Source organism: Vidua macroura, chromosome 1 (genome assembly GCF_024509145.1).
Source record: "Vidua macroura isolate BioBank_ID:100142 chromosome 1, ASM2450914v1, whole genome shotgun sequence".
NCBI classification, from domain to species: Eukaryota; Metazoa; Chordata; class Aves; order Passeriformes; family Viduidae; genus Vidua; species Vidua macroura.
This window is the reverse complement of record NC_071571.1, coordinates 82,351,363-82,463,706: the sequence shown is the minus strand read 5'-3', so window position 1 is coordinate 82,463,706 and position 112,344 is coordinate 82,351,363. Positions and strand designations below refer to the sequence as shown.

General features: G+C 39.3%; 4 protein-coding genes and 1 long non-coding RNA gene across 14 annotated transcripts; 2 read left to right on the top strand and 3 right to left on the bottom strand.

Annotated features, from left to right (window-relative positions):
- Window positions 1–15,126: 15,126 nt before the first annotated feature.
- Window positions 15,127–20,552, bottom strand: LOC128813036 (carboxymethylenebutenolidase homolog). The gene is made up of 5 exons (XM_053987780.1): window positions 20,347–20,552; window positions 19,612–19,719; window positions 17,610–17,752; window positions 17,142–17,233; window positions 15,127–15,526 (listed from the first exon to the last, which is right to left on the bottom strand). The coding sequence occupies exons 1-5, from the start codon at window positions 20,550–20,552 to the stop codon at window positions 15,347–15,349; spliced, it is 729 nt and encodes a 242-aa protein (XP_053843755.1). The 3' UTR covers window positions 15,127–15,346.
- A 20,726-nt stretch (window positions 20,553–41,278) lies between these two features.
- On the top strand, window positions 41,279–83,593 carry MARCHF6 (membrane associated ring-CH-type finger 6). 2 transcript variants are annotated; one of them, XM_054000089.1, is made up of 26 exons: window positions 41,279–41,362; window positions 46,066–46,162; window positions 46,985–47,058; window positions 53,774–53,917; window positions 55,330–55,402; window positions 56,659–56,827; window positions 58,196–58,388; window positions 58,685–58,746; window positions 60,690–60,722; window positions 61,770–61,821; window positions 64,596–64,654; window positions 65,263–65,343; window positions 66,525–66,593; window positions 66,707–66,781; window positions 67,602–67,736; window positions 68,219–68,338; window positions 70,358–70,458; window positions 71,150–71,287; window positions 72,989–73,190; window positions 74,557–74,626; window positions 75,841–76,022; window positions 77,367–77,501; window positions 79,521–79,610; window positions 80,991–81,123; window positions 82,288–82,423; window positions 83,476–83,593. In XM_054000089.1, exons 1-26 carry the CDS (start codon window positions 41,344–41,346, stop codon window positions 83,564–83,566), a joined length of 2,733 nt encoding a protein of 910 aa, XP_053856064.1. In that variant the 5' UTR covers window positions 41,279–41,343; the 3' UTR covers window positions 83,567–83,593. The 2 variants fall into 2 exon arrangements, with proteins under 2 accessions (XP_053856064.1, XP_053856059.1); XM_054000084.1 differs by having other exon boundaries at window positions 41,284–41,362; window positions 46,063–46,162.
- A 2,785-nt stretch (window positions 83,594–86,378) lies between these two features.
- On the bottom strand, window positions 86,379–90,355 carry LOC128819817 (uncharacterized). The gene is made up of 3 exons (XR_008440750.1): window positions 90,268–90,355; window positions 87,419–87,563; window positions 86,379–86,943 (listed from the first exon to the last, which is right to left on the bottom strand). It is a non-coding gene; the product is annotated as an uncharacterized LOC128819817 (long non-coding RNA).
- Window positions 90,187–99,173, top strand: ROPN1L (rhophilin associated tail protein 1 like). Of its 7 annotated transcripts, none has more exons than XM_054000150.1 (6): window positions 90,187–90,355; window positions 92,462–92,611; window positions 94,419–94,542; window positions 94,712–94,873; window positions 97,313–97,488; window positions 98,459–99,173. In XM_054000150.1, the coding sequence occupies exons 2-6, from the start codon at window positions 92,481–92,483 to the stop codon at window positions 98,520–98,522; spliced, it is 657 nt and encodes a 218-aa protein (XP_053856125.1). In that variant the 5' UTR covers window positions 90,187–90,355; window positions 92,462–92,480; the 3' UTR covers window positions 98,523–99,173. The 7 variants fall into 7 exon arrangements, with proteins under 7 accessions (XP_053856125.1, XP_053856116.1, XP_053856142.1 ...); XM_054000141.1 differs by lacking the exon at window positions 90,187–90,355 and adding an exon at window positions 90,372–90,475; XM_054000167.1 differs by lacking the exon at window positions 90,187–90,355 and adding an exon at window positions 90,523–90,713.
- A 955-nt stretch (window positions 99,174–100,128) lies between these two features.
- On the bottom strand, window positions 100,129–109,603 carry SNRNP48 (small nuclear ribonucleoprotein U11/U12 subunit 48). 3 transcript variants are annotated; one of them, XM_054000121.1, is made up of 9 exons: window positions 108,801–109,603; window positions 107,877–107,990; window positions 107,691–107,751; window positions 106,869–106,943; window positions 104,289–104,477; window positions 103,267–103,388; window positions 102,718–102,833; window positions 101,338–101,502; window positions 100,129–100,409 (listed from the first exon to the last, which is right to left on the bottom strand). In XM_054000121.1, the coding sequence occupies exons 1-9, from the start codon at window positions 108,909–108,911 to the stop codon at window positions 100,370–100,372; spliced, it is 993 nt and encodes a 330-aa protein (XP_053856096.1). In that variant the 5' UTR covers window positions 108,912–109,603; the 3' UTR covers window positions 100,129–100,369. The 3 variants fall into 3 exon arrangements, with proteins under 3 accessions (XP_053856096.1, XP_053856087.1, XP_053856078.1); XM_054000112.1 differs by lacking the exon at window positions 108,801–109,603 and adding an exon at window positions 108,064–108,631 and having other exon boundaries at window positions 101,338–101,499; XM_054000103.1 differs by lacking the exon at window positions 108,801–109,603 and adding an exon at window positions 108,064–108,629.
- Window positions 109,604–112,344: the final 2,741 nt, after the last annotated feature.

The following is a 112,344-nucleotide window of genomic DNA, read 5'->3' as shown; positions in this document are numbered from 1 at the left end:
CACTTTTGTCTTACAGTTTAGTCCTCATATGTAAGGTGTTTGCTCATAACTTCATTAGTGCTCTTTGTTTGCAATTCCTAAAATAAAGTTAAACAAATGAAAAAAAAGCCTATCCAAGAGTTCTAGAGCAAAGTCATAAGGCTCAAACCCCAATCCTTTTGTTTTATGCTTTTGGCTCTTCCCACTTGTGTGCCACAAATTATATCACACAAAGACATTAGGTCCTCCATATCAACTTCAGAGAACAGCAGTCAGATAAAGGAGAGAACAATTGTGAGTTTTCATCATTCCCAGAAAACAAAAATGGCAGCAATGTTTGCAGAACCTTCTCTCCACTAGAGATCTTTAACCACATTTCCATTTTCTTAGTCACGTGGAAATAATTCTTTATACATAAGACTATTCCACTTTAATATGAAGGTTAAACTTTGGAAACTAAACTGCTTTTTATTTCCTGTTGTTTCATGTTCCTTGATAGGCAATCCATGCTGATTTTTCACCTAGAAGTCAAAACTTAATTCAATGCATCCACGATCTCTGTACATGCATTTGGCTGCACTTCACAATGTAAACACTCACCTCTTTCAGATCTCACATTTCCAGCTCCTACTCAGAGACTTACAGTTTTATCATGAATATTTGGCTGTACTTGTAGTAACTATAATAATATATATATTATACATATATAAAAAATACACCTATATAAAATACACATTTATAACATAACTATGATAATATGGTTCAGTAGCTATCTACCCTTTCATTTCACAAAAATACAGCATGTCAGTTTGTTTTTTCTTTTCTTTTTGCTTAGTCACAGTGTTAGTGTTACAGTTCACATACCGTTCCAGAATTTATGAATGACTGCTGTTCTCTAAATAGATGTCCTGATCGTCCTGTCCCACATTAACAAACCTTCTAATGCTAATGGAACACCATTAATGTGGAGTTATCCGTGTTTGACACTGGGGCAGTTAAGGCACAATACACTTCCAGGCTTCTGCATTCTTCCCCTGGAAAATATGTGTTATGACAGCTGTATCACCCAGGAAACAGCTGCATTTATATATTACATATAGGAGGTGTCACATGGAAATCAACAGTTGATCAGCAGTTTCAGGTCAGAATTCTCTGAAGACCTCCCCATGAGAAAGATGGAGGGCCATTAGCAGTGTGTAAGGTAGGAACACCTTAACAATCCCATTAAGGGAGATACAGGTCATTAGTACTGCTGACTATCTTTACATGAGAGACACCACAATAAATATTTCTCTGACAGTATATTTAATTTGAGAGAGTGTCATTAGTAAAATTAAGACTTCCCTAAATTACATTTTTCTCCTTATTTAAATGATATGCAGTCTTTATCTGTAGCACTGAAAAGGTGAAAAGGGACATACACTCATGTTTGGTTTTCTTATAGCTTTAGAAGTACCACCACCTGATGAAGATATGAGGCAGCTGGGTTCAAACTAATGATCATGAGCCTTTCTCCCTCTTTAATTATGAGGCATAATTAAACCATGGAAGTCACAGTCACAAGGCGTGCCAGAGCTCAGCAGTTCAAATAAGTTCCAAAAGGGGTCTGGCAAATCCACAGACTCTTGGTCCACCAGTGGCCATTTGACACAGTTGCAGGAGTGGCATTAGAAATTCCTAGCTCAGAAATCCCCTGAAGCATAGGTTGCCAAGATGTTTAGCAAGGGGGGATATTCCCTACTGCTGGCCACAAATGGAGGATGGGTGCTGAGGTGAATGCAGTCTTGAGCTGATGAGACATGGAGAATTTTATATCACAGACAGAAAAACTAAAGCATCATGCAAAAACATGTATTGTTTTTGAAATGTGAGATTTCTTCTTCAGGCAGCAGCCATGGTTGTAAGCCTCACATTAAAATGTCCTGTCTGCACATTGATCAGTTTAGGAATCTATAGTGTTTCACAGAGCCACAGGGAATCCAAGAGAGTAGAGCCCCCTCTGAATAACCTTAGCCACAAATTTTGAAAGAGGTGTGCTCCCTTTCATCACCTGCTAAATACACATCTGCCACCAGGCTACAAGTCAAAAAAAGCTTCATCTCTCTAAATAAGCTTCACCAAACAATGTGTTTGTGTTCCTGAATTTTGGGCTTGTGATTTATTTGGAACATAGATGAACAAGGGCCATAATATACAGATTAATTTACCACTAGTCTAACTTCAAACATTAATATGAATCTCAAGGAACTGGAGAGTATTTCAAAGCATGTTAAAGCATTACATGCACTTTTGCACTCAGGTCCTAGAAAATTTGTTAAAAGGAGGCCTCCTAATTGCAAAGACATGGACATAACAAAAGTATTTCCTATATGTGAAATATATGACAGTGCCACATACACTATAACTGAACAAAAAGCCTCTAACAGACACATTTGGATGCAATTTGTCACATCCTACATGGTTCATGTGTTCCTAAGACCAATAGAAAAAGTGTCATACAGCAAAGGATACGTCCCTGAGTAGAGTACTCCAAAACAGCAGTGGAGTTTTGATAAAACTTTTTTACTTGGGTTAGTAACCATATTTTACAAAAGAAAGAGATTTTAAAAATATATATATTGATAGATTTCATTCTTTGCCTAGGTTACATTAGCTCTTCTATGTCTAGTTCCATTTTTCTGCTTTTTTGTTTTTTTTTTTTTTGATCTTCAAGCACTATTAGGAGGCTGAGTTTTAACTCAGTTTAGCATGGAAATTAAAACATGCAGAAATCAAAGATGATGGAGGCTATTAGCATATTTGATGAAGGGAAATTAAGTCATCTTTTTCAGCAAAAATGAAAAATTTAGAGTTCATGAGATTGGATATATCATCAGAATCTTTGATTAGTCCTAGAAAACATGTAAACAAAATCTTCAATTGACATTTTAGAGGAAACCAGACTCAAATAGAGCATTCTGTGTAGAAATTTTTGTATCTCACACAATATGTAGCCAAACATACTATCTTTATTTTGAAGCTGCTGGTATCATGGCTCTTCAAAAGATACCTTTCTTGAATAAAACTCTATTTAAGCCAGTTTCTTAGTATAGACAGAATATCTGAATTAAGGCTTCAAAGATATCTTCTGTGCATACAAGCTTCAGTTCTTTCAAACTGACTGAGAAAAAGAATGCTTTAGTAATCAGTCCAAACTGGTTTTGAGAACATCAGGAAAGGGCAGCTCAGCTATCACAGCTTCTTGAGCAGAGCGCAAAAAGGAAAGCTGGTGTTAAAGTAAAGGAAAGCTCGTGTTAAAGTAACTTCAATCTAACTTTACAGAGCAGCTGCAACAAAAACAACACTCTCTGCTCCTGGGTGAAGTTCTGGTTCTGCAGAATGCAGAGCAGTAGTAAACAGGAAAAAGGAAACTAAATTGGGGAAGTGACCCAAGGACAACATGTATGTCTGTCCAGATCCAAATGAAGGACATGTCTGCTATGATCCTTCCGAAACTAGGAATGAATATCCTGACCACTGTCTTTGCATAGTATCCTTCCAACTTGGCTAAAAATATCTCTCTTCATCAGGTGATAGCCTCATTTGAAAAAATGATGCTACATCATGTGTTTAGGCTACACAATACGCTTATGCATGTGTACCTGCTTGTAGGACTTTCTTGGATTTACCTACCATAGAGAGATGCACCGGCCTTTAATTCCAAGTGTGTGATCATCAGGTGACCTACATCAACACCACCCACTCAAAAACCAATGACCCCTAATTTCTTTGCACCACACTGCTCCCTTTGGTATTTCAGGACAGCATCAGCTTCTCTGGAACATGTAAGGAAATGCAAATCAAGCAACCATAGTAAAACCAGTATCTGAAAATATATGAAAATACAGAGGCGCATATATGACTGTCACCATATTATGCTGCTACTATATTTTCTTTTGCATATTTAAAAATTTAATTATTTCAAATAAATGTTAGAGGTTGCTAATCTGATATCCTCGGAAAGAGAAAAAAGATATCTCAATGGGATTCAATTAAAAAAGCAACATAACTACATCAAAAAAAACCTAAAAGGATGGATTGGAAAAGGATGGATATTGATTACACACCTGCCTAAGAGTTAAAAAAGCTTACAATTCTGGGAGAAGCTGGACCAGTTTTTGCTTTGTAAATTTTGATAGAAAATAGTAAAAACCTCTCTAGAAAATACTACTTATTAGCCAGTGAAAATGCTGACAATAACTGTAAGTTGTCATGTGGGATATTTGTTGGAGGGAAGTTAATGTAACAAACATGGTAGATGTTTTCAGAATTTACAGTGTAGCCTGAAATACATCTTGCCGAGATGCTGTGTTCTGAAATACCCATTTACCCCTGTAGCATGTGTCACCATGCAGAGACAGTAAAGAGAAAGTATTGGTGGGTGCAGGGTGGCATTTCAGGCTTTTAGATCACCTCCAGGCTGCTCCCAGCCCCAGTTCCTCACTCCCTTGGGCACCAGTGAAATTCCCCAATAAACCAGCCTCGCAAACACAACATTATCTGCCAACGCACAAACACACACAACAAGCAAATTAGTGCCAAGAAATTCTTTCCTGGCTGGAGCTGACACTTGAAACGTGTGAATTGCCGGTAAGAAATGCCAGGCAGCACCCAACCCTGCCTTCCCATTGCAGCAGACAGGGGACAGATTCCAAGCTAAAAAGTTTCCAAGACAACTGACCCCTGTGAGACAGAAGCACTCTGGAAATGGTCCAGTTATGTCTCCCATAACCTTCTCACCAAATACCCAAGCTCAGCAACGTTCGATGCAGCTACCCCAATAATCCAAGATATTTGCTCTCCCAGGAAAGTTAACTAGCTTGGCCTCTAATTAGTCTGACCCCTTCTCAGGGTTGTCTTGCCAGCAGCTTCCCTCTCTGTTATTAAGGCAGCAGAGCCTGCTAGTGACAGGTCTTTGCTGATAAATGTGCAGGCAGTGCTGCACACAGGACAGGAAGATGCAATACTCCTCCTGGCTCCCAGCACCACGTTCCCTAGGGAGCCACTGGCCCTCACTCTGCCTGATTATGCAGCCATCACCTCCCTGGGGGCAATTACACGATGCTGAGAAACTTCTCTCGCACAATCAATAACTCCTTTCTTCTTTCCATGCAACGCCTTAAAGGATCAGTCTGTTAAACTCAGTGAGACATCAGATCAGAATTATGGTTTCTCACGATTTCAGTCACTGAGCACTTTTAAACTGGGCTTTTTGAAGCAGAGGAAGCAACTTTTGTCAACAGCAGATGACAAAAATTCTTCACCAAGCCACTACTAAGAAAGTTGTCCTTGAATTCTCTTCAAGTCAAAATCATTGATTCCGTCCACTTCTAGGAAGTCTTTTCGGAAGGCCACTTTTGCTAGTGTAGCTAAAATAGCTGCATCCAATCTCAAACAAAACAAAAAGAGAAGAAACCCCAACCAAACAAAACAAAACAAAACAAACAAGAAAAACCGGAAGAAGGCAGTTTCTGACAGCAGCAGGCAATGTGATATCCAGCTCCCTGTATTTTCCTGCCATCTCAAGTTTTCAGCCAATCTTCAAATTCAGACCACTCATCAGAAAGCTTCTAAATTTCTCTTCCTCAAATAAGTCTGGGCAGCTGGCTCTGCACACATAGACACAAAAATCAAAATTTAATTAATTAATCACACACTGAGATTTTTTTTGGCTCTTCATTGCATGGAAGATTTCTATCCAGACATAATTTTGATCTCTTTTTTTCCTAAGAAAGTTATGTTTTTAAGTAACATTGTTACCTATTCCACAAAAATACCTATGAGCTTTAGAAAACACTTAAATATACCTATTTTTCAATGACTAAACCACCAAATACATTCTGTGATACAAATCTGGAAAATATTAATACTCTTATCCATAGTATTTCATCTGTTTTTCCTGGGTTTGAGTATATAATTTGAAACTATACACAACAAAACAACACATTATCTTTAAAAAGACGATAAAATTCTGTCCTGATTACAAAAATATTTACATTTTGCATACAACATATAGCATTTAACCTAAATCCATCATTGATTGGTTCCATGTAAACCAAGACAATCACATAAAATAGTTGTTTACTACAGAGCACATGGTGAGGCTTACTTATGAGCTAGAAAAAAACCAAAACAACAGACGCCTGATGGACTGAGGTCAGCAAAGAACAAGTGAGGGAAAGAAACTGTGTGAGAAGAAGGGGAGTAGTGTTTTATTCATCTGGTGACTGGAAAAAGAGAAGTGCAGTAAGAGTCCACTCAGTACTGAGCTCCTGCGTCACGGGACGCAAACCCTGGCTCAGGATGACCTTGGCTGGAATGTGTCGCATGACCAGCAGCAGAGTTGTGACTCCCTAGTGGAGGACAGAGTTTCCTCGTGCAGAAGGGACTCTGGAGGCTGCCATCACTAGGTCACCACCAGGTGTTGCTGCGTGTTCTTCCAAGCCCATCCCAGTTAGAAGCAATGGGATCCCTGGGAAACAGCAATCATCTTTCACTTATTAAAATGTCTTTGGCTCTCTCCATCCTCAGACACACCTCATGGATGTTATTGAACATGGTGAAATGGCTGGATCAGTTTGGCCTAAATCAGACTGAAGTATGTTGCAATAATTTCTTTTTCTTCACCTTGTTTGATCACTTCTATAATTTCTATTAAAAAAAAAAAAAAAAAACAACAACCAAAAAAAAACCCCAAAAAGCTAACAGTGCATAAATGTATTTGGAAATGTATGGGCAAAACTGTCCAGCCTTTGCGTAAGAGTCTGTCAGAAACACACAGTGCTTTGAAAGTGAACCTTCCCAAACCCATGCAGAAGAACAGGTTTTCCCACTCAAACTGATCTAATAAGGCAATAGCCGTCATGCTTAATATGGTCTCTGAAATGGAGTTTCTATAGCTCCTCATCCCATACTGCACTGGGAAATTTCATCTATTTTCCTCTCAGTAAGCATTGATGCACCAATTCAGCAGCATCTTGGAAGATATATGCAACTTGTCTTCATTTGGACACTGCTGCCTGAAAACACTCAGTTCTCCTGAAGCCTTCTTCCCTTGACCACCGCATTCTTAACAGTTTGGGTGGAGGGAAAGAAGGTATCCCAGAAACAAGTATGGCAGAGCATGAATCATAGGGAAAATTTGCAAGGTGGTATAGAAAAATGCCAATTGATCAGACACTGGGCACTTTTGACAGAGCAGACTTGCTGTAACAAAGCAGCACATTGTCATAGCAGTGATTTGCTAGTATCCTGCACAGCCCGGAGGGTGTGTGTCCAGTCTCACATTGACAACATCTGCATTTGGTCACAAACATACTTCCAAACATGGAGCAGAATAGGGGATGTCAGGAAAGACAGTAACAGGGAGCAGACAACAGACCCTTGCACTGTTCCAATGTGTCAGTAAAACCCTAATGCTTGCAAAGGTAGAGTTTTTTTTTCTCAAGGGACAGTTTTTTCTCCTTGCACTCCCACAGACAGATCTCAGCCACACCACACCTGTCTGCTGGCATCTGGCTTCCCTCATGCTCCACAGGCTCAGGGCATTAAAGGCACTCTCTCTCCAAACTAGACTTCTACAGAATCATGTGGAGGTTTGCCTTTTGGTACTGCATGTCTGTTCAAACCCCATATGAATGTCTGTAATGTATAAAGCAAATGGACTACATTGCATCATGTCCAGTTATTGCGAGATTTTTCTACATTTTGGAATTTAACTGTTGCAGGACATTGCAAATGAATGTGAAAGCTTTGAAAGGGGAAGGAGATTGTATTTAATAACCACAGGTGCATATGAACCATACCCATATGCAAAATATATAACATTCATTCATATTTATGCTGATGGAAGTTTTCAAAAATCCCATCAAATAACTCAGATTGAATGACTTTATTTTCAAAAAGGCTTGCAAAACCAGAATACATACATGTGTTTCAGAACACACTATTTTTAAAAGCCATCTCCCTTTGCTGGGAAAATAATCAAAATAACTTTTTACTGCATTATGTTTTCAATATTCTACGTGTGCAGTCACTTCTTCTGTAATCAGTAAAGAATGAAGGAAGCATGCTGTACTCTGCCACGCTACACAGCAGTTTTCTTCTTTGGGTCTGTATTATGGAAATATATTGCTCAAACTGCCCTGGTAATAGTTTCCTTTCACATATAACAGTTCTAATGTAAGGCTAGAAATCACAAAAAGTGGGATTTCTTGGAAAATAAAAGATTTCTTACATGTATCCATTAGTTGTTAGCATATCAGCCATGTATCTGGTGTTTGGGAGGTGCCATCCAAATACATAATGAATCACAATCACAGATTTGCCTGTGCTGGCAGGTGGTTTGCAAATGTACACCTTGATGTGCTCAACTTGTACTTCCTGCCCCACAACCCTCATAGTCAAATCTGCCTCCAGTATCACACGGGCAGGGCCTCATTCATCAGCCATCTAGGAATCTGCAGGAAAGCAGAAATGAAAACCAGTTGTTATCTGCAATAACAACTATGATTATGAGTCAATCTTCATGCAGTTCTCCCCAGCCCCCTCCAGACACGTAATAATATCTGCTTGGTTCAGCAAGGTTGGAAGGGAAATTCCAGGTGTTTATTGTAAACAGGCTGTTGACATGTTTATGACATAAATATTCATTTCAGGTCAGTCAGCATAACCTATGAGAGAGTTAAGGGCAGAGGAGGGGTATATGTCAGTCTACCACTCCTAGCTTTGTGCCTGGAGCAATTCAGCATATGATAACTACATTTCCATGTGATGTCCCCACACACTGCTTCATAACCACTCCTCTCATGTGGTCTTACTCAGAGTTCTTCCTCACACACTGGTAACCTCTTGCTGTAACTCCTGTGGGACCCCACTGTCATCATGCTGTTTTTCTGACTACTGCTCCCTTCAAGCTTTCAATCTGTATGTCGCCTTTCCCTTCCTCTTTAGGGACTCCAAAGCTGCTGCTTCCTACATGCACTTTGCTGGTCTCTTGTATCCCCTGGCATCCTTTCCCAGGGTACCTATCATTAACTGGCATCTAAAAGTTTTAATAAATCATCTTGAAGGTAAATCAGCAGAGGGTTTCTTTGCAAAGTTATAAACTGTGCAGTCTGAACTGGGAGTGGTCAGAAAAATAGAGACATAGACCAGTGCTGTGCATATAACACAACCTCATACAGCACAGATAAATAATTTCTCCAGACGTATGCATTTTAAAGGACAAGCTGGAAACTACTCCATTTCTCCTCAAGTGAAGAAAGGTTTCTATAGAGTTTATGACCTAGGACGTCTTCTCAGATGAAACCCTCAAGCTCAGTTTAGTTTCTTGTATCTTTCAACAGGAGACAGGCCACTGTAGCATCTTTTTAAACCAAACTAACATATGGTGATCCCTCCTCTTCCCCTTCACAGGCATTAGATAGTCATACAGAGAGCACTTATTTTACACTAGTCAGAGAAGCTGTTTAAAACCTTGCTCTGCTGCCACTCTTAACTGATCAAAATTGAACTGTTTGCTTATTCCCATGTAAATGCATGTACTGGAACAATATTCCTTGGTCTGGCTGGTCCACTTCACTAAAGTGAAATGCAGCACACTGGCAATAAAAATCAGATGTGCTCTTCAATGCTTAACTGTTTTTTTGTTCAGATAATATCTTAGTTATTTATCCCATTCTAGGTTTTCTAACTAATTAAAATAGATGCTAGATAAGACCTCTAATACACTTCCAAAAATCCCTCTTCAATTTCTCTGCTGCAATTGTAATGCATTAAATGGTATTAAAAACAATTTCAAGATTAATTTATCACATAAACCCTCTCTAGAAAATAAAACCAAATAGCAAAACAATTTGGGTAAGTCCCAGTTTGGGCAGAGTCTTATCTGTGAACTCCTAATATTGCAGCCAGAGCATAACAGCATCTGTGCTGTTGTCCCACCTGCAGCAATGAGGGCTATAGCATCAACACAAAAACAGGTAACAAGACTCCAAACAGCACTAGTTTGACATGCTTCTCTATCTTCTCCTTCATCCATCTATTTCTTCTTCCCATTGCTCATCAGTTCTTGTCCAGTTTCTTCTATGGCATGTCAACAAGGTGTCTACTCCCCATTTTCTCATGCAGCATTGGAGTGCCAGACACAAATCTGTCTCCATAGCACTTCATTCTGTAGTAGAGCACTGAGCACTGGTAATGCTTGGATGGCAGAAATTCAGATTTACCAGCTGCTATTCTTTGAATACTACCTTTCCAGTGATAAATATTTGGGCTGCCCCTCTGAGTTCTAGTTTGCCAAGGAATTTTAAAGTGATTTTGCACTATTTGGCTCATTAAGTTTAACAGAGAATTGCAAGGAGATTAACTCAGCATTTTGGAACTAATACTGTTTGCCACAGTTAAAATTTCTTTAAGCAGCTTAGTGTAACTCTATTTATACTTATGTTGGAAAAAGAAAGGTCTGAAGGTCTGACTCATGATGAGCAAGCATAAAGAGAATACCCTTGGGTTAAAATTCAAATCACGCTTCTTCCAACTTATTGGCTTATCAAGCTCTAATGATATCCCAAGGTAATTTGATTTTGCTACATACAAGAGATAAACTGATAAATATTCAGTAGTGCAAAATAAAATGCAGGGTGTGATGATGCTCTATGACAACCAGGGTTTTCTCTGAATAACTACAGACTTCTAATGAGCAGATGACATTCCACCTTTTATCATAACCCAACAGGCTGGTGCCTTGCTGCACGAAGAGACAACATTCAACAGCTTCGCTTGCTACAGCTTCCACTTACTAGGAAGCCAGGTTTCCTCTCACACTGGTGTACTTTTACTGCAGGATTTGACAGGGAGCATTCAGAGTGTTGATTACTGTAATTAGAGCCAAAGTCCCTAAAAGTCTTCGTGGCTGTCAAGGAAAGGGGCCCCATCTTGTGGACATTTCCTGGAGCAAGTGTGGTCTGGCTGTGAAGCTGTTAACCACGGTGCTGTTAATGCAGTGCTGAAAACAAGCTGTGATAACCAGCTGCAGCAGATCTTGCCTAAACTGGAGTTATGGCTGGGCTGAGAAGTGCAAAAACAACCTCGTTTCCTTCTCTCAAGGCAAACCATCCTCCCGTTTCTGTAGGTATGAGGCATCCTGCCTCAATACAGCTTTTAAAGAAAGACCTGAAGGACACTTTTATGTACTACTTGCAAACTCCTTACCTGCTCACTGAAGGACGGGAATGAGAAGAGAGAAGGGTGAGCAGAGATGAGGTCAGGGCATCCACCACCAGTGAGGTCAACCAACCAACCCAAGGAACAATTTCTCAGGCACCCTAGAGGCCATGGCACATGTGGCCACATGCTGTGAGCAGCAGGAGACCCTGGATGCCCAGAATAGCTGGAGACACCCTGTGCCAGCCCTGATGACCCATGTCTCGGTGCCTTTGGAGAAAAGTACAAGCAGGCTTTCACGTCTCTCCTATAAAAAGTTTACACAATGTGCAGCTGCATCCCACACATGCTATCCCACACCCACGACACCTGGATCACAGGGTCAAGTGTCACCTAAAGAGGCTCCCCACTGAATGCTATTTTTTAAGATAATGAATAGTATTTGGGAAAACAGACAGTTTCTATCCCACTTCAAACAGGTTTTAATACCAATAATGCAACCGGCATTTTTCACTTCAGACACTGCTTTCACAGCTCCTCTTTCCAAGACCTTCATCACACTCGTCCCTTGTCTCCTACCAAAATGACATAGTGTATGGTGTTGCCTTCACAAAGCCATGACACTTGGAGAATTTTTCTGAGGTTATGTAGGCACAGGAGTGGTGCTAAGGACCTGGAGGTCTCCTTGGCACACATGGAAACATTGTGAGACTGGGGCCTCGATGTTTGGCAACACAAGATACAGCTGTGGGGATACTGTCTGGGGACCCAGAGATACCCTCTGGAGACATGGGTAACAGACTTGTACTGAAAGCACCAGGTCAGGTCATCATGGGGATTTTGGGGATCAGGTCATCATGGGGATTTTGAGGCTCAAATGAGGTTGGAGGTTGAAGGTGCCCTTGTCCAATCTCCCATGGACAAGACCACACCACTTGAAGTTTCACTCACCCTGAAGGTCTTGAACCTCTCCAAAGAGGGAGATTCTGTCACTTGTCTGGGCAGGTTGCCCCAGAGAAGTTATGAAACATCTCAGAGCTCCATGGTTCCCCTAGTGCCTTTTGCCTCCTCACCTTCCCCTGTGCCTTCCCAACACAACCTTCTCCACTGCACCCGTGGAGGGTGAAGACAGAGGCAGCCCCCCAGGGCAAACAACCCCAAGTCTCTCACCCTGTCTCCACAGGAAAGGTGTTCCAGCCCTCTTACCATCTTGGTCGTCCCAAGGTTATTTTGACCTACAACCTGCTTCTGATGCCTTCCTTCATTCCTGAGAACCATGAAGACAGCCATTGGCTAGGTCTAGTAAATTATTTGTTAGTGTTAACATACTTCTTGCCAGCCACCATCTTCCCAGGCAAGTCAGGAACATTTCAGGACATGTGTGTCCTTTTTGCAGTGAATTAAGCCTGCTTAGTCCTAGGACTGTGATCTAGGCATGTCTGTATGCACACATTTTTCAGTCATTTCGGGCACATTCATCTCCTCCTTTGCCTCTGGTAAACATTCTGTCCCTAGTTTGTGTGGAAAATTTGTGCATCCATTTTCTATGCTGTTCCTCAGAATTAAAAAGCAAAAGCTTAAGTGCTTGAATGTAGTGAATCTAAAGGAAGACAAATCTAACAATCCCCTGCATTACTAAGGACTGTCTAAGTGCAAGTATTACATAAATTAATAATGTCTTCAGTCCTAACTCTTCATCATGCACAACAAACTAATAGACCAGGTTTATTTACTGGTACTGGAAGAACAAAAGAGTCTCAGTTCCAGCATGTTTTTGGATTGCAAATAGCAGCAAGTCACACTGATGAAACACGTATTGTACTGTACCTTACAGTGTACATTTTGATGTACAGCAGTGACCTTGATTGTGTAATTTTATCAGTCCTTGAGTTTAAGAGATAACCACTTGTGTCATGGATTTTGAGGTCCCCAATACAACTGAAAAGAAAAATGACTATGTTTACATACCTTAAAATTCCCTAATTTACATACACACACACACACACACACACACACACACACACACACACACACACACACACACAATCCTTTCTTCTTCCACCTGAAAACTCAGTGACTGCAAAGCAGAACCTCAGACTTGGGAAATAAGCAGCACAGATTCCCCTATTAGTTAAAGTTCATGGATATAAATATCTTCCAACAGAAGTGGTCTCACAATATAATTTTTATGCCTGTGGCTCACAACTGCCCAGAGATGGCTCACAACTGCCCAGAGATGGCTCACCATCTTCACCAGAGATGAAGGCAGCAAATAGTCTTAAGAGACAGTTCCCTGGCAAGGCAAGGCAAGGCAAGGCAAGGCAAGTGCTGCCAAATCTGTGCTTTCACTGTCAGGGTTCTATTCTGTAGAGGCAAGGTTCTCCAGATTTCTTATGGCACAGTGGTGATACTTCTTTACACACCCACACAAGGTGATTGCATATGGATCAGACTGTGTCTGGGTGTCTGGGTAAGAGAAGGTGCAAGAAAAAGAGTACTGAAATTTCAGCTCTTTTGCAAGCAACAGAGGAACTCCTGCTCATGTCAGAAGGAATAATTATCGAAAATCAGGATCTCACACATAGAAATGGCATCTTTCCTGTAATTAAACAGGACCAGCTACTGACATATTGAATAAGGACTCTAAAATATTTAAATGCATGAATACAGCTGGGCATGCAACTGTGAGAGACTGAACACTGCTGGAACTAGGAATGGTAGCTATACTTGTTCTTTTCTATATCTTTTCTGGTTTTGTTTCTTTCTTCTTCTAATTCCCTCTTCCTGGAGTTTTGAATAATTTTAAATTAGATGGGTTTGGAGTTTGGTAAGTTGAATAGACAAGTGAATAACACTTTGTGAGCTGTTTTATGTTGATAGAATACTGCTCTAAACCTGTTGCCAAAGTTCTCTGATTTTCTATAGTTGCCAGTGAAGTTTTTTGGGGGTTTTTTGGCCTCTTGATAATATCTTGTTGGTATTTCTCCCATGCATCTCACTCAGAGTACTTAAAAAAGCCCTTTTAAGAGGCTCATCGAGCAAGTATTGTTTAACATACTAGGTCTCTTGAGGTGTGTGGACAACCAGTATGCCATGACCATATAGTTACAGTGATAGGATAACAATGTGTGAAACTGCCAGACTGCCTGATATCAAAGGGAAGGTCATATTAATGTAGCTAGCAAGCCTTAACTTATGGCAACATTAATAAGGTGACAGGGTGAGAAACTGACAGATGTAGAAAATAAAAAGGGCGATGGGTTCCTTAGAGAATCTCTGAGTAAGCACTAATTGCCAAGTCATTACCAAGGCAATGAAATTCAAAAAACACACAAGGGCAGAGTGTACATGAGGATGCTTTTTTTTTTCTATTATGTTATTGGGAGGTTATGAGGGTGATAAAGAGGAAGAACTTGAGAGAGGAACAAGGATATAATGTGAAGCAAAAAATATAATCATGATTTTATGAGCCCTATGCCTGATCACCACAATTTCACCACGACATAAACCCCACTGTTTCTGCAGTGCTTGTGTCTGGGTTACTTCCACAGGAGGGACTGTTTATGTTTTTCCTTGATGTTGATGAAGGAATACCAGGAATACCATTCTTAATATTGCCAAGGGAATACCTGGAGGGTGTCACTTAACAACATCATTTCTTCCTAACTCCTTAGTATAGCCAAGTGTTTGTTTCATGCATGGCAAATTCTGCCCAGTACAGCTGAGAATACTTTGTAGGTAATAAAGAAAATACCTGTTTGCAAACCCAGGATACTTCCATGTGAACACCTATGACCACCAATCATCATACCAAAATAAAGCCTGAAATTACTCAGGTAAAGTCATGATGAAGTCATGCTTACTAGCAAAAAAAAATGGCTAAACACTATCATGGCTATCAAGGTCATAATGTAAAATAATAAAGCAAATAAAAAGCAAGAAAACTTCAAAAAACGTTTTAATGCCTAATCATCCTTTACTCTGACTTTTATTTCACAATCTTCCCTAAATATTGTCAAAAATAATTTAAAGCTATAAATTAAAACGTTCCTATTTTAGTTTATGACAACTTTCAAAATGAGATATTTTTCCCTTGACTGTTTTCTTCTCTCAAATTAAATCAATCACTGATCTTGAAGCCTAGCATTTCTTTCTGCTATCGTCAAACAAACATTTTGATCCAATCAATCATATCCCTTCTAGCTTCTTCAATATAAGGTTTATCATCAGGTTTCATATCTTCTGGCTTCAGTTGTGCAAACCCATGCACTTGTCCAGGATAAACTTTAATTTTATATGGAACTTTACAATACTGTTTCAGCTTGTCCTCCAATAAGAAGATCTGTAAAAAAAAGAAAAAAAAATTCCATTATATTATGGGATTTTTTTTAAGTTTGCCAAATTTGCTGTTTCTCATAGAGAAAATGCATCTTTGGGTGTAAGACTGACACTTTTTTTTAAAAGTATGGGTGGGTCTAAGAACGTCAACAGTTGCAGCAAAGATGGTTTGGTAAATCTCATTGCCATAAAAGAGCAGGTGTGTTTCTGTTCAGACTCTCAGGCTTGTAACCTACACTTGAAGCTCTGATCTTGAGAGAACATAGACTATGAACTTTAGTGTCCAAAACATTTAGATAGGCTTAGTAACAGAGTTTAAGAAAACATGGAGGGCTTTGTTTTTTTTGTTATGTGAACAACAAAAAGACATTGCTCTTGCACAATGTTTTGGTGATTAGTATGCATAAAAGTACTAACGTTCATGTACCCATATACATTTGCTGGCACAGTTTGTGCTTATTTCCACTAAAAGTCAGAAAATAGAAAAATGAACACTTATTTTTCCCCACAAGCTTACTTCTACCCATTGTGCAGATTAGAGAGAGTATTGTAATTTATTTCATGGTTTTTTGTTGTTTTGGTTTGGGTTTTTTTTATGAAGCCCTTTTTTCAGTACAGAAAACTATGTCTTTGAGGGTTGTTTTTTGTTTAATGCAGGAATTTTTACTTATACAATCTGCACAGAAAGAAAGCTTCAGGAGAAAAAGGAGTTGTTTCAATGTGTAACACATGATAGAAAAAATGCATTTGCCAAAATTGTGCCCCTGGGAGAAAGACACATTCGCCATAAAATGAGGACAGGGGATGAAGGATTTGTTTTCCTCTGCAGAGGAGACACATATGAGGTACAGATTAATATGCTGACTAATGCAGTTAGAAGTAAATATTGAATGACTTCTGCATTTCCAGAGCACACTGCCAGTTCTCCAGTCTGACCCTACCCTAAAAAACTAGCTGTGCTAGAGGTGCTATGTTATCCTTGTCACTGAAGAAAAAGAATTTATGCACAGAAGAGGGCACCAGTTTCCTACCCATATATTTATCCAACCTCTCACATAAGCTTACAGTAGGGGTTATATCAGAACATAGATGGCAGCCAGGAGTCAAAACATTTGAGTCTACGAGTTGTTGTTGTCTCAGCTAAAGTTCATGCCCACTCTTTTGACACAGTTAATTTTGTCTTCTTGTAGCAAAAGCAGTTAGTCATGGCTCCCCGTCATCAGAAAGTTCAGTTACTAAACTGAAAATACTTTTTTATTTCCATTCAGTGTGCAAATTCAGTGGTTTAGCCACCTGATTTCTCACCCATAACATATATGTGTTTTGTATACAAGTAGACAAGTTTTTAAGATGCTTGGCTCATGCCAAGCTGGCTATCCCTGCCCAATTTCACACTCTGCTTATCTAGCCACACAGACACTGATGACTGTTCTTTACTGTATTTCTTACTTCAAAAAAGAAGCATTGAATAACCTAAACAAGATAGAGGGGAAGTTGAAATATAAACAGGACTGCCCAACCTGTCTAATTTTTTGCATGTCAAAATGGTTTCTAATAAGGATTTCTCTGTAGGATAAATGAACTATTGGAAAAGAAGTCTTTCCAGAACAACAGCTTACCTGATCCAAAGAAATAGTGTGGTCTTTCTCACCAAAAATGAAAAACGTGGGATTTAGTAAACTGTATCTTTCTTCAGAGTCTCTAACTATTCCTATAATGTTTTGAGAAACAGTCAATTAGTGAGGTTACTGCAAGGTAAATAGTAAATTTAAAAAGAACATTTCTATTTAAGTTTACTCATTAGGTACATTACTTAGATCAGGACGCTGGATATGTGGATGGAGAATAAGCATTTGGAAAGCATATTTCCCTGCTCTCCTGAAGCAAGGAATGATTTTTTTTTTGTTGTTTACAGTATGCTTAATATTTTTATACCAATACAGCTTATTGCTGAAATAACCATAATTAAAATCTGCAACTCACCTTTGAGTTGAGTATTTACAGAAATTGTTACAAAGCAATAAGTAGAATTACAAACTAAGCATAGTCATGTGAACCCAAGTAAGTTTTCATGTGTTCTACACTACCATAGAGGGACACCCCAGCGGTTAATTGAGGATTTTTCAGCATCAAGTGATGTACTGCCATTCCACCCCAGGAAAACCCAACGATACCAATCTTCTTTGCACCGCATTGTTCCTTTAGATACTTCAAGACAACATCAGCTTCCCTAAGATATATAAAGAAAAGTAAACTAAGGAATCTATTGCAGAACCAATACTTGACAATTTAAGAAGTAAATAAAAAGACATATATGGTATTTTTTTCTGTATCTGCACCTTCAGTCGTTTAAAACAGAGATTACTTTAAAAAGCACATTTCCGGCTAGAGCAGTAGATTCTATTATTAAATGAGAGTTAACATCTCTGGTCCTAGTTTAGGGAAGTACAGGTGTAGGCACTTAAATACTTACCTGAATTGTCACCTGTTCCTTTGTTTTCAAAATTAGTAAATTTTTATTTGAATCACTTTGTCTAGGACAGGACAACTAAAGACAAGACATATCTGCAAGTAGAACAACATCTTGCATTATGGACTGTAGGAATAGATAAGCTTCACTGTACTATCTCTACAGAGTTCACCTATTTAGATAAAGACTTTTCCTGTCATTCCTGTTACATGAGTTAATACTAAAATATCTTACCAAGCCCACATGCAAGAATGTTATGCTAAAATGGCAATTACTCAAATTACATTGTCAGTAATTACAATGTTTAAAAAAATAACTTTTGCATGAGGTGCAATTAAAAAAAAAGAAAAATATTTTTATTGTAGGTGAGAACAATTTTTTTTTTAATTGCTAACTTCTTCAATAATTTTATCTTTTTCATTACCTACAGAGTTTTAAATTAAGTTTAAATGCAGAGTCCATAAACTATTAACTGAATTTTCAAACATTAGGTAGAGTTGTATGGTCATTCAGGTTTGGTTAGTCTGACCAAAAAAAAACCCAGTATGACAGTGACATGAAGAGGACATTGTGTCCTAGGCCTGTGGCCATGCTCTCTCACATTTGGTTTGTTTGAAAGGATACTAAGAAAGCCATGGATATGTTGGGTTCCATGTTCTCTGAAAGAACAATGGATCTGAACTGGAATGTTCACCTACAAGTGATCCCTCAGAAGACAGCAAAGGCATGTCCTGAGATCTTAATTTTTAAAGACAGCGCCCACATATCTGCTTCTCTTTGAAACAGGATTTTTTTACAGTTGTTAGCCATTTGTCTTTTCAAAAAAATTGGTCACAGCTTCTGGAATTATATGGTCAAAAACTTTGCTGAGAGACACTGAAGATAGACTGTGGCTGCTGAAAGTCTGGACAGGGTCAGAAGAATACTTGTGGCTTGCAGGATGGTAGCTGAGTAATAGGGTGTCACTATTGCCTCACTATCTGAAGTTTCGAGCTGTGGTGAGAGATGCTGAAGAAACAGCAATGTCTCCCATAATTCAGGGAAGCCTTGTTACAGGCCCTGTTAGGTTATACAGATAATGATCCCTCTATTTCACATTGAAAAAATAGTACAGTTGATCAGATATATCTTTGGTTTTGGTCAGTCTGGCAAATTTTTATGTAGCGCTGCTCAGGAGAATGTCATCGGTACCTATCATAATCTGCAAAGCAGAAAGCAAGATGGGCATGTGACAACTGGCAGATAACATCTGCAATTGTAGAAGAATTTTCCTCTTCATCTCGAGGAACTGAGTGCAGAATCAGCACTTGTGGGTGAGAGTGCTGGGTATTTCGTAGCCTGTGAAACACTGTGAACCTGTGTGGCCAGTATAACATAATCAGAAAAGGGCTCAGGAAAAAGAAGATGGGGACAGTAAGCAGAGTGATGGGCAGAGCAGATAATCCTTTTCAAATCCCTGCCAAGACAGTGCCCAGGACCACAGAAGAATCACCCAGAACAAGAAACTGTGGTTGTTCAGCCAACTTGCCCTGCTGTGAGGTGCCATTTCTAATATTTAATATAAATTCTCCTTGTTTGCTAGATCCTTTGAAAAGTTCAAGTACAAATATGTATCTTACTTGTCTACTTTCATAGGATCATGATTTTTCATCCAGTCAGGAAAGTCAGCCCAGTGATCTATAGATGTCCAGGGTTTTGTTCCCTTGAAGAAGTCTGGGCAGATGGTTCTGTGTGAGATATGGAATTCAGTCAATTTTCATTAAAACTGTGGATGTCTAAATGTCTCCTATTATCTTCTAGTCCAGAGTACACATCTACACGATCACTGTCTGAATCGTGTTTTATTCATCCTATTCTGGTAATCAGCTAGCTAAAAGTATATGTCTTTGTATGGAAAACAAAGTCATAAATTGTTTCCTGATTATTTCCTTAGACACACTTAATACAAAAATAAAGGGATTAAACAAACCTCCTGATTCTATATAAACACATATATACCTCTTTGCTGTTACAAGCTAAAGCAAATGTTCAAAAGGTTTGGTTCTGAAAAGCTTATGCAACTTAAAATAGATACCACTGTTTCTCTTTGGATCACCCATGCTGCTTCATAAGCACAAACACAGGCACTTTAAGACTCCTTGTGCCTTTGTGTTTAGGTAGCCATTTTTCCTGGGTCAGTTTTAGTACCTTTGGCGGCTCCATGGAAATATTTTGTCAATTTTCTTTTTTATTTGCTCAGACTGAAGTGGTATGGCTGTCTTATGTGTATTGGAAACATCATATGCTATGCCTAGCTTGGAGCTTGGTGATATATCAATGCATTTAAGGGGAAGATAGGAAAGAAAGTTGCTTACATATATCCATGACCTGCCATCAAATCAACTATGTATCTAATGTCTGGGAACTGCCATCCAAATACATCATGAACCACAATCACAGCTTTGTCCGTGGAAAAAGATGGTCTACAAACATATGCTTTAAGGTACTCAATTTGTACTTCATGGCCAAGGCACCCATAGTGAGACCTTTCTCCTGTATTATATAGAAAAGGATCAGCCATTTGAAAACCTAAAAAAAAAAAAAAAAAAAGAACAAAAAATTTAGCAAGAATGTAAAATATGGTCTTCTGAAAGTAGTTTAATAACTTCTGTAAATAACATTGACATACTTCTATGAAAAGAGAAAATAGAAAAAAGCAAAAGCAATGTTCAGTGCAGAATGTATCTTCGTCTATTATGTTATTAAGCTGAGAATAAAGGGAAATACCAAAATCAAAGTTATCAAACTACAAACAACCTGGACATGTAGGTCTTGACACTTATGTCACATTTGTTTTGCTGCCATGTGGCTCTGGTGTGAAGCACAGTGGCTTCTAATGTCACTGTCTCCTGGGGCATGGGGCCATCATGCATGTCTTCATGGGGAATCCTATGCTGGTTCCTCTGAATTATTTGCAAGGACCACAGCACCCAACTGCTGCATTGAAGTGTAGTGTTCAGTGCTTCTCTTGGTGCTGGTGCCTGGTAGCTCATCTGTGCTTTCTGCAGCAGCATCACAGCTCTTCTGGGAGCAGGAGTACTGAGCACAGTTAGTGAGGAGCTGCAGTATGGATTCGTAAACTACTTTCCAGTGCCATGTGCCCCTGTGCCCTTGAAAGGGATTGCAAGAAAACAAGCTTATGTGCAAGCCTCATTCAGAATATTTGAGAGTGTATGGTTTTGTCCCTTCTGCAAAAGTAGCAATTAGAGACAATGAGCCAGTAGATGTACTAGACAGATTAAAGTCAAAAGTTGTTCTGACTCTCTGTGTCAGGAGCTTGGAATGGACTCTGTGCAAAAAGTAGATTGTGATCCTGTAATTAAAAGTGGTGTTACAATGCATCTATAATTAAGTCTGCAGGGGCAGTGATAATAGTAACACTTCCTAGCCATGTACGGACTTGGTACTGACTTTGAAACTGTCCTTGGGCGTGCAGTACACAAGCACATACACTATGACTGTCTCCACTTCATCATTTCTACATCAACCTGTTCTTTTAGTTTGAATTGATGTCGGAGTCCAGAGCATCCCTTTGGCTGCTCTGGATGCCTTGAGACCCTGGCAGGGGGCTCAGGGACCTTGGCAACAAGTCAAAAACACCTGTGGCTTCGATTTTAGCCCATGGGAGAGGCTGCCAGCCTTATATGAGGAATTACAAGCCAAAAGGGTTCGAGTAGTGTAATAAGGGAATTGACACAGGGTAAAAAAGTAGAATTTTGGGGTTTTTTAGAATGTAATTCAGGGGTACAGGATGGAGGAATCTGGGCATGGCCTAGCCTTTTCTTCCTTCTTCTTGTCCTCCATGTCTTGGTGTGGTAGTGACACTTTTCTATTGGTCTAGGATAGGGACACACTGTCCAACATAGATTTTAGGTATTGGTACGGGAACTGTAAACATGGTATACATAATTTTGAGTATATAATGTGGGAGATGCTCGGCACTCGGGCCAGACTGCCATGGCTTCTGTACTAGGTGGACCTCAGCAGGTCAAAGAGAAACTATTATAGATAAGAAGAAATAAACAACCTTGAAAACTCAGCTTCACACATTACAGACCTTTCCTTTGGCTGCCGGGCTAGGGAAAAAAGGACTTTCACATTGTTGGGGTCTTGCCAACACTACCCTGACACACTATAACATGTACTTCATAAAAATATCTAATCTTCATGGAAGAGCAACAAATTCCCATAAAAATACATGCCTTCCTCATTAACTAGAGCAGCAGAGGGCTACATTTCACAGAGTAATGGGAAATTTTGCACAGGCAATATGGACACATTTGGAACCATGGTATGGACAGACTGAAGAACAGAGAGTTGGTGCCACAGAGACTCACTGCTTGCTTATGCCCTTCCCACAACACTTCCCAGTTTGCATGATTCACTCTGGCTTAATAAAAGGATCCATATTTTATATGCATTTAGACTGTTTTATACCCAAGATAACCCAAATTTTACTGCTTTATACCCAAAATACACCTCCCCAATGCTTAGTGCAGATACACTGTTCTTCCCCGTTCTCTCCCAACCTGGAGCTGCTGTCACCAGATCTGGCAGGGCCAGGATTGAGTTTGAGCAAATATGCTTGATTACAACCATAACCCTTGTGTAGACATACAGGAACTGGGCAGACATGGCTTTACTGCTCTAATCAAGCTCATTCAGATAAATCCATGAGATGGATGATCTCTCATCATCATAATAATCCTCAGTGCTGATAACTGAGAATTGATTACATGTGTTAATTTTCATCCCACCTTTCTCAACATCTGTCAGGCTTGGTTCTAGGAAGCACAAAGTAGTCTGATCTTCAGGATTTAGACCTGCATTGTTTTGGCATTATATGAAAGTGGAAGGCGTGTTACACATGGGATATTATCTCCTAGTTTAAGCCCCCCATAATGCTTGAAATGCCTGAAAATGCTTGAGAGAGGTCTGTTCATACAAAAGTGCTTCCTACCTCTCTTTTTATAACCTAAGATGAATGATCTTGTTGCAGTACAGGAGGCTGCCTGGAGAAGCTGCAGGTACTCCCAAAGATAGCTAACACTGCTGCCTATTGAGATGGCAGCCACAGTCTTACTCCACTGCGGTATTTTGTTCAGAAGGGCACAACCTGTGGTGTCCCCTTCAAGGAAGTGTTGTTTAGGAGGCACTAAGCTCTGCAATAGTTGTGAACCAGCCTACTCCCTATCCATTGATTGCTTCCCAGAAACCCTCTTTGGCCTGTGCTGACTGAGGCCAGGCCAGCTGGCTCCTTTCCAGGCACCAGGCAGTGGAGAACGTTAGTAAATACTCAGCCACGCCTGAACTGCTTAGAAGTTTGATGAGATCCTGTTCAGTCAGAAGATTTATTTACTCCCGCCTGCTTTGTCCTACGCAATGTGGTGTGGCAAAGCAACACGCCAGGATATTTCCTACTTTTCCAGTCTCACTTCATTCCCTCTTCCCACCAATTTCATCCATTACACTTTTCCTTTTCCCGCTTTCCCCATGGCACAGTTCCAAGCCGGCAGCATCTCGCCTTTATATCCCGCTCTGCATCACTGCGCTGCAGCACAGAAGAGATGCAGGGCCTGCTGGGAACAGGGGGAAAAGTTACTGCTGCTAATGGGAAGCACAGATATTGATGAGTCTTGTGACATCCTACTGCTCCCTAAGAGAAAGGCTTCTTAGACCTTCTCCTTCTCTCTAGTGGTCTTGCCCTTCCTTGGGTGTCATGATATCATTCAGCTTTCATGCAAGTAGGATAAAAACTGAGGAGAGTTATTTATACAACACAAAGGTGGGCTCCACAAAAGGTGGTAGGACAGACACAAACTAATACATTTCTAGGAGCAACAAATCACATAGTTATATTCTGCTGAATCTTAGATTTCATCAGGAAAAAACAAATCTCTACTTGAAAAGTGAGGTTAAAAATATTTTTTAAAACAATCAGGTTAAACAGAGGCAAAGATCCTGCTAAGGACAATCTCCATGTCTCAGAAAGTGAGTATGAGCACGTGATCTCAAAGTGCTGTGCTGTTTGGCAGAACCTTGGACTACTGATGCCAAGATGTGACATCTTTGCCCTTTTCCCGGGTCGAGCGATAACATTTTAAGCTACAGCAGCATTTCATTTCAATGCTAAGAGCTCATTGGACCACACAAGGAAAAGAATGAAAATTCATTACCATAAGGGTGAAAAAAATTTATGGTCCTTTAATGTGAACTTGATACTTGATGAACAGAACTATTGCTGTACCACAGTTTGTAACAAGGACTCAAAATGAAATTTAGCCTTTCCCAAAGTTGACAGCTTTTATCTTCATCTTATCTGCCCCTTGATACTTGTATTTGTGCATTTTTTTACTGAAACCAAAATAATAGTCTCTCTTTAAATGAGTAGATTTTGCTGATTGTTTCATGCCTTTTCAAAGAGCTATATCTACTTGCTTAGCAATTTCAGATTTTCCCTTTCAGCATAGGTAAAAGTAGTTATCCTTTTCTGCTGTCAACTCAGTCTGCATGGACCAGTTTGCCCTCACATACCTGGAGTGCAGGATCCTGCTTCAGCCCAGCTCACTTCTTCTGCTCAGTGAGATACCAGCTAGATTTCTCTAAACAGAAAAAGAAGAAAACCAGTTCTTGGTGACAGTTTTGCTCCTGGTGCTGCCCATCCAGTTTTCAGGTGCTCTTCAGCTCTTCTGCAGATTTTGGGATTGGGAAGTGAGGAGGAGAGGCTTCACTCAAGAGTCATCCCGAACGGAAGGGGTGGGGACAGATCATGCAGAGAGGCAGTCTGCAGCGGCCTCCACATCAGTTGCCTTTTCTCCACCTTTCATTTATTTGTTATCTGAGGCATTTAGAAGGAAAGATGCACCGAAGCACTGTAATACACTATGATGTGTGTGATGCAGACATTTAAGACACTGCAGAGGCTTTAGACTTCAGTATGTATAACTGAGACATTTAGTATCAGTGGTGTGTTTGCTGATGCATTTTCTTGAAGAATATTCATATACTTTCTTAACTATAATAAATGTCATTAATGAAATTTGAAGTGAATTAAGATTAATCTGTCCTGGCAAACTTGCAGCTTAAAAAACTTACTAAGTCTCCCTAGCACACACATTAAACATATTACAACCACACCCATAAGTATTCTCAACAAGTCAAAAAGTGTTCCAGGTTATTTGTGATTAGACTTGCATTTGACAAGCAAGAAAGGCTTGAGTCTGTGGTGGCTTGTTTAAATTTTCCATTCCTATTTCCACAGTGGCACTGTATGCAAGGAACATTAACTTAGCCCTCATTCTGACATACACTCATTTTCTCTGTGTGTACACATGGGCTGGATGTGTGTGCAGGTTGGAGGGTGGGGGGTATGCAAACAAGAGACAAAAGAGCTCAAAGAAAATTATAATGTAATTTCATTACAAAGGTCAGTAAAGAAATTTTTATTCTTGGTGTAGATGACAAACAAATTCACCAGTCATCCAGTAGATGCTCAGGAGTACTCTGTGAGGTGGGGACCATAATCTGAGGATTATGTTGAACAGGTGATAGATGGACTCAGTTCACCAAACTTCAGACATTTACAATGATGATGTCTTCATGTCAGCAAGATGTCTACACTCCCACAGTGTCATCAATATTTAGAGTATGACTCAGACTCCATGGGTGTCTTTTTTTGAATGAAAATAGGTAGTCCCCTAGATGACCCAACTAGTGCAATAAGATTGCTGTGCTGAGTGCATAATAACCCAGACACAATGAGTCCTACCTCTCTGTGCTGTGAGACCTTCACACAACTCAAAATTAAGGTTTGTCATGACCAGAAAGAGGGTGTTTGTCCTGTTACACCTGTCAGTAGATTTGCACATCAGGATTGTACAAGAAACCATTAAAAAGATTGCTTGTGTTGCAAGGGAGGGAGTGGGGAGACTTGACTGAAAATATCTGGTTTGTACTTTGATATTAATGGCACCTTGCTTGACCTTGTGTAACACCACCCAGGTGGGTGTCTTGTACTCAGATCCACAAGACTGAAGTATTGTCTTCCTACCTTGCCCCCACAGAACGTGGATTAATCCAAGCTGCAGTCCCCTGGAACAGACTGGGCCAGCAGAAGCTGTGTACCTGATCCCACATGCATCTCATGACTGTAAATCCTGTCCTGGTGCACAGCCTTGGGAGGTGGTTAGGGTAAAAGGAGAGCAAAGGATTCACTTTGCTCTAATGCAAGCCTTTGCCTGCACACAGTGTTTATGTTTGACCTGCAAACCCTCTATCATTCAGATCTCTCATACTTGATGAGACTGTCTTTTTCCCTGTAAGATACAATCACCTATGTAATGGACTCAGGATTATGCAGATCATTGCATCCATGAACTTCCTACAGTCTCAAGAAAATTATGTATTTAATTTTTTATGCCTGCTGTGAACATCTTTATTTTTAGGGTTAAAAAAAAAAAAGGAAGAAGACACATAACTGAGTTGGAATGAGCACAATGGATTTACTTGTTCAAACACACAGTGGTGGAATTTCTCATTTACCTGAGACACACAGCTGGTTTTTGGCTGGTTTGACTTCTTTTGCTCCTTAAGACTTGCACTGATACTTCTCCAACTGCTCCTCCTGGTTTTATAGAAATGGGCATATAATAAAGCCCAAAAGTTAACCATCAACAGCTGTTGGCTGCAATTTTAGTTGTATGTCAATAAAAGAAACAAGATCCTAGGACACGCAAGCCTGCTGCCCTGAGGCAAAATAGAAAGGTATTCTCTCCCAGATGACTACTGATATCTAAAAACCCAGATAGGCAGGTACTCTGGTGGCATCTAGTGCAGAAGTGATACACTCAGATGGAGAAACCAATAAGCAGGCTTAAACATGCCCAATCTACAGTCACCCCGTACAGTATTTGGAGTGCTGCTGGTAACAACAGACTCGCCAGAAAGCTGAAATCATTACAAATGTTGTATTTATGTTGTGAAGAAACCTGTTCAAAACATGTCTGTTGAGTGACAGGGTTGCAGCCTAGAGGACGCAGACAAGGCAAGAGGGACAGCAGGGCTCCCCTCTCCTCTTGCACAGTGCCAGCCAGCAACAGCAGCCTTCATAAGAGGTTACCACTGCCCAGGTATCTTGTGAGGAGTGGGTGGGGAAGCTCCTGGGAAGGACCACAGCAGAGGCACAGTGGGATGGAGTCAAAATGCAGCTCTGCGGAGCCAGCTGTAATGCCACTGGGGACTCTGTACCCAACATCTGCCTCCACAGCAAGAGAAATCCTTTTGGATTTGGGTCTCTTCAAGGGGGGAGCATAGCTATTCCTTCTAATAAAGCTTCACTAAAAGAACAGCCTTGCTAGTGAGCTTGTAATTTGGAGCTTTGTTTGATGCTTTTTTTTTTTCCTGAATGTTAACTCAATTCCTTTCCCTCCATCCAGTAAAATGTTTTTTAATTAAAGATATCTACTGAGTCATCACGTGGGAGGAAAGAAATATCTTTTAACAAATCTGATTGAATACTCCAGGTCTCTGTTTTGGGTGTCCAGTCAGAGTTTGAATAAAGACCCTTGGAAATCAGGCCAGCTCTTCTCATTGCAAATCAAGGCTTGGCAGGAGGTTTACATGTACAGATACCTTCTTTATCATCAGTGAGAACTAGTCTTACACTTACGATTTTGTTCTTTACCATTTACCTAGCATGGTACTCTGGAGCTGCCAGCTGCCTTTGCCTGGAGCACTATAAAAATTCTCACAGAAATCCTCTGATTTGGTTAGTAGTGAGCTGTATCCCCACTCTTTCCCATGCTTTCCCATGTGTCTAAGAAGAAAGGCTCCGAAGTCTGTCCTCTGTGGGAGTGAGTGACCTTATCTGCTCCATCTGGTGCATCATTGGCAGGCATGACCGTGTTCCCTGCACTGATCAGAGCACCCGCTGCTCCTCACAGGGCACCAGGACCAGGGTGATTGCTGCTTCTTCACCATAAATCTTCTCATCTCTCACCATGCTTCCACTCCCTTGTGATTTTATTTGATGCTAAAATATAATAGGTTCAATCTGTCATCATCTCTCCTTTTGGCCATCTCCCCATTGCATCCGCCCCTTCTTCCTCCTCTTCCACTCTGTTCCATTTATGTAAGTTATTTGAAGCCACTGGTTTCAATTGGTTTCTGGTTATCCCTTTCAATGTTCCAGGGTTTTATGTTCTGGGGTAGGCTAGGGTCAGCTCTCAAAGTATACAAGTACTTATCAACCTAAAATCAATATTATGACTTTCTCCACAGGCACAGAAGGATGATCTGCAAGCTATAGTTTCCCATAGGTATGCATCTAGCTTGTGATGTAGAATTGGTTGACCCAACAGCTTCTGGGTTTCTTACGCCTGTCTTGGATTAAGTTTTACTTAAAAACAAATTGCGAATGTTTATTCTCAAATTTTCTATTTTTCCTGAAAGAGTTTGTGGGATTTCAGAGGGTGTGCATTCTGAACTTTATAGAAATTGGGTGGAGTATTTTAATTATGCTAAGCAATAACAGGAAATCTATTCTAATGTTGTGGGTGACATGCAAGGAGGGGTATTAAAATTACTTATCACTGTCCAGTTGCTCTTCACTTTATTAAGGAACACTCACTTTCAATGGAATTTCAGCACAAGGCAAATTATTCCAAATAATAATGAATATTAATAACAGTATGCAGGGAGAATACTACATTCTGGAACAATGGCTCAAAAATAGGTACCCCAGATCAAAGGTGGCATCTGTTTTTCACTGAACACTATAAATGCAGACATGAGCAAGACAATAAAATTAAGAGTCCATGGACAATTGCATGGATTTCCTTCTCTAAAAATCTAAGCATCTATTTTGTGCATGATTTAATAATATGTCTATTGTGTTTTTCTTACCAAATATTTTGTCTTCTCCTCTAAAATAACAAAAATTTGAAATCCAGTAATTACTAAAAAACACTTTTTTTTTCAGTTATCCACCACTCAGAGTATTAGTTTCAATGATTAATTAATTCAATGTGTTTAGTCATTGAAACAGAATTTTATATCCAGGGTTTTTCCCATAAAAAGACATATATTTGATCAGTTTTATTCTATGATACAGGTCCTTTTATTTTTTTTTTTTTCTGTTCCTTTATTTGGTATGTGTTATCTCATACAAAACTCATCTAATGCTCATTTTATATTTCAGGAACTTCCTGGGATTAATCAGATGGAAGGAAATGATTTTGTTTCCTTGTAATTGAGGCCATATTTGCACTGAGATGTAAATACTGTTTCAATCTTCAATACAAATAAGCTGTCCTTGTGCCCACAGAATTTATCTTAATTTTCAGAAGAGGCAACTTTCATGTGTAGAAAGATGACTTCTCCTCTATAAACTCCCAGTGTGCACTTGAACAGCTTCATTTGGCTGAGATTTTCCAAGACATCCTTCCTAAAGCCAAGAGGACCCCAAAATTTCCACCTGCATATGATCCCCTACAGGTTATACATCTTTCAGTTTAACCTTTAGGGTTTTTTTTCCCTAACTGGAGAAAGGAAAACCATCAGGTTTTCATTGTTCAACAATCAGTGATGGCTACTATCACAAAATATTGAACAAATCTGGCATAAATTACTATACTAATCAGTGTTTTAAACTCCAAAACTTTAAACAGAGTGCTAGGAAAAAACTTTTACCCATGTTTGCTCGACTTTAAAAGTCCTGTTTTGCAAATATGTCTATGCATTAGTAATCTTGGAATGTATCCAGATAGCTTTGGACTGTATCCCACAAAGTAATACAGATGCCCAAGTGCAACATCAAAGCAACAAGTTTAAAGAAAGTATATTTAAGAGTTTCTAATTATATAACAATAATTACCATACGTAATTCAGAGAATAATTACCATACGTAATTCAGAGCAATCAAGGGGCTTTATTAAATATGTTTGCAGAGAGCACCTGTCTCACCCTTTTTCTAAAATGAGATAATGAACTTTGCCCCAGCAGAAAAAAAAAATTACATTTTGGTTTAACCCTGCAAATGCTTGAGACTGTGCTGGAACTATTCTAAGTCTGTGCCAGTTGAACAAAATGAGTTTCTAAGACTCCCTGAACTGCTGTAAACATGCAAGGGGGCATCTCAGAACACAAAAGGGGTCCAGGCAGGAAGGGGCCAGCCCCCCATGTGAATGCTGACCTGCACTGCCCCGTGCATGTACAGCAAGGCACACAGGCAATGTGCACCTCATGTGGAAGTGAGCCCTTGGGCCAGGTACGCCAAGCAGACTGCAGTCACTGCCCACCCAGCAGGTTCAGATGCTTGTGGCATCAAATATCATGGTGTGGAGGAGGTTCTCTTCCCCTGCTCACCTGGACAGTTCAAACATTTGCTAGTGCTGTGTGTGCCGAAGCAGGTGTGCCAAGAGTGAACTCCCAGGCTTGCTCTTCCACAGCTTGGTTGTGAACTAGCGAGTTTCAAACTGGATGCTACAGCAAGTAGCATCATGAGCTTAAGCAGAAAACTCAACATAAGCTTAAGCAGGAAACTCAAGGCCTGATCAGATTTGCTCTAAAGGGTTGAGATTGGCACTTCCAGACTTCACAATTTCCAGCATGCTGCTTCTTTCTGGTCTGAAATTGAATCTCAGTTTCCTGATAGACCCACAATGAGATCACGGAGAGCTGAGGTGTTATAGGCCATGAGACAAAAAGCTTATTCAATCCTTTACAAGGTTCAACATTAAGGTGCTTTGGTTTTCTCTTTGTTCCCTGGAAGCTGCAGAGATGATAGCCTGTCTTTACTTGACACGGCAGGTACCATAAGGCAGATTTCTTATAAATGCCTGCCTTGAGCTGCAGTTTAGACCTCAGGACAAGCTCAGGTGTTCATTACAGCCTGTTCTCCTGGTTCAGGGGGAAAAACCAATCCAAACCCTAAGCCTCAAGCTGAAATCAAATCCCCAGTCACCTGCCTCTTCAAAGGGAAATTAGTCATCTTCTCTGCAGAAGGAATTCATTAATGTCTCTACCATCACATACTACATGGTGTGTCTCCACCATCTCATGAGTGATAGACTAGCATTCATGGGAAGCATTTGTCTGAATGTCCATACAAAATATAAAACTCAGATATAAAGCAGGTGGGAATGAGGTTGTGAGAGGAAGTCTTGGACAGGCTGGTTCTGAAAGAAGGACCCAAGACTTTCTACCTAAGACATGCCCTCAGTGTAGACCTGGAGATTTAACATAAATATGCTGGGTCAGAGATCTGTGCTCGAGCTACTGCTCCGCCATGCACATTTGTGCAGAAACTGCCATACCCACATGGCAGTTTTTTCGCTTCTGTCTTCTCTGGAAGACTCTGTCTTGGTACAGCCACTTCTGGTTTTATGTCAGCCAGAACCAGAAACCTGATTCCTCTCGTTCCAGTCAGATACCAGTACTACCAGCTATTCCAACACTCCCTCTCTGATTTTAAGCAGAAATTGCTGCCTGCTGAAGGTCTCTTCTCCAGAAATTTGTTCAAAGGTGTCACCAAAACTGAATTTTGACTATGTGGATTTTTCTGATGTTGCATATTCATCCTAAAATAATCACATCTAGGTCATTTCAATTCCTCAAGAGTTAAACCCCATGATTTAACTGAGCACAACCATTGCTGTATGTTATTCAACAATTGTGAAAAGTTCTTTCCTGTGAGAAAGACATAAATGCCAATGTTTTCAAACTTAAACGTCTGAGAGCTAAATTAATTTCCAAGGACAATTACATATGTGAATTGAGAGAAAACAGTAAGCATGGCCTGACTCAGGAGAACAGCAGTGAAACTGCACACTCCTCAATGAACTTGTAAATTATTTCTGTAAGCAGAAAATCAGAAATTAAAGAGGCTCCTTCTTGGTGTGGTAATTAAGGCTCTTGGTTACCATGCAAGATGCTGTTATAATAAAGGTTTGTGAAGAGGCCTATTTTTGTTTCCTGCTTTGATGGGATAAAAAAATTTTGTGAAGTTTGGGAAACAACTGGCATCGCTAAATGCAATCTAGATCTTGCACGTTTCACCTGGGTACACTTCAAAGTAATATTTGCTGTGTTTATGTTCATCTTTCAGGCAGCTGAACTACTGGCAGTTGTGTTGATTACTCCTGGAAACCTCCCAGAGAATCAGCAAACTTCTTTAATAGGTTGTTCAGAATTCTTCATGTTCTTTAGGTATGGTATCTTTTCAAGGAATTCTTCTTTCAAGCTGAAAATCAACAACTATAACCTCCTCATCACTCTTGTAACTTTCTTTACTCTTTTACTAAATGACTCTCCATTAAATGGCTCTCTGTTTTTATTAAATACATATTTTACAAAGAAGAAATACAATTTTTCTGATTTTTATTATGAAAGCAAGAAATATATGGAGTTTTCCAGTTTGTTATCTCCAGATTTAAAAAAGCACGAACATGACTGGGATGCTGAAGAAGAAACCATGTTCAAGTCAAGCTCAGAAGAGCCAAGTCACTACAGGTCCCAGTCCTACAACACAGAGCACTTGCCCAAGGTCCCAGTGATTTTATTCCCTGGGCTTCAGGGGGAGCTTTGATTTGTTTGTAAGCACAGCACTAAATATATGTGGCAAATTTCTAAGGACAGTGGATCCAGGTGAGTGAGAACTTATAAATTTCAGCTTTCAACTTTCATTAAAATATAGTCATATTAAATAACTGAAAATAAGTAGGCAAAGAATCTTATTAAATATCTGTGATTATATATGATACTAAAGCATAGGACATTATTGCTCTGCATGTTATAAATATGGGTTTTCAAAAACAAAAAGAGATCTTTAATGTCTTCCTTCTCATGTGTCTTCAAGAGACAATCTAAATTCACACATCTTCGTGGTTGTGATAGCTGCTCTGGAATTGATTCCATATCCAAAATCTTCAAGCCAATCTGAAGCATGTTGCAGGTCTAAGAATATTTCAGATATAATCATTAAAGATGTGTTAACATAGATAAATCAGAGTATTTAACATAAGTACACACTTTCAACCCCAAGTTTTGGACTGCAGTGAGAAAATCTGTGGTAGAAAATCAAGCAGAAGCACTTCTTGATGTATAGATTTCCAACTCACCTACATTAACAGATCCTTATTGCTCAGATGAATTGGAGAGCTCTGGGTCAGCTCTCTTGGCCTCTCGGACTTGCTCCTATTATTGCAAGGTGCAGGCTGCTGGTGAGAACACATTGATTCACAAAGGCAGGCTGCCCCACAGGGCTGGGCTGACATGCTGCTGTCAGCTCCCATCCTTTATGTCCATGCTCACACAACAGGCTCCTTGCATGAGACCATTTGGTGTGTCAGTGCTGAAGCACTCTCGTACCCCTTCCTGCCCCCTGTCTCCTTCCTGGTGGAGAGATAAAGCATATCTCTTTCCTCTTGACTGTGGACAGGACATTTCAGCAGTTAGCATTTTGTGCAGAATTTCCCATATTTAGATCAAAAATTCACTGAGTGTCATTAGGCTGACAGTTACCCCTACCTGGGTCCTCATCAATAAGGCCAGCTTAGAAATTTCTGACGTGTTCTTCCCTACATCCCCCTGAATGGAGGGTTAAGGGCCAGTCCTTGGTATAGGAGCCGGGGCTCAAGGAGTGCAGCACTTTCTGCAGCTGAGTGGAGGCAGAGATCATCAGCCACTGTCACATCATCCCTGGGCTCCCAGGGAAAACCCTAAGTCCCCACATCTTTCTCGCAAACCACCTCCAGCCCCAGCTGAGCACAGGCAGTGACTAACCCGGGTCAAGGGACTCTGGCAGTCATGGGATGTGTTCTGGGGACTATACCAGTGAAGATACAGGAAGATATGGCAGCCTGAGGCAAGACAGCAGATTGGCAGCCCCTGGTGACTCAGTCATTCGGCTGCCACCAGTGCTAGTAGCAAGGTGCAGGGCAGGTGTGCAGGATGCTGTTGCAAATGTTGAAGGCTTTAGACACCTGGAAATGCCCTGGGGCCCCTCAAGTAAAAGTCCTCCTTAATCAGGTGGCAGCATTCAAGGCCATAAGTTTCCCAAAATCAGCAGCTGCTTGTTTGATGGCCCATCAAATGGGCAGGTGGCCCCATCTTGGGTGCAAGCTGCCATGGTTCCTGCCTGACTGGCCACTGCAGGCCCCAGAGGTGCTCCATCTCCTCTGCCACCTCCTTCTCAGGGTCCCCAAATTCCTCCTGGGCCTGGAGTAGAGGTGCCCTCTGGTGGCACCCTTGAAGCTCTGTCACCTCTCTGGATCGGTCCATGCTCCTGCTCCTCGTGTCCAGGTCCCTGTTCCAATGAGATTCTTTCAATGCACATTGCATAATTTTGCTGTAGGTTGAGATGAGGCTGACTGACCTGTAGTTCCCTGAATTCATTTGTTTTGCCTTGAAAATTGTTGTGACACTTCCCTTTTCCCTGTTTCCAAGGATCTCTCCCTATTACCATTTTTTTTACTTATAATCATGGAATGGTCTGGGTTGGAAGGAACTTTAAAGATTGTCTAGTTCCAATCCCCCCACCATAGGCAGGGATACCATTCACTAGAACAGGTTGCTCAGAACCCCATCCAGCCTGGCCTTGAACAACACTTCCAGGGTTGGACCATCAACATCTCCTCTGGGCAAATTTTTCTAGTCTTTCTCTTAGTCCCACTCACACTCCTCCCATCTTGCCCTGTTCACCTTGGCCATGCTATTCACCATGATCCTTTCCACCATGCATCTCTCTAGCTCCTGGCTGTTCTTCCTGCACTCTTGCATGGTAGCACCGCTGTCCACAGAAGAAACAGTATTTTCCCAGCTTCAGTGTACCCTCACTAGGAGTGAGTTTGAAGGAGAAAAAGAGTTGTCCATGAGCCTTTACTTTCACTGAAGCTACTATGAGGTTGAGGCCTCCCAAAGAACTCCCAGCCCTTTACTGTATAAAATTCTCGCCTGCCTTTCCATAGAATCAGGATCAAGAACTTGGCTCAACATGACCAGGAGTGTAAGGAAAGCAGAGATGAATCAATCCCCTCAAGAATCCATGAATAATCTGAAGACCCCTGATTTCCTTCCTGTAGAAGATCAGTAAAAGAAGAGGAGATTCTCTGGAGATCCAGAGAAAAATGAAAGAGAACCCAATTTGTCACCATGAATATGTAAGACCTTACTGGAAATTCTGGTACAAATTTCTGACAGCAATTTCTGCTCTCAGGGCTTATGTGATAATGAATCAGAAAAGACAGGCTCTCAGAAGACTTTTCCACCTTAAACAGTGAAAAATTCCATGCTGACTTTTAAAGTAGGAATTTTCCCAGATGTTCTCAATTGAAAAGTGCATATTCCAAACAAGGTTGTTCTCAGAAGCTGAATGGTGATACTGAATGCAACTGCTTAAATAGTCTTCAGACCTTCTGAGGACCAGGCCATCAGAATGAAATATCACTCACTGTCATTTCTCTGTGTGTTGTCATCTTTGTGAGATTACCCTTTCTTTGGCACCTCTAACCAGGCTGAGGCCACGGCAGAGGCCCATGTTACATGACTACACTAAAAAATTAGTCAAAAAAAAAAAAAGAGTATAATTGATACACAAAGGAGAGTGAAGAGAATGTACCTTTTGAGTAGTAAGCATGTTTGACATTCCATGTCAGTCATCCAACTGAAAATCTACTTCACTGAGCCAAGCATTTTTCTTAGACATCAACAGCATTAAGCGGTTTCTTCACTATATTCTTTGACCCTGCATTGAAGGCAGCACACACAGCAAATATATTCTTGTCATAGGGAAATGAGAAAAAGCTGGGGGTTATGCCCCATGATGCACATTCTCAGTGTGCAAGCTACTGTGAAGTGAAAGTCACCACAGAAATCAGACAACTTCACAAAACAGAGGTCATTGACTCTGATCAGCCTATAATAACTTTGACCTTTAGACCATACCTCACAAACATTTGAGGAAAAGTAATGACAAAGTTATTACAAATCTAAGCCCTTCTGTACTTGTTTCCTAGTCAGTGCTGCAGAAGCACAGGCAGTAACACAGGTGTTGTTACAGAACGTGTAACTATAGTGACTATGGGGATCACTCTCCCTAGCAGATACATTTTCTTTTTGGCAACACTCATGGTTTTAAATGAAGTAGAACTGAACCTTGCCCTGAGGAATTAAATTTAATTTGGTTGGCAGTCATAATGTTTAATAATGCCTGGAAGGTCATGATAAAGATTTTTGGCAAAATAAGACTGATTCTTCTAAATACAGAGGATAATCCCTAACTGCTGTCATCTGCAGGGATATTTTCACAGAATTTTAAAGACATGAGAACCAACATGTCCTCAGAAGCACTTATACGCAGTCACTTGACGATGGTAATGTTTCACACCATATCCTCTGTTACCAAGGAGATCAAAGTTCAAGAAGTAGGAAAAAAAAAATCTTTCTAATCTAATTACACAAATATCTAACTATCAAAAAGGTTCACTTGGACATGATGAAAGTGCTTTAGGTAAAGAACTGTATACTTCAAATGATATCACAGTTATTAGGAATGGGATATTCTGAAAGACCAATACAGCCTTTTTTGAATGCAGGAAGCCTCCACCAAGTAACCACAGCCACAGAGCTCTGAATCCCAAGTAGAGTAATAACAACCATTGGCTCCATTCTCAGCATGATGGCAGCATCCCAACCAAGCTGATAGGGCCTATGTTTTAAATAGGAAATCCACTGCAACACATGTGAAAAGATCCCTGTTGTGCTTAAGAAAAATAATTTGGTGAAGCACATTCTGCAGATCTTGAAAAGAGCCATGAAGTTCTGCAAATACTTCTTTACTCCATGGAAATGGTTTGTGTTAATTATCCAAGTATTGCTGAGGTTCTTAAAATCTAGACACATAAACAACCTTTTTTGTCTTTTCAGTCAGACTCATTAAACAGTAGCATCCTTTAGACTGAGTTTATTTACCTAATCTCTCACTTAAGATAGTAGTGGAAATAGTTTTTTTTTCTTGGTCGAAATGTTAATAATCCATAGAACAAACCCCAGTGCATAGCCAAGCATCTCCTCAGAAATAGTTTCTGAAATAAACAGGTCTGGAGCCTACGTCATGGCTGTGTCTGATGATGCTCAGCCATTTTGCCCATCTCTTAATTTCTGTTTGGTGCACATTTCATAGCATAAAACATGAACCACAAGTTACATATTCATTCAGGAAGTTTGACTCCTCCATTGGCTACCAATCATAGCCCAGGTTTAGTAAGAAGCAAGCACCAGCTGAAGGGAAACACATTGTTCAGTATTCCATATACTGAGGAGTACACTCCACGTACTGAGTTAGTATTTAGCGCCAGTGCAGCAGCCTGGGCCAATCTCCTGGTGCAGCAGCAAACACCATTGCATTCACAGTACATCTGAGAGCACTTCTCTCCATCTTCATTCCAGGAACCCATGGCCACAGCAGCTACCTACTGGTTAGGGATGGTTCAGGAGATGTCATAGCAGAGCAGCCACTGCCCTGGAAGCACGTGCTCTAAAGTCCCTGCAGCGCACAGGGAAGATCCAGGCTGGCAGTGTTTTTCACCATGTGTTTTTGTAGTCCACAGACCTCTGTGCTTTCTGATTGTGTCAGGCCAATTTTCTGTGGGCCATACTTTGTGCTACACACTAAAGAGCCTGTTCTGATGGTTTTTCTCCTGCCATGGAAGCTCTGGGCCTCCCTAGTGATGGTGCATCATTTAGGAACCAGATACATGTTCACTCCAAATACTGCTTGGTTTGTCAAGATAAGCTGACATACACTTGGTTTTACTTAAGATAATCCACTATGTTTTCCACATTTCTGCAACTTGCTGTTCATAACTAACTGAACCAATTTTGCAGTGAGAGTCAGGTGAGCAGCTGAGGGGAAAAAACTAGGACAGCACTGAAAAAAAAAAAAAAAAAACCAAACAACTGGTTAAGAAAATAAATGCATTTTGAAGTGTTCATCTACAGAAAAATTGAAAAGCAGTAGCTTTTATTGTTTGGTTTTTTCAATGCTCTGAACTTTCAAAATAACTAAAAGTGTAAGGGAATCATTTTTATGAAGCCATTTTAAAATGACAGGAAAGATGGAAATGTCACAGTACAAATGCTGGATAATTTTCATTTTGCAATTATTATTTTGCATTGTCTTAATAGAACTCTTGAATAAAAATGCATTATCTAAGCATTTAAGTCATGTAAAACCAAAACAAGACCATGTTGAAAAGATCCTTGTCTTTTTTTCTACTCTTTCTATCCACACTTATATGTATGCCTTTCCTTTTGCCATAACCTTCTGTTGTTTGGGGTTATATCTATTACTGTCTTCAGTTTACACCTGTACAATTACCATATTTCCTCCATTTTCTAGATAATAACTTATATGGATCAGAGACTTTGTTTTTTCAGCATATTTGTTCAGCGTCTGTTGGCAGCAATTCTTGACCTTGTTGAGAGTCAAAAGCTAGCAATAGCCTTCTAACGTCCTTCTTTACCAAAAATTAAAAGCTACTTAAGCCATGTGTATTTCTTATACAAAAAACACCTAACAGACAGATTAATAACACATTTGCCAAAAACACCAAGAAGGCTGAGAGATGCTAAATTTAATTTAACCTGCAATAACATACTATAGGTATTTTTTCTTACTGTTTAAAGTATAATAGTCTGCCTCCAACTCATGTTTACTGGTAAGCTATTTTATAGCACATACTGAAACACTAGGTATGAACAAAATTTTGGGATAAATTCTCTCTAAATGCTGAGAAGAGAGTACACATGTAACATTTGTTAGGTAATTTAAATGGCTGAACAGACAGATACAGACAGGAATGAAATTATTCACTGGCAACATACAGCCACTCCTTTCAAAAGCTTTAATTGAATTTAAAGAAGGCTACCATGAGAGACTGAAATTGGAGAATTATATACAATAATCTTGCCAGGATCTTTGAATGCAAATTATAATTTAGAGACTTTTATTGACATTTAATTTACATTTATCACAGCAGAGTAACAATGTTGTAATGAATAATGGTTGGTTACATGTTTGGGAAATAAAGAGTGGGAATTAGGAATATACTTGGAAATTGAAATTTCTTGGCTTTTTCTCCTGTTTCTTTCCATTGATTTCTCCTTGCTCTGACAAAATTAGTATTACAACATTTCCCACATCCTGAGTACTATGCTGACAGATTTTTAATAGGCCAAGATAATTTGCTGACACTGAGCAAAGTGAAGCTCAAAAATTAGCTTGTTGTTAAAGTAAACAGATTTTTTTTTTTAAGTTATAAGTGGGAATTTTTCTACCTTGCCTTTCAGAGAGGAGGGACACAGAAGAGCTGAGTATGACAATCTATCCCTAGTGTATTTATTGCAGGACTTTACTGTACTTATTCAGCCATTGGAGAGCCATAGGAAGCCTCCACTTTTTCCTTAATTTTTTTACTTATACAGGCCAGTATCATACACTACACCAGCTTGGAAAATGTAATTTTGAAGGAACTAACATGGCTACAGTTTAGGAAAATAGTTATAAAATTGCAAATTGGGTACCTGTCGCCTCTGCACTCTAAGTTCAGACTTGAACTACCAACCACTCTGCTGCTGACACGAAGCCCGAAGGCTGAATGCAAAGGATTTAATGATTGGCTGGACACAAAGGGTCATAAGGTAAAGAGAGCTGAGGGTTGCTACGACTCATTGATCAACCAGAGGGGTTGAAACAGCTGCCACAATGGAGCACTAAAGCAATGCACGCATACATTTCATCAGGATGGAATTCCTCTCTACCCTGAATAAAATTAAATTGTTTTCTTCCTTAACAATATTCCTGCCAACTCAGCAGAGCCCGAGCGACAGCTCTCAGCGCACATGGCGGAGTACAAAGTTTTACTGCGTGCTCCCCCTGCTATGTAGGGCAGCAAGAAATGGAAACATAAATGATTAAGCTAGGAGAGATTTTTGTGCTTTGCTGAGCGGTTTATTAGCTCTGTTGGAAAGCCCCAGGTCTGGAAGGCTCGGTGAGATTTGACGAACAGCACAGGTAACCCCTTGACACTGAGGAGGAGGACGGCTGTTTCCAGGGCTTACACATCCCTGATCTCTGGAACACTGACCCTCTCAAAATCTGGCCGACTTCACCTACGGATGCAGCGTTTCTCTCCACTTTGGAGTAGAATTTAGAACCGGTTTTGGCTACATTTTGTCCGACTCCCGTGCTCTTCCCCTGCCCGCCCGCTGCCCTCGGCACGGACCCGCCCGCTCCCGCCCGAGCGGCGGGGCCGGGCCCTGGCAGAGCTGCTGGGACAAGTGCTGGATCCTGAACCTGGGTCACAACAACCCCAGGCAGCGCTACAGGCTGGGGGAAGAGTGTCTGGAAAGCTGCCCATTGGAACCGGACCTGGGGGTGTTGGTCAACAGCTGGCTGAACATGAGCCAGCATGTGTCCGGGTGGCCAATGGCATCCTGGCTTGGATCAGGAGCAGTGCGGCCAGCAGGACGAGGGCAGTGATTGTCCCCCTGAACCCGGCACTGATGGGGCCACAACTCGAGTGCTGTGTCCAGCTCTGGGCCCCTCAGCTCAGGACATTGAGGTGCTGGAAAGTGTCCAGAGAAAAATAGCGAAGCCGGTGACTGGTCTGGAACACCAGTCCCCTGAGGAATGGCTGAGGCAGCTGGGTTGTTTAGCCTGGAGTAAAGGAGGCTCAGGGAAGGACATTATCTCCCTGTGCAACCACAGGAAAGGAGGTTGTAGCCGGCATCCTCTTCCCAGACAACTAGTGACAGGAAAGGGGACATAGTCACAAGATGCAGCAGTGGACATTATGAGGAATTTCTTCACAGAAAGAGTGATTGGGCATTGGAATGGGCTGCCAGGGAGGTGGTGGAGTCACCGTTCCTGGAGGTACTTAAGGAAAAGCTGTATGTGGCACGTTGTGCCATGGTCTAGTTGACATGGAGGTGTTCGTTCGTAGGTTGGACCCGCTGATCTCGGAGGTCTTTTCCAATCCAAATGACCCCGTGTTTCTGCAGATGAGAGCGGGGCAGCGCCGCAGCAGCGCCGCAGCAGCGCCCGCCCGGCCCGGCCCGGCCCGGCCCACTGCCGGGCCTCCCTGCGCGTGTGCCCGGCAGGCGGCGCTCACGGCGGGCGGGCGGCGCTCCGTCCCCGCGCGGCCGCGCTCTGTGACCGCGGGCTCGGCGGCGCGGCCGGTCCGTCCGCTCGGCGCGCGGCCCCGCCCCCCGCGGTCACGCCACCCGCCCGGCCGGCGCTGCGTCAGCCCGGCAAGATGGAGACCGCTGAGGAAGGTACGGCGCTCGCCCCGCCACCGCCACCGCCGCCAGCCCCCGAGCAGGGGCTCTGCCGGGGCGGCCTCGGAGGGTGGAGGGGCGCGGGAGAGGAGAAGGAGAGTGGCACCGCGCCCGCTGGGGGCTGTTCACGCCCGGAGGGGCTTCTCGCACCGGGGCTGCAGGTGCCCGGGCCCCGCGCCCCCCCACCGTGCCGGGCCCGCCGTGCTGCGGGGGCCGGGCCGAGGGGGGCAGTGTGTGAGGCGGCGCGCGCGGGTGCCCCTTACATAACCACGGGGAACGGGGAGCGGGGGGGGGGGAAAGGGGGGCGGTGCTGGCAACACCCGGAGCGGGGCTGGGATGGGCCGTACCTGGGCACCGGGGCCCGCCGGAGCGTTCCGCTGGCTGCGGCTTTGCCTGGGGAAGTGGGGGCCCGGGGGAGAAATGAGACCCCGGGGTGGAAAGCAGCAGGCCGGGTGCGCACGCTGGGGCAGCGGGAGAGGCGGCGAGGAGGGCACTGCCCCCAGCTCCCTCCGGGCCGGCGGACTGTGTCGGACCCGGCCGGCCCTGCAGCCCGGGGAGCCTTACATTTCCGCGTTTAGCTGAATAGTAATAGCTGCTCCTTTCGCAAAGCTGACTTTGTTACGTGTGCTGGGCAGTCTGTTTGCAGAATTGAAATATGCAGCAGCTGACGTGTTTCTCTGTCTCTTTTACAGCAGACTAATATGTAGTCACTTATCTAACTTTAAAAAAAAAAGACTTGTCAAAGATATCATAGTCATGAGGGGGGTTTTATGTGTTGTATCCACTTTTAAGGGTATTGCTTTATTTGAGATGAAACGTGGATATGTTTTGTCAGCACTTTTGTTATGCTTAGATAATCACAAAATCCCAGAGTTGTTAAGGTTGTAAGGGATCTCTGGAGTTCATCTTCTCAAACCCTCCTGCCAAGGCAGGGTCACCTAGAGCCGGTGACAAAGGAATGTGTCCAGGTGGGTTTTGAATGTCTCCAGAGAGGGAGAGGGACTATGTAGTTCAAGCAGATACTGGAGAACTTTGACAGATCAGCACTTCATATTGTAGCGTAAACCAAACTAAATAAAGGATGTTTGTTGTGCTATGTTTCTTGCAGTATTTGAGCTTTGTTTGTCATCTCAAACAAATACATATTGCAGTAGCAAAGCGGTTCCAAGGAAAGCATTTTGCATCTTGGCTTTTGTTACTTTGGCATTATTTTGAATGTAGCTTTTTATCAGGTGTCATTTGTTTTTCCTGCTTGAGAGGATTAAACAAAAAAAGCTGGAAAAACATAAACCGCTGGATGAAATAAGACAGCACCTTTGTAGTAGTATCCTTTGGGTTGTGCTGTAGACATGTTTAATACCCACAATCACTGATGGTTTATCAAAATATTAGTGTTTCTTAAATTTACCATTTAAAATTGCTTGCTGCAGCTCTGTAGACCAAGTCACTTACACCAATGAAATCAAACACAAAGTGAAACTCTGATCGCATGTCCTCTGGTTGCCCAGAAAAACTGGTTTTTCTGCAAGCTGTGAAGTGGATACTCAGAAATGACCTCCTGATTTTCCACCCCTCCAGTAGCTGGTAAATCCATCCCGGTGGATTTAATTCAAACAGCATAGTTGATAATTTGTTACAGGCTGTTACCAGTGGTAGACTTTGATCATACCTGACTTAAGTAGGTGAACAGACCAGCAAGACAAAGAAGTGGAGGTTTTTAGTTACCTCTTTAAGGCATTGTCTTCTTTAACTAAACCTTTGTGTTAAATTCCACACTTGAAAATTGGACTTTTCTGGTTTTATATATAAACACACACGAAGGTACATATATATGTAGCCTTAGGTATTATATTGTGGCCTTATCAATGTTGCCCTCAAAAGCTCCCAGTGGTAGCATGACAGTAACCAGTCTATATACTCACTTTCCATAAATACCGCTAGAATGTTACAACTTCTTCTACAGTTTCAAACCTCAGATCCTACTATTAGAACTTCATGCAGCTTGCCAGAATGCTGAAGAGACTTCCCAAGGTTAGAAAGCTGTGAACAGCAGCAGCAAAGAATTGTTAGTGCCTTGAGGAACAGGAAATATGATATTATTGTGTGCTTGAGCTTCTGCTACAAAGTGTCAGATGGACTTTCTGAACTGGTGATTGTCTGATAGCGATATTACGGCCATTGTGGTTCTGATGGGCTTTGTGCTTGACTGAGCTGTATTGTGGAGCTAGAAAACTGAACTGCATGGAGAGAGTTTAGATAAGAGAGGCAGTATGGGGTCATGGTCAGACCTAAGTGGAAGCTGCTTCCCCTCAGAATGAATGTGAAAGTTGCTTCTCTGCAGCACCTGAAAGCACCAGATACCGGGTTTTGCTGAAGAGAGGTAATTCTGGTTCTTTCTAGATAAATCGGTGTGTTGCTAAATAACATACTCTTCACTTTTTGATATTCTGGTGTTGGATTCATTTGGAGAGATAATAGGCAGTGAATCATTCTCGAGGGGAAGAGGAAAGAACTTATTATTCAAGATAATTTTTTCCAAAACATGTGCCTGAAGAACAGGGTGCAAAGTGTGTGTGCACATAGAAAAATAGTGACTCTTGCATGGCGCAGTTCTCTTTGACCATGGCTGTAGTTCATAAGGTGCATAGCTTAACACATTGACCCTCAGCAGAGTTTATTGATTTGAAGCTATCAGTTGCTTCACAGTCCAAACAATTCCACTCATAATATCTTTATTTGGATTTATAAAACAAGTGGAAATATCTAGACATTATCATAGCTTTGAAAAAATAAAATTCAAGTTTATTTTAGTAAGCTAACAGGCAGTCTTTTCTCAAGTAAAGAATTCTTTTGCTCACAGTAATGCAAATTGCTTTTTCCCAAAAGTTTTGACAATAAGTGAACAGTTTGCTGTGAGAGTCAACAGGCCATTAAATGGACAGATTCGGAGAGCAGTGGGCATCCTTCAGGGAACAGTGTGCTTTTAGCCTGCTTTCATTGGTGCCAGAGTATCCTTAAAGCAGTGGTTTCATGTGCAGTCTCGTGCTTGTGTGACCCCTTGTGAGGCTCATCCAGCCTACAAAGCTGTCCACTTGCTGCAGTGAAACAGCTCTGTTGGAAAGAATGCAGGAGGAGGTGGGCATGCCACAGCGAGTGGGTAGGGCAGGGCCTGCCTGTCCAGTCGGAGAGACATCCCTGTGGAAGTGCTCTCTGGGATGAAAGAATCATTTGTTAAGTGAAGTAGCAGTTCTGGTCATTCTTGTCAGCAGAGGAACCAGGGACTCCTGATGTTTGCAGCAATACTGCAAATCATCGCTGCTCAACATGGCAGTGATGGAAATGCTCTTTATGTCTCTTTGTAGCTGCACCAATGTGATACTGAATACCTGTTTCTGTTAATTCTAGATTTTCATGCTGCATAATGAATTCATTCAACCAACACTTTCATAGATAGAAAATTGTTTGAATTGAATAACCTGAATTCTTATGCGTAGAAACTGTCCTAATACTCTATAGACTGGGAATATGGTCATAATGTGACTTCTTTATAGAAAAAAAAAAATCAGTCTTTGGTGCCTTTTGGAAGTTTTTGTAGAAAAGCATTAACTTTTGAAGATTTTGGCCAAGAACAAAGATAGGTGATTCAGACTTGAAATTGCATATTTGCAGTATTCTCACATCAGCTGGTATTTTTCTGACAGAGATCTCTGATATGCATGTGTTCCACTGGAACAAATATGCATGTTTGCTGGATAGTGGTTGATAGAGAAATAATTACCAAAAGATGAAATCTCAAACTCACATATTCTATAAAAATGGACATTTTATGTTCACTTCTTAATAGAAGCAAAAGGAAGAGTCAAGGGACAATATCATGCATCTGTCAATAAACAGATAAAACTTGATTTTTATTTCTATTTAATTGTGTGTTCAGAGCTCTTAAACAACTGAATGTTGTTTAAAATAGACATCTGTTTTTTAGAGGGAAAGATTTATGCTTGCTTGTTTATCCACAAAACCTCTTGCAACCTTTAGTTGCAAGAAAACATCAAAAATAGGGAGTAAAGAAGGTGCAGGACCTATGGAAATATTACTGAAATTACAAAATAAGAAATAGAAAGTGGCTTTTCTTACTAGACAGTAGGCTATCTCCAAGTTGGGTAGCAAATTGCAAAATACTGGTTTTTTGGTTTTTTTTTTCCTTTCATCAAGAGCACCAAGGAAATATGTGTGTTAGGTTCAAGAGTAACAAATTATTTAAATCACTGTTGGACATTATTAAACATCTTCTGTTCAGCCTCTGTTTAACTTTTTCCAAACTGAGATGGAATTTTTCAAAGTATCCACATTCAAGAAAATTATCCTTAACAGTTTTTATGTTGTTTTAGTGATAACTCTTTAGGTAGAAAACACATCCTCCTGTAGTTTTACTGTGTCTATTTCCTAGAAATCCTAAAATTTTATAAGACGTGTTTTGTGTTTATGTAACATGATCAGGCAGATAATGTTCTTGTTGCTCTTTCTGGTGATCTCCCAGTCTCTGTCTTGCATCAGATGAAATCTGTCTTTCATCCTCTTTCAATTTATTCTGGCTTCATTTTGCTACATGGTAAAGTTCCTAGAATGTAATTGTGTAATTTGTCTTGAAAATTCAAGTTCTTTAAGCTGTAGTGTAATATGCTTTTTATCCTTGTCAGCAGATATATGCAGAGTCTGTCGGTCGGAAGGAACTCCCGAGAAACCTCTCTATCATCCATGTGTGTGTACTGGCAGTATTAAATTTATTCATCAGGAATGGTGAGTTCTGTGTCTGTGTGTTTCTTAATTTTATTTTTCTTAATGAAAACATATTGACATGTTTCTAGAAATACTTCAAGTGTTCAGGTTAACTAGTGAAAAAACAATTTTCAGTGAAAAAGTGTTTGGGGTTGTGATGTTGTTTACATGATGATTCATTACAATTCAGGAAAAATTTAGTAATTATATATGGAAGGAAAGCACTGATAATTATTTGTGTTTGGGACTGCAGTTTGGGTTTTATGTCAGCTTTATGAAAAATAAGTAGAAAAATCAGTTGGGGTTTTTTTTGCCCACAACTTATAGTTGTGAATAGAAAGAACATCGAACCTCACAGAAAAAAAAAAAAAAAACCCTAGTGCTTTTTAGTCATTTTGAGGTGTGTTTGATCAGGAAGTGATAAAGTAAAAACTGTAGTTTTGGTATATATGGTCATTTCTGATGGTATTTTAATAGTCCTTCTTTCACAAATACAGCAGTTCTAAATCTTAGCTGTGTGCATCTAGATGTCATATCTTGAAGTATTTATAAGAATTGGTGTCACAGGTGGATGTCCATGCCATGATGTCTGCTTTGATCAATAACATACTCAAAGAATGTTCTTTATCAACACTGTGACACGTGTCTGTTTACCTTTTTCTACTGTTTGAAACTTACTTCATGGCCTAAATGGACTTATTAAACATGCTAATTTAAGTCCTGCTTGACAGTACAAATCTCCTGGTTTAAGTGTGAAAGCAGAGAATTGGTGTGTTTTCCTTAATGGAGGGATAGGGCTGAGAGATGTATAGCGTGTGTTAATGTGATCACTTTTTATTGCAGCTTAGTTCAGTGGCTTAAACACAGCAGAAAAGAATACTGTGAATTATGTAAGCACAGATTTGCTTTCACACCAAGTAAGTATGTTTTACTTGCTCCTATTTTTTCAGAATTTTTCTCATATAATATCTATGAAGTGATTACTTTTTCCTTCAGTGTGGTAGATCCAAACTTGTGGCATAACTTCTGTATTCTTGTTTTAATTGCAATTTTTATGCATGTTATTGCAGACTGTGAATTGCTTAAATAATGGATAATTTGGTTCTTTCATAATCTTAAGTGAGACATAAAAAGTATTGTAAAAAGTACTAAAAGTACTAAAAGTATTGTATCTTTTTCTGACAGCCTCAGTGCCATTCTTTTGTGGCCAGCATTACAGTGTTGCGTGTTTTCAGCTTCATTGATAAATTCGAGTTTTTGGAAGTCTGAATGGTAAAGTGAAACCATGGCAAAATTTGAATTTGAAAGGCAGTTTTCAGTTACCTTTAAAGGATCTACCTGCAACACAAATACTTGGCTTCTGTCAGTTTCAGTTCAAGTGATCTTGACAGATAATAGAAATTATGATTATTCCACTTACATTTCAGTCAAGATATGCTAACTACCCAGTATTAAATTGCCTTTTATGTTAGATACAACTAAATAGGTTAGGCAACTTCGATGAAGAATATTCATATAGTTCCCAGAGGATTCTTAATTACATTTTAACTGATTGTAGTAGGAATAGGTGAGGTAGCAGGCTAGTATTATTTAGTGTTATCAGTTTATTGCCTGATGAGCAGGTAAAGTGGGTTTTATGCTACATTTTTCTCTTTAAATTTATTGATTTATTCCTGCTCCCCTCTCACCTTTCTTTGCGTGTTGGAGTTTTTTTCCTTCTAGTTTTGTACTTTGGTAGAGAAAACAGACACTAAGGTGATTTAGTTCATGTATTTTCTGTTCCAAAAATCCCTTAATGCACCTTCTCTCTTTATGTTGAACCTTGGTATAATGTCTTTCTGCCAACAATTAATTAAACACATTAAACCATTAGTGAAATGTGCAATATTAACTCTGTCTTGGGAGGGTAATAGCATATTTTACGTTGAACACAGCAGTGCTTTCCGGTTATTATTCTTAAATACTGCAGTGACCTGTATGAGCAGTGTTAGAGATCATCTGCTTGCAGGTTTTATTTGTTACATATTTTTATAAAGGCATTATATTACTTCTGTATGGAACTTTCACAAACTAAAAATTATATGCAGTTCTGAATCTCCTTGCAAGCTAATTAGTCACTTTCAAAATTGCATACTGTGACCAGGTCCTCTACAGAACTTAGTGTGCAAGACCAGAAAATGGCATTTCAGTGATTTATTAGTTGTTAAGAAAGAAGACTTTCTAGTTTTGTATGAAAAGAAAAAAGCAAATCAAAAATGTTTATAGTGTTTTCCTTGGGATTTAGGAAAAGAGGATGAGACATTCTAAACTAAATACACTTCATACGTATGTTGCTATTGATAAGAGAAAGCTTAGTTACTGCCTTTATCGACAGAGGTGTTCCTGCAGAAGTTAATTCTTTACTGACACTGCTGTTACCAGCACAGCTTGTAATGTACTTGCAGGTTATGGACAGGGGAGAAAACTTAGTTGAGTTAAAGTGGCTTAAAAAAATTACCATTTTTCATAGGAGCTTTGAAATTCATAATAAGGAATCTCTTTCTTCTTCATGCAATAGAGTGTATCTTCCACCTTCAGCCTCTAGTGAAGGTCTGCTTATCCTCTGCCACACACTTGTCACTCCCCTGACTGAGCAGGCTCAGCTGATAAGGTTTCCTTCTCAGCTTTCCACATTGCAGTGTGCTTTTTCCTACTAGGCTTCACACAGTGGTAGCAGGTCAGGTAGCCTGCAGAGATTCCTCCTGCCCTCCCTACCCATAGGGTCTTGTTTCATTGTTTCCCTCACACCCAATACTCATGCAGTTACGGTTTCCTTAATTTCTCTTATCCCTCTTTCTTTGGAAGATAATGTGGCTGTCTGGTCTGGAAACTGGATCTGCTTGTGGGAGCAGGGAAGGAGTCACAGGTGCTGGAGAGAGAATGATAAGGCAGAAAAAAAAGGGGACTTACGTATATGCCAGTCATCCCAAGCGAAGTTTTATCTGGCTTGTAACCATGCCAGGTGTAACACATTTTCAGATAAGTTGATTCCCCATGGGATGTGGTCAAATAAACACATGCATGTAATTAATATCTGTGCTCCAGCAGACAAGTACTAATAGTGTAATAGATTATTAGTGCAGTAATACCAGCAACTCCTCTCTTGTTTAGCTTGGTTTGCTTGCTAAGGCTGTTGCTGTCATTCTGTCAAAAATGCTCCCTTGCTAGTGTAACTTCTCATGTATGGAGTATTCATAAACTATTTCTAGTGCATTTATTCTCTAAGTTCTGTAACATTTTGGGATTTTTTTTTAGCACCTGAACTGCTAGTTTACTTATTGCTAGGAAGGAAGGAAAAAGGAGAAGATTCAACTTAAATTTTGGCAGGAATACAAAGGAACAAATTTTTCTTTTTAATAATAGCATCATTCTCTAAATGTGTTTAGTCTTGTAGGTAAATGACTCAATTTCAAATGCATTCTTTAAAACAAAATTTTTTATGTTTTAAAATTAATTCCTTTTCTAAGTTCTACAAGGTAAGAGTTAATACAACTATGAAAGAAAGCTTTAGACATCTTTTGATTGTCATGGTACTTATTAATTTTTAATTTCTGAGTTTTCTTCCTGAGTTTTTAAAGAATAACTACTCTGTGTTCTTTTCCTCCCCACACACATTTTCTTTTGTCGTGTGCAAGGATGTGCTTCTATTAGTGCTACACTAAACATAAGCACTGACACATGAAAGACAGCGAGGCTGTATTTCCCAAGAAAATACAGTTGTCAGAACTTCTCCATTCTGTAGGAGGTAATGTTAACATAAACAATGTCAAAAACACAAATATGGAAGCAGACTAGGCTGATCTTTGTCTGAGGATTGGGATGGGTTAATTTCTGTGCTTCCCGTGCAGCTTCATTGCTGGTATGTGGTTCATACAATGTCACAAGCTTCGTTAAAACAAATACTGTAAAACCAAAGGAAGCCATATGAGTAGAGTGTTCTTTATAATGTAATTTGGATATTACATTATTGAAGGATATATTAAACTGATTTCTTTACCTGTTTGTTTTGATAAACTTTTAACACAGTAGTCATAGGTTCAGAATTTCTACAAAGACTAATTTCAAAAAATAAAATTCTGGAACAAAATACTACATACTGGCACAGAATTCAATGTGTCTTCTGCCAGCTCCAGTGTGCAGAGTATACACACAGCTGAGATTTATATGAATGTTATTTCATATATTTGTTAGAGCTGTGCTTGTCTGAATAGGAGCGGAGTTTTTCTGCTTTTACCTTAGTGGTCTGAAGCTAAGTCTGCATGTGTTTGAAGGGTGTAAAACACAGAAACATAGAATAGTTTGGGTTGAAATGGTCTTAGGAAGATCATCTGTTCCAACCTAAAGAATAACTCACAAGCCCTGTTTTACCAAACCACTTTCACTCAGGAGCTATCAAATACATGTTTTTTACTTACGAGTTACACAGTCTTATTTCACGATCAGTGCATGGGGATGACTGAGGTGGCACATAAATGGCTTGCAAATGTAGTAGTAAATAAAGAATCTATGGGTAAGAGGGTTGCAAGTGTGATGATTCTGTGAAGTAGGTTAAATGACAGCTTCTAAAGGTAGCCTTGTGTTTTTTCTACCTTATTTGTGTTAGTGTAAGAGCAGATTTTTTTGTCATACCATCTGTTTTGGAGAAGTAAAATTAATAATTGTTTTCCTGGAAAAGTTAGGCTTACAGGAGAGGAGGGGAGTGTAAAACAAAACCCCACCTGAAAACAACCAACCAAACAAAAAAAACCCCACCTAAATTTCAAATTCACAACTAAATTAGCAGTTACACTGCATAGGTGTGACCTAAGTATCCAAAAAGCTTTCTATTAGTTTTTCTATAACCTGTACAGCTCAAGGAAGTTGAGCTAAACCCACCAAAAACTCACCCAAAGTCTGTTTGAATTTCATGCTGTAATAAAAAAAAAAAGACAAGCTATTGTTTCAATTGGTCTCTAGTAGAAAGATTTTAATTTGGAAGAACTGTGGTAAATGATGCAAGAATTTGCTTTCTCAAACTGAGTTGGGAAAGATTACTGGGATGGAAAGTAAGGGATGGAGTTGCAGTGAGGAGGATGCATGTGCAGAAGTGAATTAGGAGGATGGATGCTGTGGTGGCAGGGGTCAAGGTCTCAGGCCTCAAAGTGATAGTGGAAAGTAAAGGGAGGTGCAGTGTGGACAGAAAATGGCACTGGGTGACAGACACAGGTGGGGACATAACCTATGAAAATCACTGGCAGCAAGCTTCAGTGGTGCAGGGTTCTTGCACACCAGGGGTGTCATGCTAGGAATTCCTGCATTTCATGCACCTGAGTGTTGCAGGACATAGAAGGATTTTAACTTATCATCATGGTATAAAGCTTCTAGTGGAAAAAGCTGTACATATTTTGAAGTGTGCACAGGAAAAAAGCTTTCTTCCCACCCTCAACTTCTGAAATCATCTAAAATCACCAAATTGTTAAAATTTGGGGGATATAGCTTGTGTTCTCTGAGTAGTAGCTACATTGTTCTTTTATTTGAAAAGGCTGTGTTGTAACTCTAAAGCCTTCTTTTCTAAAGGCATGCAAAGTGCCGGCTTTTATAAGCACTTTCTGCTTTAAGTTAGGATGGACATTTTTTTGCAGTTCCTTTTTTGTGTTCAGTAATTCCTGGAAGAAGCATTTTTAAATTTTTTAAATTTCAAATCTTTACAACTTAACAACTTGTCCCTAACAAATAAATCATTAATACAAAGTTAATGTTTTCTGTGTAGTTCTTGTTGCAAAGTGTTGATCAAAATATACTTTTTGAAAGTATATTTTTGAAAGTATTCTTTTTGAATACTTTCAAAAAGTATACTTTTTGAACGTATTCACTCTGCTGAATTGTGTGAGCGGTACCATAAATATTTAACAGATATACTCTAAATAGACATTCTTTTTCACCTTTGACAAAGCTTTTTTATCTCCTGTGGCAGAAATTTTCCAGAATGTTTGTTCAGTGTGAGTTGAGATCATTAGTTAGACTTCAGTTGGCATTTTCTATGGTTCCAAAATGTGTACTAAATCTGTTTCTCTAACAAGAAAATTGTAAGAGGATGTCAAAATATGTTTGTGTCCTGCTTTCAATTCACTGCTCTATGTTCTCACAGCTACAGTTCCCTAGTGTTATACTTTTAGTCCTTTGTTTCATGAATTCCAGTTCTCTGCCTGATACCTGGCGAATAACAAGATCTGAAATTTCAAACCAGTTACTATTTGTCTCAGGGTACTGTTTTGTTCTTGCTTTGTGTCAGTTATAATCCACACATTGCTGTAATGCACCCGTCTCTCCCCATTCTTTGACTACTTCTGGATGTTGATACTGTTTGTCTGTATTCTTGAGTTCTCTTTACAATACAGAAAATGAAGGAAATAGCCCTGGAGAGAAAATAATTTCTTACTCCTGTAGAGGCTTCTTCTCTGAGACTAGTAAAAGGATGATTGAGAATGTAGGTGAAGGGGCTACAGGTAGATAGCATAAAGCAGTATTTGTTAGAGGATTGCTCAGGAGGGGAATTGAAAACTTCTTTCTATTTGTTCTTATAAAAATTGAGTTTCCTGATGTAGTTAGAAGTATGTAAGGTTTTAAAAGATAGTCCATAATGTTAAAATCTTCAAGCACAGATGTTTGCAACATAACATCCAGGCAGCAATGTCTTTGTGCAACTCCCAAATATAATTTATCTTCTTTATTCAAATCTGTTATTGATTGTGTGTATTACCACTTCTTAGTATCTATTAAGTCTGTAGAAACTAAGTTTATGTAATGAAATTGTTACATGTTTTCTAATTGTTTGCAAAAGAAGACTTCACCGCTGTTTTTCTGGGCTTTTGAGTGGGGATGGGGCTATGCAACATATAGGTGTTGAGTTTAAAAAGTCCAGAAAATTTAGTATTATGAGAATATCTGTGCAGGATGAGAGATTTGCATTGTGCTCTGTAATAGGAGTGTCCTTAGAAGAAATTCTGCATGATATGAAACAGATATCTGTTGAAAGTCAATTATGGTGTGTAAATTTCAATGTCTGTGGATACTTAATCAGTTTTCTTCAATTTTTACTCCCTGTGTGCTGCTTTTATTTTGCTGGGGGTATTTTTGGTCTGTGCTGTTGGATGGCAAGTAGGGTGTAAATTATCTAGCACAAATAAATGGATAGTGTGCAAAATTACTAATTGCTGTTGTTCCTCGTGCCCTGCCCATGAACTAGGTTTATAAATAACAGAGGAATCTTTGAGGTAGTGTTGAGTGAGAGTGATACTGATTTTAGAATCTGCTTTTTCTTGAGCTTATTTTTAGGTAATTGGATATTACAGTTAACAAATAAAGCTATTAAAAAAACTTAGGTCAAAAACTGGCATGGAGCTTATTAATTTTCCCATTCCACTCAGTACACAATGAAACAAATGTATTATGTGAATTCTTTTTTGTTGTTGTTTGTTTGGAGTCATCTCTTTAGAACATAAAATATGCTTATTCTTCTAGTAAGCTTTTGTCAGATGCAAACAGTTTGGCAGGACTTCTACATAAATGCTTCTCTCAAGGACAAACTGTTTCATAAGTGTCTTTTCTACACAGTTTATTCCCCAGATATGCCTTCACGGCTTCCAATCCAAGACATCTTTGCTGGACTGGTTACTAGTATTGGCACAGCAATACGATACTGGTTTCATTATACACTTGTGGCCTTTGCATGGTTGGGAGTAGTACCTCTTACTGCATGTAAGTATTAATTTTCTGTACATAATGCTCTTATACACAGGGAAACATACCGCTTCCTGCAACAAAGTTTTGTGAGACCATTATTGTTTATCCAAAAAAAAAAAAAAAATCAAAGATGCTATTTCATTTCTTTTCACTCAGGAATTCTAGCTGTTTGACTCTTAAGCCAGTAGTGCAATGCAGAAAGGTGTTAAGACATAGGAGAGAATGCATGAAAGAGCTTTTACGTGTCTTACTCCAATAAAATGCCTCTTCTCAGTTTTCTTCTTTAAAATCTACATGGAAGGTTTTATTTTATGCCATTTATTAATATTAGGATAGAAGAGTTGTCCTATTTTTATTAACCTTCTCTAAATGAAAGTGCAGGGGTTTTTTATGTGAAAAGTAAAATTCCTTTACAATCATGGACAAATTGATTCGTGAAACTCTTAAAATCTCAGTCATGTAAGTAGTAAAGGAATTCAGTAGAAAAGAGAGTGCACATTTAAATTACTTTAGTATCCAGTTTAAATTTTACTTTCCAAATAGAGACAGAAAAAGAACTATGGATGTTTCAACAAGCTAAGAATACACATAAAATGGAGAAAGGCAGAAAGGCTATAATGTTCAGTCAAGGAAATAATTGGAAGTGCATCTTTACAAACCATAATACGCCCCTTGAACAAAAGAGCAAGGGAGTAAATGCATCTCCCCACACAGTTTCTTGGTATGTTCTGTGTTTTTATTTGTAGCTGGCACAGACTTAGTTTGAGAACAGCACGATATTGGCATCGCCTAATTTTCTGAAGTAGACCATATACACTGATGACCTGCTTTTTAAATACGCATCATGATAAAAAGCTAACATTTACTAGCATCATCTATTAATCCATAAAATAGTTACTTAAAACAGATGATGAAATAGTGATGGTCCTTGCAACATGATATCATAACACCAGAAGTGTATACACATTCAAAATCTGATTGAGCAAATTAAAGGGGGAAAATTGCATCAAGGATTAACTAGCTGTGAAATATTTTGGAATAGGAAGTGAAGTATATGAGAAGAAGTATCACTGTATACACTGAAGAAGTATCCCTGCAAGTATCTTTAACCTGCTTCCATATTCTTCCTTAGGCATCCATTAGTGTGACCAGTGCTGGACACAGGTCTGGAAGAATCTTGGGTCTAATCTAGTATGGCAGTTCTTACACTTTGAATGTGTACTTTTAAAGATGTGGAGCTAAAATACAGCTTTGTGCCACGTGGTTGTATATGATCTTGACTTCTGTTCATACACTGAAAGTTGAGATTTTCTTCCATGTCATAAATTTAGTTGGATACCAGGTGAAAAGGGGGTACCTGGGGGTCCTTTCCAAGTGAAGCTGTAGCCAAAATCGAATTAATGCAAAGCTTCTGTTTATTCATGCAGGTCGTATCTACAAGTGCTTGTTTACTGGCTCTGTGAGCTCACTACTGACACTGCCATTAGATATTCTGTCTACGTAAGTACTTCAGCAGTTTGATCTAAAAACCTGTTTTAGTCAGATTACCCTAAAAACAGTAACTTTGGAACTTAGAGTCTCTTTCATCCAGTTACATTTGTTATCTTCTGCCATCTTAATAATCAACTGCCCATTACCCTTTGCACAACCAGATGTATGGACAACACCATTACAGTAGAAATTATTTCACTTTGGAGTTCCATTATTCAGGATCTTTGGAGCTGGGAAACCGACTACAAAGCAAGCCCTGGTTAATGAAAACTTGTATTTGATGTCAAGAAAACTTACGCTGCAAACTTAATTAAAAAAATTAATTTCCTATGGTTTAAATCAGATACATAGTAGAATACTAAGAAATGTGTCATTAATAATGTGACTTTCTGGTTTTTGTTGCACTTTTATATTTTGAATTTAATTTTATCCATTCTGAGTCTCTTATGTGAGAGGGATTATTTTTTATCAGATTTCCTTCTAGCTGATACTTGGATTTTTAATGCTTCAGTCACCATCTGCTATTGCACATTGTCTTTCCATGTCCTTTTAAAATCAATTTTGCCTAAAGAATCAGTAAATACCAAGGAACAGAATTCCAAGCTTGCTTAAATTCAAGCCTCTTACTTTCTCATTATCTTGAACATGAGGAACTGAAACTGAGTTTAAGTAGAATCAGCTGCACATCAAGCAAATTTGGAATGAATGTTCTCTGTGTTTCAGCTAAGTCATCTCAATTGGGCTATTTGATTTGAGAAATCAGGTCAAGTTGCATTTAACTTATTTTCATTATTGGAGAGAGATGCTTGTTTCAGTCTAATAACAGTATATTTCCTGTTATCTCTGTAGTGTAGATTCTGTTTTTATTTTTCGGAGAAGAATCTGAAACATCTGAACCTAGAGCACCTCATGTCTATTACAGTCTAGGGAGAAAATAAGGGACTCAAGTATTTGTCAGATTTTAATAGGGTGTGAAACTGTGTTTTGACATTTATTTCTTTGGCAGAGTCAGTTACAGTAGCCTCTTGTGTCGTCTTTTCATACGGTTCCATTCTTCTGGTTCAGGTAGCTCAGCAGATAAAATGCTGAGGTGGACTGGATATTATGCATTTAGCCTTTAAGTAAACCTCTTACTATATCAAACCATTTACTTAGTGACTGTTGTGTTTCCTTTGCTATTCTGGAAGATTGTTTTTTCTAAGCTACTTGGTAGTTACCAGCAAAATACTGTTTTCATTAATTTTTTTTTTTTTTTTTTTTAACAGGGAGAACTTATTGGCTGACTGTTTGCAGGGCTGTTTTGTGGTGACATGCACTCTGTGTGCATTTATCAGCCTTGTATGGTTACGTGAGCAGATCGTCCATGGAGGAGCACCACAGTGGTTGGAACAAAATCAACAACAGCCACTCAATGGTGTTGGTCAACAAAATGAGGTAAAATGTACTGCTCATTAGTTCACAATTAATTTGGAAAATGTATTTACTACTGAGAGTAAATACTTTATCAGAACACAACAGGAATGTTATTTTACTTCATGGTATCTTTATTTGTTACAGAAGTTGAACACTTCTTCCTGTATAAACTCGGTGACACCGCTGTTATGTCTTTGAAGTTGTTTTATTGTGTAGCATAGCGTAGATTCTTAGCTCTGTATCTTTACCCTTTTTAAGGTAATTTTATGCACATAAAGCTGAATTCTCAGGCATAGTCAATGAAGATGCAGCTTGCTTTTATTTTGTCTTTTTCGTAGGTATGCTGGTAGTTCATGAGGTAACAATTCACTGTTCTCAAAGAAATTGAAAGTTTTGTTGACACCACTGAAGCTGGAGCTTCTCTGCCCTCCTCCTACTCCCCACACATGCATATGAACTCCTTCAGTGCCTTTAGGAGCCTCTTGGGTGAAGAAGTGGTCATAGAAGTGATCCACGCATAGGGAAGAGAAAATTAAAAATCTTGTTTTTGTTTTAGTAAATGTCAGTTTTTAAAAGATAGAGATTCTCGTCTTCGTGACTGACTCGAGTTGCCCTTGAGTTATCATCTTTCTCATATAATGAAAGTTTACATGAGGGAGTTCCCCTCTATTGAGCACTGGTGAAACCACATCTGGAGTGCTGTATCCAGTTTTAGGGTCCCCCAGTACAAAAGAGCATGGACAGCCTGGAGTGAGTGCAGTGAAGAGCCAACAGAAATGATTGAAGGACTGGAACATCTGACATGATAAAAGGCTAAGAGAACTGGAATTATTTAGTTTGAAAATGGGAATGCTCAGGGTGGACCTTACCAGTCTGTATGAATGCCTGATGGAGGGCTATAAAGAAGACAGAGCTATGGTTGTCTTCTGGTGTTGAGTGACAGGACCACAGGCAGTAGGCTTAAATTAAAATGCAGGAAATTATATTTAGATAAAAAAAAAAACAGGTGGGTTTTAGCTTTTTTATATACTGCTACTGTGATCACCTACTGGAACAGGTTGCTTAGAGAGGTTGTAAAGTTTCCACCTCAGGAAAAGGTGGCTCAAAAGCCAAGTGGAAACAGCACTGACCCTGCCATAGCTGACCCTGCTTTGAGTAGTCAGGTTGGCTAGATGATCTCTAGAGGCCCTTTTCTACCTCAGCTACTCTGTAAAGTTATCTGAATATTTCTTTTCCTGTTTTTAAAAGTTTACTGGTCCCAAGTGTAATTCTTATTTAGAAAATATATTATTGACTTTTTAAAATACTGTTTGGTTTCATGTATATACAGGATAAAAGCATGAAGAGTGCTTGATCAATTTAACCAAGTACTAAATCCTGTTTCTACAGGCTCAGGCTGCTGTAAATGGAGGTGTTGAAAATGCTGTGCTTGATCAACCTGCTAACCCAGCAGCTGAGAATGTAGTTGTAGGTGAGAACCCTGAAATTCAAGAGGAACAAGTAGATGAAGAGGAGGAAGATAATGAAGATGAAGAGGATGCTGTAGTAGAAGATGCAGCAGATGCAAACAATGGAGCACAAGGTAACAGGTGACTCAAAACATTAATGTTCTAGTTCTTACTAAATACAAATTAATTGGATATCAAACTGTCGTAATTGAAGGAAGCTGTGTAAATTCCCACTTCAGCTTATTTATCTTGGCTTTGAAAATTTCATGTGTTTTGAGTGCTGAAGCATCTGCTTGCTGAAAAGCTGTCAGCAGTTACAAGATGAATATTATGCACTTGAGTCTTTTTGTTCATTTAGAACATAACATGGAGTGGTTACATCTTGTTTTGAGTGATCTAACAGCTGTAAAAATGGCCATTGTCCCCTCAGATGACATGAACTGGAATGCTTTGGAATGGGATCGAGCAGCAGAAGAGCTTACTTGGGAGCGAGTGAGTAAGAATCGTTTTCTTGAATTTAATAATTCAGGCTCATACTTGAAATGATTTGTAGTATTGCTGTGTTAAATTGCATTTGGGATAGATTTGGAAATCATTCTTTTGTAAGAGCCTTTAGTGACCTAGAAAAGTTGTTATATTATAAACAAAATGATATTATGTTACTTCTTAACCCTTAAAGAAAGCATTTCTTTGATTTTAAGTATAGTGCCAGCTTATAAGTATATAGTAGCAGCATAAAACATGTTTTAGTAGTCTTTTCTGAAGTCTTTCACTTGGTGAGGTATAGAACTGACTTGCAGCTTGCTTTGAGGACACTGGGCCAGATTAGGAGTGCAAAGATGTTGCATTAGATGTAGTTTAATGCTTAATTTTTGTGTTCATGAAAGCATTAGACTAAAGAAAAGAAAAGTTTAGATTTCTTTGCAAAAAGCCAATGTATTTCTCTAAAAATTATGGAGCACTTTAATGTAACATGGTGTCTCTGTTGTTTATGCATCACAAATTCCATAACTAGAGTATGACATGCATGTACACTGTAATCATGGAGTAGGGTAGAGACTTGAAATTTAGGTTTGTGTAGCTGGTCTAGAAGTAGCCAACATCTGAGTTCAAAGCTCACCACATGCAGCAAAATCTGCCTGAAGGTAGGTGCAGCAGCTTCATGTGATTTACCAGCATCACTACTAGGCTGTGGTATAGTTGTTGCCTCGACTGCAGGGTAGCAGAAATACAGTTTTCATCATGAGTAGCACATCTTGATATTTGTTTTGAATCTACTGAAAGCTTAGTGTGTTTTGAAAGATATTTCATAAAATGGACATACATAAATTCAGGTTCCTGAACCATTCTGTTGTTTATTTCAGGATGAAAGTGCTGTATTTCTGAACCCAATTTATTTGCTAGAAAGTGCTGATATATTCCTAACTGGTGATATTTTGGTGCTTTTCCATGAATATAGAAGTCAGTTTCAGCATACTCTCATAACCACTTCCAATGTTATGTGCTGACATAGGTAATAGATGTGTAGTTGACATTTAGCATCAAAATTGAGGTAGGCTCTTCTATTATGTCATCCTGTGAAAATACCATGCAAGTTTTCTGAGTTTTCAAACATTTTTGCATCTTAGTTTGATTTGTAAAATATGTGTAACGCTTATATCTTGGAAATTAGTGCAAAGTCCTTGTATAAAAGACCCTTGAACATGGAACTTTACAGTGGTAATTATGGAGTAGGAGTATCTGGATTGAAATAGTAAGATACACTCAAAATGGGGGAAATGGAAATTTTTTTTTTTTTGTAATGGGTGCTTTATTTTTGTCTGCTCTGTGGATGCTTCCCATAACAGTTGTGCTGAGTTATGAAGAATTTGTTTCCTATCTTCACTAGCTGTAAAATAATTCTGTTCAAAAGTTAATAGCATACAGTGTAGCAAATTACCCTGTTAGTAGTTGCTTTTATACATCAAGGGTAAAATACTAACTTTTCTCAGTGCAGCATAAACTGATACTTTGCAAGTAGCATGAAGCAAAAATTTGCTCTTGGATTTAAATATTGAGTTGATTAAACATGTACTTAAATAGCCATTCAATCACTACAATATTTTGTAAATACAAAATCTTTGTCGAAGTCTTCAAAGTCATGGAGAGAAACAGCTTATAAATGAATAGATTCTGTGTTTGGTTTGACACATATAGATACATGTGTATTCAGATATTCTGCATGTACATCACTCTCTTTGAACACCTGAGTTTACTGTGTTGAATGAGAACTTAGTTTCTCTGTTTATCGGTAAAAATTTATGTGCTGGTACTGTTGGTTGAGCCATTAAAAAACTCTTGAGTGCATTGGACAGTAAAGGTCAATGTGAAAGAGGCTTATTTTAGATTCAGGTTAGTTTTTCTGATAAGTAAAAATAACTTTCTTATCTTCACAGATGCTTGGACTTGATGGATCTCTGGTTTTCTTAGTAAGTGCAATCCTACTTTTCAATAATTTCTACAGAAGGATTTTTTTGAGTACCTGATTTTTTTTATATACATAATTGTATTTGAAGTCCTTATTTTCATATCATATATATATTTCTTTAAAGAGAGTTTCATATGATGTCATGTTCAAGTAAACTGGGTTTTTAGGAGTTTCACAAATTAATGGGATGTGTGTGTGGCATAAAAGTAGAATTTCTTAAAATATGTAGATAACTTTGGATCACTTACTCCACTGTAAATAAAAACTAGACCTTTTAAAAAGCACACACTGAAAATACATATGTGTTCTAACCTTATGTTTTGATCTTTGTTATAATTAAAATACAATTATCATTCAAATATATTTTTTGTCCTAATACCACCATAACACCACTACATCTAGTATAGACTAGATTTTAAAATCTAAGATCTTCAGTTGATTCTATTTTCAAAATACTCTATCTTAGAATCATTAAGTTTGAAAAATACCTCGAAGGCCGTTGATGTCTATGTTATTAGTCATTTACCTTAAATATTAATATCAAAAGAAGTAAAAATCCAGTGTACTTGTGGCTGAGGTCACATCTCAGCTAAAAGTAATATTAAAAAATGGAAATGTGCTGTCATTTTTAGAGGCAGAGCTGTCAGTTTGGTTAATGCATTTGTTGTGGCAAAGACTAATTGTCAAAAGTTCAGATGAACATTTTCTCATTTATGAAAAAAATATCCACAGACATTTTATGTAATTCTTTTTAAAGATGGAACTCTTTGTATAGATTTTAAAATAAAAGCCTACTTTTGCAAAATGTAAGCCAGAGTAAGTGCACTTATCTAGATAAATGTTCATGAATGTAACGAGCTGCATGTTTTGGTCTTTGTGTTAGAGCACAAACTTCCTGACTCTAACATGAGATGTGCAAGTTCTGGTGATAATAGACTGTTGAAATAAGAAGTTGAGATACAAAAGTCAAGTCACTTATTTAAAAGACTGACATTTATGTCCTGTTTTCTTGTCATCTTCCTTCCTCTTTCCCCTGTACTCCTTACAGGAACATGTCTTCTGGGTGGTGTCTTTAAATACATTGTTCATACTTGTCTTTGGTAAGTATTGTTTGCTGTTAGGTTTTAAAATGATTCTTCTTTGTGAATTGGTAGTGCAGTGACTTCTAAAAACAGAACCAAAAATGAACTGGCAATATGAATAACAAATATTTATTATTTTCTAGTTTTGTCATTTTAATTTCTTAAAGTGAATAGATTTAAAATAGGAAACCTAGCAGAACCTTAACCATGTCAACTAAAGCACAGAAAATATTTATTTCTAATATGGTTAAATTAAAGGAGGAATCTCAGAGAATTTAATTTGCGAGGAAATGTAGTACTTTGAGGAATAGCTCAAAGTACTCTTCATAGTTTTTTTTCCTCTTCATAGTTTTTTTTCCTCTTCATAGTTTTCCTCTTCATAGTTTTCCTCTTCATAGTTTTCCTCTTCATAGTTTTCCTCTTCATAGTTTTCCTCTTCATAGTTTTCCTCTTCATAGTTTTCCTCTTCATAGTTTTTACTACATAGTAATACAAATTTTTTCCATTAAGAATCCATTCTTGGAGCTCAGATTGAAAGGGAGGGAGGTATGCAAGAATATAGCATTTTAGTGACAAATGAAGCATGTTATGCACTTCAAAAAATACCAGACAAAAATACCACAAAGTTTCACTTGCTCTGAATGACCAGTTTAGAAAATAATTTTTTATGTTACTTTGGTGTTTTTTCAGTGGTCTTTCTTGGCAGAAGGGTTTGAGGTTGAAAAGCTGAAGTGGTACAATAGATAAGTTTTTACAGACAAAGTAAAGCTCACGACACAGTGATTTGAGCATCTACATACTGAAACAGAACAGCAAATCAAAAGAAAATAAACATAAGTACATTGTATGTTTAATTCACAAGAAACCGTAACTGTTCTAAAATAAGAAGCAGAAAATACTTGAATTATTTCTTTCTGATAATTATTCTATTTTAATACATAGTTATCAGAAGTTAAGTGGATTTTTTTAGCTGCTATAATATGTAGGCTTTTTTACTAAGTAGATAATAACCATGGAATTTCTAAATCATAGTAGATTAAAATTCAATAATAAAGAAGTAATAAGAATGCTTAATGAGGCTGTTGTATAGAAACATTTTCAGTAGCTGCTTTGCCAACGGGAAACTCACAAATAGAGAAGAGAATGACTTTCCTAAGCAAGCAGGAGGTCTGGGAATTTAATATGTGCCTCTCAAGCCTATTTTTAGTATCTTTCCCATTAAGTAATACTGCTTAATTTGTAACTGCCAAATCTCTGGTAATTTGTAATTATAGTACTTGTGAGTTCAGATGTCACAGGAGGTTCTTGATGAAATATAAAGCAGAGGGAAAGCATTTGTAACCTTAATTAGTAGTCCAGAAATTCTCCTTGGACAAATTAATTCATTTCAACTTAATTAATATTTTCTATAGCTCATTCTAGTACTCACAGAGGAGTTTGTATTCCTTTGTGCTTTTTTTTTTAAGGAAACCATTAGAAAAATAATTTAAATAATGTTATTTTAAAAACATGACAAACTGTGCACTATATTCTCATAAAATGTCAAAAATGCAACTTTTAAGTTATTACTCTGGTACCTGTAGGAGTTGTGAGTGTGATCATTGTCATCTCACTTTTCTTTCTCTTGTTCTTGCTGGGCAGGGAGAGCTCAATCCCTCCCTTATCTTTTACATGTTTGCTCTTCCCAATAACTACAGATTTTCCTAAAAGAGACATAAATTAAAACTTTTCTTATTATTGATTAGGGTAATATGAGTCCTGCTAAATCTTTTCCTGTAGTTTTTTTGTTGGTTTGTTTGTTTGCTTCTTGGGTTTTGAAGTTGTAATTTTTCTTACATTGGTCATACAGAAATGAGAGAGAAAATCATCGCACTTTTCGTTTGAGGGAATATTTAGTCTGTAGTAGTTCCCAGGGTGGGCTACCACGATGTAGTGAAGACAATATAGGTGAAAATAAAAGCTTGCCACTTCTGCAGCCCCTCCACTTTATACTGATGCACTTTTCTCCTATAAAAAATTGATGTTAAATTCTGGAGTTCTTCATAACTTGGTTGGAAGACAACAGAGTGAGATAAAGTAACTAAAAATTTTATTGCAAATATTCAGGTTTCTAAAAATGGGGAAGTGCTGTGTTTTCTAATGCATTTCTTCTGAAACCTCAGAATGGTAAGAAGTGAGTTCTCAGGAATAATGAACAGTTTTCAGTGCATTAGTTCAAAGTAAAAGACATCTCATTTGCTCCTCATCCCTTCATTGGGTGTCATCTTTCTCCCCCTCCTCTTCCCTCTGCAAATTTCTGCAGGGCTTGCATTTTTCACAATATTTTAAGTATTCTTAAGAATTAAAACACTAGAACGGAAGCCTTGCTAACGGAAGTCCCATCTCACCAGGCTGTAAAATGGCTACTGAAGTCTTTTAGTGCATGGGAAAAAAGGAGTATACAGCATAGGTTCCTACAGGAGTCTGAGACACATGCCAGCCTAGTACATAACACTGAGAAATGGAATTAATTTGCAGAGTGCAAGATGAAGTTAGAAGGAAAAGACTGTCCTCTTATTTTGTGTAGTTTTATATTGTTTTAGTCCTTAAGTGCAAATTCTGATCTGATTTTCAGTGTTTGTAAAATTATAGGAATCTAACACTTGAAAATATTTGCACAGAAATAAAATTTTGTATTTTTTCATGAAATTTACAAGTAGAATAATACCATGTAACAATATTCATCCTGCAAATAAGGCTTCATTTAGCAGTTTTCATGGACTTTTTTTCTCCTTTCTGCTTACATTATACAGCATTTTGTCCATACCACATTGGTCACTTCTCCATCGTTGGCCTGGGCTTTGAGGAATATGTAAGTACTGTTTTATAATTTCAAAATGAAAAATAAACTACCACCATTTATTCGATCACAATATTATTGTAGCATCTTTCCACTTCTATTTGTGGTTGCAAAAGTAACTTCAAGTATGTCTTCTTACTAGTTCTTCAACCTTTTTGAGTATATGATTAAACATGTTGTCCCACTCTTTTCCACTTCCTCCATTATTTACATCTCAAGTGAGATTTTTACTGTTTGTAAAAACTGTGTATGTCTTCAGGGTTTTTTTACAGCCTTTTGTTCCTTGTGTACATTTTAAACTTGTTTACTAATTTTCATAGTGGATGATAATAAGTAGAGGAAAATAGGGGATGAATGAAACAGCGTAAGGTGGCACCTTTTGTTTCATATATTGAGATTGTTTTGAGTTTGAAGAAAGTAGTTGTAATGTAAATGTAAACATTATCTATTCTTGATGAATATACAAAAATAGTAGTAGATTATTAAAATATGTAAAAACTAGAGAAACTTGACATTCTTCTTGAATAGTTGAAATTTGGAATTTATCTTAGTTACATAAAAAGGAGATGTAATCTTCTAAGAGACTGATAAAGTTTCACGTTTTTTCCTCTTTGCTCCAGGTCCAAGCATCTCACTTTGAAGGCCTGATTACAACTATAGTGGGATATGTTCTTCTAGCAGTGACTCTAATTGTTTGTCATGTATCCTTTTGTCAGTAGTTACTTGGTTCAGATTTACATGTAAATAATTTTTTCTGGCTGTGCTTTGTGGCAGTGCAGATGTGATGCAGGTGCACTTAACTCACTATTTTTCTCTGCTCTTTTGTTGGAATTAGAAGGAAAGGTCTCTTCTGTTCTCTTGGGGATTTAGAAGTTGTCAGTGTGACTGCCTGCTTTCAAGTACTTCCACATGCTTAGCAACACAATCAAAGACTTTTATGCTTGCATGAAGGTCTGTCTGAGGAAAAAAGTGTAGAATCATTTTTTCCTCATTTTTATCCATAGGCTTCTGCTGTGGACTGTAGTTGCAGCAGAGAGATTATAAAAGGAAGTATGATGGGAAACTTATACAAATAATTTTGATCTTCCAGATTTTTTGAATAAGAATTATTTTAATTTCTTTGTTATGTCTCTGAACTACTGAGAGTTTGCAGCAACAATTTCTTTCTCATTATTACTTTTTCAGAGAAAACTACTTTCTCTTAAGTAGTACTTAGAAAATAAAGTACTGGAAGCTGGAAGGATTTATTTGGTCACAAGTAAGAAGGCTGCATTCGAGCTCCATGTTTTTTTACATTAGCTTCAATTTGAAAGAATATACATTTGTTAGCAGTTTTCTGTTCAAAACTAAACAAGAGTTAACATCAACTTTCTACATCAGTATGCCAATGTGCAGTGCCAGTGTAAAACATTATTTAATTAGCATGTAGGTTTTGCCTCCTGAAAAAAAAAAACCCAAATCAAACTCCCAAAGTGCAATTGCATCCAGCTTTTCTTGGAAAAGGTGAGAATTTGATTTAGACAGCAGGGAAGGGAAAGCTACTATTTAAAGTAGATCTTCAGTTTTTAAACTTACTTATTTGTGGCAGATGTTTTCAGAGATGACTCTTTATTTCTCGAGAAAACTCTGGTTGTTTAATTTAAAAAGGGTTCTATTATTAATAAATATTTATTTACTTTAGATGCATGTTTGGGGATGTTACCCAGCATACCAGATCATGACTACTGGAGTCTCAGCCAGTTTTGAAAATAATACACATACTTACTATTTAATTTTTCTCTTTTATAAAATTTCCTGTTGCTAAAAGCAACATAATATAGTGTTTGATATTAGACTGCTACAAAGTGTTTTCCAGTGTTATTTTCTTGACAAAGTTATTCAGGGTTTGGCAGCTCTTGTTAAGTTTCAGCGATCACGTCGTTTACTAGGAGTTTGCTATATTGTTGTCAAGGTAATCCTAATTTTTTGTGTGGGGAAAAAAACCCTCTCAATTTAAACTGACATTATCGTTTTCTTAGCAATTTTTGTTAAACTAGTGAGATGTTATTTTCTCTTTTCCTAAAGGTTTCCTTGTTAGTGGTGGTTGAAATTGGTGTGTTTCCTCTCATCTGTGGCTGGTGGTTGGATATATGCTCCTTGGTAAGAACAGAAACAAATAACGATAAAATCTTTTGTAACTGTTTATATTTGAAGCAAAAATAAAAAGTTCTCATGAGAAGAGAGCTCTTAATATGAGTTTGACATAAATGCTGTTTTCATAAACAGCATTTCCAGAGGGAAATTTCCAGGGTTTTTTAGGTACTGCCTAATGCTAATTTTGGGGTTTTTTTGTTGCTAAATACAAATTAACATGCTATCACTAAAATAACAAGATCCTAATCCTTTTTAGTGCTGTTACAAGACCACTGTGATAATGAGCTTTTTTATAGGCAAACTTGTGTGCTGAATAAACCTCTTTATGTAGCCATCTTATGTGAAATGGTAATAACTTTGTATTTTAAGTTGTCCAGTCTCCTTCTGTTTTGAAAAATATCTTTGCTGCATTTGCTTGGAATTGAGGACAGTTTTTCTGTCCTGAAAAATACTGAGTGATAAATTTGGAATGGACAAAATTAGTTTTTTCCAGCCTTGGTAGAAGTACAATTTTACTTAGGAATTATTTGCTTCCATCATAGTGCTACTTTGTTTGAATTGATTTGTAACTTCTCTAGAATCTGCTAGTGATTGAGTTGACATATTTCTTCTTTCTGTCAGAAGAAATAAATCGATCAGGTATTGATCTTTATTTGCTGTTCTTATCATAAGTAATCCCTTTTTTCTCTAATTAAATGGTGTATTTATGTGTTAAAGCAAACATTTAAATTATGCTTAGTAGTATATGAACTAGGGTAAGCAGAAGAGTAGTTGTGGATGTTTGCCAAACTTCATTCATATTTGTTTACTACTTACCTTCTTCTAGGAGATGTTTGACGCCACTCTGAAAGACAGAGAATTGAGCTTTCAGTCTGCCCCAGGCACCACAATGTTTCTGCATTGGTTGGTTGGAATGGTTTACGTCTTCTATTTTGCATCCTTCATCCTTTTGCTAAGAGAGGTGAGTCTGTAAGAGCAAGATTGGTATGCAACACAGTTAGAGGCTTACATACAGAACTGTTAAATCTTTCATGTGTGGGTATTGCTGCTACCATTTTTTGTGTGTATATTGGATTCAGTTATATGTTAAAAGGGCCATGCTGGTACTTACTGCAGTGGAAAAATCATGATTTTGAGTACATTTTACTTAGAGATTTTTGTTTAGCTGTTAAATCTGAGCATTGCCTTCAAATTAATCCAAATATGTTTTAGTTGTTTAAGGCCAATCAGTACTTGAAAATTAAGCTCATATTTGGTTATTTGTTCTCTAGTTCCCTGTGATAATACTTTCTTTGTTCTATTTCTGTGCAATTTTGGTGAATCTTGTTCAACCAATCTTGTTTTACCCTATTACTTATTTTCTGCAGCAATGTTGTTCAAAATTGAAAAATAAATACAAAGATTATATTCTCCTCATATATTGTTTTCTGTTTCCTTCTTCAGGTATTGAGACCTGGTGTCTTATGGTTTCTCAGGAATTTGAATGATCCAGACTTCAATCCTGTGCAGGAAATGATTCACTTGCCCATCTATAGACATCTCAGGAGGTTTATCTTATCAGTGGTAAGGACTTACCAGAAAGATTTCATTATTTGAAAATAAAGCTTCATATGTACTGTGTATTTAAAGAAAAACATTTTCACCATGGAAGTGAACTGGTACCTGGAGCAGGTTGCCAACAGAATCTGCATCTTTCAATACTCAACTAGATAAGGTTCTGATCAGCCTGATGTATCTCAGAGCAGGGGTTTGGGGATAATTGGTTGGACTTCTGAGCTCTCTTCTAAACCAAGTATATTATGCAAAGTCCCAGAAAATGTTTGTATACTCAGAAAACAAGTGTTTGTTATAATGGATATTGTAAATCCTGTAACTTTTATTATGCCCTCAGTTACTGCAGTAAACATTGTGTGTCCTGTTGAGCCAAAGTAGTGCAGCAGGGGAGAGTAATTTTCTTGATGGATTTTGGATTGGATTCTGCTGCTGTAGCCAGTGGTGTCTGTTTCCAGATTATCATTGTAAGATAGTGAAAACAATGAGTTTTTTTCCCTTTAGTTGTTTGTCTGAGATTTCCTGAGCATGCAGTCAAGGAAGGGTCGCAGACTGTCTTTGACATAAATGTTACATGAACTGTGTAAACTGACACACCAGAAACATTCTTTGAAATACAGTATTGTTACACCTGAGGCGCTTTGAGCAGTGAAAGCTCAGAGAGATCCTGGTTCTGTTGGAGAGCCCTTCAGTATCTGAGTGGAGTTGACCTTTCCACCTGTCTGAGCATTCTGTCCTTAGATAATTGTAGTTCTTCAGCTGCCTGAAATTTCATGGTACATCAGGTGGCCCAAATACAAGCCAAGATCTACTGGTTGCTCATAGTCTCACTTATGTTGTCACATGGTATTGGAACAGGCAGTTACTTGAACTTCATCTTTTTATTTGCTCAGCTAATTAATTCAGAATTTTCACTAGCCTCACTAGAATATGGGATCCAGAATGGTAATCATTTACCATGTCAAAGAATAAATCACACCTTTCAAGCTCTCTCTGTATTTTAAGAAATGTCTAGTGTATGACATAAACTATTATTTTTGAGGAAGAATGGGATTCAGTTTTTCTTCTTGACATAGTTAGACACAATTTTTTTTTTCACATCTTTACTCTCCATTTATATGAAATGTAAGAATGTGTTTAAAACTTAATTTTTCATCTGGTTCCTTAAGGAAACAGGATTCATAACAGTGCATTGTCTTCAGGCACTTGATGTCTCCTACTGAATTTCAGTCTTTCAGTCAATTTGAAATGTGAAGAAATAAGAACTGAAATGTCTTTGATGCTTCGTCAAGTTGCTTAAGAAGTCAGCCACTTAGAAAAGAGAGGAATACAAAATAAGCAAATCTGTTGGGGAAGGGAGAAGAAAGAACTCTCTGACATTGCTGTAGCTGTCAGCAGGGTTATTCTGGTGCTTATTCAGCTGCAGTCCTGTTTGGCGAGGGCACTGTAGTCAACCGGTCTGCCTGGGATGGAATTGATTTTCTGCATAGTGGCAAATGTCCTTCTGCACCTTGAATGGGCAGCTGAAACAGTGTTGTTAACACAGGCCTGTTGGCTATGGCTGGACAGTGCTTGCACAACATCCAGGCATTTTCTTTGCTGCTCCCTCACCTCCAGTGAATAAGCTGCAGGCTGGAAGGAGGGTATCCCTGGAACAGCTGATGACATCATGCTCAGCAGTAAAAGAGAGCAGTGAGAAAGGAGGTTGGGAGGGATGTTCATGCTTATGGTGTTTGTTTTCCTGACTTTCCAGGAAATTGCTGATTGTCTGTCTGCTGATGGGAAGTAGAGAGTGAATTCTTCTTACTATTTTGATTGCATACTTGGTGCTTTCTCTGTTAAATTGCCATTATCTCAGTCTTGCCTGCCTTCTGTTTTTGCCTTCCCCTTCAGCTGGAGAGCAGCTGGGTAGATATTCAGCTGTTAGCCAGGGCTAGCCCACCACACCCAGGGAACATGTCAGAGATGGGTGGGAAACCAGGTTTGGTAGTTTCTACTTTTTGGACTAACTTGTTTACTTTATAATTGCAGATTGTCTTTGGATCAATTGTACTGCTCATGCTCTGGCTTCCTATACGCATTATTAAGTATCTCCTACCTAACTTTCTTCCATATAATGTTATGCTCTACAGGTGAGCATTTATTTTTAAAATGATAGGGGTTTTGTTCAGTGTTTCTATAACTGGAAAAAGTGCATTTGCATTCCCTGAGCATTAAAGTGACACTTTTTATGTTATTTTGTTTTCAGTTAATCTAATCTTCATTGTTCTAAGAGAAATAAAGGGTAAAGGACATAGCTACATCATACAATGTGACAAATTAAAAGCTACTTGAAAAAAGAAGCATTTTGTATTCCTTCCATAAAGATAACTGTTCGGGGCTTTATGGCCTCAAAACACTTCCCATTTCAACTTTCTGATAGTGAAGTTCCTTTCATGTTTGCTTTTTTAACACACTCATTCCCAATTGTTGTTGCTTCAGGAGTAAAAGAATATCTGTAACTGCATTTTTTTAGTGATAGCAGTTTTTTCCTGTTTCTGAATAATAATTCAAACAGTAATGATAGATGCAAATAGAGATGCATACTGTATTTTTAGATATAATCTTTCTCAATGTTTTTTCCTAAATTTATTATATGCCAAAGGGCCTAACCTCTCTGCTCCGGGTAGTATATAGGGAAAAACCTTAGCAAAAAACTAAGAGTTTTCTTTTTTGGCATCCAATGTAATTTTGTATTGTGGTGGCATTAATGGGATTCAGTGTAAAGGATTGCTATTAGAATGTTCTGTATGTTTGATTTCATGCTCTTCCCATTGTTTCCAGTGATGCTCCAGTAAGTGAACTTTCCCTAGAGCTGCTTTTGCTTCAGGTGGTGCTTCCAGCTTTGCTAGAGCAAGGACATACAAGACAGTGGTTGAAAGGTCTTGTACGAGCATGGACTGTTACTGCTGGATACTTGCTGTAAGTACAGAAATCCAAAATCAGCTACAACCACTGCGCCCAGTTTGGCCTTTAAACATGAAGGCAGCTTTCCAGAAGGTTATCCCAGCAAGGAGGTTTAATAGCTCTTCTGCAGATAAATACATTATGAAAAACTTCTGTAGTGATGGCTTTCTTCTAAGCAGTAGATATATGTACTGCTTAACTAACATTTGACAATTAATTCTTTTGGTACACCATTACAGCATTTGCTTAGTGAAAGGAATCTGTAAAGTATGACTGACATCTTAACTCCCTATTATATGAGTATAAGGAGATAAATATCAGCAGTGTGTTTCTATGAATCATCTAAATAAAATTCATGTGCACTTCTTGGATTTCTTACTATAAGAAGGAAGAAAAGGAAAAATCATTTAGAACATTGAGCTGAAGAAGTAAGCAACTTAAATAAGGAGTTTTAGAGTTTAAAGTTCAGACTTTAGAAAAGAATAAAACCATTTCTTGGTCAAATGAAGTAAATTATAGTACTGCCAGACAGAGTTCTAGCACTTAAAATTATATTTTAGTTCATCTGTTGTTTGCCAGATTAGTCAGGAAAAAAGTAAGGTTGATTTTGTTTTTGTACATTTTTCAATTTAACTTCAAAGTATATTGGCATTCTCCCACCATGTTGCACTCTCAGGATCAAGAATTATTCTTTGCCAAGTTATATCTGAGTGAGTGAATGAATGATAGATTTTTTTCTTCACTGTAATCCAAAATATTTATTTTAGTTTCTCATAAGGAAACTCTGCTCACCCACTCTTTTCTTAGTTTGCATTTTGAAGAAGTTTTTAATTATTTTCCAAATTTTGATTGTGTATAGTATAGTGTATAGTATAGTGTAACAAGAGAGATTTAGAGATGATGATAGAAATAGCTTTTCTTACTCCACTGTTGCAGCTCTTTAGGACAATTGCAAATTACCTCTTTAGCAATTTTAGTTCAGCACAGATGAAAGTGTTTTGCTCTGTTGGTCCCAAAAAGCAAACTGTTGGGTAAATTTCATTGCTAATAGAATATCTGCACTAATCTTACTCTGCTAAAGCTGAGGAAAATTAAGTTCTAAATGTTCATTTTTAATCAGACTCAAATTTTGCTAAATGTATATATGGAAAACATAACAGAATAATTTTAAAATAGATTGGTTTTTTTCCTAGGAATTATATTCTTAAAAAGTTGTGAACAGATTTTGAGTAATTTAGAATCTTCTTGAAAGACTCTGCCTGTCTCTGTACTTCTGACAGCAGGTTCATAGCAATGCAGCACCGTCCTTGTATGGTTTAGATTTGAAGGCCGTTGTTTCCTATAGAGCTTAGTGACAGTGACATAAAAGCTGTCAGTAGAGCTGCGTGCTTACAAGAACTAAAATATCCATGTAATTTTCCTTTCATGTGCACAACATCTTTATTACCAGGTGGTGTTTTTAAAGCAGTCAAACACATAAGTGACCTTTCCTTGTGATTGTATTCTAACTGCATCTGCACCAGCATTTTTATTCTAAATTGTGTTCATGATGACATTGAGCATGTTACCAAAAAAGGCTTATTTTACTTAATCAAGATTCTGCCAGTTCTCCTGTATTAGTTTTTTACAACCTGTATGGATTCTGAGTAGGCCTATATTTCTGTAAGTTTCTCATTCATATCAAACAGAACAAAACTGAAATGGTGATTGTTACAGGGATCTTCATTCTTACCTACTTGGTGATCAGGAAGAGAACGAAAACAATGCAAATCAGCAACCTAACAACCAGCATGCTCGCAATAATAATGCCATTCCAGTTGTGGGAGAAGGTCTCCATGCAGCCCATCAAGCCATACTTCAACAAGGAGGACCTGTGGGTTTCCAGCCTTATCGTAGGCCTTTAAAATTCCCACTCAGGGTATGTATACCTAACACATCAAGAGGAAAGAAAAAGGTATTTGAGAAGTTTTGTTTTTTTTTTTTCTAAGAAAGATTTGGCCCACGTTGTCAGAAGTCACATGGTGGGTCCTGTTTTATATGGTTTGCAGCTTTCAAAAACATAGATTTGCAGTTATGCTCATATAAGGCTTTTTTCAGCCTCTAATGTAAGCCCTTCAATTACAATTTTATTTATAGATCCCATATATGTTGAGTATTGTGTGTCAGTTGACATCTTATTTTCTTTACAGTAAGTAATGGAGAGAAAGACAATAAGCCCCTCTCAAACAGGTAGTTCAGGTGTGCCTCTAACAAGGCATGGCTTTGAAGGGGCCATGTAGCTTGTACATTGGTCTTGTAGCTGAAGTGTATTTAAAACTACTTTGTTTTATTAAGAAAATAAGCAGAGAACTTCTGTTGCTTCTGTATCTGTATTAAACATAGAAAGGCATTGTATAATACTTGAAAGTTCTAAATCCCTAAAATTAGAAAGGAAATTTTATTGGCAAATACTTACATTTCTAGAATAAGATACAGCTTAAACTAGGTAACTGTTTTGTTTTTAACAGAACTCTGAGTTAAATATGAACTTACCATAGCCCACTTACTGTGGTTTCAGGTATAGCTGAAGAATGGAAGTAATGGCTAACATTAGGTCCCTGTGGTACCCAAATGTCTCGTCAAGGAAAGTGTGTGTTCCAGATTTAATTTTCTCTCAGTAGTCTGTTGGGATGAGGTGTTAGCTTTCCCATAGCAAGCTTGCTTTTTGTGTGGCTTTGGTGATTAGTGAAGCAGAACTTCATAGTGCCTGGTGCTTGAGAATTATTTAAGGAAGTCAAGTACATGGTAATGCTCTGGTAAGATGAGAACCTGGCTGAAAAGTAACCACCTTCACTGGTCACAGAAAGTCTGAGCACATCTAGAAGAACTTTGTCAGCAAGGTTTTCCTTATAAAACCACTGTCTTGCTCATATGGCATTCAGAGCTAGAAATCTTTTGGGATTATATGAGAGTCATGCTGCTGCTCAGTGCAGAAATTAAGAGATGGTCTTTTTTATATGACAAAGCAAAGAACTTAAGTAATTCTGGATTCAAATGTTATTTTTTACTGTTGGAACAGTTAATGGAGAGTCTTAGAAATACACAACACCACAGGTGTTCTGCATGTATTGTGATTAGGTTTCTTTTTGCTGATTTATTTATACAGTGAAAAATCAGTTATTATTTAAACATCCTAGTTTAGCTGCATTTCTAGGATGATGTATTTTTTTGTACTGGGGTTTCTTGGGGTTTGGTTAAATAACTTTCTTATGAACTTCCCCTCCTTTTTTTTTTCACTTTTTCAGATATTTCTTTTGATTGTTTTCATGTGCATAACATTACTGATTGCTAGTCTTATCTGCCTTACCTTACCAGGTGAGTCTATTACAGTAAACTGTCATTAAAAACAATTTAATATGTTGCCATGCCCAACCATGGCAGATGTTTTGAAACCATTGTTTGAAGTCAAAAGGAAAAAATATAGAAACTAGTCTCATTTTTAATAATTTGTCATCAAATTGTAATCTAAAAATCTAAATGACAGAGATTGCCATTCCCTTTTTGTTGTAGAATAATTTTCCTCTGAGAACAGGGCTTCAGGTGCTTCAATCTCGATAGTATTGATCGAAAAATAATTGAAACTCTTGCACCTCTTTTTCTGTTTCAAGAAGGAAAATATGTAGATTGTTTCCAGGTCTTCTGCAGTATTTTCCTTAATTAAATATTCTGAAGGTGTCATTGTTGAATACTGCGAGGAGCAGGGAGTTGGACTCAGTGATCCTTAGGGGTTCCTTCCAACTTGAGATATTCTATGATTCTGTGATCTTGACACATCACTAGGAGATTCTGTGAAGTGGTACATATATAACTTTAAAATGTCTGAATAAGTACTTCAAAAGCACTTGGTATTTTTTTTTAATAATTTGGAGTAAATGAAGCCATGTCAACCAGTGTAAATTTCATAACCTGTCTGCTGTAATACCATGTAATTTATACCTTGTTCTATTAATGATCCTAAAGTCAATAATGTGTTGAGATCAAAGTTATAAATTCTGTGATAGTTTTAGTAGTAGGACATAAAATAATTCCACTGTAATACTAGGGAAATTTAAACACTATTAAAAAATGAACTGTAGCAAATCAGTCTCCCATTTTTGTCAGAGAACTTCAGAAGCCCCATCAGTAAGTCTTAAAAAATTACATGAGGCAGTGAAACAACCCAAAGATAGCTCATATAATTTAAGTTCAAGCTCACACACTAAGGCATGATCTGTGTTGCAGTTCTGAAGATCAGTGTTTAGGCTCTGAACAGTGCTTTGTTTTGCTATAGCTTAGGTAACATTGCTGTCCTAATGAAAATTTAGGTGGAAAAGGATTTCTATGGGTTTATTTGGCATAATTTTTGAAGCTGTTTGCATAGTGCTTCACACATTTATGCATTATGGGTACAGTACCAAAATAACTGTTTCATGATGAATAATATTTATGCAGGGATATTTCAGATAAATTTGATAAGTAGTTTTTTAATAAGCATCCTTCCCTAATAAATCCAGAAGCATTACTGTATGTAACAGTGCTTGTGTTTTCAGTATTCGCTGGCCGGTGGTTAATGTCATTTTGGACGGGCACTGCCAAAATCCATGAACTGTACACAGCTGCCTGTGGTCTTTATGTCTGTTGGCTGACTATCCGAGCTGTGACAGTGCTGGTTGCCTGGATGCCACAGGGTCGTAGAGTCATTTTCCAGAAGGTCAAAGAATGGTCTCTCATGGTGAGTCTTGAGAAGCAGTTCTACTGAATTATCAAAAAATTAGCTAATAGGACTTGTTTCGTTTTTTGCTTGCACACTTTACTCTGTTCTGTATACTACATTTTGCTTTTCAGACTATTCTGAAGCTTTTGCAGCTTACATTCCCATTGCATAGGCTATTTTTGGAAAGGAATCAGTGTAAAGAGGCTTGTGTATATATATATATATGTTTAAATAAATATATGTCTATATTTTTTCTGTTTTCCTTTAAAAGTGAATATATTGCATTATTATCCCATGTGTTGTGTTCTCAAAAACATTGACATTTTCACATAAATCTGGAAGCTTAACTATTTACGTGTTTAGTTACATGAAATTATCAAATGGAAAAACCTAATAAAGCTGATAGATTATGACTATGTCTCTAAAAAGTAGCTTGATGCATATTTTCAGAAAGATATCAGCTGTTGAACTTGTGTTGTTCAAATAAAAGGTATTTTCCTCAAAAATATCAATTATGATGAGTTGACCTTCTCAGCATGAAAACAAATTCATACCCCATCTTTTTATCTTGGTTTTGATTTTGAGGATTTCTGTAGTAGATATCTTGCTAGTTTCTTTAAACATTGATAGCATAAATGGTATCTTGTTATAAACATTTTAATGTGCTTACTGAATTGTTACACTGTACATGTTCTTCATGTACTATCATGTTTCCCAAATACCTCACCCATCATTTTGATTTTAGCTTCTTTAAGATCTTAGCTTCTTCAAGAAAATTCAGAGCTATAGCATAATTTCTACTTGTTCTTTGCTGCTTCTCCTTAGCATGTTAATTAAGTCAGGCTACTTTGTATGATGCAGTTAAATTAAGATAATTTTAGCATAAATAAAATTTCAAGTATGGTGTTCTGAGTCCTCCATTTTTAAGTCAAATAGTCCATAATGACTGAATTTTTAGGGTTTGTTTTGCTCCAGAGAAAAATCAGCAGTTTTGGAAAATTTTTTTCTATTTCCCAACATATGAGCATATGCAATGTATTGAAGTTCCATTGGATAGTATTCCCTATTGATAACAGTCAGTGTGATTTTATGGTTTAAAACTATATGAATACTAGTAGGCACAGTCATGATTTTTTCTGGAATTCCTATTCCTATGGAATAGGACCCAATCTTGAAAACTTGCGTTGCAAAACTATGTAAGTAGTAAAAATTGTATGTGTGAAATAGAGGTCTATGTAATTTTGGGGTTTTTTTACCAGTGCTGTGTGTTTATGCAATATGCATATTACTCTAATTACATTTTTGAGTTTAAAGAAAGAATCCTCTGGTAAATAAATTTATTAAATGTCTTGGGTTTTTTAGATAATGAAGACATTGATAGTGGCTATACTGCTCGCTGGTGTGGTTCCACTTTTGCTTGGTCTTTTGTTTGAACTGGTCATCGTCGCACCTTTGAGGGTTCCTTTGGATCAAACACCTCTCTTCTATCCTTGGCAGGTCAGTTGCTCCCATTCTTTTGCTTCTGTCTATGTGAGGAGTATGGGCTGCCTTGTTTTGTGTGGATTTGGTGCTTCAGAGCATTTTCCACAAATATGTTTATATGTGGCAGAGAAAAGGCAGCCAGTCTGGATGTGAGAATTATTTGAACCAAAAGGATATGCTGAGGAATTTAAACTATGAAAAGCTGAACTGTTGTGAGATGACAGCAAAGGTTGCATTTTGGTGATTAGCTATTTTTCCAGTAGTGTAATTGTAAAGTTATGTAAGAAGTTAGTATACCTATATGTATGTATGCACAGATGTACATACTCTAATTGTTCCAGAAAGCCTTCTGCATATGGTTATGCAGCAAGAGGTTCTGGTCATTTTTTTTTCCTTGTAAGATTTTAATTCAGTGATGAGGCACATTATGAATGTAATTTTTAAATTATTTAGGGTCATGCTGATTTTGGCCTGAGTTGTCAAATCATTAATACAAAATTTTGAGGTAGCTGTGTTTTATTACTCTTCAGTCAAGTCTCACAGGCGGAATGCAAATTTCAGTCCTGCAAGTTGGGAGACTAAATGAAGATGCAGTGGATTGAATGACACGTGCTTCCATCACCTAGGCTGAATTATGAAAGAAGTCATAACTCCGTGAAACCCAAGTGAGGGGACCATAACTCAGAGCATCTAGAATGTCATTACTAAATAACAAGAAAGTGCTCAGGGACAGTGACTTTCTAAGCTGCCCTAAGCTTTCATTTACTTTCAATATCCAAATGTTTGAAAGCCATAAAGAATTTGGCTACTAATTTAATTATTTCATTACTTTAAAATCCAAGTATATTTTTGAGCTGAGTAGATGACCAGAAAATCAGGGCGTCATATAATTACAGTGGTAGATGATCATGGTTTCCAAACAATTTTGGAAAGAATTTGTAATGCTAGAGATTATAAAAATTCTTTACTATTGCATATTAGTTCTTTAGAAGTTTTAAAAGAAGTATACTGAAAAGCTTTATTTTCACGTAGCAGAACTTCTTCAAAATATAGGATAAGTGGGATTTAAGACTTGTTCTAAATCAACAAGGAACTATGAAAATTGAGACTAATTTCCATTTTCCCCAAAAGAGTTTGCAGAGGTTGCATCCTTAAATAAATATGAATCAACTTTAAGACTGGTGCTTTTTTGTAACAATTTTTTAAAATTCTTTAGAATTGACATTAACAAAAGTTGTCTTTTTAAATAATCAGTTAAAGAAAATATATATCCCCAGATATATTTCTTATCCCAGCAGGATAAGAAAGTTAATTTAGTCTATGATGTCCCAAGTCTTAACAGATCTTGGCTGTGTATTCTACTTATCAGCCTATGTTTTGCATTCTATTTTTGGCGGGTTTTATTGAAAATCTCTTACAAATATCTGTAATCCAAAAAGGATGGACTTATGATGTGAAGTGTTTACTAGAAGCCAGTAGTTACAGTGTCCTAATTCCTTGCCATAATAATTGCAGTTTATATTAAATCATAAATTTTCCACCAAAGAGTATGACTTTTTTTGTTAAAGCATTATCTTCCTTTAAGCTTTCTTACATCAGGTAGAGTTTTGGGAATAAATAAACTTCAAAAGAACTTGCTTCTTGATGCATGTGAACATCTTTGTATCTTTTTTCTATTCTTCTATAGAGAAAGGAAATTAACTTCCTTTTATGTAAATTAGTTTTTAACCAGAATGTTAGTCAATTGCTTTAAGTCTAATGATTTTATTTTGTATTTGCCTTTGGTTTAATAGCAGTAGTGATTTTCCTGCTCCCAGGGAGCTAAATTTACAAATGTCAGTTAATCTTGAAAGCATCCTCTTTTTCATAGGAATTTGTAGATGATGTCATCTCTTTGGATCAATGTCCCATGTAAATGGAAAAGTAATTATATTTTCACTTATAAGCAATATTAACACATTGCTTTTAAAGCTTTTGTTGTCAGACTTTTTAAAGATATGTTAATGCTAACACTATAAATTTTTACAAAATTAGGACTGGGCTCTTGGAGTTCTGCATGCCAAAATAATTGCTGCCATAACACTGATGGGTCCCCAGTGGTGGCTGAAAACTGTTATTGAACAGGTAGGGAAAAATTGTTCATGTGAATTATCTGTATAATACATTTTTTATGTTTCTGAATGTGTGTCAGAAAACAGTGTTACTCTTGCAGTAATGGAGTAATTGAGTATAGAATTCAACTAGTCTTGTAAAAACCTTTTAAATTGTATAGCCTAATCCATTAAGGTACACTTAACAGTAAAACAAAAAATCAGAAATCTGAATTCAAGAAAATGCTTTGTATACATATATGCATTTTTCTCAGGTTTGTAATAAAGTGAGAAAGAAACATGATTATTTCTTCAGATGAAGTCTGTGTCCAAATATTGGACAGTATTTACATCCACAAGTCAAAAACACAGAATTTTGCTTTCTCTGCAGCTGAAGGGATTACCCCATTCATAGATCAGTGGAGATGAAAGACACAATTTCTGTTCCCCTTTGATTATTAAGCAACACAGAACAGTTTCTCTGAGCAGTTGAGTCACATGGTCTGTTGTTTTGTTAGAAGTATTTTTTTCTTGGTTATAACTGTTCAATTCCATAGTTGTCATCTCGATGAAGTATCTCAGTTGTTTGTCAGAAGGTAATTTTTCAGCCCTGCACTCTATGTGATGCCTGTGGTGCATGTCCCAGTCTCTGTACACAAGGTGCCTCTCGTGAGTAAGTCTAGCACATAGTCTGTTATTAAATCACTTCAGCTGTCACACTGCCGAAATACAGTCTTTGTCTGGGAGTATGTTTTGATGCATACCATGGCTCCCTCTTCCATTCTGAATGCTCTCCATGGAAAGTTTACACACTCTCCTGAGCCTTCCAGGCTGTGGGACAGAAGCCATTATTTACCAGAAGCCATTTAGTAGGCGTTCAAAACTGGGTTTTTCCCATACTTAATCTGGTTATGTTTTGACCTTAGCTTTTGGTAGTAACTGCAGAAGCTTAAGAATTGTGGAGGCCTTTTTTTCAGGCACAGGCTCTATGTACAGAGGCTTTGATCTACCCCACCAAGTACAAAAATAGGATACTATTTTCTGCCCTTTACAAAATTTAATAATTTATTCTATTAGCATATACAGGATCCTCTTCTAGTAAGTTAACAGTGCAAAGTGATCCCAGGTCACCCACAAAACCATTGTCCACAGCTCTATTAAATGATCTTTCAGAAGTTCTCTTGCATTCCTGCAACTAAATCACAACTCTGTTCCAGATTAAGTTGGTCTCTTAGGCATTGTTTAAATTATTTCCTGGAACCTTCATGATGTAAATTTCTTCTTCAACTGTGGCCATAGGAACACCCATTTCCTTTCATAAGAAGAATTATGTAAAATCTTTTAATTATTACTGTGAGTGCAAAGCAAGTCTGTCTCAATTGATCTGTTCTACTTCTAATTTGTTCCATTTTAGGTATATGCAAATGGGATTCGTAACATTGACTTACACTTCATCATCCGTAAACTGGCAGCACCTGTAATCTCTGTCCTCTTACTTTCCCTGTGTGTGCCGTACATCATAGCTTCTGGTGTTGTACCTTTACTGGGTATGTATGCATTCAGAATATGTCATCTCATGGTTTACAGCAGTGTAAATATGTTTGTGGAAATAAAACTTCAATCTGTAGTTTATTAAAGCAACAACAAAAAAAAAAAAAAAAAAAAAAACAAAAGAAAACCAAAAAAAACCAAAAACAAATAAACTCTTCTTCTGCTGACAAATGTAAATGTTTAAAGACTTACAAGAGTCACACCATGTTCAGGAATATTGTCCAAATGCTTCTTGAACTCTGTCAGTCTTGGTGCTGTGATCGCTTCTCTGAGGAGCCTGTGCCAGTGCCCAACCACCCTCTGGGTGAAGAACCTTTTTCTAATACCCAGCCCAAACCCTTCCCTGACACAACTTGAGGCTGCTCCTTGGGTCCTTTCACTGGTCACCACAGTGAAGAAATCTGTGTCTGCCCCTCCTTACCCAAGAGGAGGGGCAGACACTGATTTCTTCTCTGTGCATTTTAGGTATCTAGCTAGTTTGGGAAAGGAATGATTAATTCATTTCTTCTTTGGACAATCAGCCTTTGATTTTAGTCTCTCTACGAGCTATACTGAGCTGAGGCCATCTGTTTCTGACTTGTCAGATTCTAAATGAAGCTTAGAACAGGTGAAGATCTTGGGTTTGTTTTGAAGTTTTAATAGTATTAAATTTTAAATTTTAAATATATAGGGTTTTTTCAGACTTTCCTATCTCCTCATAATTGAGGTAAATAATTTGATTAGAACCAGGGTAGATAAGCTTTTTCATCAAGACTTGTCTTGTGCTAGTTAGTTTTGGTGTTAACAACATGTTCAAGAAGTCCCATTTTATTCTTCAGTCTCACTTGAATGCCAGCTTTTATTGTGTTGACTTTTCTGATACAAGAAGTCAGTAAGCAGATAAACAGATGTTAATAGGCAAAAAGAACTGGTAAGCTTTTTTTTTCTATTGTGGATTTTCACTCTGTTAATGGAAAGCTTTCTGCTCGTAGTGATCAGATTAAAAAGAACAGCAACTGTCATGTTGGATCTTTGATGTAAATAGATGTGCCATTTATTTCACAGCCCTTCTACTGAAGTTACAGTACAACAAAAAGTCTGCAAGCAAGTAGAGAGAAGCAGAAATATGTGAGTTAGCTCAACAATATTAGAGTGTCTAAGGATTGTGTCTTGTTTTGTAGGAGTTACTGCTGAAATGCAGAACCTCGTTCAGCGACGCATTTATCCTTTTCTGCTTATGGTGGTGGTTTTGATGGGAATTCTGTCCTTCCAAGTCCGCCAGTTCAAGCGCCTTTATGAACATATTAAAAATGACAAGTGAGTATATAGTGGGGTTTTTTTTAATTTTTCCCTTTTACATATATTTTGATATATGTGAATACTTCAGGTTGAATTCAGGTGCTGTAGACACTTAGGACTAAAAGGGTTTTTAAGAAGTTTTCTAGACAAATTACTCTTTAAGACAGACAAACTGTTCTTGGCAGGTCTTTTATCTGTGGTTCAGGTAGATAAACACAAGAATAGACTGTCTTTATAAAAAGGGAACACACTCCCTCTTGTCTAACATGAGTGTGTTTTCCCACAAATGAAGCTGACTCTTAGTCTTATCTGTAGCCTTGAATTACAAATGAATGTCATGAATTGCAACATACCCAGAAGTTAAAATCATGTCTCAGGATGCTGCTTATAAAACCATTTCTTCAACCTTTTCTGCATAACTATTTTTCTTACTCTTCCTACTCATTAGTCTAACTAACCTGTTCAGGTGTTTTGATAATTTGTCCTTACCAAATTTTGTGTGGTTTTCTGATATTTTCAGTAATTATTACTCTGTATTACTCAGATATCTGATAAAAATAATAATTTTCCTATTAATTTTTTGTTATCTTGCTCAGTTGAACCTTTTTTTTTTGTTATTACATTATTTTTGGTGTTACCCTATACCTTTTTTATGGGTTAAGAAGATTAGCAATTAATTCATAGGTGTGTAGGGCTCTCGTATACACAGAACTAGCATGCAAATATGAAAAGTAATTTAGGTGGCAAAAAGTGTGGAACAATGATATAGAGGAAGGAAGGAATAATGTGAAAGCTATGAAAACTGTTAAGCTGCTGAGATAGTTAAATTATGTTTCAATATTGCACTAAAGCAATCTTGCAGCCCTTAAGCTTTCCATGGAGTAGCATGAGGATATTTTCTTTCCCTTTAAGAAAGAGTAGGGAGCAGCTAAAGTTCTTCCTTGACAATTTATAGAATAATTTTTTATTGAAATGAAAAAACTACTTTTGGCAGCAAAGGAGATAGAGTGGATTTGTGTTACAAAATGGTATTTACCTTGTGTTAATTTCTGTTTTTACTGTGATCCCAGGTACCTTGTTGGACAACGACTTGTGAATTATGAACGGAAGTCTGGTAAACCAGGCACATCAACACCTCCACCTCAGTCTTCACAAGAATAGATGGTCATATTAAACATCTTGACCTTCCCTTTGCCTTTACATGTCCTTTTTTCATAGACTCTTCTCGTCTTTGGATCTCTCTCCCAATAATACTCTCAGCAGTGTTTTGGCTTCTGTTGGTAGCATCCAGATAGCAGTTAAGGCTCTGTTTCTTATCTGCATTTTCTGATGTTGTAAATGCTGTCTGAGGTCTGTATATGTGTATATAGAAGTGTCCTGACACCCTAAAACCTTGGATTAAAAAGAATGTGCATTGTACATCTTTAAAAAGTATATTAATTTATTAAATCTAGTTGTCACTTTATTTTGGACTGCTGTTCTGTTGACAATGTGCCACAAAGCAATAGTGCGAAGAGGCAAGATGTTTTTATAAAATTTGGAGCTTATTTTACGGTGTTCATAACAGTTCTTATTGTAGTAATACAGTATGATTTTTCATGAGTGGAAAGACCACGTAGAGAATATCAAAAGCAAATAACTGTCTTACAGTCAGCAATGAAGTTGCTGTGTTGAGAAGATAATGAACTATGTATCTTGCTGTCCAGTCTTTTTTATTATTTTGTATAACACCAAAGCTGTTGTACATTTTTCTATTGCCTGATTGTTTTTCATGTGTCAGAGTTTGTAATATTGTACAGTTGCTGTTAAATCAAGAAAATATTTCCTCTTCTGAGAATTCAGATGTACTTGTTGAGGCTCAGCTGGATTTTTCTATTTGGTTGAAGGGGTAGGTGGCTGTTTGTTTTGGGATCAGGATTCCATGAATTGAAACAGTAAGTAAAAATTTACTAAGGCTAGGTGATGGAAGTATTTAAAGGTAACAAGAAAAATTAAATAGGTTCACAACTTAAATTGTAGTAAATTTCTCATCAATATTGGAATTTTTCAGGATCTCGAGAAAAGGGATGAACCTTAACTGATGTGCTTGCACAGCATAATGAGGATAATGTAAGCAATGTCATGACTGATCCTTAGTTAAACATCATGAAATCTTTTTTCTGTAAGTTACCAAAGTTGAAAATTGTAGTATGAATTTCATATTGCACAATTACTTTTAAAAAAACCAAACCCAACCAAAAAAAATTCTCTCAGAATTGGTCACTGTGAATTTTTACAGGAATAATGCTGAGGAAGTGATTTATCATGTACCATTTATGACCTGAGGGGCAGGGAAATACATATGCTATTAAACAGGCAAGGAAAAGTTAGCAGATGTCTTTACAAGAGCACAGTCAAACAAGAACCACCAAATCAAGTCTGTGTTATTTCTATATGTAGATAGAGTTCTTTTGCAGTAATATTTGGGGTTGGGGGTGGGGGTTATGTAGATAAAGAAAACACATAACAGTATCACAAAGCTTTAAGTAGCATCAAATCACATGCTTAGATTGCAGTATCTTTCCTGGACCAATGTGGAAAATGTGAATATCCATTGCAGTAATGAGAAAATGAATGGAGCATTTAACTTGCTATTCAGTACACTCTCCTTCAGTATTCTGTATTTTACCATATGTGTATATAATTAATACTTGAGAATCTGGCAGGTGCTTTTAAAGTGTCATCTCCTTTTATTGATGTTGCATCTCTGATCTGCCATGGTATGAGTTAATGTGGTCCAGGCTGTGATAGTAGTAGTTCATTCTTTTGGTGTCTGGACTCATGTTCTAAGGCAGCAAGCACAAGCCAAATGCATCTGAATCTAGTGGCAGGAGGATTGGACTGTCACTCTTAGATCCATACTATTTTACAGAATTACTGTTGTCCTGATGGTTTTGAACCACAAATATGACCCTTTGGAGTGATTTATTAGAAAATTTCCAGTGAAATGAAATCATAGAAAAATAGCCAAAATATTTTTTCATTTACTGTTGCTGATTTAATGCTGAACTGAGTATATATTCGCCCCATATATTTTTGATGTGCATAAATATTGCATTTGATTATTTACAATGGTGTACATTGTGGGACAGATATATTTTCACAATAATAAATTCACTGGTAACATACATTCTTACTTATGCCAATATTCTGTTTTTGACATATCTTTCACAAACAGTTCCAAAATGGTCTTGCCACTCAAATGTTGCAAGCACTACTGTGCATCATGCAGAATTTGCAGTAGTGTGGTACTTGTAACTGTTTTTATCCAGACAAAGTGATCTTAATATTAAACTTTATTAAGAAAAAGCCTTTGTGCTGTTTCTTACTACTGGTATTTTACAAGTAAGGAAAGAAAATAGCAAATCAGGCCAGTAGTGCAATGTGAACTGCAACTGTTTTGATGTAGCTTACAGTATCTTTATTTGCACTCCTTTACAGATACCAGGTGAAGTTTGTTTCCAGAACTGTCCAATGTGAACTTTTCAGAAATCTCATCTCCTCCTCTTATTTTTACACATTTTTTGAAAGAATATGGAGGTTGTAGAGAACAGGAATTAAATAGCAGTACTTTATAAATTGTTTTACATTTCAGTGGTTTGCCTTATTGTGTGCTATGTACTCCCTTGGCATAGAAACTTGTTAAGTAAGCTTGTAAGTTAAGTGGCTGTTTCTGAGACAGCTGATGAGTGCTGTACCAGTGGCTTCAATCTGTACTGGAGTGATGCAGAGCGGTGTGTGCTCCTGTTACTTTCCAAATGTGAAAGTGCGTGTGTGCACGTGCGCACTCTTCCACTACAATTTGTGTTGACCTTGGTCTTGACTGGAGTGGTTGGAGATGTGTATGGCTCAACTGGATCCCCTTTGTGTGTTGAGAATCTGATGCTGTTGTTAGTTCCACAGGCCTTCATCCAAGAACTGTCAGATGGCTCTGTGGCTATCTTGTGCATATTGAAAAAAAGTTAATTGCAGCTAGCTTTGACTGTTTTTACACAGGCTATTTTATAATGATTAAAAATAGTTAAAACTCTGCATCTTTTCTGTCTGCCCCTTCTCTGTTGAGTGAAGCTGAAGTTACTTGATTTTGTTTCTGAGGGCCCTTCAGTACCTGTAACTGCTTTGTGTCAGTGACTTCCTTAGTAAGATGCCAGCTCCAACCTTTTACAGTGCTCACATCACTTTTTCAGCTGAGTGCACTAATTCTTTCCTTGCCTTCCCCTATGCTTGCGTAAAGGTCTTCATAAAAACCTTCTCAGCAGCTGCACTGTTCTTCAGAGAATTCTGTAAAAAGCTTCACAAAGGCCTGTACCTCACAAAGCACAAATGATTGGGGTTTCATTGCCTGGCATGCTGGTCAGCATCATTTTGTTTCCTTGGACGTCACTGTCCATTTTTTTTTTTACATCCAGATTGAAAAGGTTTCGTAGTAGGATCAGTGTTCTTGTTCTGCCTGCCTTGGAAATAATGGCCATGGTACAGCCTGGGCAATGAGTGAGGACCTTGGCAGAAATGATGGTACAAATAGTAAAAACATTAAACAAGGAAATTGAATCTTGGTAGTGTAATCAAGTTGAGGGTGCAAAATAAAATAAACTGTTTTCTGAAACAGATGAGGAAATAACTTTTATAAAGCATAATGGTAAGTTAGAGCTCTCTTACTGTGGTATTTCAGTTCTTAATTAGTAGCTGGAAATAAAGAACTGCATAGTTAACAGCCATTTTTTTAATTATGCATCTGGTTTTAATTTCTTCATTAAGAAGTAACCATAAATTGAGAAATTATATGCAGAAATCAAAGTTACTCAATAATGGAAAGTTTTAAAAGATTATGTTTTCAGAGGTCAAATACAGTTTCAAAATAAACTGAATGTTTTGACTTCAGTATAATACTGAGAGTAGAGCAATGGCAATATTATTTTACAGCTCTGCATATCAGTTTTTCTGCTTATCTGCTTACCTGCTATTATCTCTTACCTGTTGAGTACTGGCCAGCACCAAAACTACAGAGGCATTTTCCCGTGTACAAGGTGAAGTCAAACATCTGGAGGTGTCTTACATCAGGTGTGGGAGGAGGGGGTGGTATTTAACATTACTTGCCTTTCAAGGGCTGTTTGTGTTCCTGGAAAAGGATGTTAGTTTTACTTAGAATTCCTTGTTGCTTATAAAACCAGAGGACACTGCAAAGCTTTTATTTATATTGGGTAGAGTTTCTGTATTAGAACCTAAATAGTGCAGAGCTGCACTGGTGTGCCATGTTCAGCAGATACAAATTGCATTAAGTGGCTTGCTAGAGTTAGGTAAGGAATGTGATGAATCTGAAAATACTACTGGATTAGAATGGAGAGGCCATGGGATATTTTGACTAGTTGTTAGCAGGAGTCATGGAAGTAGGAAGCAGCAGAAACTCTAAGGTATGCTGCTTTATAGCAGCATTTCTGGCAGTGCTGCTATAAAGCAACAATTACATCCGTGGATATACTTTTAAATGTTCTTTATATACAAGATTTGGTATTACATATCGGGAGGAAATACTTCTAGGAAACAGCATAGATTAATATAAAGAGAGTATTTACAAGAGTATGTAGTCACAGGACAAGGGGGGAGTGACTTCAAACTGAAAGAGAGTTTAATTAGATGTTAGGAAGACATTCCTTACTGTGAGGGTGATGAAACACTGGAATAGGTTGCCCAGAAAAGATGTGGATGCCCCACCACTGGAAATGTTAAAGACCAGGTTGATGGAGCTCTGAGTAGCCTGGTCTAGTGAAAGTGCTTGTGCCTGTGGCAGGAGGGTTGGAACTAGGTGATCTCTAAGGTCCAATCCAGGCCATTCTATGATTCTATGAAAATACATTTCATTAAATACAGGAAAAAAATTTCCACCTACATGCTGCTGTTTCCCATAATACAGTGTGGCAGCTTTATGCATGATTTCACTGCACTGGACCAAATTGCTGGAAGAATTAAGAGTATGACATCTACTTTTGGAGCATTTTAGGGATAGTTTCAAGTGTATGCAAGGACCACAGATGAGTGATAATAGGCAACTTGCTGTTTATCTGTTATCACTAGACACCTTTAAAAAACTGCACTGTGAAATCTGTTTAATTGAATTCTATTCTGTAAGCTCCTGCAGGATAATGTTTGCATCATGTTTTTCTTGATATAGCATTTTTAAATGAGTAGATGCTTTAAAACAACTAAAGGATAGAAATTTATGTCATATGTCAGAAGTTTGCTGTTTTCATTAGTTACAGGAATCTTCAAAGTATTTTGAGGCCAAATAATTAGCCTGTAGCTTATGCTAAGTATTCCTGTTTTATGGAAGGTTAAACAGTTGTTAAAATGTGTGCTTATTGCTTTCCAGAGCCCACCATTTTATCTTTGTCCTGCATGGCCTTGCATGTTCATCAGCGGGGACATAATGTGGATTAAAAAGGCCTGGCTTCAAATAAGATTGTGTGCTTCTGCAGTAACTGCTTGGCCTGTTTGGAGCATGCAGCACACAAGTTTCTTTGGAGCAATGGCTTGTAAAGGCTTTCTGAAGTGAATAATCCTATTACCAAGTTGATTTGAGTGTTCAGGCTGTTTACAGTCCATGTTAGAAGGTACAGGAGGAGTATTGCTTTGTAACAAAGAGATGTGCTGATGTCTTTACGAGGATGCCAGTCAGGTTACCTCTGGTACTGTTTTTATCTGCAGTGGAAAGAAGATTTTGTGGCAGAGAGGGCACTTTGGTTCCTCACATTCTGGAGCAGTGGGATAGCCCACGCTGCCTCGTGGTGTCAATTTGGACCAGCAGGTGCTGAGAAGCAGCCGTGTGCTGCTCTCCGTGGTGGTGGACTCGGTGGTGCTACTATCCTGAATGTCCAGGACTGTGGAGCCTGACCAGCAGAAAACCGGTTTCTTGTAGCTGAGCTGTCCTTGGAAGCAGCAGCTGCTGTGAGTAGAGGGAATTTTCGGGGATATATTGCCCTGTCTCTTTTCCAGCTCACTCAGCATTTCTTCGCATTTCATCCAACCCAGGAAAGGAGGTGCGAGGATGCCAAAGGCAAGATGGACATGCCACCCTAACACTGCTCACCTAGTAGAGCATCCTTGTGGCCAGGGGACATGCAGGGGCCAGCAGGCTACAGGGAACCCAGGCACCTGCAGGAACCAGCCTCCTTGCCATGGGCTCTGCCACTTACATGGTGCCAAGATGTTCACAGAATCAATCAAGTTGGAAAAGATGTCTGAGATCAAGACCAGCCAATGACCGAACACCATCCTAGCAACTAGACCATGGTACTAAATGCCACATGCAGTCTACCCTTAAACACCACCAGGGATGGTGATTCTAGTGCCTCTCTGGATCGACCCTTCCATGTAGAAATTCTTATTAATGTCCCCTGCCACAGCTTAAGACTACTTACTCTGTCACTGGTTGTCTGGGAGAAGATGCTAGCCCTCACTTGCCTGCAGCCTCCTTTCAGGCAGTTGTAGAGAGCAATAAGGTTACCCCTGAGACTCTTCTTCTCCAGGCTAAACAGCCCTAGCTTCCTCAGCTGCTCCTCATAGGACTTGTGCTCCAGACCTTTGTCCAGCTTTGTAACCCTTCCCTGCACACCCTCCAGCACCCTCCAGTTCCTCCCTGAAGTGAGAGGACACAGGATTCGAGGTGTAGCCTCACCAGGGCCGCGTACAGGGGAAGAATCACTTCCCTTATCCTGCTGGCCACACTACTACTGTTAGAGGCCGGCATGCCGGAGGCTTTTTTGGCCACCTGGGCCCACTGCTGGCTCATGTCCACCCGCTGGACCCTCCTGCCCACTCCGACCCACCTTGCAGGCTGCGTCTGTGAATTTACGAATGGTAGACTGAGCCCCCTCATCCATGGTTTGGGCCTTTTCGAAAGTTTGTACAAAGCAGGTGCTGCTCTTGCCCTTTAAACCTCGCCGCCACTAAGATTTCCCCCGCCCAGCGCCCGAGCCGCCCGCCCCGGCCCGTCCCTCCGCGTTGCCGGGGCAGCGGGGCCGCGGAGCGGGGCAGGTGAGGGGCCGTGTCCGGGCCTTGCCGAGACCCGGGACAGCCGCCGCGGGGGTGTCCGGGGCGCCGGGGCCGTGGGTGGCCCTGGGGCTCCCTCCGGCCTGCGAGGGGCCGCTGCCCGCCGGCGCTGCCTCCCCACAGCTCGGGGCAGATGGGCCGCGGGCACCCGCGGCTCGGCCAGTCCTGTCTGTGTGCAGACACTCCTTGGCCTTGTCTCCTGAACACCTGGGGCTGGCTTGGGGTGCGTGGAAGGAAAAAAAGTAGAAAATTAGAACTAACAGGAAGTGAAAGTGATGAGCTGATCTTTGTCTCCAGGGAGAGTAACCCATGACAGAGTGACGATGGTGAAGAGGTGCAGAGGCTGCCTGACCTAGCTGTGCTTTTCTTTGACCATTAGGTGTATGTATATATATACAGGAGGTTCCTTCTGAACATCAAGAAATTCTTTTTCCCTGTGAGTGTGACCAAGCACTGGCACAAGTTGCCCAGCGGGGTGTGGAGTCTCCATCCTTGGAGATTCTTGGAACACACCTGGACATGGATCTTTGGCACTCTGCTCATAGATTGTGCAGGGGATCAGACCAGCTGACCTCCAAGAAGTCTCTGGCAACCTCTGTCCTTCTGTGAGACTCTGTGATTAATGGCTTACTTAGAAAAGCAGCTCTTGCACTGCATTTTTTTCTGATTATATTTTAGTTTTTATTTAACTTCTTCCCAAGGGTACATACACACCTAGCTGTATTTGTTCCTCAGAGTTTTTCTGTTGTCCTGAAATCCTCAGCTTTTTTGCCTTCAGCTTCAGTTCCTTGGCTAGAGCTGTGTTTTTGAATCATTACTAAAAGCACATGACCAATATGGTAATTAAATGTGCACTTTGAAGTCTGTTCCTTATGCAAATTGGCTGCATTGGAGTGATGAAGATGCTGTACTCTGTCTGCATTTCTTCATAAAAAAAGTTCTAAGTATGGTTTGATCCTCAAAGGAGCCTTGAACCACAGCAGTTCCATTGCTCTATCGCTGACTTTCAATGTTTTTCTTTTCCGCTACAGGAAAATTCATGTGAGAAAGCCACCTGCCACGTTGTCTTATCTTAAAAATTAAAAAAAGTCTAAAGGGATGGGGAATTCTGTTACATTGATTCCTTTCTTAATGCTGATGCTTTTACTGCTCCTCCTTTCTGGAAATAACTAACCATTTTAGGTTCTTGTTGCTAAATCAACTTAAGCATGCCATAGTTTGTCCTGGAAATGATAAGGAGAGAGTTTCCCACCAAATGTGCCCCATTCCTGTGAAGGGAGAAGGACCATATAATAGCCTAGCTCTGTCCCTTCTTTTGGATCCTGGGCAACAGGATTCCTTGCAACAAATGAGTTACATCCTGAATGAGACAGACACAGCTGTGGAGCTGTATGAGCAAAGTATGGTATGTGCTTGCAGCACACATGAATGTTTTGTTTGTCACTGTAATTGTTTGATGTAAAGTCTGTCATGAGCACAAATTAGTAACTGTTTGCTACAGCATTTTTGAATACATAATCACAGTAGAAACTTGGTCATCTGCATACTCTGGCATCTGTACAAAAATGCCAAGATTTTCCTTGGTATGCAGTAGTGAGTTATCAGTGTAGATACCTTTCATGTTGGCATGTGTGGTGTGACTTGTTTGGACTGCCCATTTTACAAATTTTTGTTGTGGTAGGTTTGAGGAGGAGAATCAATTTAAAACTATCTGAAGTCACCTGTTAAAGCAGTAGTTCTTACCCAGCTGTGATTGGTGCCCAAGCTGCTGTGTTTTACTTGGTGTAGCCACAAAATTTTTTAGAGCCAGGGCTTGTCTGTTTATCCTTCCAAGTCTGTCAGCTCTCCAGCAGCTCCAGCTATCGAGTAGGACAGGAGGGAACCTGGGGGCAGGCACTGTCCACTCCCATGTGCACACACAGTTTTTCATTCAAATTCTGCATCTGTGAACTGCTGTTTTATTTCTTTCAGGTCCTTGTGACTGGACACCATGCCTCTTCCAGAAACCATGTTCTGTGCTCAGCAGATCAAAATCCCCCCGGAGCTACCTGATATTCTGAAGCAATTTACTAAAGCTGCTATTAGGACTCAGCCTTTTGATGTTTTGCAGTGGGCAGCTGCGTAAGTATGATGTTCACCTAACAACAGAGAGCTATAAATATGGACCCCCAAAACCCCACTCTCCTCTTTATCGTATAGTGGACGTAGCTTTGAATATTACATCAGCATATACATTGCACATACGTTTCTGTGTACTAATGCAGCATGTAAGCCTTTTAAAAATAGAGTGGTATTCTATTTATTTTCTGTTTCCTTGAGGTTTAGGGCTGGCTTACTTCAGAAGTAGCTGAATTTCTATACAGAAAAATGAATCTTAATTTGCTTTTTGTTAATAGTTTTTCTATCTGAAAGACCAACTCTTTTTCCTTTTGGTTTGGTTTGGGTTTTCTTCTCTCATCTGAGATTCAATTATTGGAATTTAAAGGAAAAAATAGACACTAGCTTTCTAATTCTTAAGCCTGGTTAGGTTTCTCTTCTTTCTTTCTGGGAAAAGTGCCTGAAAAATTGCACCTTTAAAATTATAATCAGCATAATAAATCTCTTGCCATAAAATTGATTTAGATGTTTAAATGTTTCTCCTTTAACACTTTTTTTTCTTTTACCTCAACTGCTCACTATAATTTTTTCCCACCCTATGGTTTGTGTGGGCAAGCTCTTGAAAGGTATCTGTGAGATGTTCTCAGCTGGGGGGATTGGAAAACGTCTGCAGCATGTGAGGGAGGGGAGGCTGATAACAAAGCCAGGCTGGAGTCCGGCTTGTCTGTTAAAAAGAAAATAATCTGAAGCTGAATTGTTACCGGTGCAGTGTTGGAGAAAGCCAGCAAGACCACCTTAAAATGGTGTGGCGTTTCTTAGGAATGTGATGGAAGCGAGGTGCGGCTACCTCTGTAGCTGGAGCCTGCTGGGAGTGGGGCTGGCGAGGGCAGGGCCGGCCCGGCACAGCCAAGGCCACGCCAGCGGCCAGTCCCGACCTCTGCCTGGACACTGCAGCAGCTCGGCGGGGGCTGCTGCTGATCGCAGCTCCTCTTCCTGGAGCATACTCCGCTGTACCTGGCAGAGCAAGATCTGTCCCTGGGAGCCATGCAACGCAGAGCAAAGCTGTGGCTTCACACGTGCTGCCGGTGTTGTAGTGCTTGTGCCTGTGAATAATCAGACGAGGAAATGGATCTGGCTGAAAAATAACCCGGGTGTTTTATGTACATGCATACTGTGCGTCTATTTCTATAGTCACACTAATTCAGTTCTGGAGTGTTGCCTGCTGTGTATTTCAGCACAGCATGGGATAGCCTGGACATGGACATGGATGACCAGGGCAGATGAGGCAGGACAAATGGAGAAACTTGTAGATTAGATACACCTCAATAAAAACTGAGTTTTCCTTGCGCAATTCAGATTTCTGGCCAGTTAAGGCAGAGGCAGCTCTTAAGGTGGCAGCCTTATAATTAAAAGGATGTGCATCCAATGCCATTTATGCTCTACTCTTAAATTTTATTTTGGAGTGAACAGAAATAGCAGAAGTGCTGAGAAGAGAGTTGCAATATGAATAGACAGATGTACATTTTGGGTAGTGCACGAGGGGATTGTTAAACAGATAAGCCCTCAGGTTTATCAATCAAAAGAGCTGAATATATTGTGCACAAAATAAGTTAAATGCCTTAAGAATTATTAGAGTGTTGTGAAAAGGAGCAAGTCTAAAGACTGTGGTTTCTGGGCACAGGAAGTTGGGAAGTTGTGCATGTTGGCAGCGCACCAGGTGCTGCTGCTCCTGTGGGGGAGCCTGCAGATTCTTACACTGAAGAGCATTTACTTTTGTGCAGTTTGTAATGGCCATGGGCATTGAGGTGTGTTGCTCTTCCCATTCACTTAGGTATTTTTCAGCCTTGTCTAAAGGTGAACCCCTTCCTGTGAAGGAGAGGCTCGAAATGCCATTAGCAACAGTGAAAAAAAATGCTGGTTTGACTCCAGGACTTCTTAAGGTCTTGCACAAACAGGTATGAGCTGTTCTTTATCAAATGCAGAATGCTATTGAGGAATGCTGATGTGTTGGAGATGGTTGGGGAGAGAGACTGTCAAGTATTTGAAATATTTTGGGCAGACACTGTTCTTAAATTAGTTCTGGTTTTCAGAGTTCTTATTGTGGTACCATGATTTTTTTCAAAGCTTTCTTCCAAAGGCATGGTGACCATTGCAGAACTGAGGGAAAAATGGAAGCACTTGGGCTTGCCAGAGGAGCAGCTGGAAGCTATCCTGCAATTGGACAGTTTTGGCGAGAAGGTGGAATGGATGAAGTTTCTGGCACTTGGGTGCAGCGTGCTTGGTGGGGTACGTTCACAGCAGGAGCCCTCATATCCAAACACAAGTGGTTGTCTAGGATCCATATACAAGATAGATCATAGAACAATTAATGCAGATGGATTTGGGGAATGGTGATAGCTTTTGCAGCAGCTGGCAAAATGGCTTGCGTGTTTACTTCTGTTGTCCACCAGATTTTGGTCTTGGTAACTCAACCAGAAGGATGGCTAACTCCTTGGTAGAAGAGCAAGTGTGGCTGCAGGGAGCTTGTACTGTGTGAGAGAGGATGATGGAGGAATGATGCTGATGGCATCAGTGTAAATGTCCATGAAAGAGAACTGAAGTGAGAAATTAAAGAACCAATTTTTAATTGATTGTGTAGCCAATTAAATTTTCTCAGCAGCACTTAATGTTACTACAGCTGCACTTAATTCTTTTAATGTCAGTAATAAAATCTCAGCAGAGCATTTCAACAGAATGAAAGATGATAAAATGCATTAAGCTGATGTTCTTATAAAGTGTAATACTTCTAATGATTTCTACAGTAGGGAAGAAGAGGTACTAAAAAGAAAATATATGTGAAATAATATTTTGTGAATGTTGCGATATCTGGAAGCCCTGAATGTTAACCTGGCCTGGTGATGCAATTGTCTGTCTGTCTGTCTATCTATCTATCTATCTCTCTGTCTGTCTTTATTTCAAATTTGTTTTTCTTGATTCCAGTCTCCCTCCCAAAATGATCTTGTTGTTTGGGCTCTTTTCTTCATTTAAAAATAGTAACAGCAACATTACTTACCTAAAAAAAAAAAAAAAAACCAAAGCAACTCCTCTCTCCCTGCAAAAAAAACCCAAAAAAACCAAAACCAAAAATGGAGTCACAGTGACATCATTCTGATGGAGCTAGACAGACTAAATTTCACCATCTCACAATCCTTTTGGATATTAAGTGAACTAATTTAATTCAGTACTACATAATGAAACCTAGACCTCAGTTTCCTAAACCAGAGAGAAAGACATACACAAGAAATTTACATTCATTTCCTGCAGCTATAAATTGTGTTCACAGTCAAACAAGGTCACAGCTGAGATACAAGAGTAGATAAATATGAACCTCTTAAGAGTACCAGTCTGAAGTACCTTTTTTGTAAAGCATGAATGCATTTTTACAAAAGCCTTTACAAAAGGAGAAATGACCACACAGGTAGCCTGTTAAATTGTCTTTCAAAGTTGGCAAAATGGATATGAATAACTTTGCTGTGTTGTGAGTGAGAGACTGTTGTGGCAGTTTGGGGTGGCAGGACCAGAAAGGGCAGTAGAGGAGTAGCCAAATGCAAAATGTAGAGTTGGCCATCATAGAGTCAGCTGCCTCTCTTTTCCCTGAGAAGCTTTCCAGGGGAGGAGATACATTAAAACTGTTAAAGGATTATAAAATGACACTTCTCTGGCCTGTGTTCTAGATCTTAAACAGATAATGCATTTATTTTAACTATTGCTATTCTACTGTTAGGAAATACTATCTTTTTACATAGACATTGCCTGCTTGTTAATGAAAATGTAAATTTTGAAAAAGTTGCAGTGAAAAATATTAAGACTTTGATTAAAGAAAGCCTGTGTGAGTTTGATTTTGTGCTTTTATATTTTGGCTATATATTGTGTGTGTGGTTTTACTGGTTTGGTTCTTTAATGGCATCCAACCAGTCTTGAATGAATGAAACTCAATGCTGAATTTTTCCACACTTTTCCCAATATAGCTCAGCATGCATAGGGCACTGGATTGTCAACACCACATTAAAGGAAGGATTTTTTCAAAATATATTTGGAATTAATAATTTGAGGCACATTTTTTAAAGGTAACTCGGATGTTATTGGCCTTTGACTAAACTGAAATATTCTTTAAATGCTTTTTTGCCTCAGTGCTTTTTCTACTATCCATTGAAATGGAACTTGAATAGAGAAAGGGGAAACAGTAAATATCAGCCAAAATATAATCTAAAAATTATATAATAGAATATCATAATAAAATCACCAAACCTATATTCATTCTCTGGGGGTTGTAGATTTGTCTGTCTTAACTGCTGCTGAGAATTCATTTAGAACCATTGAGGTAATACACACACACACAGAAAAGGATCTTTTACTAGATAGAGTGATGTTGGAGCTTTTACAGTAGCAGAACAGAGCAATTTGGCCCTAATGGAGAGAGAGTTGAGATTGCCCTATGCAATCTTTGACTATCACAAGATTCTGGTATTTTTTTACTCCTGCCTCTACTAGAACTACATTATTGTTTCCATCCTTGGGCCTGCACTAGAGAGTAAATTTGGGGTTTAAAGCTATGCAACGATGATAACACCTTCATCTCATTTACCCTCCCTTTTAATGGCTTACAGTGTGGATTTTTTCATGGTATGCAAGGATGTTCATGGCTCTGATTGTTTTCCTTTCATTTCTTGTCGGAACCCCCTGCAGTCCTTACTGAGTTCAATGAAACAGGCCTGCGAGATCCTAACACGAGACGCAGAAGGAGGAGCAGCTCGAATTCCCTTCGAAACATTCTCGTTCCTTTATTCGTATTTGGCTAGTATTGATGGAGAGATATCACAGACAGAAACTAAAGCATTCCTCCATGGAATAAAAGAACAAGCGTAAGTAAAAATCTGTGCAAGGAATTTTTAATCTTACCAATTGCCTCTGGGTTCTCCATAAGCCTTTAATTTCAGGTGAATAGTCCATTTTCTTTTGGGCATAGACATGATGACAGGAGTAAGGATTGACTAAGATTGTATCAAAAGCATACAGAGTTATTTTATGTCAACTTCAGCATTTGCAATGTTAAAAGATAAACTGTTATTTATCCATCTTTTTCTGAAATATTGAAGTCTCTATAGGGTGGTATAATTTTCCCTGTTGGAAGCTATTATATTCAGGCTTGTAACATCTGCATATTATAGCTTCTGGAAGAAGCAGCATCTTCTGGGCTGTTTCTTTGATTTAACATAGATCATAAACTAGAGAGAAAGGCTGGGAGTTCTCTCATTGTATCCATAGTTACACACAGGTCACACGAAATGCACTTACACCAATTAAAAAAGATCAGGCTTGTCCTCCACATGTTGCCTCCGTAGCATGTTTGCATACAGACACTTAACTGTTCCCACCATCTCTCTGGAACTGTTCTTTCTGTGCTTGGTGGGCTGACACAACCTCAGAGGCGCTACCACCATCGCTGCTGGGCGCAGCCCTGGCCAGCAGCAGGTCTGTTCTGGAGCTGTCTGGCATTGGCTCTGTAGAACATGGGGGAAGCTTCTCTCAGCAGCTCACAGAAGGCACCACTGTGACCCACCCCCCACCACCCCCAAGAAACATCGCCACGCAAACTCCATACACTGTCTTAGATTGCCACCAGCTCCAAGTTCATGGGAGCTCCAAAACAAGAGCATACAAATGAACTTTTTCATGATTAGTTAGAAGATTGACACTTTTTAGTAAGAACCACTTTTTAATCATTGCCCCTTTTTCTTGCATTTCATATAGCCCTAAATTGTATCTTTTCCAACACACTAGGATTTACCATGTGAAAGTTCCATTTAAAAATTCTGGTTTATTCCTTTCCAGGGACAAACACTCTGGCATGGTGCTGATCAGACACTTCCTGCCACACACCTTCATATTTTATTGATGAACCCTACTCTTCAGCATGAGGTGAGAGGAAAAACAAAAGAAGGAATAAATAAGTTCAACAGAATAATTTGTGTTCAAAGTACTATCATTTGCACATTTCAGAACAACATGATCCTCTTCTCTGGCATTTCCTTTTCTTTGTCCTGCTCTTAAGATGGCCCATCAGGGGATGTTCATTGAATAATACATGGCTATATTGTTCTCCAGCCTCTCAGATACTGACGGCCAGCCCTAGGGAGCGACCCCTTCACTCATCTGCTTATATTGAATTGAGCAAAAGTTGTTACTGAGCTTCCTATCTACATCTGAAAACATTCAGTAAAACATGAAATTCAGTTAAGCCAGGGCAGCTGTAAACCAGAGCATTTCTCATTATGCTTCTGGTAGCTCTGACTTCATTTTGACTCTGGCACAAATACAGCTGGTGCTTGGACTACCTTGTCTGCCTGGCAATGCTCTATTTAAACAGTCTTAGCAAACCCTACTGAAAGAACTTAATGAGAACCCTGTGGCTGAGCTGGTAGACAAAATGAGTGCAAAGACTGCGGTGGTTCCATATTGTTCTCCCGCTAATTAGAACCCTTTCAGAACTTAAGTATCTTTTTTTCATTTTTGGATAAACTTGTCTAAATAAAGACGTTTCAAAATATATCTTGTTTTCTGACAGGCAAAGCTACTGCATTTGTCACATAGATGAGGAATACCTGACACAGTTGTTTGGTTAGACTGCTGTAGCAGGTATAGAAGCCTAAATCCATCAAAACAAGACCAGATATTTAGTGACAGATAATCACACTTAATTGCAGGAGCAGCTGAGGTATAAAAGAGGATACTAGAGGCTACAGTAAAACTGTTAAGATTACCTTTGACTGAGAAGGCCACAACCAGGAGCAACATGAAGTGCCTGCCCTCTCTTGGCACATTGAACAAACATAAGTATTTTAGGAAAGGTGGATTTTGTTCTCTTATAGTTGTTTACTTTGTTGAAGCAAGAAGCTTGGCTGATGGTGATTGACCTTGCTGAAGTAGACTGTGAGGAATTAACAGAATTGTACATCCTTAATGTCTATCTGCATGCTTTTAGTCTGTTTTATCAACCTCTATCACAAACATTTGTATGTTAGTCCACAGGATGGGAAAGTCTTCCTAGTTATTGCTGGAAGGAAATGCACCTGCTATTTGAATATGGTACTCAGCAATATTCCAAGTGTCCTTGGTGCCTCACCCCTAGCTTCTGTGGAGAGCTACATTCTCATCACTTTTTCCAGACTATATTGATCCGAATTTTCTTTGAGCATGAGCTTAGGAACAGTAACTTTTGTGTTATTGTCCATTTAACTGTCCAGTTGCAGTTGGATATGTTTTATCCTATTGGAGAACTCTGAAATCTGCCCTCTGGTACATGCTGTAAGTAGGCAATGTCACCTAGAGGTAACAGTGTTAGGTAGGAGGGGGAGCTCTCTTCATGCATTCCCTGTTTGTAACTGATCTGGACTCCAGGGATTAGCTCTGTTCCATATCTACCACTTACAGTTCAGGAAGGCCAGTAAGTACAACCTCTCATAAATTTTATTCTTCAGCCTTGTCAGAATAATTCAAATACATGAGAGATCAATATAATTTATTAACAGATGTATAAATGTTTCAAATTTACACATTATCTGAAATATACTGCTTCCATCCTGACAAACTGTGGCACTTTTTTGTCTCCGAGCAGCACAGGTCTGATGCAACACCAGTATTATGTGCACACCTTTACTGTCTTGGGCAAAACAGCAGTAACAATAGTTCTTGTGGAAGTTATATTTTGAACAGCTGACAAACAAAATCATCAGGTTCTTGTTTCTACTTTCTTCTTTTATGATTGTAATACTTGTCTTCATCCCTGAAACAAAAACATAAACATTGTGTGGGCTGTTAGGCTCAGAGTGAGAGTCTCAAGAGAAAAAAACAACTTGGAAAATGGAAAGCTCTCATTAAATGTAGTCATGTCCTCCACTAAGGAAAGAAAGTAAACTACTTTTAGACAGTTTATTTTCCATGCTGCTTTAATCAAGCCTTGTCATGCAGTGCCAGAGTGGCAATTAGTTTAGGATGAATGGCATCATGGTGTAATGAAGCCAGCTTTGAGACAAGCCATCATTGCCATCCACGCAGTTATGTAATGCATTTACCCAAACACAAGGGGCAAGGCAGCATTTCTTCTGCACAACAGTCCTCATGTCTGCTCAAACACAGGTCACACACACCTGTGGTCCTGTAGATGTAAATATGTCTTTGTTGATAGTATTAGAAGGTGTAACCTAGATTTGTTTTCTTTTGCTAAATTGTATGTCCAGAAGTACTGAAGAGCAACAGCATTGTTTTGAAGCATCTAATATGGAAAGGTTAATGTATGCATACTAGTGAAACAAATAATAGTTATTAAGGTCTAGAGCAAACTAGAGCAGAAATCAGCATTAGACATGACAAGCACTTAGTTGTGGATGAGAAACATACTGTCCATTTGACCATGTTGATCAAGGAGTAAAATCAACAGCCTGTTACAGTACTGTTGCAGCCCTGCAAGCATGCTGAAGGAAGTCCCACCTTTCAGATGTGACAGTAAATTCTGAAGTCTGGATCAGAGTTTGTGATCTCACAGTATGTTTTGTTTAGTAGCCTCATGCCACTGACTTGTCATACCGCACATGAGGTTAGCCTAGCTTTTTAATTGGACTAGACATTCTCAACCTCTGCACTAAATTGTCATAGAAAATGGCTACAGCCACCTGATTCAGAAGCAGGAGTCAGCTGTCCCTGTTTCTGCTCACCTCTCTCTTTTTCTCCGAGAGTCTCTGTCTTTACCTCTCTCACGACTCCTCCTTCGTTTACTTGGACTCCTGCTGGTGTCTCTCCTGTGTCTCATGCACTCCGTATCCTTACTGCTTCCCCCAGACTGCCGTGAGTCCACTGAAGCTGACCGTCTGTCTTCCCTTCTGAAAATAAACTTAAGTCATTCTAATAAATAAAAACAGTTGCACAGTCCCTGTTTCCAGTACCAGTTTTGTAATATAGTGACATACTAATGATGTAAGACAGAGGACATATATTTTATTAAGCCTGTCTCTCTAAGAAATACAATACCTCCCAAAAGAGGCCCAAAGTCCATGTGCATATCTCAGCATACTATTTAATCCAATTATTTCCTATGAACACTGCTCCTCAGGCTTAACACCTCTGCTTGTGAAACTGGAGGCAGCAGAAGGGGTTCACACTGTTTTGCTTTAAATGTTTAACTCTTCAAGCACCTGCCTTAAGCTGCAACCTACAGCTGGAGAACATAAGTCCTGATCTGACAGAATCATAGAATTGTTAGGGTTGGAAGGGATCTCTGGAGATCTTCTACTCCACCCCCCTTGCCAAGGCAGGGTCACCTAGAGCAGGTTACACAGGAACGTGTCCAGGTGGGTTTCGAATGTCTCCAGGCAGGGAGACACCAGGACTCCCCTGGGCAGACTGTTCCAGTGCTCTGCCACCCATTCATCTTCATTTTAATACTGGGAACAGAGTGTCACTTTCTAGTGTGTTTCAAAAACATCCTCCTCTCAAACACCTGCTGAAGAGGCACAAATAGGCAATCACTAGGTCATGACTCAATGTTACTTCAGTGACAAACATTTGTAAGGGTGTGCAGTGTTGCTTGACACAGCAGAAATATGTATAAATAAAACACCCTTCCACTTAGCACAGCAGCATTTGCAGGGACAAGAACTGTAAAGCCTCCCCATATTTACTATGTTATGGAAACCTTAACTCTGAGGTGTAATATATCTAACACATGTCATGTGGTAGGGAAGGGTAAGAAATTGTGTACTTGTATTTCCAAGTGTCCTTTTGTATCCAGCTACAACATGTGGGCACAGAGGAAGCACTATTCATCCCCCAGTTCCACCAGAGCTATTCATCCACCCAGCTCCACCTGTTCAGCTGAATCACTTGCAACTAACCTACTTACCTCTGAAAGAAAGATACTTACTAATTTTTCTCCATGCTTCATGCAGGCAGAGTTTCTCAAGCGAGACTTAATAGAATTAGTATAAAATAAACCGTGCATATGACTCAGATAAGGTTGATATGTGCTATTAGAAGAAGGTGGTAAGATAAAATTACAATTTGCTTCATGCATGAAGAAGCTGTCAGCTGTGGCATACCTTCCTGAAGACTTTGACTTCCCTCCTTCACATATCTCTGCATTATCCAACCTGTTCTCCTCCTGCCACTGATTGCTGAGTTCTTCCATATGTACACCAATCACATCCCGAATCACCTGGAGATTAAGATACATTAAAAACAAACATGTCACGGTAGTGCCTGAACTAGCACTAAATAAACTGTAAACATCTTAAAAAACCCTAACCTCACAAAAATCTACCCCAAACCCTGTACATAAGATGTTTGAATGGAAAGTCTTATTTGCAGAAGAATGTTTCAGCATAAATTTAAATAGCACCATTTTATGATCATGAACTATATCTTGCTGGCATTTTCACACTCAAAACTTAGCAGTTAGAAAATGCTCATTATTTGTAACTTGCTGCAACAAACCAAAAACATTCCTCTATAGTTTGCAACACTCATAAAGCAGGATACAAGAAGCAGAGAAAGACACATTATTTGTCTTTGAAAGCGTATATAATTGTTTATGCTGATATACAATAAGCACTTTTGGCAAAAAAAGCCTTTTTTTTTCCCAATCTCACCTCAGTGTAGGACTTCTTTGTTATATGAACATTCTTAGCTCTGTATGACTGCCGCCGCCTTTTGTAATCTCGCATTTCAGCCAGAATTTCAAGATGGGACTTTGGACCTTTCTGACTATCATCTAGCAAAAAATTGTGAGTAAAACAAATGGTCATTAGCAGGATGTTAGCACCTGCATGCAGGCCTCGTACATTCAGGAACATAAAATAATTGTGTTCTTTCTCAAGTTCCTCCTATATTTAGTAACTATGCTGAATTTACTCAAGCTTCCTCTTCCAACCTTCTTGCTGGCTGTTTTAAGCACAGGTAAAAAGCCACCAAGCAAATGCTGTTATGTGATCTCAGTCTCCAGACTGTGATCCACACCAATATACAGGCCTGTGATTTGGTCAAATGCCTTCTAAATACGGGTCCTGTTTTCAAAGCTGATGTTACAGTAAGACACAGAATGAGAAAGCCAGATTCTGTATCGCATCTCCTAGGCTCAGCAGGGCCTGCAGGGTGACACAGATGCTTTTGCTGCCCTTGGTACAGTTACAAACTGGCATGACTCAACAGGGATGAGAGGTCCCAGACCAACACCAAAGTGTGTTGCTCAAGAGCTCCACCTGCATGACTGCCAACCTCTCCTGTTCAGCTTTTACTCTTAAGCAATCTTTAATCTCATAATGTCTTACAGCAAATAACTGTTCCAAGCTGCACAGCACGTTGGCAACATTAAGCAACCTGTTATCAGCTGCAGTAAAGACAGAAGATCCATCAACTGAGATACACACAAAATGTGTGCCAAGAGCAGAGCACTGAGGCTTTCCCAGAAGGAAAACATCATAAAGGACACCAAACTAGCATTTTGTGATGCCAGCTCTTTGTTGTAGCTTTTAAGAACAGTATGCTCTCCACAAAAAAAAAAAAAAAAAAAAAAAAAAAAAAAAAAGCACAATCAATTCTGTTTGGCTGTCAACAAAACTCATGTAACTGAAAGTTCTGAGCCATAAATTAAACAACAGATCATTCTTCAAACCTTGGGCGATTTTCGCTGCTAAATCCACGAAGAGATCACTGTCATTTTCTGTTATCTGGGATCTGGACCTCTGTTTCTTTGTCTCCTCAACAACGTAATCGTAAAGAGCAAGGCGGTCAGCTTGGGTCAGGTCACAGGTGAAACGCTTGTGGTTTTGAGGAACTTCTATGGGCAGTAATGAGTATAAACCTGGAGGTTGGACAGAGAGGTGTTACTTGTGAAGTAGCATAACTATGCAGGAAAATACCAAGAAGCTCAACAAACAAACAATGCAGTAAGCTCCCAGGCTGTTTTCATCCTTCCCCTATGTATCTGTAAGAAGTTTCAACCTTCTTAATTTGAAAAGATAAAAACTGCTCAAAGATCCCTCCCAAGCCCCCCTCAGGCTGTAAAACCCCTCGACTGCTTGCACAGATACAATTTTCATATGCCATGAAAGAATCATACTAGATTAGATCAAAATGACCTCTGTGATTTCCCATGAGTTTCAGCTCTTGGCTTACGAGCTAAATCAAGAGAGGCTGCAGCTCTAACTTGTGCGTTTATCTTACTCCTAAAATGTTACATAAAGTGCTAGCTGCAAAATACCTGTTCTGCTAACAAGAATGAAAGCTTCCAGAAGACTAGATAACCAAGCACTGTGTAAATCAGTCTCACTCACACTGTCACCTTCTCTAGGGAGCTTTTATAATAGGCTGACTGATAGGGCCATCAGTGGAATCGCCCCAAGCGGCCGTGCTGTGTTAAATGGGCTACTCCACTAGCTAAAAGGACTACAAAGGCACTTTCAAAGTGCTCCAGATCAGTTCAGATAACTGACTTAAAGTTATGAAAACAAACACACTGCCTGAACATTCTTCTTTCCCATTCCCCAGTTAAAATACATATGCCTCCAAACAAATGAATCCATTCTCAATCCATTGCAACAGCAGTTAAGTGTCAAAGATACAGGATGCAATACTCTAGGATATGGCCAGCAAAAAACCATTTTAGTCAAAAACATTCAATTTTCCAGCAACCATGGATCTGACCTCCATAATCCTGCTTCCCCCAACACAATCTCACCCAACTCCAGGCAAACAGAAGAGCAACACATAAGAAGGGTGTATGCAACACCCTTCACAACAGGAAACCTAGAACTTCTCCAGATTATTCAGCTCTTAATGGAAGTTGGGCAATCCTACTATTACTAAAGACACCAAAGAAGAGGAAGAGAACCTACAGTAACTCTACAAACCTAAAATATAACATTTCATCATTACTGTACTTGGAACATAAACCAGAACTGTTCTAACATGAACAAATTAATTTAAACACAGAAACTAGAAGTCTCTTTTTAAAATGCACTGTTCTTACAGCATCAAAGAAGTCCACAAAAATGCACTGATGATTACATGCTTGTGATTTTAGAGAAATGACACAACTTGTGATTAAGACCAACTCTTCTTTTCAACAATGTAGCTATGCTAATATTCTAAATATGATTAGAATTGGAAAAAAAAGAAAGAAAACAAAGAAAGACTCTTCCTTTGAGACAGTGAGTTAAAAGGAAATTTACAATGAAAAATTATTTTTCATTTGTTGCCAAAGACCTTAAATTGAACAAACAAGTCAGTAAATCTTACAACAGGCCAAGCTGTCACAATGAAAACCAGCGACTCAGTTTTAGTGTTATCCTCAGAGAAAGGCAAGCTTGCAGGGAAATCTGGGCAGTGAACACTGGCACCTAGCGGCTCACTGGTGCACATTTGCAATGAACCACTCCACAAAGGGTTTATCTGCTGCTCCTCTACTTGGAAGTGGTTGTCTCAAATTAATGAGTTCCCGCTTCCCTTCAAAGGAGATGCACTTGACATGCTCAAAACACAGTGCTCATCCCAGGAAATCTCCTTCCCAAGCAACTATCCATTAAGCCTCTATTTGCTATGCCAGAGAAACAAAGAAAACATGAAAAATTGTCCGAGCAAGTGCTGCTGTATTTCACTGTCAGAAAAGTTTCTGTGTTACTTTTCCTTCTGCCTATACATATTTAACAAACTAAAGTCTACAGAGAGCAAATGGTCTTTCAGGTGTTGCAGTAATTTCTCAACCATACACTAAAGCTCTACAGATTCCACAGGGAGCCCTATTTTTTACTTTTCTAAGTATCCATCCTAGCCTGGTCCCCTATCTGGTCACAAAACCCACCGAAAAATGAAATGTAAAGGAATCAGTGAGCTTGGAGCAGTGACAAAGGACAACATCACATTTGCAAACGTGCCAGCATAGTCCTTATACAACTTTTTATTTCTGTCTTGACAGTCCAACATAGTAACACGCATGTTGTTTGGTTTTTTCAGTCCTGAAGACATTAAGACATATGAGCACAACAGACTCAAAGTCTCTCATCTAGTTGCCCCATGTATAGAAAGTAATCATGCTCCAAGATATGCAGGGGAAGGAATATTAAAAATAAATGAAGTGAAATTCCTCACAGCAGTTCTCGAACAAAATGGAATGAAGGAAGCAGCAAGGAGAGACACAAGAGCAGTCCTCCACAGGAGGCTGGTGAAGTCACATCAGTATTTGCTTGCTCCTTACCTTCACTGTAGCCTGCACCTTCCTTCGCACTTTGGGCTCTACCCTGCTTAATAATGTGAAACTGTAGATCTTTATCTGAAGGCAGAGAAGAAAATAAAATCATACCACTTTTACATCAAGTGCTCGGGTACTTGATTTGGTTAGTCTTTATTCCCAACCTCTATTATGAGACTTATGGTATGGTACAGAACATCATAGCTTCATTCATGTACAAGTGGACATTTGACCTAAAAATGTAATTTTCATCTATTACATATGAAATATGTGATATGAGAGAAGAAAATTAAGGAAAAAAATATGTATTTCTGGGTTACAAGGATACGGAAAAAGAAATGTATGTATATTGCTCTCCATACCATTGCTTTATCTCCAAATTCTACAGACAGCTCCTAAGCATTTATTTTAATACACTTTCGGGATTTGATGCAAGAGTGAGGACTGAGAATATAGGAAGAAACTCCTAAGAGGACAAAACTGATCCTCCTCGGCTTTTAAGACGAAAATGTAAAAGTGATCTACAGAGTAGGATTACACAGTGATAGAAGCATAAAACCAGTAAATTACGGCAAATTGCAAATTACAATTTGAGAAAACTAACCTACCGATTGAAACACTCAAGATTTTCAGGAGGTCTTGAGGAGTTTACAGCTGCCAAGGCAGTGGGGCTGCGCTACCGTGAGGACCCGGATTCCTTAGTCCCACATCTCGGTCCTCCCCCGGGATCTCCCCATAGCCCCTCATCCCCTGCACCTCCCCGGGGCTCCCTCCTCAGCCCCAGCCGTGTGTGCCGCCCCGTCAGGCGGAGCCCCCGCTGCCGCTCACCCATGGCGACGGTGGGAACCTTCAGGTTTTCGTAGAAAAAGCTGGAGTCGTACATCTCGGCCTGCGGGACCAAAAGGCTCGGTCAAGGCCCGGCCCGGCCCGGGGCCGCCGAGCGGTGGTGGCAGCCCAGGCGCGCCCAGGGCAGCAGCGTGTCCCCGTGCCCCGCTTCCCGAGCCGCGCTCCCACCTCCTCCTCGGCCGAGTATCCCATCCTGCGGAGCCGGCAGGACGCCGCGTGCCTCTCCAGCGACGCGCGGGGGACACGGTGATGGACGTCGTAGGGACACAGCACCCACTCCACCTGCGAGGGGACACGGGTCAGCCCCGCCACGCCGGCCCCGCCGCCCTGCCCCGCGCAGCCCCCGCCGCCTCACCGGGTCCCCGCCGAGCCACACGGCGCTGGGAGCCGCCATGGCCGCGCCGCGGCGTGACGGCGTTCGCTGAGAGCGCTCCCGCCTCAGAGGGGGCGGCACCCAGCCCTGCAGGGTGTGCCCAGGGGTCTGAGTCAAGCTTTGCATTTTGTCTTTTTAAACGAGCAGCCGGTGGCTGGACAGTTACGATTAATCAGTTGCATTGTGAGCATCGGATGCTTGGTTAGAATTTTAAGGAATAGGGAAGACAGTCCTAAATTGGATGGACTGTCCGGACGAGAGCCACCAGGAGCAAAATCAGCGGGGCTGAGCAGTAACTGGGGATTGTAATCTCGGCAGTGGGCGATCTACTCAGAACGGACCCCAGGCTCAGATGGAGGGCAGGACCGCGCCCGCGGACTGATTAACATGAGCAAAAACAGACACAGCCAGCAGATGGGGGTTGAGTAGCAACTAGCACGAAAGTTACGTAATTTGCAACCAATTAATCCCGATGCCCTTGCTTGCTGAAATGTGCAAACAGCGTGAAGTTCCGGCGCTCGCAAAGGCAGCCGTGTGCCAGCTGACTGCCCGGCGCGAACGGGAACAAGCCCCGGCAATGCCGCGGTGCCTGGGGGCCGCGGGCGCCGCCTGCCGGCGGGAGGCCGCGGGGACACCTTCGCTTCGTCGCGCCCGGGACGGGCCGCGGGCAGCGAGCTTTGCCTTCCCTGCGCACAGGCCTGAGTGCCCGCCCGCCTTACCGAGGGGTGCTCTCCTGGGCGCAGGGCATGCCTGCCTGGGCGCCCCAGAGCCGCCAAAGCGCTCCCCCGATCGTGGCGGGGCAGGAGGAGCATCAGCGCCCCTGTCGCCATCCAGGCCCTGAGGCCCAATTCCCTCTTGGAACACGAGGAATGTGGTGCGAGATGACAGCAGGCCCTCGAGCGGGCTCCTGCCGCAGGATCGTGGGAGGATCGCTAAGGAGTAGGATATGCAGTGCAGAACCAGGATGGGTTTGTCCCCTCATGGAGCGTTGTCCGTGTGGGGGCAGCTGCATGGCTGCACAGGGATACCCCAGGGTCCTGGCCAGTACTTGGCCTTAATTCTGAGAGCGTTTCGCTGAGGGAGCAATAGGGCTCAATCAGACTGTAAGGCAGGATGAGGAAAAAAGGACTATCTTAAAGGATAGCTTTCACATGACTGACATTTGTGCTTGCCTATTTGTTGTCTCTGAAAAGCACACGACTGGATGGAAGAGTGGGTCTATCAAAGCAGGGTGGGGGAGAGGCAGCATGACAGATGCGGCTGCCAGAATGACTTTTGTACATCTGCTTTTCGTTAGCAGATTACAGCCTTTCCCTGCACAGTGAATTTGAGACTCAGCTGGGATTTTAGCCCTTTGAGAGATTTGGTGCCTTTAGCTACGTTTGCCTGGGGATCTTTGACATCACATGATACAGAATACTTGTGAAGACTCTTCCCAGCTGCCCTTGCATTTTCATCTGTGCTGTACTGAAGTATACTCTCTAACATTAGCACATTTTATCAAAAGAGTACTAAGAAAAGCTGTGCAAAACTGTTTTGACCATCTCCACTGGAAAAAACCAATTTATTCAAAATTATGAAAGTCAAGTTCAACAAAGTATCCAAGCAGATTTGTTTTAAGACTAAACAAAACATTTATTTTGTTTCCTTATAAATTAAATTGATAAGAAATAGGGTAGATGATTTGTTTAGATAAACAACAACATTTTGAATGATTCAAAATTATCTTAGGGGTTTCTTTTACTCTAAAAAACCGTAGTTCCTGTTATGGAACAATCATGGCTACAGACTTTCCAGGAGCAAACTGACTGGATGAGAGAAAAAGATCATCAGCTTACAAAAGTTCATAGCACCACTTTTCCTTTCAGGCAAAATCACACTTAGGTTGGCTTCCCATCAAGCAAAGAGTGCGATTGTCACAGTCTTTCAGCTAAAACTCCTTCCCCAGCTGTTGTCTCCTGTCTGTGGCACACCCTCTTCTCCTGCACCCAGCACTGTGCTGCTGCTGCCCAACAGCGTTGTGACTTTGTCATCAAACACCGTGGTTAATAATGTAAATTTAACACACTCTGTCTCATGGTCCCTGCTGAGAAGGAGAGAGAGAACTCCACAGCTGCATTTCCCCAGGCAGGAATGCTGCCTGGCTGCAGCATCCTACAACAGGGGTACTTGAATACAGTCTGGTGCCTTTGCAGAGCTGCAATTCATGGCAAGTAGCCTGGTACTTTTCTAGATGCTCTTTATGGACAACACTGACCTATGGAGAAAATCTCTGTGGAAATCAGCTCCAAAGATCTTCTCAGAGCAGCAGAACACTCCTAAACTGCTGGACAAGCAGAAGGTACAAGAGGGAATTGGTGTATACATTAAGCCAACATAAAGACCATACAGTGCTTCTGGAGAGCTCCTTAAATGTACCACCTTGTGCCTTCCTTCAGATGGAATTTATATTGCTAGATACTCCAGCTGTTGGCACATAAGGAACCACCTAGTTTAGGACCATACCCTGGGGCACAAAGCTTAACCTAGGTTGAATGCTCTCCACCCATCAAAGTCACTTGGTACTTCCAAGAGTGCCAGGTTGAAACCACACTGAAATCACACTGCTTTTAAGGTCCAAACCTTCCTAATGGGTGTGCAGGAGGAATGGGAGGCTCATCCTGAGCAGCAAACCCGTTCCCCATACAGCTGACACAGGGAGGAGCATCCCTTGGCTTGTGTTATTCCTTAGATTCAAAGCGCTACTTAACAGTTTTATTGTGTTCACTGTTCCCCCTGGAAACAAGGGAAAAAATGTGAAAGCTCAATTTATTAAATTTTTAAAACATGCTGTGAGAGAAGCAGAAAGAAAAATAAAATAAGCTTTGTAACAGTTTTCTCAATCCTTACCACATTCAGCATGTGCATTTCTGGGTGGGAAAAGGGCCATGGAGCCAGGCAAAACAAGCTGAGAATTAATCAAAACCTCTTGGGACTACCCAAAGGCCAAAATGGAAGCAGCCTGGCTTGTGGGCCCAGACAGCCCACGCAGGCCTAGGAGACAGAAAAGACAGCTCTTGACCCCCAGCTGTGACAGAGTTTTGCTGTTTCCACCCCAACATGTTTGGCAAATTTATAACAAGATCTCTGCATCTTTGTGAAGGACATGGAGTAAGCAGCCAGCACCTGGCAGACCACAGTTTATCCTGCAGCAGGGAATGACTCTCCCAGGACATATGCCATGTGGATCCCTAGGGCAGTTTTAAACTGCAACTGCTTCTTTAGCACTCACCCCTTGGACTGCAGGAGCAGGGAATGTTGAACAGGAAGGTGGAGGGTCTCACTCTGGTGCTAAGATTGACTGTAGTAATCTCAGAGCAGCTCTGGCAGTTGCCATCTCTTCTCCCTTGCCCCTGGAGCCTGCATGCCAACCTCCTTTTCTCCAGGGAAGGAGTTGTGATAGCCAGGCTCATAGCATCAGTGTCACTCTGCAAAAATGAGAGATATTTGGTGAAGATGAAGCACACAGACACTTGAATTTCATTATTTTTTGGTTTTACTCTCTTCTACCTTAGACTTCAGCAAAGATGCACATTCAAAATCTGTAGCCTCAATTCAGGCTGAACCAGCTTTTTTATCTATAGGGACATGAGGTGAGCTTCTCCAGCACTTAAGAATCAATTTATAGAAGTATCCTTTATGTCATAGGCATATTTTCCAAAATTACCTTTACCAGACCACTGACAAGAGTTTAATTTTCATCTTTTGCTGTCCGAGTTCTAATTTTGTTGCCCTCCAGCTCATCTGGAAGTGCCAGTGTGGAGCAGTATAGGTGCTGATGGCAACCAGAGAAGTCAGAGAATGATCAAACCTCAATGCTTTCTCTGCTGGGGGAGTGCAGCTGATTTATTGCTTCACCTGTGTAGCACTCAGAGCCTGCTACAACTCCTTAGCTCCTGGATGTTTATTCCTTTGTAACTTAGTCCAATTCACAATTACAGCCTGTGGTGTAGTTTATGAACTGCAGTGCACCGGACAATTCCAAATTGATTTACAGGCAGCAACTCTAGCATCTATTAATGCCTTATTGATTCTTCTCTCTGTATCTCTCTGTGATCTCTCATGGATTCATCAGATTTAGATCAGTTTAATCAGGCTGGTATAATTCTCATCTTCAAAGATAAAGCATGGTGTTTTCACTTGATAGAGCTGGGAGTTCACTGTTACACAACCAGAAGTAAATCCAATGCCCTCTTGCATACTCAAGTTTTAACACGTGTGTTT

What these genes read in the sequence shown, in the direction of transcription:
- LOC128813036 (XM_053987780.1), bottom strand. Translation starts at nt 20,552, where the DNA reads ATGGCTGATCCTTTTCTATATAATACAGGAGAAAGGTCTCACTATGGG. An exon ending in ATGGCAGGTCATGGATATAT is followed by an intron (nt 19,720 to 20,346) that starts GTAAGCAACTTT and finishes TATCTCACACAG; the next exon opens with AACCATCTGCCCAGACTTCT. An exon ending in ACACTATTTCTTTGGATCAG is followed by an intron (nt 15,527 to 17,141) that starts GTAAGCTGTTGT and finishes TTTTTTTTACAG; the next exon opens with ATCTTCTTATTGGAGGACAA.
- MARCHF6 (XM_054000084.1), top strand. An exon ending in GGTTGGATATATGCTCCTTG is followed by an intron (nt 66,782 to 67,601) that starts GTAAGAACAGAA and finishes ACCTTCTTCTAG; the next exon opens with GAGATGTTTGACGCCACTCT. An exon ending in GAACATATTAAAAATGACAA is followed by an intron (nt 82,424 to 83,475) that starts GTGAGTATATAG and finishes CTGTGATCCCAG; the next exon opens with GTACCTTGTTGGACAACGAC.
- ROPN1L (XM_054000150.1), top strand. Translation starts at nt 92,481, where the DNA reads ATGCCTCTTCCAGAAACCATGTTCTGTGCTCAGCAGATCAAAATCCCC. An exon ending in TTAAGGTCTTGCACAAACAG is followed by an intron (nt 94,543 to 94,711) that starts GTATGAGCTGTT and finishes TTTTTTTCAAAG; the next exon opens with CTTTCTTCCAAAGGCATGGT. An exon ending in CATGGAATAAAAGAACAAGC is followed by an intron (nt 97,489 to 98,458) that starts GTAAGTAAAAAT and finishes ATTCCTTTCCAG; the next exon opens with GGACAAACACTCTGGCATGG.
- SNRNP48 (XM_054000103.1), bottom strand. Translation starts at nt 108,207, where the DNA reads ATGCAAAGCTTGACTCAGACCCCTGGGCACACCCTGCAGGGCTGGGTG. An exon ending in GATACTCGGCCGAGGAGGAG is followed by an intron (nt 107,752 to 107,876) that starts GTGGGAGCGCGG and finishes TTGGTCCCGCAG; the next exon opens with GCCGAGATGTACGACTCCAG. An exon ending in AGCAGCGAAAATCGCCCAAG is followed by an intron (nt 103,389 to 104,288) that starts GTTTGAAGAATG and finishes ATTTTTTGCTAG; the next exon opens with ATGATAGTCAGAAAGGTCCA.